This window comes from Ascidiella aspersa, chromosome 5 (assembly GCF_963924565.1).
Source record: "Ascidiella aspersa chromosome 5, kaAscAspe10.2, whole genome shotgun sequence".
NCBI lineage: Eukaryota > Metazoa > Chordata > Ascidiacea > Phlebobranchia > Ascidiidae > Ascidiella > Ascidiella aspersa.
The window spans coordinates 16,345,421-16,489,599 of record NC_139451.1 but is presented as its reverse complement, the minus strand read 5'-3'; the positions used below and the strand labels follow the sequence as shown (position 1 = coordinate 16,489,599).

The 144,179-nt window shown below is 35.2% G+C and overlaps 3 protein-coding genes and 1 non-coding gene across 5 annotated transcripts in view; all 4 read right to left on the bottom strand.

Annotated features, from left to right (window-relative positions):
* LOC146145120 (uncharacterized) overlaps positions 1-34,338 on the bottom strand; it is a 71,507-nt gene extending 37,169 nt beyond the window's left edge. For both annotated transcript variants that reach the window (XM_083389605.1, XM_083389606.1), the window contains exons 1-18: positions 34,106-34,338; positions 29,169-29,246; positions 28,769-28,878; positions 22,356-22,469; positions 21,003-21,048; positions 19,768-19,836; positions 18,192-18,261; positions 15,656-15,782; positions 12,263-12,390; positions 10,884-10,992; positions 9,291-9,385; positions 8,641-8,724; positions 6,093-6,186; positions 4,108-4,263; positions 1,782-1,958; positions 1,468-1,533; positions 783-954; positions 534-589 (exon numbers count right to left, since the gene is read on the bottom strand). In XM_083389605.1, coding sequence (XP_083245731.1) covers positions 534-589; positions 783-954; positions 1,468-1,533; positions 1,782-1,958; positions 4,108-4,263; positions 6,093-6,186; positions 8,641-8,724; positions 9,291-9,385; positions 10,884-10,992; positions 12,263-12,390; positions 15,656-15,782; positions 18,192-18,261; positions 19,768-19,836; positions 21,003-21,048; positions 22,356-22,469; positions 28,769-28,878; positions 29,169-29,246; positions 34,106-34,251 — 1,897 coding nt within the window. In that variant the 5' untranslated portion in view covers positions 34,252-34,338. The remainder of the gene's footprint in view (positions 1-533; positions 590-782; positions 955-1,467; positions 1,534-1,781; positions 1,959-4,107; positions 4,264-6,092; positions 6,187-8,640; positions 8,725-9,290; positions 9,386-10,883; positions 10,993-12,262; positions 12,391-15,655; positions 15,783-18,191; positions 18,262-19,767; positions 19,837-21,002; positions 21,049-22,355; positions 22,470-28,768; positions 28,879-29,168; positions 29,247-34,105) is intronic.
* A 58,796-nt stretch (positions 34,339-93,134) lies between these two features.
* Positions 93,135-95,196, bottom strand: LOC146145119 (uncharacterized). Its single transcript, XM_083389879.1, has one exon. It carries the CDS (start codon positions 94,575-94,577, stop codon positions 93,387-93,389), a length of 1,191 nt encoding a protein of 396 aa, XP_083246005.1. The 5' UTR covers positions 94,578-95,196; the 3' UTR covers positions 93,135-93,386.
* Positions 95,197-98,915: 3,719 nt separating this feature from the next.
* On the bottom strand, positions 98,916-138,117 carry LOC146145118 (uncharacterized). The gene is made up of 33 exons (XM_083390440.1): positions 137,977-138,117; positions 137,841-137,915; positions 134,428-134,535; positions 133,559-133,603; positions 133,345-133,432; positions 129,447-129,476; positions 127,279-127,430; positions 125,087-125,219; positions 123,481-123,597; positions 122,046-122,142; positions 121,670-121,884; positions 118,933-119,016; positions 115,194-115,395; positions 113,153-113,279; positions 112,868-112,950; positions 112,561-112,627; positions 110,786-110,825; positions 110,613-110,720; positions 108,836-108,913; positions 108,466-108,534; positions 108,305-108,366; positions 107,100-107,381; positions 106,933-106,973; positions 104,786-104,939; positions 103,682-104,716; positions 103,577-103,606; positions 103,407-103,497; positions 102,983-103,153; positions 101,529-101,618; positions 101,241-101,333; positions 100,526-100,609; positions 100,132-100,206; positions 98,916-99,716 (listed from the first exon to the last, which is right to left on the bottom strand). Exons 1-33 carry the CDS (start codon positions 138,032-138,034, stop codon positions 99,656-99,658), a joined length of 4,245 nt encoding a protein of 1,414 aa, XP_083246566.1. The 5' UTR covers positions 138,035-138,117; the 3' UTR covers positions 98,916-99,655.
* Positions 138,118-138,605: 488 nt separating this feature from the next.
* Trnaa-ggc (transfer RNA alanine (anticodon GGC)) lies at positions 138,606-138,680 on the bottom strand. The gene has a single exon. It is a non-coding gene; the product is annotated as a tRNA-Ala (tRNA).
* Between the last annotated feature and the right edge of the window lie 5,499 nt (positions 138,681-144,179).

The window sequence follows — 144,179 nt, the reverse complement described above, 5'->3', positions numbered from 1 at the left end:
TTTGACAGGCACTCACAGAGCCACATTTGGAACGCGGGCCTGAACAACGCTGAGGCAATATAATTTTTTTTAGCCGCGCCAACTTTTAAAATAGCTATCACACGGCCCACAACTACATAATTAAACACAAAAAATGGCTAAAAGCTCCACACTTGGCCGCGGCCCACAGTTTGTCGACCACTGCTTTAAATTCGCTGGGCGTAAAGAAACATTCGCTGCTGCAATTCAGATGGTGATTTTTCTTTGCATAAGTTAAGTTACTCTAGGCAACGTTAAACTTGCATAGCGAGTAGCGTGTCGACATTGTGACCCAGCAGTTAGAAAAATATGGAGATAAACGATCGTATTCTGGGTTTTACGTTGCACGGATTTTAGGACACCAATCTTTTACATTGAAATTTCGTTTGTTCGATAAACATGTATATTTGGTTTGAGTTAAACCGGCCTGCTCGCCAAAATCGAAAATAATTCGGCACGGATCCAAAATAAATATTGACCAGCAATTATGTGATATGTGGATGAAATCAACTTACCTTGTATGGTCGAACGATTGAGTGAAACACATTTTTCTTGGCATGTTGATGGTACTCTTTATGCAAAATAATATAACATAAGTTTAATAACACAAAAACAATCTAAGTAATAGGTGCGCAAAAATAATTAATTTAGAACTTCAAAATGTTTTCTATTGAATGTTCTTTTCCATTAAGACGAATAAAAAATCCATCACAATGATGATAATAGTTGCTGTATAATAGAAAAATCAACATAGTGGTACATACATAAAGGTTTCCTTTCCCTTGTTTCCTTCAGTCATTGAAACTTTTTGCTCTAAGATTTTCTTATTTGATAGTGCCACTATAAACTTTGCAAGATCTTCATTGTTGAGGCTACTAGACATATTTGAGATTGCATTTGAGATGCTGCCCATCATTGATTTGTCAACTGTATCGTCTGTCAAATAAACATACCAAGAAATAGCGAAGCACCAGTAAAATTACCATTTACATTAAAATTGAAATGAAGAATTAAATATATTCTGTTTGTGTAAAAAGACGTAAAACCAACAGTTGCTTTCATGAAAAAAATAGAAAATAATTTAACAAAATAATAAATAACAGGAAACGAAAAAGTAAAAGTTAAATGCACACCTATACTAGAATAGGTAAACCGAATACAACACGGTTGTAATTTATGATATACATTTTATTTAAAAACAGTAAAATCGTTTTGAATAGAACGCGTGTGGCCATGTGTCCTAACCTATCAGTCTCACTTTATAAGGGTGCCATATTATATTTACTGAGCAACAATATAGACACTAGTCAAACACTTTTTACAACGTCGCTATTAAATTTTGTTAAAAAACAAGACCAAACAACAGCACAAAGTACAATAAAAATATCAATGAGACGACATAAATTAAGAAATTAAAATATCAATGAGACGACATAAATTAAGAAATACCTAATTCAAGAGCAGAAATATCCGGAAATGACTCATTAACTGGAAAGTTTGAAGTGGTACAAGATCCTGGAGAACAAAATACGTATAAAATCATGTAACACAAAAACAAACGCTTAAATACAAAAGAATATAATATCATCACAATGACAAACCATAATATACATTAGATTACAAGAATTCGATTGGGACTATTGCTTTACCACCTGAGCAACAAAGGTAAATCAAGGGGAGAACCAACAATACAAGCAATTTTAATATATGTAACCCAGTTATATTAAAATATTTTTATTATAATTAACATATATATGTTCAACCTTTTCCTTGGTGAGCTAAACTGGATTTATTTAACAAAACACATGGTTTTTGGGGTGATGGTGTCCGCACTTTTAGCCCAAAGCTTGGTCGCTCCACTACTCCTTTTCCATTTAAGTCTCCCAGCTTAGCTGAAAGCTCACCAAAATATGTTCCAATAGAAACTTTACCAGCATCATCTGAAAATTAGGTAATGCATAAAATAAAAAAATATGTAAAACAGCAGAGATCCAACAATATAATTACAAAACAAGAAAATTGCACCCACATATAATCATAAATCTGTTAACATAGCCTTCAGTGATGTTTTTTGCACATAGGTAAAAAGTTGAACATTTAGAAACAGATCTGTACTAATGATTTGTGTCACAGGACAAACAAATTATTAGACTTCCTACTCCACAGGGCCAAGGAACAAGATTCCACCTATTTGTATCTAAAACTGTTGCAGATAGTGCAAAAATGTTTGAACACAGCAGACCTGGACAACAGCACAACAGGAAACCTAAACTCCTCGTGTAATGAAAACAATAAATTAAAGTATTTATACTTAATGTTTAAGTTGTCAATTATTCTGCAGCTGAAAAAGTGGTTAAATGAAACACTGCATATGCTGCTATATTACCACTACTGCAGTAGCTTGAAGATGACAGAGATAGTACAGATTTTTGGGGGAAACAATTTGGCTATAAAAAGTGATATTATGTTTACTGTGGCTTTGATATTCTTTTGTTGTATAACTTCATTTTTTATTATTCATTGAAATACTTTGATTTTCATAATAAACAATTTGTTGAAAAATCTTTTATCTATATATGTGAGAAAATAAAGCACAGCTTTTAAAATGGGGTAGTAGGGTTTTTTTTATTTTAAATAAATTTATTATAAGAGAATAAAAACAGCATGTGTTTTTTTGCAAGTTAAAAATAAACCAAATAATTTTATGTGCATCTTGAATGTATTATATGGGCCGAAAATTTATTTTTGAAACATATCTGTTTTTTTTGTTATTCTTTTTGGTTTGCCTTGGTTAGCTTTGGTTTGCTTGGTATGTTTCAGACCAATTTGTCCAAAGCTTTATAGGAAAAAAAAATCATTGTGAAACTTTTAAAATTTTAGACATGACGTACAATGGTATATAGGTGAATATAATTTATGAGGCTGCACCCCTAAGGACTTTTAATTGGGGGGCTAAAAACAATAAATTGACGTCATCGTTTTAGTTCGCTGTAGCTATCAACTCCCATCTAGCGGTTAATACACTTCAATGCAGAATTCATTCATTTTTGCTTGCTTTGTTCAGCTCACGAAGCGACTTGGCACCATGCTGTGGTTTTATAGTCACTGGGGAAATAAGCCGCGCGCGACATGTGTTTTAGAAAGAGGCTTCTCTCAGTAAAAAACTTATTGCTCTTACAAAACACAACATATTTTACTGCAACAAATTAAAATGTGAAATCTGGATGCAGTGTACACCTCTCTGTTAGCACATGTTGTGCATGTTGCTCTAACCAACACATCAACACCAGGCCTAAACAAATTAAAATTGTACTAAGGGCCGCAGGAAGCAAAATGCTAAAGTCGAATGCATTTTTAGCCAAGGCGACTACGTGATAACATGGCGTCATACAAAATTTTCGCTTCTAAGCCAGAAGTTGCAGAAACAAGTTAAGGAAACTGTAGAAGATGCAATGTTGATACTAAACCACAAACCAAAGTCAAATTAATAATATATATTTGAAAGCAACCCTGATAAGTAACACTATTTATAACGGTAAACACTAAGCACACATTAGACTTTTAGCCAATGCGTTTAAACATTAGTCTATGTTTTAAATATTATTAGTATCTACTATATGCCTTATTATTCGATCATATATCATATCATGATTTTTAATTATTTTACTATAAGAAACATGGGGCAACTGACCCTTAAACTTTTATAGCGCCGCGAAATATCAAAATAAAGGGTCCACCAGGCAATTTTTTCAGAAAAGTTTGTGAACTGCTGCATTAAACCCTAAAAATATACCCTCTGATAAAATATACAACAACCGCAGATAAAATATCAACCGCACCCTGTCTAGTTACTTCTACTATTAAGTGCACAAATGTTGTTCACTATAAACTTTTTTCTAACTAATCAAATAGAAACTGTAATTAATGTTTACCATGGTATAGTTCATATATTCTTTTCTAATTCAAAGAAAGATGAGGGTACAATTACCTAAAATAAATTAATATACTATTCAAAAAATTGGAATTAAATCAAAAAAAGTTTTGTTCAAGTTTAATTTAATATTTTGTTTGAAATGTCAGTCTTATTACCATCTTTTGGTGGAGTCATATCTGCAGTTCTATAAGTTGAAAAATCATGAAGAATATCTTTCGATAGATCTAAACCCTTAAAGTCAGGTGCAAGAGAAAACTGATGCTCCTTCAGAAAAGAAGCTTCTTCTTGATCAAGTATAGCATTTACTTTTCCTAAAAGAAAGACAAGGAAACAATAAATTTAGTATTACAGTCTCCAAAAAACAATGTTTTACTTCAAAACAATATTTATGTAAAGAGGCAAGCCGTTAGAACTCAAACGTCGCCTATATTCTACTTATTTATATATTGCAAGCAGCATATTATTATGTTAACAAGTTTTAGGGTTATAAAAAAATGTTAAAATTTTCTACTGCATTGATTTGCAACCTGCAATTTTTTATTGTTTGGTCGTAGTGATCACAGTTAGAATAAATAAAAAAATTACCAGAGAAAATTTTGCATAATTGATATTACCAGTGATTTTTGGAATATAAAATGCATGAAAAGTTTTCGTTAATACAGTAATCTCCCGTTTAAGCCGAATAACAAAAAATATCTTAAAAAATCGGGATTCAAGTTTATGCTCGAAATGGTTTTATTTTACTTTCTTCTGACACCTGAGCAGATCGTTTTCGAATAGCTTCTCTATTTATCCTTAATTATTATGACTTAAGAGTATTGTGCTAAGAAGTCTATAGCCTATTTGCTTTGCGATACCTACTGTATTAAGTGTACACGAAAAAAAAAGTAAAACGTTAAGTCTGCACAAGCTTATGAGATTCAATTTGCGGACTTAACCGGGAGATTACATTTATTGCTAGAATAAGAATTGTGTAAAGGCAAGGTATTTGAAAGAAACTACAACGTTTTGAGTTAAATTATATAGGTAGAATTATGCCTTTTTAACTAAGTGCTGTTGCCCTAAGTAGGTTTACCTTGAAAAAACTTTGAAAAAAAGATTAAGTAGCTTTATAAAGATTAAGGCTAAAGATTCCATAGCAGTGTTATTTTAACTGGTGAATGACTTTTGTGCCAATTATTGCTAGCGTCAACCAAAAGAAATCAGTGAAACAGAGAAGAATGATTATTCTTTTTTATGCTTGTACTCATTGCTTGTAAATTAAAAAAGACCAGAAGGCAGCCAGTTAATTTGCAACAGCAATGCCAACCCCTCAAAAAATGTCTACTCATGCCAGGATATTTCTCAATGTTATTTTACATTTGAGTCATGTAATGCACCATATTTTATGAAGTAAAGTTTAAGAAGCATTGTTTTGGATGTAGATACTGTAGGTAATGTTACATGCTTACTTAAATTATAACATTCATTATTAGTTTTGCACCTTTTCTAGGATTTAGCTTTTCGCATTTCGGGGCATGTATAATAACGTAATATTTTTGTGCGCTCTGGTGGTCGCCCGTTTAATTGGACTCTTGGACCTGTTATCTCCTGTCTCTAAACAATTCTACAAATCTCACGATCATTTATCGCTTTGTGTTAACTTCTCACGAAAAGGTCCGCCCATTGTAATCTTTCCACGAAACGGCCGTCCTGTAAGGCAGGCCTCGGGTTCTCGGGAGCGCGTCGGTTCCCGTGAGAGAGAGTTTTTGTTTAGCGTATATTATGAGCAGCTGACCGCCTAGAGTACAGTAGACGTTTGGGTGTAGCCTTGTGATATTCGCGAGTAAGACTTAAGGTGTTATATGCTCTGTCATTCGTTTTTTTGTAAGTAATTGTGTGTGTCTAATTGTCATTATTGTTTGTGGTGTGGTAATATTCTACTCTTGCAACCAATACATCTCTACATTGGGTTTTCTTGGTGTGGTCTTTAATATAAACTCTTTTTGGTAGGTTTTTAATACCCAAAAATAAGGACTCACTAGCGGCTTTAACAGAAGGCCTAGGTAATTTTCTAAAATTACTAATTAAAGTCGTAACACGTATAAAATACATTACTTCTATAAATTTAAAAAATATTATATGTGAGATTTTGGCATACCAGAAGGTTCGAAGTTCTCATCTCCAAACATGTCTTGTTGTAATCTAGAGTCATCCTTAAACTCAACACCGGAAAAATCAAATGGATTGTCACACTATAAGAAAAAAGTCAAACAATTTTTTGTACAATAGTTATGAATTTGTTTAATTTGACAAGTGGCCACTATGTTTTAATGTTAAAATAATAAAAAAAATTATAAACCATTTGCTGCAACATGTGGCTTCAGCAAACTTATATACCACGCCTGTTGAGAAAGCATTTAGTTAAACCCTTTCAGACACAATCAGCGTTCTCCGATTACAGCAAAATAATACACATTCAATAAAAGGTTATATAAAAACCACACACATTGAATGGTTAAATGTGAATTGCCACATTCATCTTACATAGCAATGGTCTATCCACGAGGCAAACTAAACCATTCAGACAATGATGATTGTGGCGACGGAAATACGTATTTGTTAGGGCTGACCATCGCCTTTGCTAAATTGCAATGGTGTTGCCACCACAACACTAGCTGTTTTTATATAATGTTTTATTTCATATGACACACAACCACCGGAAAACATATGACACACAACCAGTGAAAGAAGCATAGAGACACCAAGCTGCCAGTACACTTGCTGTTTTACTATTACAAGCTATCTGATTATTGCAAAATACCAAAAAAAATTGTATAATGAAATTATCGATTGTGTAGTGCAAATATTAGGGAAATTAAAAAGTTTTACCACTTTACACACTATTCTCGCACTATTTGGCACTCTAGCCAGGATATTAAGCTATCTATAACATTTATTTTTACTAACATCGTAAACCGCCTTTTCTTAATCATCAACAATATCACGCAGCTCAAGCAAATGACGCAGGTCATAACATAATATGTAATAGTTTTTAAGTGGCCACAGCTTTATGTAATCCTACATTTTGTTTAAACTATACTTGAGAATGATTTGACCCGGGAATACGCATTTGTTATTGACACACATCTTTGCCAATATGTAGGACCTAATATTGTTGTTGCTTCACAAGGGCCGCACCCTACTTTAATTGCAAGAAAGTATTTACTTCACTCATTTTATACACAATACGGAACTTACTTACAGTTACATATTAAATTACACATTCATTTACGCCTACCCAGAAATGGTCCATAATATGTGGTGGTGACCAACAATCAACAGCTTGATTGCTTTATACAATTTTACCCGGGGGCATTGTATGAATGCACATAATATATCGCGCTTATTGCAAAAAGCTGCATATTATTGTTACAAGTAAATACTCTATTTAACCTAGGCAACGCCGTGTATTTCGTCTAGTACAGTGTTTCCCAACCTTTTTGACACTAGTGCCCCCTTGGGCTCAATAATATTTCATATCGCCCCCCTCATCTTGCTTTACAGAAAAGTATTATATTAATTGTTGCCTAACACTTATTGTCTTCACTTTCGTTTCGATAAACTGTCATATTTTAGGTTGTCTAACATACATTCACTATAGGAATTTATGGATACATTAATTCACCAGGTTATGTCATTACCAGGAATAATTCAACTTTCTGCACCAATACTTTAAATCAGGGGTCGGCAACCACTTCTTGTCAGGGGCACCAATCAGACTCAGAAAGGTCTCTGTGGGCCGCTAAGAATTGTGTTATTGGAATGTTAGAACAACTGTGAATCAGGCGGACCTCGGATTTTTTTCATCCATACTACTAATTAAATGTATAATAAAGCTAGTTTGAGGAAATGCGATAACCTTAGTGTTTATAGATAGTGTCATTCAGTGTTTGTTAAGGTCTTTTAGTCCTGGCGCAGCTTGTGAGCGCAATTTTGGGGGGGTATACCAAAATTTCTTTTAAATTTCGTGCTAGTATTCATTACATTGCCGAAAAAATCAAAAAATGTTAAATAATATATGTCTAATATTTTTGAATACGTTTTCCGTTTGTCCGCAACGGTAAAAAAGCGCTAATCTATTCCAAAAACAGTATGAAAATGTAAACAAACTGGAGGGAGAAATACCAAAAATTTTTGCCCGGAAGTATTTAAAATGGACTCGTGTCTATAGTTGTCAAAGAGGTGGCGGGCCATAAGTTGGCGACCCCTGCTTTAAATATACAAAGATTTTGCCGCGTATAAAACTGTGAAACGCAACAACAACCAACAACTTTACATTTATTACGTAACAATGGTCGGAAAACTGCATTTAAGGTTAAAAGTTACCTACAGTCCTTTTTGTTACTATTTTTATGTGAATTTTTTATAAAATTTAGCCTATAAGTGGTTTTATGTAACGCCCCCTTAAGTGCATTCAGCGCACCCAAATTAGAAACGGACCCAAAACGCCCCCTTGTAACTCGCCAACGCCCACAAGGGGGCGGTACCGCGCACGTTGGGAACCTCTGGTCTAGTATATACTAAAACATATTATTATGATTTATCTCTGTTTTGGATAAATTTGGTTGTAAAACTTTTAACTCTTTATAAAGCGCACAACACACCCGTGTTAACAAAAACGTTTCAAAAAAACTTTTCTATATTACCTGCCAACCTTCAAACCCATCATGGGAAACAGTTGAGGTAAAATGTGACTGTGTAGAATTTCTTTTTTCTTTCTTGCAGGCATCCTAGAAATAAAAGTGACAATTGAATAAAATAATTGATAGTTGAATAAAATAGTCATTTCCTTGAAACCCATGAAATATCATTGTAGGTAGAGTTTTTGACCTTAATTATTGCCACGGTTTGCATTGTATAATTTTAACTTGGCTGCTGTTCACACAAAAAAGTAGAACAAATCTACAAAGCACAGTTGTCAGGTTTAATTTCCAAGTTCTATTAAAAGCACCCAATATCCACTAATCCAGTCCTTATGGTGGTATGAGAGAGTACAATTTCCAGAACTTTAAAAAGCTTAAGATAATTTGGATTTAAGTAATACCGTAATACATACAATAAAGGAATGCATTGTGCCAATTATTTTGCACCTTTAACATATTTAATAATGAAACCCTTTTTTTATTATTACAATATTTTTATTTTTGCAAAAAGTTAGACATTAAATATATTAACTTCACAAAGATGCAAGAGGACTTCTTTAAATGTTTGAAACGTGTTCACTTTACTTTCAAATATGTAAACATTATTTTAGGATGGAAGTCAATAAATATATATAATTGTGATCCGGCCTTACCTTTAAACCAGCATCCCTCCTAGGTTGGTCACTATGTGGTTTACTAGATGACTGGGGAGATATGTCTGGTGCTGACACTGATATAAACTCAGAAGCTAAAAATATATTGTAAAGATTAAACTTTGTTAATATGTATTGTATATGGATGAAAAATCTAACAAATTAATACCCATCAGATTTTGTTTCATAAAAATAGACCTGATTAAATTCGGATTTTGAAAAAGATATTATTTTAGTGGGGTTGGGAACCTTTTTAGCGAAGGGAGGCATAAAAGCCAAATATTCTTAGTTGCATTACCCTGAGAGCCATATAATATTTTTATTACATCTAGTTATAGTTGGAAAAAATAGAGTAATTTAAACATGGCCCTTTATTTTGTTGTCATTTAAAAGACAGAACAATACTAAGCGCGCAAAAAAATAATTGAGTTTGTACAACTTTAATTACAGAATTCTGTCGGGAGAGCAGAGCCTTTTGGGTATAAAGAGATTCTACCAAACAGGAGGACAGTTTCCGAAAATACTAAAAAAAAGTAATAGGATTCGAGCAAAATGCCGAAATGTTGCTACTGTGTGATAAAAAAAAGTTAGGAAAGCAGCCATGGCATGGCTTCAGGCAGTTTTATTCAGATCATGCTAAGAAATGATAGCTTAGATTTATCTGCAAGCAAGACTGTTTCATGAGCTATATGGTGTCACAAATAAGAACCAAATATGGCTTGCAAGCCATAGGTTCCTGACCCCTGATTAAGTTAAACAACAAGTAAGAAAAAATGTAAAAGATGAAAGTATTTCACTCCTATGAAAGCTTTGACAATATATTTATATAAAATAATGACAAGAATGTATTGCAAGGAAGAGACAGACAAAAAACAAAAATTAAAGCCACAGTTCTAACAAGAAGGCATATTTAGAAATCCAGAAATAAAAAAAAAGGAATCTGGAGTAAGAGAAACCCCTTTGACAACTGAGGGGTTTCCCCCAATTTCTGTTGGACAGTAATGATGTCATAAAATATTGAAACACTCTTAATCAGAAAAACAACTTCGACAACTGCACAAAAACATGTGATATAAAAGAGTTTTGCGATACAACCATTTCATAAAAATAGATAGCCTAAAACAAGCACAACAGTTAACTTTTAAGAGAAACTGTTTCATTCAAAGCGGCCCCTTGCTACACCATTACCGAACATTAGTGCATGATGGACATTTTAGCTAGTTAAAAGAAAGATGGCTTAAAATTAGCGTTGTGTCCCAGTTCTTTTTTGGAGTACATAAACTTGCTACATTCATTGGGAAAAGGAACTTCACACTGAAGGGGATCTACAATATAAGTAGCGCAGAGATGTTTCTTGATGCGCTCCTTTTTGAGCATGTGTAGCTCAGTTGATAAACCTGGTATGGCCAAAGGTTGTGAGTTTGAACCTCACTGCAGGCTAGTTATTTTTATAGCCTGCCTTGCTTGCATTTTCGCTAGTCTGCAATGTTTATTTTTTTGGTTAATAACAAACTAATCATTCCAGTGAAACTTCCATTGGTTTCCATACATAAATAAACCAACACAGTTGTGCCAAAACTAAATATTAAATACCATTTAATGTCCTGGAGACATCATCAACAGATTGTATACTCGTTTGAGCAAAGTATCTTGAATCAATCTTTGATTTGTTTAATGGAGAATCTGCATCTTGGGAAGTGTCCTTAGGAAAATTATTTATATATAAACTGTTGAAATAATTATTGTAAACTATCACTATAATAATTCACACAAGACATATTATATAAATATCATAGAGAAGTTATTTATTGCATTAAAAGTGTTTGTTTCAGCCCTTTTCTTAACAATGCAGAATAGTGCGGCACTATCACTTTTATTTATTAGTTGTTATTGACTCAGGACAAACTTTTTTTTCAGTTTGTTCCATTGTTGGGCGCTAACTTTCTATTTCTGTTTGTCTTCATTTATAAGTAAAACTAATGTTAAAACATTAAACAGCTTTCTGTAATAAAAACCTAGCAAATACAATATTTTTGCCATGTTTTTCGACAGATTTATATACAAACCATGTAGATAGACAAAATTGAAACAAATTAATATCTGAAGATGACAGAATTAAACAAACAATAAGCTTTTATTTTACTCAACTGAATACCATATAAGATCAATTAATGTCTGGTTTATATGATTTCAGTTAACTACTTTATCATGTACTGTATAACTCACATCTGACCTACAATGCCTGCCCAAGGGCTGCAACAACAAGATGGTTTCTCAATCTGAAAGCCTTTGGGACCACACCTATGATTTATCAGTCCCTTAGCAATTTAGCCAAGTGGAATTGAATGACTTGGCTCGTGATTTAGGACTATCTAAGAAACCCTAAGCATTACTTGCTTCCAGGCTGCAAGAAAACATGTACTTAATAGGTTGGCAGATTACTGCTGGAACATCACACGGGATTGCCCAGAGGAAAGCAAAAAGAGCAATTTTACCTAAACAGGGCATAATATGGAATTGTTTACTGCTTACTGCACCACAAAATTAGGTAGGGTAAGTATGTGTGCCGATGCAACAAAGATTTTGTTCCCCAGTGTTATTGATTTATGTGTAATATTAAATGTTTTTTGCAAAATTGATTGGCATGATCTAACTGGTCTGTGACTACTGTTGGTGCAATGTTTGATAATATCCCATCAGATCTGATAATAAGGGAAATCACTGTCTTCAAAGGTAAATAATCCATATTAAAATATTTTTTTACTTCCCCTGTCCTATTAAAAAATCCCTAAATTCTTCCACCATTGGACCAAAACAATATTGTTTAAAAATATATTTTAAGCACAAAATAAAATATTTCTTTAAAAAAAAACAAGTAGATATTTCATTATAAACATAACACATTTTTTTCAACTTTATTTTATTTTTGTAAATCCCCCTAAAGATTTGTTAAAAATGTAACAATTACTTACATTTCCATTAGTATCATTATTAGAATAATTAACCGGAAAACCAAGGCGATGTAAAAAGTCAAAAGTGGTGGCACTAGTTGTTGGGCCATCAATAGCAACACCTTCCTTGTCATTTGGTGTCACATCACCTGAATTGAAAACAAATAGAAGACGTGCGTTTACCAACATAACTGGATCCTGAAATTCAAAATAAACAGACGACATGTGTTCACCCAGATACGCTAAAATTCTGTGTAAAACTATCAATAAAAAATACATTGTACTGGTAAAATATTGCCATCGAAACCACAATTCAAAAAAATGCTTAAAAATTTCATTATCTAAACTCAGCCCTAAATTTTAAAGATGCGAAAGGGGTAGTTTGTCCAGGGAACAGATTTTGGTTTAGTAAAAACTATGCAAAATTTATTAATTAAAAAAAAATTCATTCAAATAATACACTTAATGCTTTGTTCTAAAGAATACTTGCTTTCTTTCTGCATGGACCAAGCTGGAGACACGGTTCTTGAATGCCATATAAATAAATATTTCACAAAGAAGTATATTTCCCTGCATCCCTTGATGTGTGATCCTCAATTAAAAGGTCGTGTCACTTTATTTATTTTACATTAAACTAAATTATGCTGAGCTAATTGTAGAAGGTTTGAAAGAAATTATTGACAACTAGATGTTAAATAGTGCTTTCCACTGAATCATATTACATAAATGTATATTTTTATTTCTTATATTAGTTACATTTCTTCAGTTCTTTATAAATTTTTGTTAAAAAGTCATCCAATGGGTTCCATGTTTACCACCGAATCCTGATTATAATGTTCGGTACGTAAAGCAACAGCAAGGGCTTCACAGAGCATTAGGTTAACCAACATTTAGGTGATATGCTTGTTTACTGTGTTGTTTCATTTGAAGGAGTTAGGACAAAAAAGAAAGGCGCACACATGACTATCTTCCCAGGTAAAAGAGAGCGAACAGAAGCAGCGTTCCCGCTAAGCGCAATTTTTTGCGCATTTGCGCAAAATTTTGGGCACTTGCGCACTTTTTTTCACGGAAGTGAGCAAGCAAAAAAAAAAAAAAAGTGGTTTTTTTACTTAAATTCGACCTCCAGTCGTCTCCTGAAGCCCACATTATCACTATTATGCAAAGATTATTACACATAATACCTTATGTACCCCATTTTTGCTTCACGAAAGTTTCGAAAAACTACCCAAATTAGTTTTATCCGAGCTACGTACGGACAAAAAAAGTGCCCAAATTAGTTTTATTCGAGATACGTACGGAACAAAAAGTGCCCAAATCAGTTTTATTTAAGCTACGTATGAACAGAAAAGTGCCCAATTAGTTTTATCCGAGCTACGTACGGACAAAAAAGTGCCTAAATTAGTTTATTCGAGCTACGTACGGAACAAAAAAGTGCCCAAATTAGTTTATTCAAGCTACATACGAAGCAAAAAGTGCCCAAATCAGTTTTATTTAAGCTACGTACGACTAAAAAAGTGCCCAAATCACTTTTATTTAAGCTATGTACAACTAAAATAGTGCCCAAATTAGTTTTAGTCGAGCTACGTACGACCAAAAAAGTGCCCAAATCAGTTTTATTCGAGCTACGTATGGACAGAAAATTGCCCAAATTAGTTTTATCCAAGCTACGTACGGGACAAAAAGTGCCCAAATCAGTTTTATTTAAGCTACCTATGACTAAAAAGTGCCCAAATTAGTTTTATTCGAGCTACGTACGACCAAAAAAGTGCCCAAAATAGTTTTATTTAAGCTATGTACGGACAGAAAAGTGCCTAAATTTATTTTATTTATAGGGCCTAAATTAAAAGTTAGGGCCTAAATTAGTTTTGTTCAAGCTACGTACAACCCAAAAAAAAAAATTATAAGTTGTTTTTTTTACTGAAATTCGACCTCCAGTCGTCTCCTGATTCCCACATTATCACTATTTTGCAAAAATTATTACATATAATACATTATGTACCCCATTTTTGCTTCACGAAAGTTTGGAAAAAGTGCCCAAATTAGTTTTATCCGAGCTACGTACGGAACAAAAAGTGCCCAATTCAGTTTTATTTAAGCTACGTACGAACAGAAAAGTGCCCAAATTAGTTTTATCCGAGTTACGTACAGACAAAAAAAGTGCCCAAATTAGTTTTATTTAAGCTAGGTACCAACAGAAAAGTGCCCAAATTAGTTTATTCGAGCTACGTATGGAACAAAAAGTGCCCAAATCAGTTTTATCCGAGCTACGTACGGACAAAAAAAGTGCCCAAATTAGTTTTATTTAAGCTACGTACAACAGAAAAGTGCCCAAATTAAAAGTTTTCCATCCTTTGGATACCCTAATTGCTGTATACCTTTGCTTAGAAATGCACTAATTCCTGACGGATCGGGTGGTAGTTTAGTAACTGTAAAATTTGGTTTGTGGTTATGTGATTTGCAAGTTTTTGAACTACTAATTTTGATTAGTTCTCGGTGTCTCCAATAGGCTCACTTAACTAATATTGAAATCTTTTACGACGGATTCGGGCTTATGTCTAAACAAGGTAGAGCAGTTGACTGTGATATAAGTTTTGCATAGAGGTTAGACCGAAGGCCATGGTTCTCAGTAACTGGAATTTTTTGCGATAGGCGCGAATCTTTAGTTTTACAACTTTATTTTATTCCTAATTTGGAGATATTTTTAGCTCAAGGTAACTGTGTTTTGCACTGTATGTTTTGTGTTATAGGAAAGTACTTGCTTTATATAAAAAATCTTGCGTTGTAACGTAATAGCTTTAAACTTTTTTAAACAAAATTATTACAATTACCTGCGATATGCTTTTATTTGTTGGGAAAACAGTGTACAATGCAAATTACCATATACCCCGAAAAAGCAAAGTTGCGTGTTGTGTCAACTAAAGGAGTAGGTTAAATTTATGTCAATATTAACGGGAAAGACGTGAAGGCCAAATTTGTGTCTAATTCAAGTTATCACTTTAAAAAATGCGTAACCCGTTTAAAAGTTATAAATGCTTACTGCTAAAAAATTACCTCGACCATTAGGCGGTTACACAGCGCTATGCTTGACTAAGTCCGCCTGCAAACTACCAAGCGAAATCGCGGACAAGCAAATGATATGCGTTGTTCAAAATTTAGGGTTCTCGCCGCCCCTGAAGGCCCCGGGGGCGGTGGCAATACCCCTATAGTGCATATGTATATCGTGCTAAATTTTGTATGAAAACTCGAAGTTTAAGATTCATAGTTTTTCTATACTGCAAACCAAAATAGTTTGTAAAAAACAAAATATGTCCCTAAAATGGGTTTCTCAAAACTACAATCTTGCTTTGTTACAAACAACTGCAATTAATTATGCTGTTTATTGGTAAATATTCCGTTTGTCCTAAGTTTTGTTACCATGTTCTGTATGATGCTGTTGACTTGTTTTTCCCTCATGTGATGCTTTTATGGTCTGATCCAGGTCTGCTTCATCTTCATTTATGAGAAGTTCCAAATCTAATTCTTCCTCATTAAACTCAAATTCCTAAATGTAACACAAAGTATAATTCCATTTACACTAATAGGCAAAACGTTTAAAGGACATAAACTACATACTTTTAGGGGAAAATAGACAGGAAAAAAAATATTTTTAGCAGACATGGGAAACAAAACAGTATAAAACGTTAATCCAGTTTAAAACTTTACTAACTATTAGTACGCTGCTAGTCTTTTCTTTTAAGTAAGTCTTTTGCATATCAATAGTAGACGTGTACAAACAAAAAATAACCAAATCTGTCTTAGTGTCCTACGTATAGTCTACTAAGGCTTAACTTATTTACTGACTATTTTTTGTTTAACAAAGTGCAATTATGAGCTAATATTTATGTATGTAAGCAAAGATATTGCGACAAAATTCCTGTAGTTTTGTTAACATTAAATCTCTTTTTAAAATAGTTCTATGCTGTTTGTGCAAATTTACAGTCTTTGCCATGCTGCTATTATATATAAGTAACACCTATCCAAGTTCTAAAACAAGTTAACACAATGTATGTCTCTTTCACTTCTTGCTAACTTTTCTGTGATTGCGATGCAGAAAGCAGCTGTTCAATTGTGCAGTCAATAGTGTTAAACTTTTCTCATGTCTAATGCATCAACCCTCATAGGAAAACTTTTGCCAATTTGAAATCAATTTTCTTCGAATAACTTTCCTTTAGCTGCAAGTGTATACCTGTTCATTCGATAACAGCACGCTGCTTAAAATTATATAATATAGATGTCACAAAGTGGTATCAGGTCGGCAGTGATACCACTCTAGTAATGGACAAATATTGATAATACTACAAAGCATCGGATCCTCTAGACCCTAATGTATAATATGACATCCCTACCGGCGGCCATGAGAAAAATTAAAGACTGCTAACGGCCATCAATAAATAAATAGGCAGTGTCCTGATTTGTTACATTCTGTATAAGCAACTATTTAACTGGGATGAACTAAAAAGGTTGGTAAGTTGTAAATACAACAGGAATCGGATAAAAACCAACAAATATATACAAAAAAATTGCTAAATGTTTTTTTATTTGATCTAAATGCCGACAAACAAAGTGTCAAAATTAGTAATTTACACCATTGTTCTTTTTTACTTATATGTGTTTTATTTTATATCTTAAAAAGAAACTTGCTTTGTCTATTCGTGTTGTTCCGTTGATATAACTTAATTACCTTGGATTGTATTAAAAAACAGTAATCATGGTTCTAAACTGCATCCAACAAAAGTTCTTTACTGTAAAAATACACTGCGACAAACGTGATATTTTGCAAACTCTGCCTAGATTTTGGGTAATTAAACAAACAACACTATTAAGGTTTGGCCTAAAGCACTATATAATTATTCTCAGGTGGTTCATAGTACAATGTCCAGGTAGGTTTCCTGATGCCTAAACACATAATCCTTGTACCCAACAAAGATTCACATAAGATAAATTAGAAACCCGTTCCAATGTGAAAATTGATTACTGTTAAAACCACTGCAAAAAGTTTTTTTTTAGTCCAATGGGTGACTAGAGCAGGCTACACTGAAAAAAAAGACTTAATTCTATTTAAAATTTGAGCAATGCCTGTCTTGATATGCACATTGCACATGCTGCTCCATCTCAGTCCATTGTAACCAAAAATCTAGTGTCTTAGAGGCTTTGCGACATTCTCTAGAAGTCATTTGCGCAGTCTTAGCCGACAGTCGCTGCAATAAGCGGTAGCTGTCTGTCTCACATTAACTTGAAAATAAATATACGTTCATTAATGCTATTTGATAACGTTTTACTGCACATTGTAACAATATACTTTTTTTTGGTATTTTAGTTGTGGTTTTGACAGGTAGCATATCTAGCCAGAAACCTTCGCAAACCAACAAGAACTTACGCGGTAACCCGCCGGGCAACTGTATGGGGTCAGGGGCCAGGCCCCAGTGCACAAGACGCGGCGGGCGTAACAAACAGACTAAAAGTAAATACCAAAAAGAAGTTCAATCAGTGGAGTCAGCCTATTTGGGCACTAATACATTTGATAATTTGGGCACTCTGCGCACTGATTTTCAGCCCTTGTGCATACATTTTGGGCACCTGCGCATGTGGTAAAAAATTAGGGGTACACTGATATGGAGTAATTTTATATTAAATGCTAAGCAGAGCTGTTTTGTTTGTGGTTGTGCAATAAAAAAACTAGCTGGTTAATAAAACAGAAAATCCCAATAATATTTTAGATTATATCCATTTTTTTTTCAGTCTGTCTGGCTGGTAATTGTTTTTCCTTCTTCCACTAATTCACTTTTTTATCAAGCAGCTGACGGACAACAAATAGGCAAACCACTTACTTTATGTATTAGATTACGTTGCCTCTATTAGTTAATTACATTTAGCATATTAGAAAAAATTTGAAAAAGTTGTTAACACTTACTGAGTTGAAGGAATCATCACTGCCAAATGGTGATTTCGGCATGGATTTTGTTGAATTGTCATCATTTGAACTAAACAAAAAACAAACATTCTTTCATCTAGTTACACCAGTTATGCACAACCGTTTTAAGCTGTGGCGCACTACAAGGATTTAAAAAATTTACAAGCAAACCTAGAATCTAAATATTCATTTGTTGGTGAGTTGTGAGGGCGTCGAAGGGTTGAAACCAACAGAAGCAGGGAAAAAGGTTTATCTTGTACCACAGCCTCAGACGTGTGGTTAAAAACAAATGTAATAGTATGCATGACATGCTTAGCCAAGTGCAGCATGCAAAAGTCAAGCATTTATTCAATCTGTTTCAAACACACCACACAACCTTGCTTTTTGGTTATATGTTAACACTATGGTAACAAAACAGTAGGCTTAAAATAATATCACGCCAGTCAATTAAATGTCTTTTCCAACAGATAGTCCTCTTTAAAGTGTTACTCTTTTAGTGGAAGTGTATTAGGATTACTTTGCATTGCCAAGACAACGACAGTAATAAGTAGGGTGATTATTTTTTTTACTTTTTCAAAAATGTCAAAATTTACACGTCAGGTCAAATTTTTTTTAAATTATTTCAAGTCAAAATCGATTGCACATAAATCGTTGACACTAGCTCGAGAATTACCCAACAAACCCAGGCCTTGTTTATCAAATTAAGCTCAGCTTAAACTTCGTTTTTGCATTATAGAGTTGTTTATCTCTGATTTGGAAAAATATATTATACTGAATTTGCTGTCTTTTTTGATTTGCAATTATCCCATTTCCTATTCTGATAACCAGCTCTTTGTTAATTTTCTGAAATTATTTCTATGCTGTTTTTCAACTGTTTATACAACGTTTTTCTAAAATAACCAGCGTCTTGTTCGTTTATTTTTTTTTAAATGACAAAAACACCAACTAAGCATTTTTATAAGTTTTACATAAACCCGAAAAACTAACTGATTGTGTTCAGTCAGTTAAAAACATCAAAAACAAGTTGTTGAAGACCCAAGATACTAATTTAGTACTTCAAACATCAATATGTCATTTTTGTATTTCTAATTGGTTAAAATTTTGTCAAAAAATATATATTTAGGTCAAACATTAATCACCTAAGTAATAAGGCTTAACGTTTTAAGCCTGACTAAACAGGGCAAACGGCTAAGTAAGGCATTTTTTAGGAAAAATAGGTACAGCCACGCTTATAGTTGCGTCAATTTAGTTTGAAAAAAGGCAATAGGTACACAGCTAGCCGAAGGCTTTTTAGGTGGTACACGAACATCTTTTAGATCTTATGCAAAATTTTGAAAAAGTATTGCAATTAAAATATAATAGCTTCTTTCAGACAATAAAAAAAATTGACCTATAACACAAAATTAGAGACTGGTGCTAAGCTTTTATCCTTAATTGATTTAAGTTATTTAATTCAAATATTTTATGTTGAAACCAGAACACTGGTGCACTTTTTGAATAGAGACCAAACTTAAGTCATTCTTAGTTTTAAAATATTGCAGCCATTCCATTGTTGAACAAATGGTAATTTTCTAACCTGTTGATTTCCGATGATGTAGGATTGTGAAAAGGTATTGTGCTTTCATGCATATCAACAGCTTCACCTCTGGAAGTTAATCAACAAACACTTAAATTATTATGAATTTACAGAATGTAAAATGTCCTACCTACCACATATCAAAAAAAATTAGTCGGGTTAAAAAAATTAAAAAAACTCTTTTGATAGTGAATCTAATGCATTATGAGTAGGGTTGTTGAATCTCAAAGAATTCCAGAATGAAAGGTTTAAAATCTAGTACAGAAGTCAGCAACCCCTGTCAAGAGATGATTTTTTTAGGGCACGCTAAAAATTTAACATGCACATTATACCACCTTAGAAAGGTGCAACTATTATATCGCTACCATGTCATAATCATTACATCAGTACAACTAACTAAATGGTTGCACAAATTTCCAGTCCGAACTGCAGTGTTGGTGTCACAAATTAGTGTCTTAACTGCTGTATTTAACATTATTTTTTGTGGGCGTTAAACTTGTTATTTACGACTAACCCTCTGTATTACGTCACATGCCCCAAAAGTGGTGTGATGTTTTTAACGCGTTGAAGTAGGGCATTCTACATTAAACTTTCGAGATAACGCTTGTGATTTTGTGCGAAAAACTGAACTTTTTGAAGCGAAAATAATATTTAACATTTCTAGGTATCGACTGAAAAGCGCAAAAGAATATTAAAAAATAGCGGGCACACTGTTGTGCTCATGACAGTTCGTTTTTTTTTCAGCAGGGTTGGGGTATCTTTACAGAATTTAACTTATGAATTTAGGTTTAGTGGCATCTACCAAAATACATAAATTATATGTCAGATCACAGCAGGGCTGCGGAGTCGGACTCGAGTAAGACTACCTAGTCCAACTTGTGTGCATGCTCAGTACCAATCGCCTCGGGTTGTGCTTAACTGACTGCAGAGGTTGCCAGTGCAAAAACAAACATAGAAAAATGTTTGGCACACAAGTTGTTGATATTTTGAGATTATTCATAAACAACAGGCATACTGCGTACGAAAGGTTTCCGACCCCTGCTTTAAGGTATATTATGAATAACCCTTCACCCAAACAAAATAGGAGTTAAATAATTAATAAAAATATACTAGGATTCAATGTTCTGAATTCGTTATTCTAGATTGAAAACATAATAATTCTAGAATCCCCTAGGATTTTACTTTGAACATCCCTACACAGTTCATCACTGCCATTTGAAAAAGAGTCATCCTACCTTTGTAATGGAAATTGTTTCGGCAGAAATGGAAGTGATGATTCAGCTAAACAGTAAAATAATAGAGTTTTACAATTAAATAAAGCGCCTCTTATGATGTAACTCAGTGTTCCCACTAAATGCATTTCTTTTGCACATACATACGCAAAATTTTGGTCACTTATACACTTTTATTTAGGAGGTGAGAAAATCAAAGAATTAAAATGTTACTTTTTACCAGATTTAAATGCAAACTTTCTACTGTACTCAAAACGATCAATATTTTAAAAGGTTACTAAAATATAAAACCTTTATTACCCATTTTTTTTACTTCCAAAGTTTCAAAAAAGTACCCAATTTTTATTAATGTGATATGTGCAAATATATATAAGTGCTAATCTTAAGATTAACAGTGAGCTTTTGTTTAAAACCGCATTTTTATATAAGTGCTTTATGACCGATTTAAATGTGTAATCATTCTATGACTTGCGATCAAAGGTCACTGAGCACATGGCGCCTTGACATTGTAGTTGTCCTTACTGCAGTTGGTGTTACTACCTTGTCGCTGTGGGAGCTCATATTGTTAGTTACTACTTGTAAGTGTTCGGCGATGATGTTCAACTTACTGATTCTGCTCTATTTTATTAACATTGTGTTGTGATTCTTTCAAATTAAGGAATCCACTTGTTTAAGGCTTTGCGTGTTTTAATAAATTTGTGTACAGGAACACTGATAAAGACTTCAGTACTGGATCGGATCCATTAGTTTTCAGCTAAAATAAGCCCAATTCAAGTTACAAATGGATTAAAAGGTGTCCATACAGTTTTAAACTGGATACATGCAAAAATTAAAACTGCTTAAAGTAATTTTAATCGAGCCTCAGGCGAAAGTAAATGAGTCCAAACTTTTAAATGTATCCTAAATAGCTATATTTTTTGCATCTGGTAGCTAAAGTGATAAGTGTAAAGAACAAAACATTTAAGGTATTCCGTTGTTAAAAAGAGTTTCCTGTCCGCAAATTAGAGGGAACACTGGTGGTAAATTTAAAAACAATGTACCATGATAAATAAAAACAGAAAATTTAATGCAGAATAATAGGTATATATAATGGAATGAGGGTACAAAGTGTATATGTAGTGAATTCAACCATGTATAATTAAAAAGGCCATGTATAGTTAAAAAGGGTAATTATATGGGGGGTAAATTTAAAAGATTTTATTTTTTTAGAAAATAGTATATTAGTGATTTGGTTACAAAAACAGTTAATATAAAAATGATTTATCAATTTTTTTTTAATTTTTTAGGAATACAATTACAGGACAACTAGCATAAGTTTGGCCCTTATTTGTCTTGTTTATTAAAATATGCTTTTACCTTTATCTGCAACTAACTTCTTATCTTTATCACTGGAAAAGCAATGATCCAACCAACTTCCAATGCTGCTTGACTTATTGTTCAAATGAACAAGGCTAACAGAACTTTGTGCATCTTTACAAATCAATAATTAAAATATGATTAGAATAACACATTTATAAAAATATATTAACCAACAGAGAATGGTCGTTTACACTCATTTCTATTTGGTATATTGTACTCCTAATTAGAGTACAGTATATATTTAGGCAAACCCTATGAAGCAGAGGTAGTTTGGACGCTATGAGGAAACGTAACATAAGCGTAGGTTGATCAATCAAGCAATACTTTATAAATCGTTTGATGTATATCTTTGGAACCCATTACAATACAAATGGCGACAGAATTAGTCTTCCATTAATTTAGGACAAGCGGGACAACTAACGTTTTTTACCACTGCCTCAATATGATTTCGACTTAAAATTGAAAATTTAGGTGACCCAACACTTTGATATGCATGGCAATATATAACTATGAACAAATCATATACATTCAACTTATTTCTATTGTAAACTATTGAAACAAAAATCTTGTGTCCAGATGTTCTACTTGTTTTTACATATGTATATAACAGGGCCCTGCTTATGCTCTTAAAAACTTCTAGTTTTATTATCACCTTTTTGTTTGACTCTCAACAAGTAACAACTTTGTTTGAACTGTGAATACTAAAGAAGTGGTTTCAAAGCAGTGCTCCGCAAACGGTGTGCCACAAGACCATGTCAGATATGCCGCGACTTCACGAAGTTGTGTTACTTGCACATTTTTAGGGGTTCTTTTTAACAATCAGTCGAATTAACGCAATACGGTGAGCATTAAGACAATTATTTTCATTTTATGCAATAATCCAGGTGTAATTTCATGGACTTTTCTTAATTTTTAAAACTTTTAAAAATCTATGTTACCTTCTATCATCCGGATTAAAAAATAAAAAAATATATATCAACATATTTTTTTACTGACTCAACTACTAGAAACTACACCAGAGTACAAACATATGACAAATATTTTTAAACATTAAGCCATGAAGTAAAAGGGATATTAACCATACGCTTAAAACCTATAAAACATCATTGCAAATATATTATTGGCATAATGTGACTGTAATTAATCTTGGCAGATGATTCGAAAAATAAAACTAGGCAAAAAAATCTGTAGCACTAAGGTCAGGTTACAATTTGGTATGCTATTACAAGACCTCTGTTCTCTTATCAAGTAATTGCAATGGGGTACAATATTCATGAATCAGGTATTATCTGGAACACTAAACACTGATCTGTTCATAATCTTCAATAGAAAAAGAGTGGCCCAAATAACTAATAAAAGTTTCATTGTTTTATTTTCATATGTTTCTTTTATGGGCTCGTCACGAGATCGCTACCGCCTCCTTCTTCTGGAGTCGCTGCTTATAAAGCAGCACAAGCCCGCTATCAATGTAAACACCGTCTAAGTCCCTTTGTATTTATTTAATACATCAATGGTATATTCGCGCATTTCTATCATTGAGTTCCTTTTTTATTTTATTTATATTGTTAATTCCTTTTTGTGCACATCTGTTGCTTCCCATTGACCTCATTCCCTACTTTTGCCTTGCACATGCATTTTTCCGATGTAGTCCTTATCACCGTTAAACTCCTTTTTTTGTGTTTTTAAAGCATTTCTACAGCACTGTAGATGGAATAAGCACTTGCCGAAACGTATACAAATAAAATAATGAATCTTTTATCAGTTATTTGGGCCACTCTTTTTCTTGAAGGTATTCTCTAATCAGGTATTGCAAGGGGGTACAACTTACGGCTTCAGCAATTTCAGAAGTCTGCTAAACTGAAAAATAAGAGCGAAATTGACAATTTCCTACGATGGAAGTGCTCAGATGTTGCACATGAGTCTATATCAGAAACGGCATCAAAATTCGTTACGAATTGACAAAGTTATCGTTTTGGCCAAAATCGCATTTAAGCGAAAAACTCGATTTTCGGTTAAGCGTCAAATCTTTATTTGAGCGTAATTGACAATTTCCTACGGTAGAAGTGCTCAGATGTTGCATGTGAGTCTATAGCCGAAACGGCATCAAAATTCATTAAGAAATGACAAAGTTATCGTTTTGGTCAAAATCGCATTTTAGCGAAAAAAATCGATTTTCCAGTTAAGCGTCAAATTTTTATTTGAGCGAAATTGACAATTTCCTACGATGGAAGTGCTCAGATGTTGCACGTGAGTCTAAAAGACAAATGAATGTAATGCATAACATTTTCGGCGCCTTTTGTGAATTTAATCATAGCCTAAATATTTTCATTTTCTATTGGCTGCCTATACCATAATAGGAGTCATTGCCTATTTGTGATTGACATACATTTTGTAGTTGTGCCGCCAAATTGTTTTTAGCTCTGTTGGTATGAAGTGGAAATAGGTTGCAGAGCACTGTTAAGCACAGCAATTGTGACAAAAAAATAAAAAAATAGACCACCTGCAATCATTGCAAAATTTACTACCAGAAGAATTAGGGATGAAGTATATAACAACAAATCTAAATTAAATAAAGGAAAATCAGATGAAAACGAGTCAACACGTTCAAAAATATTTATTAATGAAAGCCTCACAAAAGAAAATAGAAGATTATTCAATTCATGTCTTGCATTTAAAAAGAAAGGAGGATATCAATTTCTGTGGACCAGGAATGGGATCATTCTTCTACGAGAATCCGAAAGAACTAAAGTAATTTCAATTAAAAGTGAAGATGACCTTATAAGCAACAACATTCCAATTGAGGTTAACGAATAGGAATCTTGGTGACTATAGTATGTATATATCTTATTATTTATTATATTTATGTTTAACTTGTTATGTACTTCTTTTCAATTAGGATGTAAATTTCCTAGAAAACTGATAGAACTAAATGATAGAATATCCATGTAAAAATTGTGACAAACCTTGCAAATCAAAATAATCGTATAGGGTGTGAAATTTGCAAAGAGTGGTTCCACCTAAGCTGTCTGTCAATATTAAGAACGCAGTTCATGAAATTAGCTACAAGTAATGAACCATACTACTGTCCTTCTTGTCTAAGTGATGCTCTGCCTTATCAAAATATCAATAATGAAGTTTTATGTAGCATTTACAATAGTCATAGTTTATTCATAAAATATAAAAATGTTGAAGGTTTATCAGATGATAATATATGTAACTACTATGATGATATTTTATTAAATCAGTTATTTGTAGCAAACGAAAAAAAAAATTCTATCATGCTTATAAACATAAGTATAAAAAAAAATTTGTTTCATCTTGAGCAGCTTTTGGAGATGATGGATGCACCCCCTGATATCATTGCCATTAGTGAAACAAAAATTTTGCTAAATAAGGAAATTATGTATAACATAGACATAGCTAATTACACTTTCATTCATTCTGATGCTGCAACCAATGCTGGAGGTGTAGGGTACATAAATAATAACATTTGGTTCAATGTTAGATCCGATATTAGTTTGAATCTTAACGATTGTGAATGTTTATGGGTTGAAATTAAAATTAATAATAAATTATATATTTTAGGTGTAATATACAGACATCCTAGATGCGATATTAGACAATTCGAGAAATAATTTTTTTAAATCTTACACTTTCTTAACAGTGGCAAATACACATATTATCTTCTAGGAGATTATAATATAGATCTTATACAGAACAAGGAAAAAAATGTCCAAAATTATTTTGATAATCTGCATAGCTATGGTTGTAACTGCCTAATAAGTAAGCCAACAAGAATCACTTCACACAGTGCCACACTACTAGACCATATCTATAGTAATGACTTAACTAATGAAATAATCCCCGGTATAGCCCTAAAAGATATTTCTGACCACCTTCCCACATTTATTATTATAAAATCTTTAACTAAGGACTACAAACCCAGTACCTACAAATTTAGAGACATGAGAAAATTTTCTGCTGACAATTTTCTAGTGGACCTCCTAAATCAATTACCCAAATGTGACAGTAGTGATATTAATGATCAGTTTAATAAATTTATTGCAGCTTTTAGTTTTATATTACAAAAACATGCCCCAGAGCGAAATATCACAAGGAAACAAGTTAAATTAAAGAAAAAAACATGGATAAGCAAGGGCATTTTAGTTTCAATTAAGAAAAAAAATAGATTGTTTACCATAGCTAAGAAGTATCAAAATAATTTAGATTATTTACAGTACAAATGATATAGAAACAAACTTAATCACATGATGGAATCAGCTAAAAAAAGTCCTTATAAAAATTTAATTAAGAAACATAAACACAATTCAGCACATACTTGGGAGATTATTAATGATATTATAAAAAAAATCTAATAAACAAACAACACCATCTCGGATTCATATAGATTCCAATAATACAACAGACAATCCCCAAATAATTTGTGAAACTTTTAATAAATTCTTTTCCAACATAGGGCTTAAAATGGCTTCAAACATCACACCCCAATCTACACCTCCAGCATTGCCACAGGCAGCATCGTCATCTTTTTTTCTTATTCCTATTGTTTCAGAGGAAGTGGAAGAAATTATTTCCTCAATTCCGTATAAAAAAGCTTCACCTGTTGATGATATTCCCATCAAATTTATAAAAATAGCAAAATCTGTCATCTCCCCTATACTGAGTGATCTATACAACCAATGCATTCTTCAGGGGGTGTACCCAGACTATCTAAAGGTTGCTCCAGTTACACCTATATTTAAAAAGGGGAACAAAGAAAACTGCACAAACTATAGACCAATTGCTTTATTGCCCAACTTTACAAAGATTTTTGAACAATTACTCCATAGAAGGTTGGTAAATTATTTTAAGAAATTCCACCTTGTCTCTGATCATCAATATGGATTTAGAAGCGATTATTCAACCAATTTGGCAATATACAATATTTATGAAGATCTTTTAGGTAAAATGGATAAAGGCCTTGTTACATGTGCCGTGTTTCTAGATTTATCAAAAGCATTTGATACAGTTGATCACTCAATACTTCTAAAAAAATTAGAGCATTGCTGTGGAATTCGGGTCTTACTTTTACAACTGTTTAAAAGTTATATTTCTAACCGTAAACAATTTACTGTTGTTAATGGAGTTAAATCTACATGTACTTCAATAAAATGTGGAGTGCCTCAGGGTTCCACATTAGGTCCCTTACTTTTTACCCTTTACATAAATGATCTCCCTCTAGAATCATCACTAAATACTAAATTATTTGCTGATGACACATACCTTTCTTTTTCTGATATGGATTTACAAAGATTACAATGTAAAATTAATTTGGAACTAGCAAAGATAGATGTTTGGATGAGACATAATAAATTATCCCTAAATTATTGTAAAACAACATATTTGTTGATGACCCATCAAAACATAGTAACAAAGCATAATTTTAGAATAAAGATAAACAACACTGAAATTAAAAGGGTAAATTCTTTTAAATATTTAGGAGTTGAAATTGATGATAAACTAAAATGGACAGAACATCTAAAACAACTTGAAACAAAACTAGCTAGGGCTTCAGGAATAATATGTAAACTGCGGCACTATGTAGATACAGAAACATTAAGACTAGTATATTTTAGCTTTGTTCATTCCCATTTGCAGTATAACATGGGGTGGTGCCACCCAAGTAACACTTCATGCAGTCAATGTTCTTCATAATAAAATAATTAGATTGATAACTTTCAGCAAATATGATAGCCACATCACACCACTTTTTAGAGAATTGCAATTACTTAAAATTTCAGAAATATATTAATAAGAATTTGGGAAATTTATGCACAAATTCCACAGCAATGCTCTACCTCCCACATTTAGCCTTTATTTACTAAAATTTCTGATATACATAATAACTTAACTAGGTTAAAGGATACTAGGCAATTATTTTTACCTCGCACAAACACATCACTAGGGCAGAGATCACTTGGATATCGAGGACCAGTGGTATGGAGAAATATTGATATCAACTTAAAATCATTATCATTTCACCAATTTAAAATTAAATACAAAACTACATTGCTCCAATTATTCTAACTTGCTATTTCACTACTCCAGTAATACTTGTTTTTTTCTTTAGCATTAGTATTTGATATAGTAAAACTTATAATAATTTAAATAAATAGTATTAATATGTTTAAATAATTCTTGTGTTTGCTAATATATATTGTGAAAGGGGGCACCTTGACTGGTAAACATGTTGGTTGTATCGGTGCCTCCTGGCGTATTAAATAATCGTATAGCTTTTGTTGTTGTATTAACGTTATGTGCCAAAATAATAAAATTGAATTGAATTGAATTGAATTGTGACATTTAACATAAAAAATCATCAAAGAAATTATACACTGTGTGTATTATACCTGAAAGTTCGTTAAAGTCTAAAATACTTAAAGATGAATCATCTTTAAAGCTTCTGTCACTTTTTAAATCATCGGATGACCCTGTTGAAGATTTTGTTTTCATGGTAGTCCTAAAGAATTTAAATTAATCATTATTTTTATGCTTTACTAGCCAAGCTATACAATAATATTTTTTAGATGACATCTAAGCCTGTAGTTAACATTTTGTCACCTTGAATTGCAATTTATTTGTAAACAAAACCTTATAGTCTTTTATTATGCAAGTTAGCCTTTAAGTTTAAGTAATTCTGTGTAAAAGTCTTACATTACTAACATTCATCCCTTTCACATTTTTCAAGAACAAAAATAAGACCACAATTGTATACAATTATGATATATTCAATTAAATATGCATAAATACCTTGAATGTGAAAGTCTTGACTTTGGCCTTGGAATATAGCTGCCTCTCAAATCATTTGATGTAATATTTGTTTGAGATCTGTTTTAAAAAAACTTTATTAGGCTTTATTTTTTTATGAGAAATTGGGATGTCTGATAATATCCGATCACAGTCGATACCAGATGGCAGTTTGCAGGCTGGCAGAATCTTGCCAGCCTTCTGGTGACAAGCATTTTGGCCTAAATTTTTCGACTAAAGCCATGCAGTATTTTTATTGAATCCTAATTAGAGATAGACCGATATATGGATTTACAGACAATATCTTCCAATATTCTGGTGATAGCGATATATAGATATCAGCAAACCTGAGTTGAGTATTTAGCAGATATTTTAATAAAAATAATGTAGTATACAATTTCAACAAAATTGAATAAATTTTCTAATTTTGAAAATTAAATTTTTAATTTGCGTTCAAGGTTAGTCATTACGATTACAGTCAGACAATAAAACAGTTACGGAAATATTTTGCTTACTCAACACTTTATACAAGTGTAAGGATGCCAATGAAAGATGACACACATATTTTTGTTAACAACTGTGATGTAGCCCTTCTGAAGCTGCTTTTGGACCAACGGTTAGGCCTTATGTATCACAAGTAGATCGAAAAGCCAACCCAGACTCACCGAATCTGTTGATTATTGACGCAAGCAGGGCATAATTTGTGATAGCCAAAGATTAAAACAAAATTATTCGCTATAATCTATGTGAAAATTCTGCCAAATACTGCTTTTTCAATGTCAATTGAATAAGCTGTAATAATTTCTTACAAATGATGTCACTGACAGAATATAAGCAAGCATTAAAATATTTGGCCGGAAGGGCTCGAGGACAATGGTTGAGAAACCTTATTCGACACGATCTTCTATTGATGAGCAACATTTTTGGATTGGTTAAACTGATCGATTTAGAATAGCTTTAACTTCCTCTGGTATTATATGATAATCATAATAGGGTGTATCTTTATAGAATCCAAAACCATTGGCGGCAGGTTATAGCCAGTCGATCACTGCTCCGCTGACGCGTATATTAACAAGTAAAACTCATAGTTAAAAACATGAGTAAAAACATGTTATTGGTTTGTTGATGGCTGCGCTCTGATTTTATTTATTTGTACTCTTACAGGAACTGATGATGCCACTTGGCGAAATATATTTTCCTTTTAAACAAAACGTCTGATCCTGTTTTTACTCATGTTTTTAACTATGAGTTTTACTTGATGATAATCATAAGGTATGTCTGGTGTGAGCGGCAGCTTCGGTTTGTAAATCTTTGGCAGGTCTACACAACATACGCCACTGAGTGTAATTGCATAATTGCTTTACGATTGGCTAAAAAAAAAGCAAGGCACATAGTTCCATGCTTATAATAGTAGACCAATTTAGGAGTGACTAGGAGTTTCTGATACTTGACATTTTAATCCTATACCAATATCCAATATTTTAGACAAAAAGTATTGCAATCCAATTCGATAACAATGACGTCATGCTAAGCTCAAACAAAATAAATTGATTTAATTGAAACATTCAATGGTAGCTTTTTGTTATTAGGGTTGAAATTCGCTTTAGCCTAAAGAAGTTTAATCACTGTCAGTTGTTAACAATAATTAAGTATCCTAATAGCACCGATATCACACTGACACTAGTATCGGAAGGGGACCGATACTACCAATTGGTATCGTGTATTGCCTATTATCCGATATCACAGGGAGTAGTATGGCAGAAAGCTGGCGACTTGGCAACTATGTCAGCTGAAGAATCAGACAGAAAACTGAAGAAATTGGCAAAAAAAGTTGTTTTTTTTAAATTAAAATTTTTTTTGAAAGATAGATTTTCCAAAAAGAACTTGTGCTTGTTCTACACATTTTCAATCAAATATGTTTTCAAATTGCTTTATATGTAGGAACATTATGCACTAAAATTGCCATTAATTACTTTTTTTGTGCCATTCTAAAAAAAAGTTACGAAAGTACGAAGCACGTTGTTTAGCAGGGAAAAGCCAGTGTTAAGCATATAGATTGTTTATTAGTTTAAAAAGTACTAAATTGTTGTGTATTTGCAGTTTTACTTTGATTTGACAAGTATTGAGTTAAAAAAGCAAACATGATAGTTGCCATTCCTGTTAAATAGACAGGTATGACATTCCCTCGGGCATATCAAGGATGTACTGGGCCATGTTTCACCACCTAAGGCTTAAACTATATAAACGAAAAAAAATTTCTCCTGCCTCCTTTTGCTATGGTTGTGTATCTCAAAAATATGTAGTTTCCAAAGGGTACGATCCATACTGTGGTATGTTGCACTTCACAGTGTGACTCTAATTTCAAAACACAATTTCTAATAACTTGGATTATAAATATCGCTCAACAAAAAAAAATGTCTCAATTTTAAGATTTTTTTTCTCGATTTTTGATCTGAGTTTGAGCTACATGTGTGCACATGAGTTCACCCCAAAACACCTTATCTATGTAACAGTGTTAGAGTAAGAAAAGCAGACATATGCACCTCTAGACCTCACTGTACTTCAGCATACTCCATATATATTGTTTTATGTCACAAAAAAATTTGCGCCACTTTTTGCTAATTCATTTACTTGTTAACAACAGTCTTGTTTATCGTCTAAACATGGCAAGGTTGATAAATTCCTTAGGCGAACATATCATTTAAGTTTAGGGCACGATAAAAAAAACGAAGAATTTAGCCCACAAATGCTCGTCAACAGTAGGCTGGCAAGATTCTTCCAGCCTGACAGGGAATGACTAAACAGCTGGCAAGATTCTTCCAGCCTGACAGGGAGTGACTAAACAGCTGGCAAGTTGCATTTCAAATCCGGTAGTGAAGTAGTCGCCTAAAGTGTTGTGGAGCTACAATACAATGAGTTTTGAAAAACATGGTCACTAACAGGGTTAAGATTCACGTTGGAAAGTGTTATTTTGTTAACTTAGCTATGGATTTGTTCTTCTTGTACCGGGACTTTCATTTTCAAAAAAGCAACCTAATTTAAGTTTGCACTGGAGTTTTGTTTTTAATCATGTTTTTTACAATGGACGTTAAACTATCTTATGCCCACTGAATTTGGGCTTTTTTTCCCAGGGTTCCGATAATTATTAAATTAACGCACATTATTTGGGTTAGGATTCGGGTTAGCGTTTGGGTTCAGGTGGGTCAAGTGTTAGTAATCCTATCTCACATATTTTGCAATCTTTTGTGAATTTTCAACGAAGAAGCTGCATGCAGACAAAAAAAGTCTCCAAATTGGTTTTATTCAAGCCACATTTACACAAAAAATGCCCAAATTAAAAACAATTTTTATACAATTTACAATTTAGGAGAAATTCCATAATTTTTATGACATCAAAGTAAAGACAAGCTGTGTTAAATGACTTGTACGCAGTGACTACACGATCTGTTGCATAGCTTAAACAGGTGAATCAATCAGCACGGATATTGATATCAGAAGCATCTTCCTGCAGTCCAAGCCTATTTGGCAGCCTTGCACATGGGTTTTGGGCAATTGTGGCATTGTAAAAAAATTAGAGGGAAAACGACCCTACAGGCTGTGGTTATACAGTAATCCACTTTTATGTAAATCATCAACTCACAAACATTGTTTGAAAACACTCAACAATATGTTATTTCACATTTACAGTATTTGCGGCCACATCAGGTTCAAAATTTGGTACTGTGCAGTGTGCTTGCGCATGTCAGATTTGGGGACTTTGTGCATGTTGGATTTTAGTCTGACTAAAGTCTATAGTCAGACTTCAGTAAAAGAAGCCTACTCCTACCACATTTTCATCCTGGAGTTTCTATTGCTAACTTTATTTGCGTTTTAAATTACTATAAAAATACTTAACCCACACAAACCCAAACATTAACCTACAGCATAACCCAAATAATGTGCATTGCGGTATGCGCTATTTGTAGTCCTTTCTTTGCTTTACTTTCTACCCAGATTGAAAACTTTAGATTATGCGTGGGGTAGACGATTTTGCAGCTTGAAATTGCGCAGCTGTAATAACATTTCTGCCAAAATTTGTGCAGCTGTAATAACATTATTAATTTGTAAAATTTGCACGGTTGAAAATCAAGCGCTGGTCAAGAATCCTACCACAGTTATTAAATCAGCACACAATCGCAGTATTTGATGTAGACCTAATCTAATCTATTTTCTGAGACTATATTTGAGTCTAATGTCACATTTCAACATCCATCAAACACTTGCGCACCCATCATTGTTCGGCAAGACGTGTGTTATTTTTAATGTGTGTTTTTGCGGACCATTTTAAGGAAATATATCAGCCAAATGGTGTCGTACCATGCATAATACGGAATGTAAACTCAATTTAAGCGTTTTCCGCGATATGGCCAAGATTCACTTGCATATTTGCACAAGAGTTCTATCTGGAAGAGCGGGTTTTATAAGTTAAATTGTTTTATGACGTCACGATATGACGTAACTTATGACGTCACCCCTTTAATTTAATTGGGTTTTGTGGCGCTTCGAAATATTTAAAGTGGGCTAAGATAAATCCCCCGCGCAGGCCTTACTTTTCAACCTGGCTTTCTACGTACCAAATAGAAAAAAAAACATTTTCCTTGTTAAAACTATGGAATAAACCAGGGGTGGGCAAATATATTCAATGGAAGAGCCATTTGCAAAAAATAAAAGTACCAGAGAGCCTCAAAATTATTTCAATACAAAAAAATAATGTAAGTTCAGCAATAATAACAGAATTGTAATATAGCAAAATGGTATCAATTCAACACAATAATAATAACAGTAATAGCAAAATAACACGCACAATATTTATCAATATCAGTTTTGTTTGATTTGCTGATCTCTGAAACCTTAGCAATAAAATTGCCCACCCCTGGCATAAACCAATTGATCAATGATACCTGTTGGAATTATTATTGCCATTCTGCTTTTGGGCTGTCGAAGCAAGAATCGGAAAAGTGTTTTCGCAACTTAATGTTAGGTTGCATTCCCTGTTATCGGAATCTGAAAGAACGATTGAGTTTTCTCCTTGAAAAGTATCTTCCATTATACAGTTGTTATCAGAGTAACCAACTGTAAAAAAGTAAACCGACCAACAGAAAATCAAAAATCGGAAAACAAACTAACAATTTAAACTGCCGCCAAACAGCAAGTCAATTTACAACATAAAAACGTTATAATAAAATTTACCGGGTAACGTATAAGCATAGAATACTAATTAATTAGTATTCTATGGTATAAGTACAAACAATTTTTTTAGGAAACACAAAAAAAAATACAAAAAAACAAAGCAAAATATTTATAACACTTCAGGATTGTAGCTTTCTGGACGTCAAACCAATAGTTGCACTTTTCACAATTTTTCGTTGAATTTTTCCACTTTTTTAGATTCCGTGGGTCGAGATGTGAGTACAGGGATCGAAATGAGATATGATACCACCCATGATACTATAATAGTATTATAGTATCATTGATACCACCAGTGAAATGATATGATACCACCAGTACTCTAAACAATTCCATTTTACTTAACAGTGCTGTAATACCATAGAATACTAATTACATAGAAGACTCACTGGGTGTCGTCACGCATGAGTAACACTGACACAATTTGTTAAAAACACGTGTTTCGGCGGCAATTACAGGTATGTCGTTTGCTGACCTACGTAATATTTTCGCGCTTTTGCGTATTTTATTCAGCGTTTCAGTTATTGCGCAAACTTTTCTAATTCTATCCATGTTTATTTTGTCAGTGTAATAAATTTAACATGTCAAGTATTGGACTGACAAGTGAGGTAATAGCTGAACTGCTTAACGTTCCCCAAGAAGTGGAATTACAACCACTAATTAAGCCAACACCAGAAGCAACCATCAGTTTAGTGTCCTTGTCGGGATTCAGCTTCCCTTAGAACCAGCCTATGAAGTATGAAGTAATTACGGATTGGTTGCAGTTATTTTTAAGAAAAAATCAACCGGGTTGTAGCCCCTGCAGCATGTTAAGCGAAGCGTGTCTTGTGTGCCTTTTTATGTACGTGTTCGTTTGCCTTTTTCGTGTGCTTTTGTGTTTGCGTGTCGCGCACGTGGCAACTGGTGTCATTCATCTGAACTCGCTGACAAAATACAAGCTTGCCACTACATTTGGTGACCCCGGTCCAAGAAACGAAATTTCTTGGCTATAAACGAGTTTAATGTTCGAAAATCAAGATTCTAGCATGCAAAGCGCCGTTTCTCTCAAGCTTCCGACGTTTTGGATCGAGCAACTCGAGTATGGTTTCAACAGTCCGAAGCGCAATTTCACTTAAGAAAAATTACGTGCGATGAAACGAAGTATTATCACGTCATATCTGCCTTGGACCAGCATACCGCAAGTAGACTGATCGATTTATTGGAAGATCCACCAGAAAGAAACAAGTACAACGCTATAAAGGAGCGATTACTGTGTTACGGACAAAATAGCAATGTTTTATAAGTTTTCTATGTTTTTCTGTCCAGTGCAACCATGCGTTACGGTATGATTCCTTTGTGTACTTTGGCGTGGTTTCGGCACACCCTTTTTAGTGCAGTCTTTGTGTACTTTCTGTTGCAGTCTTTGTATGGCAGTTATCTGTTGGAATCGGCTAAGTTTAGCTGTTTATGGGCTCGTTTAATGTAAGCTAACTGCAACTTAGTGAATGTCTAGTTATGTATAAGTGTTTTGGTTACATATTGTTTTTGTTATTCTTTAAATGTTTAGACGATTAAACCAACACCGTAATGCTAAACACCTAGGTACTGTGAACTTCAGAAATCTCAACGTGTTCTCTACTGTATAATGTTAAACCACTCTATGCTGTGATTTGAATTGTGCTCTCCCTTTGGACTCTGGATATGAACTGTATTTGTTTATCTGTCGCCGAATCCGTTCACCGTTCTTTCACCTTCATCGCCATAATATAACACTGAAAACCACAGTTTGTACAGTTTCGAGGACAATTGTTAATTTCTGACTCATCGTACCCGATGATGTCACTAACAGAGGCTGAAGCCTAGGGTTTGCTAACTTGTAAGCCTAGACGTGACTAGCCCTAAAATTTTGGACGTCACATACTGAGCACATTCAGCCTCTCCGAGTATGAAAGAGCAGCAAAGATTTTGCACATAACTGAGCTTGGAGATCGCAAGCCGTCGCAGCTTATAGACGAAATGCTCTCGCTTATGGCTGGCCATGTTCCATGCTTTTCCGATACCTCTTTCTACAAACTATGCCAGAAGACATTCGTGTTTTTTTGGTAAAGGAAAGTTTCGAACATCCTCGCTTTCTGGCTTAACGTGCTGACATGTTGTGGCAAGCGCGAAATGATGATCAGCAGTTTACTGTCGCAAAAATCAAGAAAAAGCCTACAACGTTTTCAACGAAAAAAATACAAAGGAACGAATCCGGCGGTTTGTGTTTCTTCCATGAAAGATTTAAAGACAAAGCGAGGAAATGTCAGCAACCTTATGCGCGTTAGCTAAGTGGTTAGCGCCACTGTCCAACAATCCTTAGATCCGGGACTCAACTCCCGGCTAAGCACTGTACGCGCGGTGCTTGTGGGCTGAGCACCTGAAAACCGTAGCCCGAAGATCCAGCAGAGAACGCAAGTCGCGATCAAGTAAATAATCTCTGCAACAGCGCGTCTACGAGCTGAGCTGGCGGCCGTGGAAGGAGAAGTACATATCTCACTACTTTACAGACTCGTGTACGTGCTAGTGCAATGTATGGTGACGCGTGCATTGTATTGTGATGTATATGTAACGCGCACTCGAATATGTATGTATGTATCTCTTCAAAAACGCAAGCAATCCAGCGGCCCCAAACTTATTGCAGCCAACGGAAGTAACATAAATACATATGGAACGAGAAACATATGGTTAGATCTGGCATCCGGTAAATTTTGCTGGCGTTTTACTTTAGCCGCTGTAGCAAAGCCTCTTTTAGGCGCAGATTTCTTGAGGGCGCATTCTCTCTTGGTAGACCTCCGGCACAATTGCCTGCTGAATGCTAAATCATTTGCCAGCATTTCAATCAGCAACGCAAAGCAATGCACGCCGCAGTTGAACACGCTTGTTTCGGGCAACAACGTGTACAGAAAGCTTTTGGAAAAGTTTCCAATCATAACAACGCCAACACTATTCAGCGTGGCTCCAAAGCACCAAGTGGAACAACTTCATTCCAACAACAGGCCCGGCAGTGCACGCAAGAGCAAGACGGTTATCCCCGGAAAAGTTGCAAATAGCAAAGGACGAATTTCGCAAAATGATGGAATTAGGAATAATCAGGAGATCATCCAGTCCATGGTCGTCACCCCTTCATATGGTACCAAACTCATCTGGCGACTGGAGACCTTGCGGCGATTGAATGCAGCTACCCAACCTGACAGGTATGCTATACCGCACATTCAGGATTTCTCCGCACGTTTAGCGAGTAAGTCGATAAAGCAACACCTGGTACACCTTAAACAAATTTTTCTTAAACAAAGATACTTGCAGATAACGGACTTGTTATTAACCTAAACAAGTGCCTGTTTGGAAAGCCTACAACTTTCTTGGTCATCGTGTCGACTCGAATGGAGCAAAACCACTCCCGAACAAAGTTTTAACAATCCGTCGCTTTCCTAAACCAACAACGCTTAAAGCACTACAAGAATTTGTAGGTATGGTCAATTTTTACCACAGATTTATTTCAGCTGCTGCACGAATAATGGCCCCGATATACAAAGCATTGTCTTCCTAAAGCAAGACACTGGTTTGGACTGATGAACTTCAGAGTGCTTTCGACCAAGCAAAGGCAGCACTGGAACATGCAACTACGCTGGTTCATCCGCAGCATCAGGCCCCAACCGCCTTGACAGTCGACGCATCTGAAACAGCAGTCGGGGCAGTGCTCGAACAATACATTAACAATACGTGGATGCCACTTGCATTTTTTAGCAGGCATTTACGACCAGCCGAAACTCGATTCAGTGCGTACGATCGCGAACTTCTTGCGCTGCACCTGTCCGTCAAAGATTTTCGCTACTTTCTCGAAGGAAGAGCATTCACAACGTACACCGATCACAAGCTGCTCACCTTTGCTTTTAAAAAAGTTGCTGATCCTTGGTCTGCGAGACAACAACGCCACCTTACTACGATCTCCGAATATACTACAGACGTCAGACATGTAGAAGGTAAGCAAAATGTGGTCGCAGATGCACTTTCTCATGTATTTCTGAATTCGGTTTAGCAGGACCTAATTGACATTGATTACTTTCAGTTAGCAACAGCACAGCAGGATCCGGAAGTGCAAGCCTACCGTACCGCTATTTCAAAATTAAAACTCGGAAGATATTTGTATTGGATCGTCCAGTGTAACTATTTTGTGTAACATTTCCACAGGTAATCCACGGCCTATTATACCAAAAACTTGGCGAAAAAAAGTTTTTGACGCAGTACACGGTCTAGCCCATCCGTCCATTCGTGCAACTCAAAAGCTCATATCATCTAAGTTTGTTTGGCATGGTTTAAACAAACAAATACAGGAATGGAGCCGACAATGCATCAAGTGTCAAACAGCAAAAGTGCAACGCCATGTTCATTCACCATTGGAGACCTATCCCATTCCAACAGCTCGATTTCAACATGTCAACGTAGATATCGTTGGACCTCTACTCACACGAAAGGCAACAGGTATGCTAACAATTGTAGATCGATTTTCCAGGTGGCCGGAGGCAGTTCCAATGCCGGACGCTACAACACAAACGTGAGCACGTGCGTTTGCATTTCATTGGATTGCCCGCTTCGGCGTTCCTTCGGAAATGTCCTCCGATAGAGGGCCACAATTTACGACGCAGCTGTGGGCTAAAGTCACTCAGCTTATTGGAATTAAGCATAGATGCACTACAGCTTACCATCCCCAAGCCAACGGTCTCGTCGAACGCTTTCACCGGCATTTAAAAAGCGTTTTAATGCCCTGGGTCCTGCTAGGAATTCGGGCTACGCCAAAAGAAGATTTAAAAGCATCAAGCGCGGAGTTGGTCTATGGAACAACTATTTCCCTGCCTGGGGATTTTATTCCTCACGAAACTAACTTGGGTGAGCCAACAGAGTTTCTTCAAACACTTCGAAACTCAATTGGCAACCTTCTCCCTACGCCAATGTCAAAGCATCGTAATGTTACCGTTGGTGTTCCGCGTGTCTTCTTAAGTAAGTATTTTATTGTTGACATTGCGGGACAGCGACAGACTATATCTGTTGATCGCCTTAAACCTGCATATGTAGACCCAACGCAACCAGTGCAACTGCACGTTCCTAAAAGACGAGGTCGGCCACGTAAAATTTTAAACCCGCTTCTGGGGGGGAGTAATGTAGCCCCTGCAGCATGTTAAGCGAAGCGTGTCTTGTGTGCCTTTTTATGTACTACGTGTTCGCATTTGCCTTTTTCGTGTGCTGTTTGCGTGTCGCGCACGTGGCAACTGGTGTCATTCATCAGATTGCAAGCATTTGTTATAATTTCACATAAACACATAATTTTATTAAAAAAGGCTCATTTTCAAGAATGTAAACAAACACCAGTATTCAAACTAAAATCAAGGAAGTTTATTTTTCACATTTACAGTGTAGCTTAAAAACAAAGTTGAACATTTTTTTTGTTAAATTATAATTTTCTTTAAAAAATCGATTGGATGCGGTGAAGATATCTTGCAATTCTTATAGAAGGGACTTCAGGAACAGGAGGATTTTAATTATTCTGTTAAAAACATTTTCATTTTGAATATATTCAGATATTTAGATATCTCTTTATAGGAAAACTACAAAAAAAATTGGCTATTTTAATTTTTAGATGATTGCATTATTTTTATGATTGATTTTCAAACTCATTTAAATAAATTTCTTAGCCGGGTAAATAAACAAAAAAGTACCTATTGGCTATTTGCCTGGCACACTCGAGCAAGCATACACTAATTTGTAATTTATATCGATTTACCTACTTAGTAATCCGGGTAAATAGCTTCTTACCTAACAAAATGTCTAAACCTGTATAGTTGCTACCTTTTCATTCGAACGCTAATCTAACCAAATTAATGCGATATAACACACAAATGTAACATTTTTCAACGTATTCTGTGTATTATACATATACGTTTGTATATTGGGTCGTCAAAATTTACAAAATTGCCGAAAAAAGTTAAAAACGATGATTTTCTATTTTGCTCCCATAAGCGCACATTATAAATTGAGGCAATTCGGGAAACATTTAAGCGCGCATGAATCTGAGTTGCACAACTTGTATTATTTCTATGGACTTTGATCAGAACACGCTGACAAAATACAAGCTTGCCACTACAGGGTTGTATAATATAACAAATCCGAAATTTTGCTGTAATGCTGACAAGTTATTTTTAAATTTACCAAAATTGGAAGCTGCAAAGCAACTTTTACATATAATCAATGAAATTGTCAAAAACAAAGAGGAAGATACAGTTTTACAATCCTATTCTATAAATAAAGCTGAAAGTGAAATGTTAGTATATGTTGCTGGATACTGTATACACAAGGTCTCCAAAATGTGCTAAGACTTTCATCCAATTATTCAATTTTTATGTGAACCTGAAAATGAAAGAACATTGGATTCAGCCTTTCTTTCCAGGTTGGAAAAAAAATTGCCATCTAAAGATGCCTGCTGAGTGGTGCTCATATTTTTTATTATATGTATTTTACTTTTAGCATAGAATGCAACAAAAAAGCTGATAAAATTAATTTTAATGAAGTAATAATTGACATACTTTATACAGTCGTTTTAGCAAGTTTAATCAAACTCTGAGTGAAATAGCTAAATGTGATTATTTTTGTATGGTTATGCTGTTTACAAGGGTTTTGGGACTCAGTTTTAGTAAAAAGCTTTCTAAAAATGTTTTTAGAAAGGTTAATAAGCTGCAGGTTTCCAAGAGATATGCCAACAAAATAAGAAAGAGGCATGTAAAATAATATAAATGAAACAAAACAATATATTTAAATCTTTATTATAACAGTTTATTTACACATAAATGTTGTCTCAACTTGAAGTTGACCCCCTGTATTTTATTTATTTATGACATATGTCTTGATTGTTGTTTTATGTTGATGCATTATATTTGCTAATTGGCCATTAGGGATAATTATAATAGTTAAATTATTTAATTTCAGCCCATTAACAGCAATTAATTTCTTATTTGTTACATCAAGTAATAAAAGGACACCAAATTATTATTCAATTTGCCTATTTTTTTGGGGGGGGGGTGAAGTGGATCTTCACAAAGTATTTCCAGGCATTTTTAATCCCATGTGTTGTATTACCGCCTTTGCTTTTTTATTATTTTTCTCTCTATTACATGCTGTACACCATATGACACTTGAATATCCGAATTTCTTGCTCGGTAGCCAAGTTGCCTCTAAATAAAACACAATTTGATATTTTCTTTGTGGTGGATATACTTTTAAAGCTTGGTAATAATTCTTACAAGGTTTCCAAAAATGCTTCCAAAACATCCTGGGAAAAACTATGTAGGCACACATAATCCAGCTGTTTCAAAAGACGCTTATTAAGCGATTTTATTCTGATTAGTGGTGAACACTAATCCTTCCAATATGGGATTTGCCATAAGTCTTTTGTTTTCACTTCGCTCCACAATTTACAATATCAAACCATCTGTAAATATTATTTATATAAAAAGTTTGTATATTAAAAATGTTTTAAAATTATTGTATATAATATATATATATATATATTTAATTTATTTTTAAATTGTAGCAAAACCAAAATTAGATTCGTTGGAGATAAGAACAACACCAACGTCAGAATAAAACATAATTCGGAATAGGGCCAAAATACAGTGTTGTAAACAAGCAATTTCAAAACAACTTAAGTCCCAGTCAAGTCATTTATAAAATAACTTAAGTCCAAGTCAAGTCTTTTTGAATAAATAACAAGTCAAGTCATAATTAGAGCAAGTCAACTTCAAGTCACGTCCTTGTTATAAAAATAAAACGATAAATTATAAGAATTTTTAAACTAGTCCGATCATGAACAATAACTGAACTAAAGAATAAAAGAAAAACGCAACATATACCAAGCGATTTGTTATATGTGCAAAATTATACCTAATGGTATTAGTATCGTCAAATCGGAATAAGTTTTAAGCACGTCAGAATAAGACCTAAATGCTCAAAATCAGGCCTAAACAACACTTTAATTAACCCCAAACCCCACCACAAAGTACATCACTAACTCCCCTAATAATTTCAACATTAACTCATTTTGTAACCCCACCAATAACTCCAAACAGGACCAAAAATTCGGTGCCAAAACACTGACGCCCTGACGGGCCGGTCAGACTAGGTCGTCCAAACGTAGTCCCCAAAACGGCCGATGGCCCCCGATCCTCCCATACCCTCTACCCACAGGTTCGGGCTTTATTTAGGCCTTCTTTCGGTGAGTTTAGGCCCTATTCCGATGAATTTTGGCCTTATGCCGATGAATTTAGGTCTTATCCAGACGATTTTGATCTTATGTTGTACTGGAATACTGCATATTTGGCTGTATTATGTCGTTGGTCTTAATACTATAGTTTTATTAATTTTTCTGCTTTAGGTATTCTTTTTAGGTCTTATTGCGTGTTCCCAGATTCGTTACCGCACAGGTGTGGGTGACCGCGACGATACGTATGCATTTTATACGATGGTTAGTTGTATGGAGAGGTGTAGAGTGCATGAATTTACCGACTAAGAGCTTTTGTGTTTACAGTAACTTTTATGATGTATTTGCTTATGTGAGAGAAATGTCTATGCGAAGCAACGCTACTCGCACCAAAGTGTTAAATGCTAAATAGCCTGTTCTGCCATTAACTCCGCAGTCAGCAGTTGGATTGTCTGAAGCTATTTAAGACCGCTTTTCCGCTTGTAAAAATACTTCGTGCACACCAGAAGAGCGATTTCTATCTATTAACTTCTTCTTTGTTAACGTCTTGTGCTGTTCGCAACTTTGACATTTGCAAGTAGCATCTCCTATATGCTAACTTGTCCGCTGACTATAGTTCGAACTGGGTGTTCGCTTGTCAAATAATACAGTTATTAATCACTAGAAGCATTGTGGTTAGCTAACGAGTTGTACGCAACCTTCAACTTAAAACTGAAGTCAGGAGTTCAACAATTAAATCCGTGCCCCACAGAGGCCTTTACGATGGTAAAAGCCTAATTTGATTTTAATTAGTAGATAAAAATAGTTCTGAACTTCAGTGATGAAAACCCAATGCACAATACAACAAATTTTTATGCCAAAGCTTGTTTACATTCACGACCGAAGTAAGTGTCATTCATGCGGAACGGTATGCAAATAAGGCAGTGAGCCTTCTATGTAATTAGTATACTATGGTAATACCGTCTGTTTGCAGCAGTGGTCTGAACAAAACACTTTGTTATTTCGGAAATGTTCATCCGCACAAAACAGGCACAGTAAGTTTGCAGTCTGCAGTTTTCCTTATTTGTAAAATAACGATGAAAGGGTTTGTTTATTAAAACTAAGAGCCTTTACCGATATAAAATAGCTAGCTTAATCTGCAATGAGCCACCGAGAGACTATATTACTGATTACTGTAATACACATAATTTAAAATAATAATATGCACTATTTTCATTCGCACATTTATCCGCACGACGTTTGTCTAAAGTCGCGGGCCAAAACCAAACTCAGAAAGATCTCTGCGGGCCGCACGAAATGATAACTGAGAATTGTGTTATTTTCATGTTAGAGCAAGTGTGAATCAGCCGGGCCTCGGATCGTTTTTGTACTTAAAATCGTGTTCAATTGCGTTTAAGAAGGCATTAGAGTGTTGGCACAAAGCGCGAAAAAAAGCGTTTGTTTGATTTAAACTTCGAGTTTACATGTCGTCATCCATACCTAATGAAAAGTCTAACGAAAAGTGTAATAAAATTACTTTGAGGAAACGCGATAACATTTAAAGTTAATGTAGCTCAGTGTTCTATAACCTTTTAAGCCAGTGGTTGTCAAACTGGGGTCCGCGGTCCTTTTGGGGTCCGCGAGACAATTTGATGGGACCGGAAAGCACCTAAAAAAAAACAACACGACGCACCTGAAGAAGAAATTTTTTGGTGCTTTTTCAAGGGAAAATTTTTTCAAGTGACTTACTTTTCCAAACCAAGCTGATTATTATCATTAGTTGTTCATTCATGTTATTGCACGCTTTAAGTTGAATTGTCTATTGTGACGTAAAAGTGTTGCGTTGTGCTGATGAGAATTACGTTTTAACAGTTGCTGCGCAGACACTGTGGGCTGTACGGTCACGGTTTTAAAACTGTTCGTAATTGCTTCACTCAAATAAAGTGATTCGTTAGAGATTAACATAGTCGAGCTGGTAGCAAAGAAGCAAGTGCACCCGTCCCATTAATACCATTAAAAACAACCTGTTGTTTTGTGTTTATTAAGTATATTTTTAAGGGACCGTGAGCATTTAAAAAAATTGCTGGGGGACCATTGCGTAATTTGTTTTAAAAAGTTTGAGAAGCACTGTTTTAAGCCAACGCACACCTGGCGAGCGAATCGAGCGCGATTTTTTTGGGTGCCGGTATACCGGCATTTATGTTAAATTTCTTGCAAGTTTTTATTACATTGCCTAAAATAAAAAAAAAATTAAAAAATATATTTTCAATATTTTTGAATACGTTATCCGTTTTTCCTTGACGCACTTGGCTGCCTTCCACGGCGCAACGGTAAAGAAGCGCTGATCCCGTTCAAAAGACAGCATCAAAACGTAAACAAACTGGGCGTAGAATGATCATTCGCGCGAAGCGCGAAAACTTTTTGCACTTACGTAGTTAAAATAATCGAAAAGTATTTGAAATGGACTCGTGTCTAATTTGTCAAAGTGGCGGCGGGCCGGATGAATTACATGGAGTAAAGTCGAAGTATTGAGTGCAGGAAGAGGTCCAATATTTGTGTCAAGTGATGCAAAGTTACAAAGGAGAGACGTTTGATGTTTTGGTGGGTTTGTGGGACTTTGCAGGAAAGTTTAACGAGCGCTTATTTCAAATGGTTCTCCTATATATTATACGAACCGAAAGTAGAACTAGTTAGTTTCTTTAAGACCGAGTTTTTATTGTTGTGTGAATAGCAGTAATGGAGCATGATCTGAGCAGTTGGCCTTGGGAACCTGCAACGTTATTTTTATTTTTTTTTTTAAGCCGTTTTTGATGTTTTGGTGTACTTGAAACACCGAATGCTCAGCGTTTTCCTATATTTCAACTGCTATCATTTCAATTCATTTTCGCAGAGCATAATAATGAAAGCCGTGTTAAACAATATCTGCAGCATTATTTTTGGAAAACGCTATTCCTACAGCGATCCTAAATTCAATAAGATGATGTAACACATGGACAGAACGCAAGTTAGTTTTTTTTTAAAGTGTTTACGATACTTTGAACCAGTGTTGACCAACCATGGGTCGCGACCTAAAATTTGGTCGACGTTTGATTTGGTTGGTTTTGCCAAGACAAATATAGGAGAATTGCGAAAGCAATAGGAAAACATGGTTTATATCCATTAACCTTGACCTTGTTTATAGTCTGTGCTAAAAAAGTCGGTGAAAAATTGAGTAGCCAAACCTTGATTTTAATACATACGCTTATCATGCGAACTTAAGTATCTATATATACTCTAGAATTAAATATAAAACATTTTTTTATTGGGTTGGCGCGGCCCGCTCATGTACTCATTTTTTATCAGGCGTTCCCCATAGACTCGAGATTAACATCTCTGAACTAGCGACAAATGCACTAACACCCCTAAACTAGAGAAAACGACACCAAACAACTGATACAAAGAAAATTGAAAATACCATGACGTTGTATAGGCTAATCCTCCTGCATTACACTGAACAAAGGATGTAAATGTTTGGCTAAATCCACGTTTGCTTTTATTTAAAGACGGGGATGCCAGATGTTTGCACAATGTTCACATTGTAAAAACAAGGTGTAAACATTAGGGGATCATCAGTAAAAATGTGCGCACATGTTTTAGGAATTTTAAAGTGCACATTCTGGCACTTGCACCAGGGATTCGAACTGGAACCGAATCTGAACCGTTTTTTGTAAGATTTTAACGACCCGAACCTGAACCGAATAATTTGAAAGAACATGAACCTCAACCGAACCCGAACCTGTAAACAAAAGCGGTTCACTCCAGCGTGATGTCACAATTCTTGTATTCTACAGAGTTAAGTTAACGCCATGTTCGAAATTTGATGACAAAAATATGAATATTGAATAAATATAACCTTGATTTTTTTCATTTTTTAGATATCTCAATAATGAGTTGCTGTTATTTTAATACGTCACGTAACTTAGTTTAAATGATTTACAATTCAAAGATTATTCTCTATACATTTATTGAATCATATTTTTAGATTTAACGCAATTATATTGTATCTGAACCGGAACTTGATGAACCGGTTTTGAAATAACAATGGTCAAACCGGAGCTGAACCTGAACTTTTAAATTGTTCAAAACCGAAACCGGAACGGAACCGGATTCCGAAATAATCCTTGAACCCGAACCGAACCTCAACCGGAAAAGTCAAACGGTTCGACTCCCTGATTTGCACACATTAAAAAAGAGTTCGCACATTTGGACGTGTACTTTTGTCGCACAATGTGTAAAAATGCCACGTCACTTGTTGCTTATTTGGTTGCCAACTGGCCACTGATTAACAAATAAACACAATACAGATTTATCGACAAAGATATAACAAGGCTCTTCGTCAACTTGTTGCTGTGCCATATTTACTCAAGTTTCCTTATTACCAAAATATCATTGCTGGAATCTATAACGATATTGTCATCCTGACAAAGCTTTCAATGTAAGTTTATATTTTCTTTGGTAATATAAACCACTAGACGAAATACCCGACGTTGCTCAGATTAAATATTTTACAATTAACGCGATATACGCTTATTGCAAAGATTTTTTCTTTTATTTCCACGCAGGCAATTGCGCTTGAAGTCTTTTGCAATAAGCGCGATATGTTACGTGCATTCGTACGATGCCCCGTTTTTTTTATGTATGAAGCCATCAAGCCGTTGATTGTTGATCACCATCGCGTATTATTTTATGATGTACCATTTCCTTGTAAGGGTAAATGAATGTGTAGTTTAAATTATAACCAAAAGTAATGTTCCGTATTGTGTATTAAGTGGCTCGGGTAAATACTTTCCACAATTGAAGTAGGATGCGGCCCTCGTGAAAGCAACAAAAATATTAGGCCCTACATATTGGGAAAAGCGCTATGTCAATAACAAACTAGACGGGGGTGCGGTTGTTGTATATTTTGTCAGGGGGTATATTTTCAGGGCTTAGTGTTTATTTTCAATTTTTACTTTATTTTATTTTTTTTATTTTTTTTATTTTTTTTTAATATTTTGTATTGTGTACTTTATATTACATATTTATTTTTTTATTTTTCTTAACTTGTTTCTGCAAGCAAAAACAGATATGGGCCGAAAACTTCCCAACTTAACTTATGCCTTTGATGCGAAAGGGGTTCAAATATGGCGTAGAATTTGGGGAATGATCGAAACATATATTTGATAAATAGAATTTACGTAGATAATGCGTATGGCCATTTTATTAAATTTTGACCAGCTTACGTGTTTGAAAAGCAAATATTATTATTCTCTTAAAGACCAAAAATGGTTTAACGCCTATGGTTTGCTATAGTTTTGCAAACTTTTACTCGGTAATTTTTTACCATGGCTTGGGCCGAGCAATCACTGTTAAAACAGGCTTTAAATCTGTAGTTTTAAACAATATGAAAAACACTATTATGTTCTCAATACGCAAACTATTAAATCGAAAGTTTTGCTAGATAAGTTTAGGCCTGATGTTGGTATGCTGGTTGGAGCAAGATGCACAACAGGTGCTAACAGAGAGGCGTAGACTGCCTTAAGATTTCGCATTTAAACTTGCGGCGGTAAATACACCCTATTGACACTTAATTATTAGGCGAAGCTTATCGCGAAGTAATTGGTCGCCCCAAAAAATGCTGACGCCGCATTTAAAGCAAGCATTATAAATGTGTCGCCGATATTCTGCCTTGAACATCCCTTCTCGAAATGCTTCCCTCCGTTAATTGTAGGGTGGGTGAAACTTTATTCACGGCCTTACCTCTTCGTGTATTACCGCGACAATACGATGAAATACGATTTGGAGAATATTGGAAACATCGTATTTGGAGAATATTTGCTATTTGCACCTGTTCTGTATGTTACTCCAATCCAACATATCTACACACAATTATAAGTTGTGTATAATAATATAATAACTTATGGCTTTGAAGCGAAGGGGGTTCAAATATGGCGTAGATTTTGGCAAATGATCGAAACATACATTTGATCAATAAAAATTTACGTAGATAATGCTTACGGCCATGTTATCACATTTTGGTCAGCTAGCATGTTTAAAAAGTCAATATTTTAATTTTCTCTAAATGATTTAACGTCTATGGTTTGCTATACTTTTTCCAACTTTTACTGTGTAAATTTTTACCATGCCTTGGTCTGAGCAATCACTGTTGAAACAGAGTTTAAATCTGTAGTTTTGAGCAATATGCAAACACGTTTATGTGCCTAATAAGCCACGTTTTATATTGAAAGTTTTGCCAATTTGAATCCAATAAACGCAAGATTTATTTATTTATGACGCCATGTTATGACGTAGCTTTGTAACGTCGTCGTTAAGAATGCGTTAAACTTAAGCTTTTTGTTGTTGCGGCCCTTGTATAATTATATTTGCTTAGACCTGGTGTTGATATGTTTGAATGGTGCAACAATTACAACATGTGCTAACAGAGATGTGTACACTGCCTGTAGGATTCGCATTTAAATTTGCGGTGGTAAAATATTTTGTGTTGTAAGAGCAATAGGTTTTTTTACTTAGAGAGGCCTCTTTATGAAAGGCAAGTCGCATGTGCATAGTTTTACTAGGCAAGCCACTTCCAACACAAATGTTGCACGTGCGTGCGGGACAATAGGGCGCAGCAGGGATGCCAGCAGCCGCCTCGTCGCGACGCGAGCTGGACAAAGCAAGCGAATATGAACGAATTCTGTATGAAAGTTTTATTGCTGCTAGATGGCTGTCGTTAGCTACAAAGTGCTAAAACGCAATATTTCAGGTTTTTACCCCCCAAGCAAAGGCCCCTGGGAGTGCAGCCTCATAAACTTTTACAAAGCACCTACATACCACTCTACGCCATGTCTGAAAATTTGAAGGTTCTACGATGTCTACTTTTTCTATAAAGCTTCGGACAAAACTCGGTCTGAAACATACCATAGGAAACCATAGGAAACCATAGGAAACCATAGGAAACCATAGGAAACCATAGGAAACCAAAAAAGAATAACGGCAAAAACAAGATATGTCCCGAAAATAAATTTTCGGCCCATATAATTCGTATTCCCTGAACCATTATTCTCAAGTATAGATTAAACAAAATGTAGGGTGCCATCAAGCTGTGGCCTCCTAATAACTATTACATATTATGTTGTAGTCTACGTCATTTCCATGAGCCGCGTGTTATTGCCGATGATTTAAAAAACAATTTACCGAGTAATTTTACGGACAGCGTAATATCCTGTCTATACAGTGCTAAATAGTATGTAAAGTGGTAATTTTTTAATTTTACCCAAATAAAACATTTTAAATTTCCCAATTGTTAAACAGCCTATATGTGTTGGTTGTCCTTTCACTATTTTTTTTTTGGCTTATTGTGATTGAAATGGGTTAACTAAATGCTTCCCCACAGTCGGGAGTAACACATTTTATCCTGTGCAGAAGCGGCATTTAATCGGATGGCGTGTTATAAATTATCGCATCTATCAGCTTGACTGTGAAACATCTAATAGATCGTCTTCGTAAACTAAAATTTTACATTTTGTAAAAACAAGTAATATGTAGCTAAATTGCAATATTGTATGCTTAATGAAATGGAACGACTTATTGCCTAACGGCTTAGTATCTCAAACATCTTTTACGTAACGAAAACCCGTATATCGATAAGGAACCACTCACAAACGTAAAACGGTAAGTTGTAGCAGACATTGTTCGCATTGCTTGATATTCAAACAAATACGTAATCCCGGTACCATACTGCGCCCAACGTAAGTAAAATCTCGTTTGAAACTGAAAATTGGTAACTATTAAAACAGCCGCATTAAATGCGAAACTTTTCGAGCTCTACCTAAATTTTGCGCGGTGACAAACATCAAGAAGTTCTTAAACATAAAAGTCTATATATACATTCATCTATGTCTATATGACTTATTTTTTTAAGTTAAAACTATAATTATCGTTTAAATCAATTAACAGGAGTAATCTTTACTATTTTCCAGGACCCTCATTTAAGTTGTTACGTATAGACCTACTGGAACTGTTTACGGTTGGAACTAAAACAACAACCAGCACTTTGCGTTGGGCGATTTTGGTCTTGTTACATTATCTAGAAACTCAGAAGAAAATAATTGCTGAGATTAATCAAACAATCGGTAGGCCATTTGTTGTAGTTTTGAGATTGGGCTATATGTGTTTTATACTTTTATCTCAAAGTGCTTCGCAAGCCAGAAATTACAATATAGGTATCTTTAGAATTGCAATGCTTTGACTAAAATAAAGCACTATATCTTGCACATTGCTAACATATTGACAAACAAATGAAATGTAAAGCAAATCTTACATAATTAATAAATAGACCGAAAGCCCTTTTGAAAAAATTCGAAATTTTATTTTCAAACAATTTTTTGCAAAACATTTTGTTAAAATCTATTTTAATATTTAATCGATAAGATTCTAATAGTGAATTTGTTTTATTTCCTTCTCCTGTGCTTAGGAAAGGCCCCTGTTCCACTGTCGCACAGGCAAGACTTGCCATATAGTTCAGCGTTTATTGAGGAGCTCTACCATTTCCACACTCTTGCGCAACTCAGCGGTCTACATATAACGCAGGACACCACTCTCGGTAGGATATCGCATTACCAAAAACACAATGGTAAAATAGTGTTTTTCTAAGTTTTATATTGCCTCCGAATAAACCAACAGAGAAAGCAAAAATATTGGAGTAATCTAGTGAACAATACAAAACGTAGCAGTGAAACAAAACACGTAACCAGTTTAAAAAAAAAACTAAGTAGAACTGATTAGACTGGATGTAACATATAATTAGTTTTAGATAAATCTGACCATAGTTTTTCATTATAAAATTGCACATTGAAGGCGAGCGTTCGAGATATATTTAACAATGCCAAATTTAAGACACCAAACTCTTGCTGATATCTTTTCAAAAGGTTCTTGGTAACCTATGGGCCATCCACAACAACCCGAGAGTTTTCGAAAACCCGTAAACATTTAAAGCCGAGCGCTATTTAAACGAAAGCGGTCAGTTTGTCAAATTTCAAAAAATATGCGTTTATTTGGTCTGAATTGAGTAAAGTTTAATATAAGAGAACCGCCGCATGGGCACACAAAAAATTGCTCCTGCTTAATATAATAATTTTTATCAAGCTGATTTTGACAAACATTATAAAGACATTGACTCCACAGTTGTAAGGTTGTACAAGAACCATGTAAAAATTTCAACCGAAGCGAAAAAAATAAGCATTGCGTTAATCGTTTTTTAAAAGTTGCGATGACACATGATCATACTGCAAATAACATTCTAAATTTGCGAAAAAAATCTAAGAGAGGGTGACATGTTGCCTAATCCCTTTGCCCAACTTAGATTGCCATCAACCATTCCTTACTCTTCTTACCAAACACAGCTCAAATCGGCCGTAATAGGTAGCAATTATCCCAAACCGATCTACACATGTGAAATTTTGATGTAAAGAAACTTACGCAACATGGAACCAATTAAATTATTATAAAAAGTTAAGTATGGGATTAAAGCTCGCACCCCCTAAGAATTGGTTGGCGCCACCTTGGTTAAGAACCGTTACCTTCAATCAACGGAAAATATTTTTTTTTAATTCTTCAACAAGAACACACGCCAACAACAAAAATCACCCCATTAAAACACGAATGCATGTATTGTCTTTTCGACCGACTTTTAAAAAAACAGTCTTTTTATCAGTTCATCCCCTTATCATTCAACCCGCATCTCCCGTGGACGTGAGACCAACGCGCACTTTCCTCGTTGTGTTAGAGTTCTGCGAAAATCGTCCCAGCTGCACCCGCAACAGCACGTTCGCTGCTCATGGATATTAAGGATGTTCAAAGACAGACAGTTGCTCCAAGTGACGAACAAAAACACGAAATAACACGTAACGAGTATCGGTCGTCAGCGCACTTCTAGGCACGCGCTTTACACAATGTAGCTGCAGTACGGGCCATCCTTAATTGGAGCATAGCGCTTCTCCGGCTCCTCTCGCTCCTGATACTCATCGGCCTATGCGGAGCTTTCGTCAATCTTCTCGGCGGTACGATGTTGATCTGGGGCAGCTCCTTGGTGAAGGTGGGGCTCTCGCCGCTCTGCGGGAACTCGATCTTCATCGGCATTGCCTATTCGGATCGTCATGTCGTTCTTGAATCAGTGGATATCGAAGCCGCTGGCGGCGCTCGCGCTCTGGATGATGTCGGTGAAGTCTCGCGTAAAGATTGGTGAAATCCGACCTATCTCGTTCACCTCTTCGTAAGCAAGTAACAACACGTAAGCGGTATGTACTAGATATCCGTATTTGTTACAAAGCTGCTATATATATTCAAGGATACAGTTGAAGTGTGTTGTTATAGGTCGAAGTTTTGTGAATGTTGCTTTAGAATGGATATGCCTTTACAGCTATTAGAATAACGCAGTGTTAGCTTTTTTGTTACTAAAAAAAACTGTTTTAGTGTAACTTTATAGTGCATTGTTTGTGTGCAAAAATGACTAAATTATGTACTTTATATTTGGTATTCAAATCAGGTTGTATCACGAAAAATATCAATGAATTTTCTTTACCTGTACCGGGAGCGGCGTTGAAATCATTTGAATATAGGAGCTCAAAATTGAGAGAGATTTCGGTTTCTTCGGAAACATAACTTGAGGGAGTGAGGTATGTTCCCGTCTGGTGGCGGACAGTGTCTTAAATCGGCGGCTTTTGTTCCGTGGCGATTTCTCGAATTCGTACATCACCTGAGGGAATATAATTAGGAGGTTAGGGCAACTTCATTTTTCTTATTTCGAAATGAAGGAAAGATTGGACAAACGAGAGGTTAGACTTCCTTAAATTTAAGGTTTCCGTTTAGTTTGATGTGTGGAACTCTGTAGTATCCCAGTGAACAATGTTTCGACAATGGTCATAGGCTACTTATTTTGTCCCTTAAAGTGTAATGCATCCACCAAAATCGATACGTTGTCCGCGTTGCTGCTTGTCAAACTGAGTGAATCCGGAGTGCGCGGGCTCACTTCCTTGTTTCCGTCCTTATCTGTACACTTGTCTTCTGCCACAAATGGACGCTCGAGCTTAGTTCGGGGAGAGGTAGACAACTAAAAAATATAACAATCGGCATTAGCGCATTAGGAATAATCCATTGCGTTGATCAAACTAAAATAGGAATTACTTGTTATGTTGCGATGGTATCTAACAAAAAGATAAAATAAAGGTGTAAACGCAGCTAACAGTTAGCCTACATGAGATGCTTTTTCATTAATTTATACAGTTTAGTTATTTTGTATATTAAATGAATAAAATGAAATGAGTTATTGAATTGCAATTTTTATATCATTTAACAAACCATACGATATTATAGTTCACAATTATTATTAATATTTACCGCTATGTACTTATAGAACTAATAAATATGTATTAAACAACACTGTAAAGTATTTATATCCTTATTTTTTGACATTGCCTTTGTATCTAGTTTTTGCATATTACATTGTACGGTGAAGCAGTTGCATCCACACGGAGGTCACTTACTAAATTTTAATTTTAAAACCTACTAAAGTCTATAGCAGCGCTTTCTTATGGTGCGCCATGGCAGGCTGCTAGGTGCGCCGCGAGCACAAGGGAAAAAAATAATAAATCAATATCTATTTTTTACTTTGGTATAAAACTAAGCTCATTGATTCCGCAGTACCTTCAAGTAGAAAACACAATAAGACCTACAAAGCAACAATATATAAATCAGATAATCTATAATAGCGTGGTATTAAGACCACCGACAGAAAAACGCCAAATTCGTAATAATACCCACGACAGAATAAGATCGAAAATAGTCTAGATAAGACCAAAACATGTCGAAATACATTTGGGCAACGCTGCTTTGGCGCCGAATTTTTTGCCTCTGTTTAGGGTTAGGGGCGGTTAGTTGGTGGTATTAGCAATTAAGTTAGGATTGAAAAATTTAGGGGAGTTAATGATAGTTATGGGTGGGGTTTGGGGTTAGATAAACGGTTGTATAGGCCTTTTTGGCCATTAAGGTCTGATTCCAAATTCGTCATTATTACGACAAGCCTTATTCCTAACCGTCTTTTATGTAGTTCTAATTTTGGATTCAAGGGTGGAGTCCCTTTAAAGCAGGGGTGTCCCACAAGCGGCACGCGACCAAATAAAAAATGGCACGCAAGCCCCCCTAAATTACTATTCAACCATTTAAAAAAAATATCTAATTTTTTATACAGTAAATTGCCATTGTTTATTCACATATAAAACAATCGCTGCAATCACGACAACTAACAATAGGCCTCTCTACATTAGCAAAATATGTGAGCTAGCGCGCTTGTCTGGCACACTTAAAATGACGCACGGCAACGTCGCCTCACCTGACTGGTTTTTATCGTGCTAAAGCGCGCTAAGTCTAGCACGCTCGTAAAGCAAGATTCACACCAGACGCGGTTGGCGGCAAGTGGCGCGTTTTTGCGTTCGACGGCAAGCGACGGGGTATTCACACCAGACGGCGTCATGCCGTGACGGCGTGATTTTTTCGCTTGAAACGGCTGACGGCAAAGTTAAATCAGATTTAACTTTTCCGTCAGCAGCACTACTGCGCAGAAACTTGTTGCAACGGGACATTTTCGTAGTTTTAAGTAAGTTTGCTTGAGGATAGAAGGTTTATGTAATATTTATTTATGGTAAGGGTACAGTTTGTCTTTCCCTAATATTTTTTTTTGAAAAAGTGTCGCAAAAAGAATAAAAGACACGATGAAAGGTGCAATAATGTTGGTTTGATTTAATTATTTTGGTGTTGTGTTGTAGACTTTTGTTTAGATAAACTTTTGCTTAAAAAACAATGGAATTCAATGAAATGCTAATACAATTGGTGCAGGATTCTCCCTGTATATATGATTCTGGTAGCAGCCAGTACAAGGATCAAAATCGGAAAGAAAATGTGTGGAAACATATTGCCCAACAAACAGGCCAGACAGGTAAGACTTGATACCCGGTAAATTATTTTGATCATGACACGATTATCAATGTTGCAGTTGAAACTTGCATGAAGCGCTGAAAAAGTTTGAGAGACCGCTTTGCTAAAGAAAAGATGTTTGCTAAAGAAAAGAAGAATGAAAATTCACAAAAAAGTGGTGCTGCTGCTGCAAATTTACAGGGTGGGAGCACTATGAGGCTCTTAAATTTTTGCAAGAGCATTTGAGGCATAAAGTGTGATTGATTTTTAAAATTAATAGAAAATTTTTTAATGTGCTCTGTTAACAACTGTGGTTTCTCATAGGACTGTTGGCAACTCTCCCCAAACCTCCAGTCCAATTATTGATTTCACACAAGATGAAGCTACACCAGAAGATGGTATTTTTATATTTGTTTGGTTTCAATCCATTCAACTTAACATCTACTAATGTATAGTGTCTTGCACTTTTTGTATGCTTATGTGCACTTTTGTACAGTCTAGTTGTTTTCAATTGCATATACTTCTGGTGTTTTGTTACCTCTTTGTATTTTCTCTTTTCTATCCTGTATCAAACATTTTTGTGCAATGTATAGTGTCTTGTATTTTTATATGCTTTTTTGTACTTTTTAATATTACAAGTATTAATTGTGTGTACTCATGGTGTTTTGTTACCTCATTATATTTTTTGTTCTGTATTATTAGCCAATGTTTATGCTGTTTCTGGCTTATCAAACATGAAAATGTGCAAAAGCTTTGTTTGCTTTATTGAATATGTACAAAAACAAATTTAACAAAACAGTGAATGAAAAGAACTAGCTTCATATGTAGCAAAGGTAATGCAGATCCTTACTGGGCTTTAATAACAAATTGTTCACGTTGCTAAGATATTTGTCTTAATAAATAAAAAACATGCATGACTGGGGTGGGGTTTAATATACTCCTTCTGTCAAGCACACTGACCCACTTTATTTGGCTATAAGCGTCCAACAGCGCAAATAACCATGGACACATAAGTTATGAGCCGTTACTTTTCGTGCCCTTTTGACTTTGGCAAAGCCTTTGTTCAGTACAAGATGATCCATCCCGCTGTGTTTGCAAGACAAAAAGACTTCGTCGCCGCGTCGCCAAACGCACAGCTGGTGTGAACGCCGTTTTTGCGTCAAACGTTGCGCGGAAGAAACGCGATCAACCGTTGCCGCCGCTTATCGCCAGCCGTCACCGTCAAACGCGTCTGGTGTGCAGAGCCCTTAAGAGGTAGGTTAGTCGCTTAATAAGTGTGTTAAGCAAATTTCTATCTCTTGGGTTGGCATTTACTTGGCGATTTGTTGTTAAAATTATAATTCATTTTATCCTACTTATATACAGTTACCTATTGAATATATTTTCACCAAAATTTTAATATATATATGTACATATTAGGCTATAATACGTATAGGGACATGGGACACCTTAGATAATGGGTATTGTTAATATTATTTGCAGAAAAGAATTAACAGTTATCGTTTCCACACAATTTAACCATTTGAATTGGTTTTATTGAAAATAGTACTGCATATAGAGTATCTTTAGAGATGTGATTGCAAAAATAGACATATTGCCACAAATTAATGATGAATATCCATAAAATCCGATAATGGGTGCCTAGGAGTTCACGATTAACATGGATTAAACTTCGCTAGGTTTCCGCCATTTTGTACTTGACGCGCATAATGTGCTTCATGTAGATCAATTCGTTTTCCCGCGCTTTCTAACACGGGTCAGCTAACACGCTCATGTAGAGAGGCTTAGTTACTTCTAATACTATAACATTATATTGTAGTGGAGGCTAGCATTCACATAACTATTAAGTTTAGTGTGAAGAAGCCAAAGCAGTAATGAGCACTGTTACTACACGTTTTTATTATTTGTAAAAAACGCTTTTATTACCGGTATTAGAAAGAATTATATTACTAAACTTTGGCACGGGAAGAAGTTATAGGATAAAAATTGGCACGCCGGCATGTTTAAGTTGGACACCCCTGGTTTAAGATATGCAACTATGAAGCCTATAATAAAAAATTGCAAGCAATTTAAGAGAAATACCGGTAGGCGATACCTCAAAAATTTCGCGCTCGCTTCTCTCGCAAGGTGCGCCGCCAACTTTCCATACGTCTCTATAAGTGCGCCCTTAAGTAAAAAAGGTTAACTGGTCTATAGAAATGATGCGTACTGTCGAAAAGTAATATGTTACCTTCCAAACAATTAAAACAAAGACTTCTTTTCCTTGTGAGAAAATATTTTCAAGGACATCCTGTGTTAATCTGTCACTCATCAAAAAAATTGGTTTTCCATTTTTCACAAGTGCTACTGTTTGCAACTTTATACCACCTTTTACTGGCTTCCAAGCATCTGCAGGAAACTTCATTTTCTAATTCAAGTTCAGCACTGTCGCAGACTAGATCGGGACACGATCCCCAAAGTAGCTGCTAAGGATAGGAATGACTTTACTTTCTCGAGCAAGACGTTTATTGGACAGAACGACAATCAGTATACGGCAAATAACCATGCACACCAAGTTCTCGCATAAGGCTACAGCTTGTCTCTAACCAACGAGATTGCAAACTGTGCTCGAAATGCGTCCGATTCGCTCGGTATCCGCCCGACGAATAATCATCAAAACGACACCACGCCATAGCAAACGAAATCGACACAAAGATATCACGCAGCGCTGAGAAAAGGGAGGCTACGAAACTCACACAAAGTTATATCCCTGAGGGTAAACCGTGGCGACGGGTAGCCGACCCGGACGGCAGTTCCGCGGCCTACCACATTAGTTATGCTTCAAAGGGTTACAATAATTAAATTTGTGACAAGCACCTATAGCAGAAGTGCAGATTTTTAAGTGATTATACAGTCAATTCATGATACCAAACATTTTACCTCATGTAACTGTGTGATCTTTTAAAGCGAGTTCTCAAATAAACCGTCTTTAAAGCATCGGCAATTTATGGTGTCAATATTGAAGTCCACGAAGATAGTTGTACCTGATAATTAATAGTTTTGTTTGTATAAGTTATTTTTACCAACGAGTTTAATTAAAATTTTATCCATTTACACCAGTAGCGCATCCTATGTTTAAAGCTGTGTGCACCGTTTCATTGGTCCACTAGTTACCGGTGGATGTGGACGTTTTAGTGCCTTCATCTGATTTTTTTTTTAAACGATTTAGGTTGCCCTCCAGCCAAAAAACTTATATTTTTTCAAACTTTATTGCTTGGCCTTTCTCAAGAAAAGAGTGGTAAATGGAAATAAAACATTAACATTGGGTTTCAATTCAATTGTTAAATTACCTGATATTTCAGTCTCCTGTTTTTCAATTGCATTTCTTTGCATTTGCTACACAAATTGTCTTTTTCTGAGTCAGTATCTCAATGATACCTATCGCTATGACCATTGCAATGATCGATCAAAGTCTTTAAACTTGCTACAATGCAAACAGGATTTTAGTTAATTGGCCAACAATTATGTCTTAATTTGTAAAACAATTAACTTATTCCATTTTTAGAATTCTCCGACGTTTTCTGTTTTTTTTCCAATTTTTTAGGACAGTTTGGAAAATTAAAAACTGTAGGAATGGCAATTGATTTTAACTTCTTCCCACCATTGATTTTTTTTTTAATCAAACTGTCCTTTTTCAAAATGATCCTATCATAATAAAACTAAATTCCCATACCTAACCAGAAACTCTATGCCAATGTGTCTTGTTTTGAAGCTCATTTACTATCTGAACTTATTTAAACTTACTCTAAACTTCAATAAACAAAATTAACACATATCAATCTAATTATCCGCAATGATATTTGACTTATCTCAAGTAACAAATAGCCTACATACCGGTACTTCACATAAACGGCTGTTTGTGGTGGGACCTCAATCACCACCTCTCCTGCAGTTAATTGCCATCTTCCTGGGATCAATGGGTAACCTTACATGTTTATTGCCCTTCCAGCTGTTGCTAGCACAGGGGGAAGAACATCCAACCTTACTTAATTGTTAAGGGTAATAGTTTACACTAAAAACTTTTCAATGGTTTGGAAGGAGATGCAAATATTAAACCAACTATAAACAAAATACAGAAAAAAATACATTGTAGCGTCTACTTCCGCGTCCAGCCCTGAGCAGACGCCCAATCGGGTACCCCAGATTTTACTATTCAAAAACGCGCTCTCCTACACGGTTCTCACTCCAAAAACTTCACAAAGGTATCCAACCAAACTTTAATTTGGTGACAAGCTTTAAATACTTCTATTGGCAGGACGAGCAAGTATGCATGTGGTTTTCTAAAATTAACGTATGGGCATATTATATACATTTTACAACAGCAAACAACAAATAGTACAAATCTCACCGAAACGTTTGTGCCTGGATCTTTAATTAAAATTTGTGTGGGTGCGAAGTCACACTGTAATTATATACCATTATATTCAAGGTTAGTTATTGTTGACACAATGAAGACAATCGCCGTAACAATGATTAATTATGACGATTCTTAAAATTACTACATACTGAGTTAATGTTTACTTGTATTCTACAAACAGTCAACACAGCACTTACCAAATACTAGCTTGGGTTCAAATAACTTTTCAATAAATGTAACTTCATACAGTTGGTTTAAATTAAGCTTCAAATTTAATCTGCAAAGGCATTAACAATAAAGCATTAGCAGCTCAAAAACTTAGCAAAACAAACGGCTACATTTCCAACAAAAAAATGAGTCAAGCTCGTGACCGCATGAGGCGGTGTTTTTAACCATTTAAATTACACAAAAGGGAAACTGTTTACAAAAATGTAGATTGCGATGTAACCAGGGACGTATAGTCAGGGGAGGCAGGTGAGGCAGTGCCAACATCTGACAAAGCAAAAGTTATATTAAAGAAATGGTCATCACAGAATATATATTACTTGCTAAAGTATAGTAAACATTGCACGTTTTTAGGTGCTTTAATTTGTATGAATTGCTGTCGAACTCCCTCTCCTGATAATTTTTACTTTTCTATACCTAAAGTGTGCTTTATTTATTTTTCTATTTCTTTTCGTTATTCATCTCAAGCCTTCACGCGGTCAATATCGTTGAAATACGCAGAGAGGCAGCGTTTTTCTGTCTCAAGTTCTCTCGAAAAACATTATGAACGATTTAGCTATGATTTGAGGCATGCCTCAAAAAATTTTCATTTAAAAAGATGGACGAAGCTTGAAAAAAACATAGCCTACTAGGAAGTAAACCCAGATTGCGGTAAGCATATCAGTTTGGTGTGGTTATGGCCAAAATAGTGTTGGATTTACGAGCGCTCTTTCCCATCACCTGGATCGAACGAAGGTCCCACGACATTTTACGGGGCTTAATGTTAGGCGAGAACATTTTGTGCGGCCCGCGTCGAAATTGTGGATTTTCAAGTATTTGACAATATTTAAATGCCACATATCTTTTTCAGATTTGTAAAGTTAAAATTCACTTTAAAATTGCTACAGAAACCTGAAACTACTCATCAAACTCACTATCACATCACTTTCAAACCCTACCATTTATGCAGTAAATCTGCGATACGTCACATTGCCTATTCAATTCTGTACAGTTTTCACTATAACGTTGCGCCAGTCAGGTGTTGGTGGAATCGGTCATAATGTTCAAATTGATTGTCAAGGTGTAGGCTAGCCTAGTATTAAACAAATTGATATATATATTGAAAAGCTAAATTAGACACGTCTTCTGCTTCAAAAAGAAGAAAACTCACAGACGAAAGGAGAGTTTTTCAAGATAAGTGGGAGGAGTTATATTTTGTCACCGAGGTCATTATTTGTCAGCAAAATATAGCTGTTATTGTTATGAAGGACTGAAGGAGTATAACATGCGTCGGCACTTCGAAACAAAGCACCGCGATAAATAGGATGCTTACAACGGAAAAGTAAGATAAGAAAAGGTCCATGAAAATCGCTGCCAGTAAAGTAGCCACAACACAAAATTAACTAGCCTAAATCATCAGCCTACTTGTGTTTATATTTTATTGTGTTCTTGTTTGTTGACATTTCATTGTGAATTGCGGCCCTTGGGCATTTTTCATATTCAAATTTTTTGGCCCTCAGAGCAATTTGAGTTTGAGATCCTTGATCTAATTGTTCCTCTTCGCCAGGAGTCGGCAACCTTTTTCTAGTCGCGGGCCAAACCCAACTCAGAAAGGTCTCTGCGGGCCGCACAAAATGTATGCTAAAAATTGTGTTATTAAAATGTTAGAACAACTGTGAATCAGGCGAGCCTCGGGTCTTTTTTGCACTTAAAAACGTGTTTAATTATATTAAGAAAGTAGTATAGTAGTGTTGACGCAAACGCGAAAAAAAGCGTTTGTTTGGTTTGAAATTCGAGTTCACACGTCGTAATCGATACTTACAATGAAAAGTGTAATAAAACTACTTCGAGGGAAAGTGACAACATTTAAAGTTAATGTAGCTTAATGTTTTTCAACCTTTTTAAATGAGGGCGCAGACCTGGCGAACGAAGCGAGCGCGATTTTTGTTTCGCATACCGGAATTTCTTTTAAACTTCTTGCAAGTTTTTAATACATTGCCGAAAATAAAAAAAAATATTAAAAAATATATGTCCAATATTTTTGAATACATATCCCGTTTTTCCGCGACGCACTTGGTAGTCTTCCACGGCGCAACGGTAAAGAAGCGCGGGTCTAGTTCAAAAGATAGCATCAAATCGTAAACAAAGCGATTCGGGCGAAATTTTTTCCAACTTACGTAGTTAAATGTTGGTGAAATTGATTCGTGTCTAATTTGTCTCAGAGGCGGCGGGCCGCAGGTTGCCGACCCCTGCTCTTCGCAAACTAAAATTTTACATTTTGTTGAAACAAAATTGCAAATAATGTGTACTTATTTGAAGCTAAACGACTAAATCCCATCGGCTAAGCACGTCAAACATATTTTACGTAACGAAAACCAGTGACATATATCGATAGGGAACCACTCACTAACGTAAAACCTTAAGTTGTATAGCAGCCATTGTTCGCATTGCGTGATATTCAGCAAATACGTAATCCTGGTACCATACTGCGACCAACGTATAAAGTAAAATCTCGTTTGAAACTGAAAATTGGTTAGTATTAAAATCGACGCATTAAATGCGAAATTTTGCGAACTCAATCTAAATTTTGCGCGGTAACAGACATCAAGAAGTTTTTAAACATATAAGTCTCAAGTTGGAAACATTAAAACTTATTTCTATTAAGGCAATCAGTATGTTATGACCTCAATTTGATTGGTAATGCTGAAAAACCGCGACATTTATCGATCAAGGATTACTAACAAACGTCAAACTTTAAGTTGTTACAGCAATTGTTTAGACTTGCGTAATATTCAAGGAAATAATACCGACATCAAAACTGCGTCATACGTGAAAAAAATCCTTGAAAATAAAAATTGCGGTTTTTTTTACTCACCACACACAAAAAAGGAACTAGCCCCAGCAACCTCACCCCCAGAAAAATATTTCACCCGCTGGAAAATAATCAATTTATGTTAAAAAAATTTGCTTGACAGCCTTACCAACCAAAAATGAAAAGTAAAAAGTATTACTTAGTTTTGAGAAAGAATTGCTAAATGGCTAACTCAAAAGTTTTTACATTTTTTAATTTTTTTTTGGTAAATCTCAAATTGAAAAATCCGGGACAAATTGGTTAACCGGGCGGGACACCGGGACAAGGCCTTAAATCCGGGACTGTCCCGGGTAAACCGGAACGTATGGCAAGCCTACTTAATGTATATATTTCGCGTGACGGCTCTCTTGTATGTAATTCAGGGTACTAATGAAAACAATTAAAAAACTTACCAAATATAGGCCGCTATTAATAAGGCTTTCGCGACCCAAACTGAATGGTCCCGCGATCCAAATTGGGGTCGCGACCCCCTATTTGCGGACCCCTGGCCTCAATTGTGACGTCCCGACTATGAAACCTTTCTTCGTCCAGCTTGAATGCCCGCATAGTACGTGTACAACTGTACATTGTCTTCTTGCAGTGTGAAGGATTTTTTTTTTTAACTAAAATGGAGGAAAATTTAGTATCTAAGCTGAGAGATTTTTTAAATAAACTTTTAATCTAAAGTTGAAATCATAAATAAAGGCAGACCTGTTCCAGATTTAAAAGGTTTGTATCAGACGACTGGACCAAAAAATTACCCGCCACTTTCAAAGAGATTGATAAAAAAGGAGTGGATGTGTGGTTGTCGTAGGCGTAGTCAGGGGGGCACAGTGGCCATGATGCCCCCAAAATTTATAAATATCGTACTCTTAATATTAATTTGTTTTGCGGCATTTATGAGTAGTCCACAAAAGCCGATCACAGGCATGCGACATCTTCAATTGTCATGCATTGTTACGTCATAAACGATGTAGTTATTATAACGTTTGCTATACTTATTAATGTAGTTTTACTACTTTTTAGCCATTTTGCTTTTGCTCTCTGAATGGTTTTTGAGTAATGCGCTAAAACTCAGTCAGTTGCTGCTCGAAACGGTTTGCTAGCATATTTATTTGTGTTCGATACGGCAGTTCATGCAAAACTAAACCCCTCCCCCCCCATTAGTACGATATTAGTTTTGTGGTTGTTAGGAAAATTAGGTGTTCCTGTTTTTCCCGGATTTTTTCACTCCCGGGAAACGGGATTGAAAAATAAAAATTCCCGAGAATCCCGGAAATCTCGACGAAAAGTCATAATGATGTTTATGTTCCGTAGAATTGCTTCTGCAATCTTACAAGACCTTCTCGTATTAAACGATGCGCCCTTATTTGTTTTTATTTTAAAAAAACGCATGCAGGGCGCGTTGTTATTGGTAGAATAAATTTAATTAAGTTTTTCCGATGGTTATGGAATACGTTTTATTTGACAGATATTTATTAATGCCACGCATCAAAATGTTGTAAAACGAGCAAAATATTTGTTAAATGACAGGTTTATAGTTTTTAACTATAAGGGGCCACGGTTACTTAGGAAACAAAATGGCGTCCCTGTCGCTATAAGGAAGTTAGCTGCGCAACTTGTGATTTCAATAGAGAATTTGCTAATACAGACCCTGTTTCAAACCCTTTTACACTTGTTGATACTGAATAAACATCATCTTTAGTCTCGAAATCATTATGTTTGACGATGAATTTGTAATGACGTTTAGTTGGTGCAACACACACGCTTTTAACCGCAGCAGTGTAGCTACAAGCACTGCTAAAGGGGATATATTAATTTTGGTACCCCACAGGGCCCACATGCTTCTTTGGGTGTACAGAATGAACTTCTTTCCGTGTAATAATAACCAAAAGAACAAAAATTACAAGTGTCACAAAGCAAAAAGAGAATCTGTCTCTGTAATCCCTGGACAAGTAACTACCCTAAAAATTTGATTAAAAAATGTCATATACTGCAGTATGTTATACACCTACAATAACGTAATGCACTTTAATAGTTGGTAGTACCCTTCGGGTTGATTGCCAGGCCAGTTTATTTCAGGGAGTCGAACCAGAACCGAACTGGAAGTTTTTGAACCGGTTTTGGTTCAATTGTTTTTTTGAACCGAAACCAAACCTGAACCGTTTTTTGTACGATTTAAGGAGCCAAAACCGGAACTGAACCCAATAATTGTAAAGAACATGAACCTTAACCGAACCAGAACCCGTACCAGTTAACAAAAGCGGTTCACTTGATCATGACGTCAAAACTTGTATTTTACAGAGTCAAGTTATGCCACATTCGAAATTAAATTAAAAAAATATGAATATTGATTAAATAAAACGTTTATTTTTTAGATATTTCAATAATGAGTTGCTGTTTTTCTATTACGTCTCTGAACTTAGATGCCTTACAATTCAAAGATTATTCTCTACATTTAGTGACCCAAAATTTTAGATTTAACGAAACTTATATTATATCCGAACCGGAACTTTATGAACCGGTTTTGAAATAACAAAACTTGGGCTGAACCGGAAAATTTAAATTGCCCTGAACCGAAACTGGAACTGAACCGGACTTCGAAAAATCCTTAACCGAAAACGAACCCGAACCGGAAAAGTCAAATAGACTCCCTGGTTTATTACTTATCTTATTTGGCTAAACAAAATAATCTCAATTTATCCTGAAAAATTGGTAAAAAAAATAAAACCTTTTTTTCTTGCTGAGAAAAATATATCTTAGTAAAATATTATGCTTAGAAAATATGGCCGCCCATACTTGAGATTTTACAGGGCCCTAACTGATAAAGTTATTAAAATTGTGCCAATATAATAGTTATTGTCTCGATTGGTTTCATTTTCACATATAATATTTGTTAGTTTATAGGCTGTGAAAAAATAGCAAAGGTTAGATTTGTTTTACGGCACAAAGAGTGTATAGAATATAAACTTTTTCTTCGAGGCATCTGTATTAATTTATATTTTTATATAGTGTCAGAAACGATCCAATATAATTAAAACCAGTGCTTGTCAAAATATGTTCCGCGGTCCGCCGGTGTGCCTCGAGAGTTATTGAAAAGTGCTAAAGATGCCACGCAAAATGTTTAACACGCATGTTACAGGTAGTAGTACTGATTTGTGGAGCCATATGTTTTGCTTGAGTCACTTCAGACATCGCGTGTTGGATGTAACATACCGGAATTGCAGCCTGTTTGATAAAGCTTCGTTGGTTAGAAGTAAAACAGTTGGTCGTTGTTCTTTATGGAGTTGCGGCATTTTGGCAATGTTCTTGCCGGCTTTATTTTAAAAAAATATTCCGGATGTTTTTTTTATACGCCTTTTTAAACGTCCAAAAAGTAAAAAATGGAACAGATGAGACAAATTAAAAATCATGCAGCAAACCCATAGATAAACTTCTTGCCAACGATCGTCTCAATCCGATTAACACCAAAGCACACCTACCGCGCGTTAAAATGTTTTTACAGCAACTTAGTACGATATAGAAAGTGTGCCGCAAACCTTTTTTATTGATTTTTGGTGTGACGCAAGTTGAAAAAGAGAAACACTGGTAACCATGATTAATTGCGAACGCTGCGCCATTCGGGCCCTGCTTTACACAAATTTCGCAGAAAAACGTTGTTTAAATTAAAGCCGAATGGAATTTTAACATTGCTTACTTTTTTAAATGGGCTTATCGGGTGGTTTAAGCAAAAAATGTACCGAAGTTTTTTCTCATGCGTCGAAGTGTTTCCTCTGTTTCAATCACTGCGATTTGATTCCGTTAAATTGTAAATCGAAACGACAGATCAGCGTTGTGCAAATCTTTAAATAATTAGGTTTTGAAATCGCTTTGCAGTTGGGAGGTGGGTCACGGGCATAACTCTCGAGTTAGGTCGTAGTGTTGCAAAACCCAACTACCCATTTGTCATTTTTTCAAAATTTGCCAGTTTACCTAATTTCTTTTTTTTTAATACGAATCCAAAATGTTATCGAATCCAATTCTGCCGTTTATATCGGTTACGGTAAGTGGGACCGATAAAATTGGTTTGCTTTATTGCGGAAAGTTATGCCTAGTCGCATACGCGATTGGCAAGATTAATGCCGCCTATCGCAGTGGCGAAACAATTATATTGTGCCGCTTCGTGTAGCCTAATAACGTGGCGTTAGTGCAGGGTTTCTTAACCGTGGCCCTCGGCCCCCCTGGGGGGCCACGGAGCGGTAATTTGGGGCCACCGTCATAGGCGTAGCCAGGGGAACACAGGGACTATTTCTCTCAAAGAAATTTTGAATTTTTACTCTTAATTATTTGTTTTGTAGCATTTATGAGCAGTACACGACTGTCGATTACAAGCATGTCACATCTCCATTTGTCAAGCACTGTTACGTCACAAACGATTTAGTTATTATATTTGTTGTATACATTAATGGAGTTTTACTATCAGTCATTTTGCTTTTCTCCTTTAAATGGCTTTTGAGTATTGCGTTAAAACTCAGTCAGTTGCTGCGCGAAACGGTTTGCTAGCATTTTTGTTTGTGTTCCATACGGCAGTTAATACTATGGCCAAAGCAATCAAGTTATAACGAGCCTCGCTGGCGGGAAGCGACTAATGGACTTTTAATCGTAGTGTCATTACTGATTCGTTGTAAATAAGTATTTGTTTATGTTTTATAATAAAGTCGATTTATCGATGTGAGGTAACAGTTTTATTGTCAAGTTATTCAAGTTGATAGTTTGCCTACTCAGGGTGTCTAGTCGTTTTCTGCTTCAAGAAGCGGTGTTTCAAATGAAGTACTCTTACTATTTCAAGTTAAAAAAATTCGCACCTCACATATTTCGGCTGGCTAAGCCACTGACCACGGGCACAACTCTCTAGCTAGGCAAAACCAAAATGTCACCACTTGTTTGCCACTTAACCTTTTTTGTGTTTTTTATTATGACTGTAAAACTTTTTTGCAACGTTTTGTAACACATTTTTCTTTTCAACGTTCTTTGACGCGTCAGTAGAGTGGTTTAAAACTAGAAGAGTAAATCCTTTTTATTCGTTTATCGCGGAAAGTTACGCCTAATTGTACGTACGTGAGTGGAAAGTTTGGATAAATGCCTGTCGGCCCTGTCGCAATGACTAAGTAATTACTGTGCTGCTTTATATGTATCCATCCAATATCCATGTGGTGAGGCGTCAGCGTTTTTCGGGCGGCAGGTCGATTGCTTGCCGATAAATCATTAAGTGTCCGTCAAATGCCATTGGACGAGAAACTAACGAAGAGATTTCGCAATTCCCTTAAGGGGCGTTAAGTTGCAAAAGAAACATTCCATAGTCAAACGCATAAGGTACGCTCTAAGGTTACTCAAGTTTATTTTAGGCCAATATTCAGCTAGATCAAGGGTCTTAAACACGCGGCCCGCGGGCCGCATGCGGCCCGCGAGAACATTTTGTGCGGCCGGTGTCGAAATTTTGGATTTTCAAGTATTTGACAATACTCAAGTGCCACATATCTTTTTTCAGTTTTGAAAAGTTAAAATTCCCTCTAAAAATGCCCCCAAAAACTGAAACTCATCAAACTTCACCATCAATTCTCCATTAAACGTTAACATTTATGCGGTGAAAGATCTGCTATTACGTCACATTGCCTATTCACATATGTAAAGTTGTCACAATAACGTTGGAAATTGCGCCGGTCAGGTGTTAGTCAAAATGGGGTAATACTAATTTACGGAATGATGAATGGTCGGAATGGTCGGAACGCTCACTAATTTACGGAATGGTCGGAATTGTCGGAATGGAATGAATAGGGCCGAAACTAATTTGATGAATGGTCGGAACGGAATGAACTGTCGGAATGAAATGAACGAAGCTGTAGGAACAGAATGAACTGTCGGAATGAAATGAACGAAGCTATAGGAACAGAATGAACTGTCGGAATAGAATGAACTGTCGGAATGAAATGAACGAAGCTGTAGGAGCAGAATGAACTGTCGGAATGAAATGAACGAAGCTGTAGGAACAGAATAAACTTTCGGAATGAAATTAACGAAGCTGTTAGGGTTAGGGTTAGGGTTAGGGTTAGGGTTAGGGTTAGGGTTAGGGTTAGGGTTAGGGTTAGGGTTAGGGTTAGGGTTAGGAATGAACTTTCGGAATGAAATGAACGAAGCTAACCCTAACCCTAACCCCAACCCTAACCCTAACAGCTTCGTTCATCTCATTCCGACAGTTCATTCTGTTCCTACAGCTTTCATTCATTTCATTCCGACAGTTCATTCTGTTCCTACAGCTTCGTTCATTTCATTCCGACAGTTCATTCTGCTCCTACAGCGTCATTCATTCCATTCCGACAGTTCATTCTATTCCGACAGTTCATTCTGTTCCTACAGCTTCGTTCATTTCATTCCGACAGTTCATTCTGCTCCTACAGCGTCATTCATTCCATTCCGACAGTTCATTCTATTCCGACAGTTCATTCTGTTCCTACAGCTTCGTTCATTTCATTCCGAGAGTTCATTTTGCTTCTACAGCGTCATTCATTCCATTCCGACAGTTCATTCCGTTCCGACCATTCATCAAATTAGTTTTGGCCCTATTCATTCCATTCCGACAATTCCGACCATTCCGTAAATTAGTGAGCGTTCCGACTATTCCGACCATTCATCGTTCCGTAAATTAGTGTTACCCGTCAAAATGGTCATAATGTTCAAATTGATTGTCGAGGTGTAGGCTAGCCTAGTATTGAATTTACTATAGTTTTAAAAGCTAAACAAACCTTGTCTTCTGCTTCGAAAATGAGTAAAATCACAGACGAAAACAAAGTTTTTTAAGATAAAAGAAGAAGGAGTTATATTTTGTCACCGCGCTCAGAGATACTAGTCATTGCCTTATTTGCCAGCAAAAAATAACTGTGATGAAGGAGTACAGAAAAACATGTGTCGGCACTTCGAAACAATGCACCGCGATAAATATGATGCTTACCAGGGCAAAGTAAGAGACACAGACAACTAAAACCAGCATTTTGCAAACAAAGAGGTTTCTTGGCCAATATTAAGCAGTCCACATCTACAAGCAACTCCGAGATTAGTTTCTGCTGACAAGTTGAAGCCCAATATCGAGGTCCTTGTCCATGAAAAATGCTGCCAGTTATAGCCAGAACAAACAAAAAACTAGCCTAAATCATCAGCCTACTTGTGTTTATCTTTTATTTTGTTCTTGTTGGTTGACATTTTATTGTAAATTGCGGCCCTTGAGCATTTTGCACGTCCTCATTTGGCCCTCAGAGCAATTTGAGTTTGAGACCCTTGAGCTAGATTATGTCAAGTAATAGTAATTCATTATAAGCGAAAAACCATAAATCACTTAGACGAATGTACTAACGTTCGCTTGGCTCAGTACAAAACAGAGCCGAATATAAACACATACCTTCCCACCATCAAGCTTTGTAATGACTAAATATATTAACTTCAATTAAAGTAAGTGATATGTTAAATTTTGGAGAAACTATAAGTGCATTGATTTGTTGATTAATGGCTATATTTCTTATTAACGTGGAGAAGTAAAACAAGAAAAAACACGTAGAAACCATGCTAAATATTTTAAAAGCATGGGGGCCACGAGGGTTGGGAGCCTTTTAAAGGGGCCACGAAGCATAAAAGGTTGAGAACTACTGCGTTAGTGCTTTTTCAGGCGACCAATAACATTCCGATAACGGTCGCCTGATTATTAAGTGTCCATGAAATGCTGTTGGGCGAACAACTAACGTGCCATACCAGTATCAGGTGCAGAGATTTCGCATTTTAAGGGCGTTAAGTTGCAAAAGAAATATTCCATCGTGATACGCGCAATTAGCGCTATGGGGTAACTCAAGGTCAACTTTAGGCTAATTCAGCGAGGTAATACGCCGCAGTGAAATTGTGAAAACTTTACTGACAGTGGTAGCTTGTATTCGTTGCGTATTATATTTGTACTAAAGCACTACAATGTTTTGAATTGCACTCAATATATGGGCAAAATCTAAGTTTTGGCAACAACCTGGTGTTTCTATTACGTTTTGGTACAAACCTTCGTTATTATCGACTGCATGCCCTGAATAGAATCAAGGATCGGAGTAAAAACGTCAGACGTTTGCACAGATGCTCGTTAAGTTCAAAGCAACTGCTGCCAAATCTTTCTCCTTTACCACTGCAATGAAGCTGGCATTTGATAACAAAAGTGATGGCTCCATTTTTTGGTGTCTAGCCGAGATTTGTACACACCTCTTAGCAAGAAGGCCTTCGTAATGTACATTTAATTCACTACCTATCTTGGCGAAGCTAGACTTTCTGATCTGGTGTGCATAAAATAAAACCCAGAAATCGCCTTTACGTATGTTATGACAGTCGCTTGCCTTAATACAAAACCAAGCTGAATAAAAAAAATCGGCGGAGTACCACAAGAAAAATCTTTGCAATGACTAACTAAGTTAATTTATAGTAAAATGACTACATGATTTGTTAAATTAATAAAAAGCAAGTGCTTTTTTCGCTAGACTTAATTTAATGTCTGTTATGGTTATTAACGTGGTGTAAAATAAGTGAAAACACATTAAATACAATGCTAGTTTTTATTTAAAGAAAGTGGGCCACGGGGGTTGAGAGCTTTTCAAAGGGGCCATGAAGCATAAAAGGTTGAACTACTAGGTTAGGCTAAGCTAACTCGTCGAAAATTAAAGTTTGATAGCAAAGCATTGGTTTAGGTTTACAATTTTGCTGCAATGCATACCGTATAGTTATTTTTTTCAAATTACAATGGAAAGTTCGAAAGTGTCTCGTTACCGATTTCTTTTTTAGTAAACTGAAGCAAAGATTATGAACAAGGTAACTATTTTTGCCCTTCTCTTTGCTGTTTTTTTTAAAAAAAAAAAAACCGATGGCAAGTTGCTTAAGGTCGTTTTGGAGAGTAAGTATAGGCCTATATATATATATACGTTAAAACGCCTTTATAGATTTTCGCAAGATTTCAAGTTCTAAGTAAATCATTTAAAAATGATTTAAGTTTTAGTCTATTGTCATTTTCACATTATCTAATGTTTAGTCATATTTGACATCATTTTTGTTAAAATGTATTTGACACTAGTCTAAGTCAAGATATTTAAAAAAAGTGACTTAAGTGCACTTAAACCAAGTAGCCTAATTTACCTACTAAGCTAAGTCAATGCAAGTCTGGTTTGTATATATATGTAAAAAGCCTACAAACTGCGCGCAAATATACAATTTGGCAACCTACAAAACAAAGATTGTATAGGCATATTCGATGTTACATTAGATTAGATACAATAATTTGCGACGGCCACTAAATTGAACTTTTGTTGATTTACAAATCCTAGCCTACACACACGACGGTTAAGTTGCTCGCTGACCACCTGGAAATCCTTCGTGTAGTCGTTCACCAAAAGTAAAAAAAACACGTTTTAAGTTACTTAAATCATGTCTTGTTATTCATTTTTAGAAATTCACCAGCTTCGGAAAAAAGGGAAGATAATTATAATGTGTTGTTATATCATCTTTGGGTTATGTACTTAAGAATTTTTTTTTTTGTATTAAAGTTTACTATTAGAGTTATACAATTTAGGCTATAATCTTCTACAAAATAAAAGAGAAAATTTGCGAGATGTGTGTATGTGTGTGGCAAGATATTCGCCCATTCATTTTACAATGTATTTGTGTTACATCACAATGGAAATGTTAAGTCACACTCAATGCGATTTACAAGATGTTTTTACAAAATGTTACAATGTGATTTGTCACTTACCAAGATTGTGTTTAAGCACGTATCCCAGGCCCCAGCTTTAGTTAATTTAATAAAGGTATATTTAGAAGTAGAGTTTAAGTAAAAGATAGTCCAAGTTTAACGTATCCGCGCAAAACTTTTTTTTTCAAGCGCAATTACCTGCCGGGAAATAAAAAATAAAAGTAAGTATATTTCCTTATTAAAGTAAAATTTTAAAGTTTTCGTTACTTAAAAGATGTATTGCATGCTTAGCCAAACGTTGTGCGCTATAGATAACCGACATGATATTTTAAAAAATATGTTTCCATTATTTATGTCTTTTACTAAGATCTTACGAATAACCGGTAAATATTCTATTTCTCCTGGGCAACGCCGGGTATTTCGTCTAGTTAATTTAAGATAAACGGTGTAAGACAGGGATGTCCAACCTGCGGCCCGCGGGCCGCATTGCGGCCCACCACTTATTGTCACTTTCAGTAGCTATTAAAAACAATTGTTTCGACTATCATCAAAACGTGTAGAACGCGCAGTATTTGATGTAGGCCTAATCTTATGTTTTTTCTAAGACTATAATCAAGTATAATGTCGCATTTCAACATCCATCGAACACTTTGTGCACACACCATTGCTAAGCAAGATGTGTGTTTTTCTAAATGTGTATGTTTCCGGACCGTTTAAAGGAAATGTATCAGCCCAAAGATGAAAAATCTCAAATTTTCGCGCTTCGCCATAATAAAACTAATAAATAAGGTCGAGATTACTTGCATATTCGCGCATAAGTTCACTCTCCAAGAGCGGGTGTTTATAAGTTAAATTGTTTTATGACGTCACGATATGACGTAGCTTATGACGTCACCCCTTTAATTTGAGAGGTTTGGCGGCCCATCGAAATTTTTAAAGTGGCAATGCGGCCCACTCTGCTAAAAGGTTGGACATCCCTGGTGTAAGATATGTTATCCCTATAATACTTGCAGCGATAATAAAATGATTTCTTTTTTAATTGCAGAAGAAATGACGGACCATCAAAAAACAGATCATCAAGATATTGACTAGTAAGTTAATATCGAAAGTCATTATGCGACATTCTGCTATAGAACTTTCCGGACGTTCCCGCATTTTTATTTAATTTAAAGGTAACAATTTTCGCTAAATTAGGATAAACCACTAAATATGTGGGAAAAGCAAGTACAGCCAGTATTCAAGGCCATCCAATGAACTCCTTGACGAAGCAACAATGGCGTACGGACAACTGGTTTTAGCTAAACTTCGGAATGTTGGATCTACAGTAAATGCCATGTACCGCACACAAAACAACCTTGGGCGCGATTTGAGACGTAGCTTAGTGAACCTTCGACATCTAACGTTCACACGCAAAATAGTTATTTGCAAAGCAGATAAGGATTTTGCAAAGCAGATAAGGACGGAAAAATCATCATCGTAGATTACTGTGATTATCAACAAATAATGGAAAAAGAACTTTCCCGTTTTGAAAAATTGCCGTTGAACACCGACACGTATTCTAAACACATCGCACAAGTGCGACAAAGGTATGAAGAGCTTTGTATTTTGTTGCATAAAAAGGGTTTAATTGACGATACGTATCTTTTGCATATCGTTGGTATCAAACATAGCGATAAGGCTTACCGCCATGTTACAGGGGCCAGAGCAAAATTCTTTGTTTGCAACTCCCCTGCATATGCCTACCCTGCGTTGCAGGATGCGCTTAAGTCGGAGGGCAAATTCCGTTCAACTACCATTCGCACCTTAATTGAGCTTGTCAATATTACGCTGGAAAATAACATCTTAAAATATGGTGATATGTTTTTCAAACGAAAACAAGGTATAGCCACAGGTGGGAACTATTCCGTTTCACTTGCCAATATTGCCATGCACCATGTTATTCTCCAGGCTGCCCACGCCATTAAGGGAACGGAAATTTTCAAACGGTTTATTGACGACATGATTTTTCTGAGTTTTGGTGAAACCGTGACTGGAAATGTTATTAAAACGCTAAACGCCACCTTCGGCCCTCATGGGCTTGACCTAACTTTTGCCCAAACTAATACCCAAATCGTTGACAGTAAAGTAGTATTTTTAGATGTGGAACATCAAATCACAGACTCCCTGTTCCGTTTCAAGACCATCAACCATGTAAAGAAAACGGCGATTGGTCATTGTTTTCTGCATGGTTCGTCTCACCATCCACCTTCTGTGTTTAAGTCAATTGTTCATGGGGAAGCCGTCCGCATGAGACGACTAAACGAAGAGGAGACCGACTTCAACAGGAGCCTACTCAACTTAAAGAACAAAGCTTGCAGGTCAGGTTTTCCTAAACCGATGATGGAAGACATTATTAATATGGCCGCCAAATGGACCGAAAGATTCCCAGCCAAAATCCGACAGAACAACGCTGCGCAAAAGGTCGTCTGGGCTACGAGCTTCACAGACCTGCTCAAACCGTCACCAAAGGAACGGTTGTTGAAACCCAATGTGACAGTGGCCTACAAAAGACCGACTGCGCTATCCAACATATTAACACTTTACAGACGGCTCGCCCATGGGCCTAATGAATATATTACACGCACTAAACCTGGTTCGTATCCGTGTGGGCATTGCGCACTTTGTGGTAATTTTGGGAAACATTCCAGTATGGTTAAATATACCTCTTTGATAAAGACCAAGCATGGTTCATTTAGACTTAACGAGTATCTTTCTTGTCGTAACTATGGTATTTATATCGCCACATGTCGTCTCTGTAAAGAACAGTATGTTGGCCAAACGAAAAATAAGTGTTCTGCGCGTTGGACGGCCCATCGCTCGGTTTGGAACTCGTTTAAGTCCGACGGCAACTCGGACAAGGCTGCTTTGCAACACCATTATGTTATGTATCATAAAAGTTATTTATTAAACAAACCGTTGCTTCCCGAGTGTTTTTACGTTCAATTTGTTGCCCAACCTCCGTATTATCTGTTGGATATAGCAGAAGATAAATGGCACAATAAAGTTCATGCCAGTATTAATATACAAAAAATGTTTTTACCCGGTATTAAATAACTATTTGTCTCCTTGGTTTTGCTTTTTATTTTGCATTGTTTTATCTTTTATTTTAGTTGCAATGGGCCTCTACCGTTTGCCTTATCGTCTTTGTTGTCACCTCTTGCCACCCCTTTTTTCCTTTTTTTCTTTTCTTTTCGCTTTACCAACACAGCTGGTTGTTGTTTTTCCCTAGACTTGGGTAACAGGATGGTCCGGTTTTCTATAGCCCTATACCTATAACTTTTATCTTCTATATTTTTATATTTTTAACCTGGTCGCGTAGTTTGTTGCTCTAAGTTTTATGATTATTTTCCCATCATTTTTTAATTCTACCACCTGGTTTACGTGTTAACATTATTTTGTATTCGTTTTTTTAGAGACTGATGATGCCGTGATTGGCGAAATATATTTCTCTTTTATAAACTAGAACCTATACTGACTGATTTTGACTGAGACAAGAAAGTCTATACTGTTTTACAGCCAGTAAGTCATTTTATTTACAATATTTGTTTTCAAACTACGTTTTATACGTTTCTAGATGCAAATATATATACGTTTCTAGATTTTCTTGTGTTATACGTTTCTAGATTTTCTTGTGTTTTTGAAAAAAAATTTTTTGCTTCGGCGTAATAAACATTATTTTTACCTACTCATGTCGTTTGAAATAAAAAGAGTCTTATGGGCAAACATAAATTTAACTCTTTATCAACATAAATTTAAACTCTTTATTACAGATAAAGTTGAATTGTAGGTTAAGTTTTCTGTTAGCATGAGCCATTTGAGTCTCGGCCAGTGTTCCCTCTGAGGTGCGCAACTGCGCAGCCACACCAGACAAATTGCGCAGTAAAATTTGCTTTTGCGCACTTACATCATTGTCAAATAAAAACTAAAATATCTTCACGTTTTTGCAACAACAGTTTGAGCATTTCGAATTGGCCCTGTTTTTCGTTAATGTTGTAGCTAAAAGCAAGTAAACAAATCAAATCTGCATTGACGATTGTGACGTAATAAATTACTTTGTCTAATCGGTTTTCACCATCCATGCTGTGCATGTTTTTTTTATCTCACGTAGAATTAAATGTCTACTCAGGAAAATCTGACTTAGGAAAAAAATTGTTTAGAACAATGCCAAGCACACCAGTGGAGTGTTTGACAATAATTCATAAAAATGAAATTCATTTTTCGGACATAAATTTTTAACACAATTGCAATTTTTACATTTTTGTGCGGATACAGCTGTGGGGTCAATATTGGCCCTCACAAATTGACAAAATCCTCTTGATGAATGCAAATGAGCGAATAGTTTGTAATTCTTGATTGTGCGCTAAAGGCAACACGTATCCTATTTTGAAAAATTAGACTTTTTTTAAAGTTTAACAGATATTTTTGCGTGCGACCGATTTGTTGCGATATGCTTGAACATATTTAACTCGATTGCAGTTGCACATGCAAGTTTATTGAAAATATTTGTTTTATGACGTCACGCTTTGTGACGTCATCTTTAAAATTTTCACTCCTTGCCCCAATACAAAAAAACATTGAACTGCCGCGGGCCCGTGCCAACGCAGCTTTAAAATAATCTTGCGCCCTTCAAAAAATATTTGCGCAGAAGAACATTTTCTTAGAGGAAACACTGGTCTCGGCATACTATTTAGTTAAGATCTAACATGTATTAGATAAATAAAGCCATCGAACAGATATTGTAAAGAGACCCTTAAGTTTAAAACTGCTAAATTACATGAAAGTTGTGAGCTGTCTATTTATTTGCCTAAATCTTAGTTTAGCGATTTTATTATGTAAACCAGTGGTCGGCAAACTGTGGGCCGCAGAGCCATTTTTAGTGGGCCGCGAGTTCCATTTAAATAGCTTAAGCTCAGCTTGGAAAGGCCCACGTACCAAATGTGGTCCTGGGAGCCTGTCGATTGTACATTTTTTTCCAACTTTAACTATAAACCCAACATTTTACGCGCTTATTTTTTTTTTGTCTACTCTTCGTTCTATACTATGTTTTTCATAAGGCATGGCAGTGTTTTGGCAATCAAGGCGCTGTGTAATATTTCACCTTAAAATCGAATATCCTGAATCCGCCACTGTTTTCGTATTGCTTATACTTAGTGGGCCTTCAATAGCCCTGAAAAGAATACTTTGGGCCGCGACAAAAAAAGTTTTGCGACCACTGATGTAAACTATAAACAATAACGCATTTGTTGTGTACTGTGTTACAATTGCGAATTTTATCAAGGTGATAGACAGATCTCCTGGAATAATAATATTCTTTGAATTTTATAATAAATAATTTCACACGGTGCAACCTAAAGGCATAGTGTGTACGGCGCATTTGGAAGCGCTGGACATTTCTGTCATTAAAGCAATTTTGCCAAAATATATAGTTTATTCGTGTTGGAAAAAAATATTATTATAGTAAATAGAAAACGGTATATTTTATCAGTGCGTCCTTCGTGCTCCCTGCTAACCCTTGACGCCCCTAGTTTAAGAACTCTTGCAAGTGTGTTAACGGTGCCTACAAGTTTAACTAAAATTCCGCTTCTAACGTAAACCAATAAATAGTTTTGGTAAAAGTAATATTATTGTTAGCATTATTTCACAAAGGTAGCCTATATCCGGATAATACCGTGTTCTGCAGTTCTATGCACTACCTGTAATTATCCCGTGTGTCACTTTTAAAAAAAGGGCCACATGTTGAAAAAAGTAAAAGCCGTTCTATATCGCTAATTAAGCGTGAAGTGTAGTCCTTGGTTCAATGGCATTCATATTTTATGACGCTATGTGACTCGTTTGTGTGAACATTATTGACACTATTATGTAACCTGCTTAAGCTGTCTTTAATGACGCAATGGGTGACAAAATGCCTTGTTTACAAGTTTGATTCCAGGTTTATAAATTTATTTCCAGGTTTAGAAATGCCATTGCTTTTATTACAAGTATAACATCGTATTGACGCATCTACAGGCAATACACGTGTCTATACGAATTAGTTATCACTGAGAAACTTAGGCACATACTGAGTCCACATGTTGAAATTTCGATGGAACATAATTATTAATATCGAGTGTATCGTTTAAGTCTACGTATCAGTACAAGTTAATAGTAATAATAAGGTAAATAGGATTATTAAATAGGCATTCAAATAAAGCAGGTGGGGAGGAAATGCCGGTCGTAGTTTAGCTATTCCCCGAGAAAACAAACAAACACATAATCTAAACATTGTACACTACGTCGCAGTGAAAGCAAGAATCGATTGAGCTAGGGATGTCCAACCCGCGGCCCGCCTGATGTTTACGTGCGGCCCACCTCATATTCTCACTTTCAGTAGCCTTTATTTAAAGCAATTGTTTTGAATATCATCAAAATGTGTATAACGCGCAGTATTTGATGTAGGCCTATAATCTCATATTTTTTTGAGACTAATATCGAGTCCAATGTCTCATTTCAACAACCATCGAACACTTATGCACACATCATTGTTAAGAAAGATGTGTTTTTCTAATTGTGCGTTTTTGTGGACTGTTTTAAGGAAATATGTCAGCTTAAAGGTGTCCTACCATGGCATGATACGTAAACTCATTTTTTGCGCTTCGCGCGATTAAGCAGAGATTTATTGATTATTTGCGAACAAGTTCACTTTCCAAAAGCGGGTGTTGGTTTAAGTTGTTTATGACGTAACGATATGACGTAACTTATGACGTCATCCCTGTTTATTTAACAGGTTTTGCGGCCCCTAAGGATTGTTTTCAAGCGGCAATGCGGCCCATTATGCTAAAAGGTTGGTCATCCCTGGATTAAGCCATCACTGCATTACGTAATTAACAGGAGCGAAACGCTCGGGTCAACGACACCTCTCAAACGCCTGTTTGTGACGCGCGTAAAGTTGTGTCAACGTGTGCTTGTGCGATGGTGCGTTTATATGGGATGCGGTTTGTCAGACTTTGGAACTATTTTTTGACCTTTACCTGACTGTCATGACAATTCAACGGGCCTCGCTTTCGAATCCCGCTGCCTAGTTGCACGAAATACGTGTGTTGATTCATTCCGACTCCTTATCCGTGATTTACGCAATCCGAAAATAAACTGCCAAGGAAATTAACTTTGTGAGAACACAAAGGTCCGAAACGCAAACGAAATTAAACCGTAAACATAATAATATAATATCGAAAACCTTTTTTTGTTATACCGGAACAATATGTTCATTAACAAGAGCACTTGCACAACCTTCGCGAAGTTTCTGTAGGCCTATAGGCCCTCGGGGCATTGACTCAACAAACATTCAAAACGTCTTTAACGTATGGAAATCATTAGAATCTGGAAATATATATACTTGTTTGCGATTAGGGATGTTCAAAGTAGAATATCGAATCCTTGGATTCGAATCCAGATGGGATTCGAATCCAATTCTGCCGTTTATTTCGGGTAATTGGAACCGATATAATTTAATGTTTTACCGCCGATTGTTGCGTCTAATTGTGCCAACGCGTGTGGTAAGTTGGCCTGTCGCTGCGGCGACCAATTTATAGTGCTTGCTTTAAATGTAACCTGGTAGAGCAGTGTCAGCGTTTTTTCGGGTCGACCAATTACTTCGCGTCTCGCGATAACTTGCGTCTAATAATTAAGTGTCAATCAAGCGTTATTGGGCGAGCGACTAACGTGTAATGTCAGGTGCGGAGTTCGCAATTTCCCTAAATGCGTTAAGTTGCAAAAGTAACATTACATTGTAAAACGTGCTGGCCATTCACAAAATGCGCTATAGGGTTACTTAAGGTCAACTTTAGGCCAATATTCAGAGAGGTTATGCAGTTATGCACAGCGTAATTGTCAAGTATTAATTATGTCAATAGTAACTTTATATTCTTTGCAGTACATTATTTGACTGCATAACAGATCACGTTAGTCAAAAAAGAAGCACTAAGACCCAACAATGTTTTAAAAAACAGGACTGAATTGCTAAAAAGTTCTGTGTGCAGCGACTGGCATAAATATAAGTTTTGGCAACAACCTGGACAGTTGCCATATGACAATTGTTAAGAATGTTAAACATATGGGAGATTATTTCATTATAATGTACGTACACATGTTAGCAAATTGTTTGGGCGATTTATTGCTGTGATTGTAGGCCCTGTGGGGTAGATTAAGATTAATCCCTTCCCCCAAACAAAATCGAGGTTAAATAATTTAATAAAAATATACTAGGATTCGCTATTCTGGATTCGTTATTCTAGATTCGAAACCTATTATTCTAGAATACCTTGGGATTCTACTTTGAACATCCCTATTTGCGATATATACTTACTCTGGTGCTTTAAAATCACACTAATAGTTTGGGCGTGGTAAAATCAAATTTTGCAATAAGGTATTGAAAAACAGTAGATGGGCCATCCACAACGTACGAACTCAACACGCGTGGTCGTGTATGCGGCAAAAATGAATATTCAGTATTTTGAAAGTTGATAAAAAAAGAATCTCGTTACCCAGTTACACAAAACTCATGTGTTAAATGCATGTGTGGATCTAGGATTTTCGTTTGGGGGTGGGCATGAAAGTTTTTTCAGAGATAACAAATGTTTCGTCAAAATGTAACGTATTAAAAAAGTAACCTTAAGAGCACTACATATTTTATATCCGAAATATATATTTCTGTGAATTTTAAGAAATTATTTTATGTTGTTGTTCTTTATAAACAGTCGTAGATCAACATTACATAATTTGTTTATTTTGTTGTAGTTTTAGTTTGGAGAGGTGTTTTGCGTATGAAATTATGGTTTACAGTAAAGTGGTGCGATCACCGTGCTGCTTGTTTTGTGCTTTCTTAATTTTTGTACCTGTGGAAAGACGCGTCAAGTTCGCGGCATAAAGTTCAAATTCTATAGGTGGAGAAGACAAAACACCCTAAGCAAATATTGGGCGACTTCCAAAAAAATATCTTAACGCTTTTGAATGTTAGGATTAATATGCTATTAAAAATGAAAGGTTGATTCTCTCCTGAAACAGTTAAAATGCTGAAACATTTATGATCGTTTACAACGGAGTCACTGCACTACAATGGGCGCTAGTTAAGCAAGTCAATTCAGAGATATTACAAATGTTTTTCAAAACAATAAGCATAGTCGTTTTTTAAGACTTTGTTTATGTATTAAGAAAAGCATTTTCAAATGTAAACATGAGTATACATACACCCCTCCAATTTTAAGCTTTTTAAAATAATATATGACTCAAGCTGGCTTTCTTACTAAAAATCAGACGAGAATACGCAGAAAGGGTTTTTTCTCTCCGAAAACAACCGCAAACAACGGCGTTATGAACAAAACGTGCCACAGACGCCGCACGAGGCTTGAACCTTGCTCTAGTTTGCCGAAATGTCTGACTTTTGTCCCAGTGCCACAGTAACCTCACGCCGTTTTTTTTTTGTTTTATTATGAAAATCTAATAGCACAGACTCGTGGCTTTTGCTATAAAAGAAGCGACCCTATTTGGCTGAAATCAGTTCGCGAGTGTCGTGTATTATAGAATAGAAATGTGAACGCAGCGTAAAGAAACGGCAACTGTCAACCCTAGGTTGCTAAAAAGAAACGGGTATGATCAACCCTAGTTATTTACAAACCTATTATATCAATGCTATCAAAAGTATGACAGTTCCTTAATTTAAACTGTTTGAAACAAAATGATGTTATTAACCTCCAGGGACGCCGGAGCAATTTCAGGGCAAGGGGGGGGGGCGACTTTTTTGGTAAGGGCAACATAGATGGCAGGCAAGCGTAGCTAGCCGAAATATTGGGGGGTCCTGGGGTACACCTCCGGAAAATTTTTTGCGGCCTCGCCCTCTAGATTAGCTTAAATGGTACCAAAATTTTTTTAATGATTTCCGTCGCATAATATTTAACGTTGTGAAAGCAATATATCATTTTTCATGAAAAGGGCACTTTTGCCCCTTTTATGCATTTAATTTCTAATATGCATTTATCGCACTATATGTCCAAATTGTTTTCTCGTTCTGACAGATTTGGGGTTGGTAAGAGAAGTATGGAGGAAAGGGTGCAGGAAGAGGTCCAATATTTGTGTCAAGTAATTCAAAGTTACGAGAAAAAGCCGTTTGATGTTTTGGTAGGTTTATGCGATTTAATGGGAATAATAGATTTTGTTAATGAATAGTTTTATTTGATTTATAATTACCTATACTATACTAAACGAAATGCAATTCAAAGGCATTTTTATAAACGATTACAAAAAACGAAAGTGGGCTGGTTATTTTCTGCAAGACATGTCTTTAAGGAATATATTGTCATCAATTTGGTGTTCTAACAAATTCAAAACAAGGTGTACGCTCTGTTTTTTCGATCTTTCATTTGGTATAACTTTAACTGCTTTTCGCAGAGCATTTTAACGAAAGCCGTGTCAAATAATATCTACAGCGTTATTTTTGGAAAACGTTATTCCTACAGCGATCCTGAATTCAATAAGATGATACACCACATGGGAAGAAGGTCAGTTAGTTTGCTTAAAGAATATTTATAATTCTTTGAAGAATAGCTTGTTTGGGCTACATCAGGCAATTAACCGGTTGGCTGACCTCGAGCGTATTTTAATACAATCCACTTTGTGATGCTTATAAATCAGCAAATGGGAAAGATTCTTGAGGTTGCCTAATGAGTTTTCACTATGTACACTTTTCGCTTTTAAACACAGCTAGGGGTAAACAGACATGCGGGAATACAAGTTTAACGCCTTGTTATCTGTTAATTTTCCGTTAGTGCTTTTTCTTGCTTTGTCTTTTTACCTTTTTTTGTTTTGTGTTCGAATCCTATACGTTACAGGTGTTTGGGATATGTAATTCATGTCGTTAAACAGTTAACTTACGACAACTGCACAAACAGTTTTTACTATTGTTCTAACTGTATAATGTTGCTAAAGGTCTTATTGCTTCCAGTTACACCTAAGATCGTTAATTCTTTTTGGTAAAACATAAATAAGGCTATTCGTCAACTCGTTGCTGTGCCTTTTTAAGCTTCCGTATTACCGAAAGATTGTCGCAGGAGTTCGTAACGATGTCGCCATCCTGATAGGTAAAATTACCAATCTAATGACAGACTTATTTGGTAAGAATGTTCTAAACGTATATAATTTGTTGCAGATATGCTGAAGCATATTGTTGGTGAACACAGAGAAACATTTAATAACGGCAATCATAGAGATTTTATCGACGCCTTTATTTCGAAAATCAATAAAGGGACAGAAAAAAGTTTTAATGTAAGTAAAAAAAACTATTTAGATTAAACAAAACAATAATTAATTTTTTGGCAGTTTTTAAATCACTTCGTTCGAGAGGTACAATTTTCTTCCAACTTTACAAAAGTGATGTTTATTATTTTTACAGTACCCTCAGTTAAAATGTTACGTACGGGAACTATTTGGAGCTGGAACTGAAACAACAACCAGCACTTTACGTTGGGCAATTCTGGTCTTGTTACATTATCCAGAAACTCAGAAGAAAATGTTTGCTGAGATTAATCAAACAATCGGTAGACCATTTGTAGTGATTTTAAACATCATATGCCTTTTATGCTTTCATTCCACTGTCCTTCGAAAGCTACATTATTTGTGCATCAGCAACAATGACAAATAAATTTAATTTGATGAAAACATTTCATAAATATTGCATTATATATATAAAAACTCTTTGGTCATACTATTAAAAGATGTATATTTTTCTATTTTAAATTTTTTTTATATAAATTAATTTATTTTTCTCTTTTTTGCCCTTATCGTACTATAATCTAAATGTCTGAAGCGAATGGCGACTTTCAAAAACAAAATTATACTAATATTGATTGAATCGGGCAATATGTTATATATTCTCCATGAGCAGCTGTATGCCATTTCATAAGTTCCCAAAGCGTGCTATTAAAATAATAAAAGAAATTGGATGCTAAAAGTAAATTATGTTTGTTCTGATTCTTTTCTTAGGAAAGGCTTCTGTTGCAATGTCGCACAAGCAAGACTTGTTATATACCTCAGCGTTTCTTAAGGAGCTCTACCGTTTCGGCACTCTTGCGCCACTCAGCGCTCCGCACAAAACAACACAGGACACCACTCTCGCGGGATATCGCATTGCCAAGAATACAACAGTAATTTTTTCTTGTTAATTAATGCTGAAAGCAAAAACATTTTGAGTAAGTTCGTCTGTGACCTAGTTGAAACAAAATGTTTCGAATAAATTCCATTAAAAAATGTTAATGCTAAAAACATGTTACAAATTACATTATTGAAATATAATTGAACTCAGTAGACTGGTAGTAATATAAATTTAGTTTACACATTAAAAGCATTAGTCCACAGATCCTTAATGAGAAATACAAGCATACATTGTTGTAATGACTGTGACTTGACGTGACTTTAATTAATTCTTTTGGACAAATGACTTGGCTTGAAATGATTTTTTTTTCTCAAGTATTCGTTTTATAAAACTTACCTATTTATCAGTTATTTCTCCTATTTGCAGGAGTTTACCAATTACAATAGCTTAACGTTTCGTTTTCTATTCTATTTTTTCTACAAGGACGTGATTTGAAAGTGGCCTGATTAAATTATGACTTACCTTGTACAACTGATGACTTGAACTGGGACTTGACTTGTTATTTATTTAAAAAGGCTTGAATTTAGTTATTTTACAAATGGGTTTCATTCAGAAATCGACCCCCAAATTTTAATTCGTGCTTGAATTGTTGTTGTGTTTTTCAACAAAATGTTTGCTTATAGGCCTAATAAAGATAATTTTGGTCTAGCCTACTAATGTAATAAATTACATTGGTCGAAATGGGTATGCCGAATAAAGCCGCACACTGATCTGACTTTTTTGTATAACCTGGAGATTAACGTGAAAGATGAATTGTATAGATTGTTACCGTTAACCTTCCAGCAAGAAGCTCTTTAAGGCTTGGCATACTATAACTAATAACATCAGTGTAATAATATAAACTTAATAAAAAGGCACGCTTTGGAAGACGCTTTACCGGGCTCATAGACCTCAGGGGTTCGGATCGCGTTTAGTGCCAAAACCCTCCTTTCGGTCGGGTCCGATCACAAAAAAGATGGAGAGAGCAAGCGGTTTCACTCCCCTTAATTGAACTTATACAAGCTTTTTTCGGATAAATACAAACATCGTATAAAACACAGAAAAAAGCAAAATTATGCGACAGTTTTTTATGTTTGCGGTTTTCGTTAGCTAAATGTTAGTTTGGCAATTTTATCTTAGAATATATAGCATATTAAAGTTGTTTAGTATGTTACATTTATGAATTATATTACGGTGAGTGGCTGATGGCCTAGTATAAAGGTTTTCAAAATATATAATTCTACACGGAGCAACATAATGCCACCCTGTACTTGGCGGCGCTTTTGGGGTAAAAATGTTTCCTTTAAACGGGCAAATGTACTAAAACGTAAAAAAAAACAGTTCGTGCAAAGCGCTAGCAATTTTTGCTTTTATGGTAAAATTTGCCAAAAATGTAGTTGATATGTGTTAAGAAAAAATTATTTTCAATGAATGAAAACGAAGTATTTTTCTCAGTGAGTTCTTCGCGCCCCCTGATAACCCTTTAAGTCCCCCAGTTTAAGAACCCTTGTGTTAAGTGCGTTTTAGCGGTGCCCACAATTTTAACTAAAAAGTAGAATCACCTTACACCAAAATCTCTTTACATTATGTTTTAAAGTTACAACTTTGGGCCACATTTCATCAGTGGACGGGAATACTTGGATTTCCCAATTTCATCTCTAACAAAAAACCAACTATAGTTTAAGTACATGTAGCAATCTGGTTAGCATTACTTCACAAGGGCATATTTAAATAATAACAAAATCGAAAACACGCGCGTTCGACAGTCCAAAGCACAGCCTGTCTTTATCCAGCCACAGGTTAAAATCTTTATTAACGCCGTTCTACCGCACTTAGTTAGTGTTTAGATGTCACGCTTTTGGATAAACACTTTTGGCACTATTGTATTGCTTTTTCAAGATGGATTGAATTAAACAATGCATAACGAAATGTTTTGTTTACAAACTTGATACCAGGTTTGCAAGTGTATTTCAAGGTGGAGAAATTGCCGATGTTCTTCTATTACAATTTCGAGAAGCTTCGAATTTATAAGCACAACCTAAATGTTGACCGATCTTGCCTGGTTGAGTGATGAACACTTCAACTGTTACAGGCAATACATGCATGTATACGAATTGGTAGTATCAATAAAAATGTTTTGGGCACATACTGAGTTCACATGTTGATATGTCGATGGAACAAAACAATCAATATCGAATGTGCCGTTTAAGTCTACGTAACTGTAGAAATTATCAATAATAGGGCAAATAGGAAGCAATTCGATTAAGCCATCAATGCTTTAGGTCGGGGTGGTCCAAGGCAGGGCTGAGAAGTCGGAGTCGGACTCGGAACTCGAGTAAGACCACGTAAAACTATAAGTCCCGAGTCCCGAGCCCGACATGGGCACGAAATTTGAAAATATTGCCGGCGACTGGAAATTGTAAAGGTGGAATAGCATATGGTACAATATTTATAAACCATATTCTGAGTGAATGAATTATTCGACACCCCTAAAAGTAAATTGCTGAATATCCACGTTATTTTAGTTACGTAAATTGGCGGAATACAGGCTGTAGAGTCAGGACCGGACTCGGGACTCGACAAAATCGCACATTTGACCGGAGTATGACTCGGGACCAGGATTCGGAATCGACTTAATATTTTGGGTGGAGTCGGAATCGGGTTATTTTTAATCGACTTCGCAGCCTTGGACCAGCATCGCGGGTCACGATATTTCTTGCGTATTCTTTGCGAGTCACATAAAACAAGTTACATGCGTTCCAGGGGCAAAACAACGATTTTTGTTAGGGCGGGGAATGGAATGTTTAAAGATGACACCACAAAGCTTCGTCGAAAAGCATTGTCGAAAAAAGATAAGCTCCAGAAACTTGCTAATATCGTCGAATGGTGCGCAAATAAAATCGCGTGATAATGAGACTGAGAAAAAAGGTGCGCACGAAGCGCACAAAAATGCGTAGTTGACAACTCTTTTGGTTTAGAAGAAGACTGGATTTATAAGCGTAAAATGATTTTTTAACTAGTCAATTTGGCTGAAATCGCATCATGGAAAGGTTCAGGGCGTTAGCCTTTAGTCCAGGGGTCGGAAACCTATGGCTGGCGAGCCTTATATGGCTCTTTTTGTAACGCCATATGGCTCTTTTGATGAAAAAATCTTGCTTTCAGATAAGTCTACGCTATCATTTATCAGCATGATCTGAATAAAACTGCACGCAGCACTGGCCGCTTTTCTAACTTTATTTTGCCTTTTTTATTACACATAAGTAGCAACATTTTTGGTGATTTACGCAAATTTTATTCCTATTAGTATTTCCGGGACTGTCATCCCGTTTAAAAGAATCTTTACACCCAAAAAGGCTCTTTCGACTGAATTCTGTAATTAAAGTTGTGCAAGCTCAAATAATTCTTTTTTCGCGCTTAGATGTCTTGTCTGTTAAACGAGAACAAAATTAAGGGCCGATACCAATGTTTAAACCCTTAACTGTACGCATAGTTCAACAATGCTTCGCGAGCCACGAACAATGATGTTGCGGGCTACATGTGTCCCGAGGGCCTTGGTTTGGACCACCCTGCACCAGGTTACCAATATGCGTGAAACGCTCGGGTCAACGACACCACCTTAAACACCTACTTGTGACGTGCGTAAAGTTGTGTCAAACACGTGTGCCTGTGCGATGGTGGTTTACACGGGATTAGGTTTGTCAGAGTTTGGAACTATTTTTTGACCTTTACCTGACTGACATGACAATTCAACGGGCCTCGCTTTCGAATCCCGTTGCCCAGTTGCACTTAACACACGTGTACAACGTAAAAAAATGCATTGACCATACTACTGTTCCAAAGTTTTATTAACTATATTAATTTAGCAGAAATTGTATTTCGCAGAGTGTAGGAGGATGCTAAATTGTTAGCCTATGGACATAGAAAATGTAGCCTATCAGATTTTTTTTAATATTTACAGTTTAAAGATAAGTTCTCCTGGTATATATTTGTTTGTTCAACGTTCCAGCTAACTATTCAGAAAGCCTTCATCAAGGAATGACACCACATGGTCAACAAGAAGCGAAGTAAAATGACACAAAAAAGACAAAAAGAAGATAAAAGGCGCGAAACAACGTTCAAACATTAAAAGCGATAAGAGCGACAACCTCCAGCTCAGTTGCTATCTTTCAGCACCTGTCGGAATACGGCGATGGAAACAAAACATCCGTTTTAATGTTTGTATCCGGCCGTTGGTGGATACGCCAGGATTCCCGAAACAGGCGTTTAAGGTAGTCACCTTCTTTTGCAATAACGGAGCCCCCATCAAAATTAATATCGTGTTGAAGATTGCACGCGTGCTGCGCCAAAGCTGAACTGTTTAGACTTGTGTATGACGCATTTATTATAACAACCTTAACGGCTGTTTTCACATACTAAAATATTTCGTTCACTAATAAATTTTTGTGGTTCTCTAGCTGCAATGGCTTTCAGTGGTTCTCAAACTTTTTCATTTTGTGTACAAATAAAAATAAATCGTAGAAAATTTTTATTCTTAACAAAACATTCCAAACCAATAACATGACACATATCATACTATACAACAAGAAAGTAAATAAATGTCATAATATTATGAGAAATATTATGGATAGTTTGCAGTGTGCAGCAGTTACCTTTCGGCACGCCCATAGGCGCCGAACGTGGGTGTGCAGAACGTTTTTAGATGCCCTTAATTTTTGGCAGGGCGTCGAAACGCCCTGAAAATTGACCTAGTTACACTCGCATTTAGTGTGCGAATTCCATCAAAAAATATAATAAACATACACCGTCAGTTGCATAGTTTAGGTTTACTAAAATAATGTGCGAAACTTACAGCGCGGAGAAGTGTCTTAAAACATTTTTAAATGGATTTTAACAAAGAAAGTATAGAACTTAGCAAACCGAAAATCAGTTTGTTTGTATGTAATAAAAAGATAAATATATTTCGCTATAAAGCATCTTCAGTATCTAAAAACATAACACAACATCAAGAATACGCTATAAAAACCTAAACCAACTGTTCTAGGCAAGTGGTGCACTACGCAAGCCGCAGCTGCTGCAACTAAATGACGATGCAATCAGTAAAGTGACGTAAACTGATAAGACAGATAAATGCGCGCCATGAGGTGGAAAATAAAAAAGAGAGGGCAAATAGAGAAAACTAAACAAAACAAAGTAAAACAGCAAAATAAAACATTATTTAAAACGAGGTAAAATCATTTTTTGGATGTTTATGCTAGCATTTATAAGGTTAAGCAATTTGTCCTCGCACAGGTCTAGTTGGTTTACCTCGGGTTGTTCTACAAAGGTCACCTTGAAACAATTACTTAAAGGTGGCTTGGAGGCAAAAATGTGGGCATGGTAGGAAGCATAATGTTTTAAAAGAGCAGCTTTGTCCCCGTCTTTCGACAAAGAAAAGGTTTTCCACGTCCCTCTGTGGCTATTCCATCTGGTGGTTTGTTTTCACCATTCGGATTCAGGCAGATTTTGTTATTCGAAAGAATACTTGGATTTTAACAAATCATGAAAAACAATTGTGACGTAATAAGAAAGTTCGCGTTTATCAAACCTATGCAAGTTTATCTCAGGTGAATATAACACATCGTTATTGCACAATGCACGTCTACAGCTTGTTAATGACATGTTCAAATAAATCGGAACTTACAACAAGACCTATAAAATAACACCACCTAAAGCAGAAAAATTTCTATAATATCATGCTATTAAGACCAACAAAATAATAAAGGCATATACGCAGTAATATCCACGACAAAATAAGAACTTAATCGTCTAAATAAGACATAAACCTATCGAAATAAGTCGTAAATTTAAAGAAATAAGGCCTTATTGGACAAAATAACGCATGAAACTGTAGGAAGAGGGTATTAAACGACCGGGCGTCATGGTCTGACACCGGCGATTTTGGTATCAACGTTTGAGCGCCCTAGTTTGAACGTTGTATTAAGCACCGGATTTTGGCCCTGTCTAAAATATTGGTGGGTGATGGATGGGATTAGAAAGAGTGTTATGGTTGAAATTATTAGGGAAGTTAGTGATGTACATAAGGGTGAGGTTTGGTAAAATGTTATATAGGCCTGATTCTGGCCATTTAGTTCTTATTCCGACTGGTTTAGGACTTATTTAGATTTAGAGTTAGACGTTATTACGACTATTATAGGTATTTTGGTCTTATTCCGAACTGTCTTTTATTCCGACGTTGCTCTTATTTCGTTCTTTTGGCTGGAGTGCAAATCAATGCGTAGCCTTATATCTCTAATCATACCTTCTGTTAAACTATTTTTCATGAAATACTCTTGTTGCACATAACATTTAGGCAAAGTGATTTTCGGTTTTAAAGTTTTGTGCCTATATAGAACATGTCAGTCGTTCTTAATAAAAATTCGTGGTGGTTTGTATAAGTTTTTGTTTGATCTTCCGACGCACACACTGCTGAACATTTTACTAATTTGAGAAAAAAAACAATAAAACCTATTTATTGTCTGGATCAGTGGTTCTCAAAGGGAGTCACGTAGCTCCTTTGGCAAGGAATTTTTAAATTTGAGGAGCAATTTTGTTCGATTGAGGAATTGGGGAGAAAAAATGGATAAAGAAATAAGTTAATTAATCGGGTACATATGCAATGAAAGCATATTTAGCTGTAATGTTTGGTATTGTTGAGTAAAGAGTCTATTAGGCCTGGAATATAAGTCTATGGTGGCCCATGACTGCCATCCTGTTTTTTTTTCAATTTAACAAAAAAAAACAATAATTTAAAAAAAAAAAAATTTAAAAAAAAAATGAAAAAAAAAAAATTATTAGAAAAAAAAAAAAAAAAATTATTAAAAAAAAAAATTATCAAAAAAAAAAAAAAATTATTAAAAAAAAAAATAAATAATAAAAAAAAAATTATTAAAAAAAAAAAAAAAAAAAAAATTATTGAAAATTTCGACGTGGCCCAGGACTGCCATTTTATATCACCATCGATAAGAATAAAAGACATAGCGACTTTTGTTTTTTTTTGTCATCGCTCACAACTTGTCAAGGTTTTGATAAAGCCTGATTGAAAGATCGGCCAGGTTGCTTAAGTGATGCAGCCTATAAACGTTTTGACAAAATTTGAAACTTTCGACGTTTATGAATTTTTGAAGGAATATTAATAACTTATCCCCGAATAATTGGCGGTCGAGTCATATCTCATTTTGAAGAGTAGACTCGTAGCTATCACCCTATGTAAGTCACTTAGGGCACATTTTAATTTAAGGGCCGAATATTACTGAATATTAATATTCATAAATATGAATATTTTTATGTTTTTTTTTTTTTAAAGTCTGATTGCTGGCTAAGTTAGGTTGCTTTGAGTAATGTGTAAAAATTTCTAATCGATATCTTGTTTACTCTGCCAACTTCCCTTTGGTGAATCCCACCAAAAGGCCTAAAAGACCAAGTGGCAAACCTCCCTGCGCTGGCTTGGAACTTAACAGCACACAATAGAAGGTATTCTATGATTGGCAGTGATGGTCCGACCGTAATGCGTTTTATATGGGAATGGCAGTCTTGGGCCACGTCGAAATTTTCAATAATTTTTTTTTTTTTTTTTTTTTTTTTTTTTAATAATGTTTTTTTTTTTTTGTAATAATTTTTTTTTTTTTAATAATTTTTTTTTTTTTTTTTAATTTTTTTTTTTTTTATAATAATTTTTTTTTTTTTTTTTTTGTTTATTTATTTATTTTTTTTAATAATTTTTTTTTTTTTTTTTTATTTTCATTTTTTTTAAATTATTTTTTTTTTTGTTAAATTGAAAAAAAAACAGGATGGCAGTCATGGGCCACCATATAAGTCTATTGTTTCTTCGCAGTTACGTAATAGTCTATTATTGTGTCTTCACAGTTACGGCCATTTAGGAAATATACACCAATGCAGGCATTTTTACGTAGGTATAAATTTATCCAAATTTTGTAACGAGTCTTGGCTTTTGGCGCAGATCTGCCGATTGCAGTTTTATATATTTTGTTTAATTTGTAAACTCTTTTCTTGTAGGTTTTTTTTTCGCCGGGGATTATTGAAGCAATAAATACAAAAGGTAAAATATATATATATTTTTTTTTTGGGTGGGGGGGGGATTTCTAGACAGGTCTGGATTCTTTCTAGAGTCTAGAAAGATTGGTTTTAATATAGAGTCTGTATTTGTAATAGCTAAATAGAAATAAAAAACAAACTAGGTTAAATTTTTAACCATTTACTTTACAATTTACTGAAAATCGAAAAGTGAAACATAAAAATATAATAAATAACAAGAAACTATATAATAAAATTTGTGTAAATTGTTGAATTCTGATTAATTTTTTGATCCAAGTCTCTGTGTTTTAGTTTAGGTTTCTGAAGCCGCCGAATTTTGTCTAGACGAATTCTCGGTAACTATGCGCTTTAGTTTGCTCAGGTCGATGCAAGGCGACAGTACCATTGCTTTATAGTTGTCAAACGAAAAAATCACAGAAACAACGTTGACAAAAAGACTAACATCGTATATCATAAAGGGTACATTTTTGGGGTATTTGTTGCCTACGACGAAGGAGAGCAGACCAAGTGTTATGAGATCGGAAGACATACAAATTCCACCGAAGACTATAGAGCGTCGAAGAATGTGACGAATTCTGTTCGCAGAACGGGTTTTTTTGTGAAGGCGTCGATTCGAAGTATTGTTTGATACCGATGTTCTTTGCAACCTATCTGCTTCTTGTGGCATACCATCGACATCTTTCTCGTCACGGGGTTTGGGGTGTTGATTTCGCGCAGCGCAGCTTGATTCCCCACTGCCCCCCGTAGTAGTAGCTACCCAACGCATATTGGCCATGATTTTCTGGGATATTGTCGGTTGCGTTTTGATAGTCTTGCCACTAACACCTGCTTGTTTCCTGAGCGGAGCAACAAAAAGACACAGGAGCATTACCTGGCCTGACACGAGTACAACAGCTGTCAAGACGTTCGGTAATATGCTTCCTGTGTCTTTTACTACACATCCATTATACCCAGAAGTGAAATTGTCCTCATAGGTGAATAGCACAGCAAGTCCAATTGCGGCACCAATGAGGAGACAAATGCTTGACCAGCTCAAAACAACAAGAAGTGGATTGTGCATTTTCGACATTGTTGGATGACTGTAAAGAACTCTTTGCCTTAGCCACAGCAAAAGGTAAACAGGTATCAAGGCAAGCACATACAAAATAACTGTGACATCATACAGAATGCTGCAGGTAATATCGCTTTCGGCTGGTTCATACGTTGGTACAGTAATTATCAGAATACTTGCGACTAACCGAATAACAAGAAAAGCTGCCGATAGAAAAGCGAAAGTATATACAATTCCTCCATTGAAGTCGCTACTTGATCTGCGACGAAACCTGTTGGTTTTCAGGCCATATGTAAGAAGGGCAAACACAAGCCAGAGAGTGCATGACAAAAGAAGGCTATCCACTGTCAAAGCCAACAAGAAATCCAGTTGTTCGTGTTTGTCTTTATGCGCAGTTGAGGTTGCATTGTTGGATACGGTCAAGTTAAACATTGTTATACGATATCTAAAACGTCTATGTACAGAAAGCTACATTGTATTACTAGTGGCTTATGTTGCGGCAAATACAGTGTGAATGACCTATTTTTAGTGTTTTTTCTCTTTCTCTCTCTCCTTTTTATGTAACGCTAAAGCAAACTGTCTAGTTCCTTTGCTAATAATACCTCGAAACAGCAAACAATCTAATACGGTAAGGTAAGCCAATAAATGAACTAAACCCGGGGTCGGCAACGCACCGCAGGCCGGATCCGATAATGTGAATCGTTCGGCCCGCCATCCTTTTGCAAACTATACTGCGCACGATCGAGGCCATTTCCATATTCTACGGCTTTTTCACCAACGTGAGAAAACGTTATAATCTTAGCACGAAATTGTTTTCTACACTTTTAAATTACTGTTATATAAAGTTTCTGAACTTCAGCTTATACTAAATGCTAAAACTAATTTATGTAAACTTTACCACACAACGTTAACCAAACTAGGATTCTTATAAATAATTTAATTGTTTTCATTTAACAATCACAAAGATGAACAATGCGCGTGTTACATCTGAAACAAGACATAAACCAATTTGCCTAAAGGAGCCAACAAATATATTTTAAGTCTTACAAGGCTAACCTCGCGCATTATTTTCCACTCATAAATCTACCTAGATCCCACAACGAAGGTTGTGTGAAGTCAAATAATTTATTCTACAGTTCTAATAGGTCTAATGAGGCCTAATAGGTCTAATGATTGCAACACGTCAATATTTACCGCCTTAACAGGATAGAAGCTTGGCAAAGGAAAATCTAGTGGGTGGGAGTGTGGTACGTTTCCATGAATTGCAAAAAATTGCATACGTTGTTCTGACTATTCACTTGCTTGTTCATGTGACCCATTGTTTTTTAAATGTCATTAAGGTCGATAAATAAAACAAATAAAGAGGGAATTGGCTAAAAACAGATTTGATGCAAGCTGAATACGACTTTCACTAGGAAATCTAAATTAATACGTAAAACTCGATGTTTATTAAGTAAATCAAGTGGTTCTCAACCTTTTGAAACACGGCAAACTCACAATATGTTCTCTAAGCTTTTGTCGAACCCCACCAGCTTTGTGGTTGGTTTCTTAAAATGGATTGCGCAACTAAATGCTGTATAAATACGCATCCGTTGTTTTGGCAACAGCAGCTAAATTGTATATATTTATCGTACTTCAAAAACATGCGCTAATGTGGTTAAGGTATAGGCAAATCTTTTAATTTGAAGAAGGCCGTTTAAATTATACAAGTTCTTAAATAACTTTCTCAGGAAGGGAAAATAAGCGCTGTTACATATCGAACCTTTTGGAGCACGATTCTGTATGTCCTGTCTTTTTATTTAGACCTATTTAATTTCTTTCAGATAAAAATATGAATATGCAATTGTCTTTAATCTAACTGCTTAGAGCAGGGATTTTTAATATTATTTCCATTACAGCGTTAAAATTCTTCAATTCACAACTAAAATGGTCTGTTTAGCACGAAAAAATTTAAAGCTACCCAACAAGCAAATAAAAGCTACGTGAATGCTGGCGACTTGGCGACTATGCCGGCCAATGAATCAGTCAGAAACCCGAAGAAATAGGTGCAATAAGTTAAAAAAGAATAGTATGTTTTAATGATCCGCAAAACAAAAATTGTCGTTCTTTAAACACACGTATTTTTAAAATGCTATGTAATTTGGCAGGATTTAATTTGCTGTAACATCCTGAATAAGTCACGGAAGTGCGAAGCAGGTCGTTTAGTGAGGAAAAAGTCCAGTGTTGGATTATGGATTGGTTTTTGTCTTAAAAATTACTGAAATTCGAACATAATTGTTATGTGTTTACACTTACAGTTTTACTTTGATTAGGCAAGTACTCCATATATAGTGAGTTTAAGAACAATCACGATAGGCGCCATTCGTGCTAATTAGAGGTATGACATTCGAACGGGCATATCGCGGATGTACCAGAAGACTTAGTAGATTTAATTTAACTCTTTAAAATTAGATTAGAATTAAAACTAAAGCATTTCAGTTTTTTCTACATAGATTGGAGTTAGAATTAGATCATTTTGAGTTTTCTCAAATTAAATTAGAGTTACAATTACCGAATTCTTAAAAAAAAAAACATTTGAACAGAATTATATTTGATTTTTATTTACAATCAATTCATTTAAATCGGAAAGTATTCTAATAAAAATGTGAAAGATAAATATATGTGTGCCAATTTTGATGCCTTTTAGCATAGCATATGCTTTTCAGATTGAGAAAATTACGTTCAAACCAAAAATTTTGAATTCATATGTTTTTGTTTTGATTAAGAGACTAAAAATGTCGACAAAGTACCATTTTTGGTAAAATCCGAATTAGATTAGAGCACACAAGCAATTCACAAATTGGGTTATAATAAGAATAAGCCGTAATTTGCTCTAATTCATTGACATAGAAAACTAGAATCGTCTAGTTGTCAAAAGTATGTATACCAGGTCATGCTTCTGAACCTAAGGCTTTAACTATTAGCTTGACTGTTTTAATAACGTTAATGCAAAAAACCTTCTTTAGCCTAGTTTTGCTATGATTGTGTCTCTGTTTTAAGCATTCAGCCAATTGTCACTATGCATAGGCCTACTGTGGCATGTTGCGCTTGATAGTGTGACTCAAACCACGCAAACAATTTCTATTAAATTGAAATATAACTATCGTTAATTCAACCAATATATATATTAAAACTTTCTCCCAATTTAATCAAATAATTGTTTTCGCTTTTTATCTGATTTTGCACTGCATGTTTGCACACGAGTTGCCCTCAAATCAGCCTATCTATGACAACAGTGGACAAGGCAACAAGTTGGACATTCACATGCCCCTTATGTATTTGTTCATGTCACAAAAAATGTTGCGCATTCGGCGCAACTTTTTGTTTACTAATTTACTTCTTAAAAGCCTTGTCTATCGCGCCTGACATGGTTGATCCATTCCTTAGGGACTAGACCAGGGATGACCAACCTTTGAGCAGAAAGGGCCGCATTGCCACTTTAGAAATTTCGAGGGGCCGCAAAATCTATTAAATTATAAAGAGGTGACGTCATAAAACAACTTAACTTTAAACATCCGCCCTTCTAGAGACTCGTGTGCAAATATGCAAGTAAATCTCGGCCTTACAGCGCGATGCGCGAAAAATTGAGTTTAGATGCCATGGTACGACATCTTTGGGCTGATATATTTCCTTAAAACAGTCCGCAACCACACGCATCTTGCTTAACAATGATGGGTGCACCAGAGTTTGATGGATGTTAAAATGAGACATTAGATTGGATTAAAGTCTCCGAAAAAATATAAGATTGGGCCAACATCAAATAGGTACTGCGCGTTATACACATTTTGATGGTAGTCGAAACATTTGCTTGAAGTAAAGGCTATCGGAAGTGAAAATAAGTGGTGGGCCTCACGTGAACATCAGGCGGGCTGCAATGCGGCCCGCGGTTTGTACATCCCTCGCTTAGGCGAACACATCATTTAAGTTTGTGGCGCAACCAAAAAAACGAAGAATTTACGACAAAAATACTTATCACCAGAAGGTTGGAAAGATTCTGCCAGTCTGGTAACAAACAACGTTGTAATATGTAACACCTAAGCTTCAATGCAACTTTCGTACTGCGAACTTGTCCAACCCATTGCTAACTTCTGACGTAATAATTGCCTTTCTTATATAAGGCTATTGGTTGTCGTTGCGTTACACCGTTTTATACACGGCGAAATGTTTCTTTATTTTAAGTATTGGTGCAGAAGGTTGATTTATCCTAAGAATAACTGAACTTTGAAAAATAATGTATCTATATTAGGAAGTAATCTTTACGTTTAGCTAACGACAAAACTGGATTGCATTATAGATTTAAGTTTTCCGCAAGATCCAGTGTAGGCGCACCAATAGCGTGTTTCTGTTAGGTTTTGGTGTGAATGAAACTATATGTCGAATCATCAGCCATTTTAATTGCAGTAGCGCAGTTTGCACCAGTGTGCTAAAACCTTTTAGGTTGCTCCGTATTATTATTCAACAACAAGTTTATCTAGCGGAAAACAGCTCGTTTTTTATCTTTTCACATACTGACACAATTTGCAAAAAATGGTTATATTTTTTAAATTCGGATGTAGTTTGAATATTTTGATCAAGACTTTTAGGAGGAGCTAAGTTTACGCCAAAATTTGATTATAGGGCATTACCATTACCTTAAATCACTGATTGGCATTTCATTTGCCGCTGTCGGCTGCGTCTTCGCGACGCGAGTTTAGCACCGAGGAAATCACCTCATTAACTGGTAACTAACGGGCACGGGATGCAATATAATAGAGATGCCAATAGGTCATTTTTGAGGCAATATATTTTGTAGTTACGGTAGAATTTATGCATTTTCTTTTACCGAATTCGGTGTACATACTGAACTGCAATTAAGACGTTTATATATTATTATGTTTCTCCACTTGAAAATAAGACCACCATACGTGCACTATCAGATAAAGCAGACTACGGTCTCTAAATAGTCAAGTTTAAAAAGTTGGCCATTGAATCTGTTGAACTTAGATTTAAAAAGCTGACCTTATTTTATCAAATAATACTTCCATTTCTAAACCACTTGTCTGCATTTAGAGAGCTCTGGTCCAACTTATCCCGCACAGAAAAAGGTTTACATGACTTAAACGACAAAATATTTAATCATAAGTCACGTCATAAATATCTAGATACTTTACACAAATAACTAAACCACATTAGTTGGTATCGTTTGATTTTACCATACCATGTCTAGTTATATTTTTACTCCACAATTTTACTCTTCTGTTTTTTTATTAGGTATTGCAGTTTGCCATTGTCAAAAACGTTAAGCAATGAGCCTTCACATTCCCTACCAATTTGACTGAACTGTCTGTCAATATACAATGTTTCTGCTGCAACTAACTCGGCGCTAATCGTCGAGAATGAAATATTGGTTTGAAATAACGCACAGTGCGGGTAAACAAGCCATCTTCGGAGCGAGTGACGTCGGACACTGTGCGTAAATACCAATGATGCCATCAGTCTGAATAATAGCTTGAGCGAGAATAGCGCGAGGAGCTTCGTGAACGTGACAAAGATCTGAATGACACATATTTGTTAGCAGAGTGATAAATTTACATTATACCATTTGAGTAAAATAAAAGCACTAGATAGCAGAAAAAACATTGCTCTTATATTTTTGTAGATCAAGTAATTTTTTGAACAGTATACACGTATTTTCCAGCCAGACACCGGCAAGTTAACGTAACTGGAAAACACAGGATAAAGGTTTGTCGGTTAGGCAGTTGAAAGTGGAGACACGCGGAGGTGCGTTTCCGCGAAGGCTGTTCACTCGCGTAAAAATACACATGGACGAAATGACATGGCAAGATGTTTTTTGCACATTAAAGACAACAAACGGCCTAAATGGCATTTTGACTTTTAAGGGAATGTGCTTTTTTGTGGTACATTTCGTACATATTTTACAGTAGTTATATAAAAAAAGGTTAATCACCGTCCACTGCTCCAGCTTCGCCCACTCCACGAACTTCTGCTTGTACGAGAACTAGTTTCAGAAAATTGTTTTGATCTAAAATGCAATAAAACATGACATACATACGTAGGAAAAAAACGGAAGGCTACAATAATCTTTATATTTAAATCCAGGAATATTCCTGGTTCTCATTTTTTTGTTCCAAATTTGTTCCTCAACCACCAATATTTTGTATAGATAAAAAATTGATTAGGGTTTAAACGACTTTAAAGATTTTATAAATTTGTCGCACAATTTGTTTTGAGAGCCTTACTTTAAAGTCAGTCTGTCATGTTACAAAAGCTCTGTATAAGAGTCAAAAAATCAATTACTCGTTCATGCAATACAAAACGCATTCGATGCCTATTTCACCAACCTAGAAAGTCGACGTCGAAAGTGGCGACAAGGTCGATCGAGGTCACTTCCACCCGACGACCACGACGTCGATCGGTCACGCAAGCTGTAAAATAAAACTCGGGGATTATTCAATACGAAAATGTAAATGTCATGTCTGGTCTGTCGGGACGAGAAACCCGTAAACTTAACACGATTATTTAATGTGGTTTTAATTCGGTGACACGTGTTACCATAATACAAAGAAGCGGTAACGCGGTAATAAAGTTGTTTAGTACAGGGGCGTGTCGTAATGAAAAAATTGTAATGACTACCATTGTATAATCTAGTGACAAACTAACAGTTTTTTTTCGCCTACTGCCTTTGTAGATTTTACCCGTCAAAACTGTCAAAAATACATTTAAGCGTTTTAGCTTTTGTTTTTTTTTGCTTTTGGTTGGGCTTCTGATTTCTTACTTTTTGCAAGCGTGATGGACTATTACTTAAGTTGCCTGTATAAAGTTTACTGATCAGCCAACCTAAACGAAAAGAGATTGGCACTTCGTTACGAAAAACGATTTGTTTTATATCGACCACGAAAATACAGAACATATTCGGACAAATTATAACCATACAATAAATAAGGACATGTAACCCTTATACGAAAACGCTTTCACATAATAAAACTAAATCATTCCGAAATTATTATAAAGTATTGGTAATAATTTTAATCGAAAGCTTATTGCGGTTAAACACACCTTCGCGAAGATGAAGAATGTCGTAAAACTGATCGGCTACGTCGACGGTCCGTTCGCTCATCCGATGAATAATAGGTACGAGAGTCAAACGATCTACATAAGTAGAAATACCACAATGTATTTTGTATTATTTTATGAATAAAAAAGCACATTTTTACAAAATGATACCTAATAAGTAATAACATAAAAAGGAAATAATGTATTATTGTTATACAAAAGTAACCTGCATTTTTTTTTTATAATGTTTGACATCCTATAAAATAGCATTCACCAGATGGCAAGTCATACCTACTGCTTCCACCACTGGAAGAATATGATTGATAACTTCTGTGGCGACGCAAACGACTTCGGCTCGAGTCGTACGAAGAGGAACGAGACCTACGAAAGTTAAGAACACTACAATAACTTTGAGTAATCATTTTTTTGTTTACTGTTATCAACACAGAAGCACAGAAAAAGAAAAGAATACATTTTTACATGATAAATTCATCACATATTAATGCAAATGTTAAATTCAGATAAAAAGAGGGCCAAGATGTGGTGTGGAATACAGAATCGATGTGGGTGTGCCTTTTTTCTGTATGGTTTACCTTTTTCAATCTCGTTTAGCCATAAATAGCATTTGATTTTGTATTTTTTATAATTTTTTTATTTACAGAATTTATTGTTTGTAGTTTAAACTAATTATTATAAAACTAAGGTAAGATAAAATAAATATCTTGAAAATCATAGTGAGCTTCATGTAATTCAAATAGCTAAGTATCGACAAACATTTCCGTTAATAACGGTATGTTGGGTACATTGAGTCATCCGTAGTAAAAATACCATATTTATAGCAACTTTGAGCTAAATTGGTTGCCTAAATTAAAAAAAAAGATTAAAAATGTATTTATTATAAAAAGCGTTACTCATACTTGTGAAAATTTCTAATATTAAGGCTATTGTCATCAGTGGGATGCAGCTAAGGGGTTTTACAAAATTACTCGTAAATAATCTACAATTTTTGTTAACTGATTTTGGACCTCCTAAAGCCACTAGGCTTTACAAACTAACAATTTTGCCAGGAAGGCCCTATTGCTTGGTCAATACAATTATCCTATTGAATATTGTAAAATAGGTCATCATGAAAATATGGATATACTAAGTAGGATGCCGGGTGGACCAGATATGCACTTCACAAAAGAGGAGAATACCAATACGGTATATCCCAGTAAAGCGGTCTGCATGCACTGCGCAGTTGTTTTTTTTGTCAGTGATTCCCAATCTGTGTACCTCGAGAGATTGTCAAGTGTGCCTTTTTTGTAATTTTGGAAAAGAGGGTTTTTGTATTACCAATAGGCATACACACAACATTTTAGACTTAAATATGCAATATTCATCAAAAATTACTAATTTTGAGACATTTACATATGATTAGTTGTGTGTTAAGGGCGATTGTAAAATTGCTTTATTGTTTTTTTGTTAAAAGTGTGCCGCGAGGTAGTTTAAGATTATTTTAGTGTGCCGCGAGCCAAAAAAGTTTGAAAACAATGGTGTAAGTCTTTAAGTAGGAGGGAAATTAGTGAAAAAGACGGACTGTGATTCCAAATTTTAAAGCAATATATACGTTGTAAAATAAAGAAGTGCAGGATTTACATCATAATGATCAAATGATTTTACCAGGTATTATAAAATTTGAAAACACAAAAAATACATCATTAATAACTATGCAAGGTAGTATTTGACAATGCAAAAATAGGCACCTCCTGTGGTGACTTTCACTGCTTCTTGACGAATATGAAGAAGAAGTTGATGAAGATCTGCTCCTCCACCTGTTAGATCTTTTATTCTTCCCTCTTTTCTTCCTTCTACTTCTGCTCCTACTTCTACTTGGTGACCGAGATGATGCCGGTGAGGGAAGTGATGGATCATCACTAATAAAGATAAAAAGGACAGCTAATTTGCAAAATTGCATACCAAAACTGTTCAAAATTCCAGATTATTAAAAAAATATGATATTATGATTGATCGTGACAATATAGTTCTGAAAGTTCCATTAAGCTTCTATCTAACAGCATTAGCATAAGAGACACAGTAATTACACACTAAAATTATTTATGAAATATAAAACCTTTATTACAAATTTAGTGATGAAATCAATTTGCCAAATAAAAATCAAAAATCAACCTTGCGTTATTAAACAGTTTGCTCAACTTTTCATCAGTTGGATCAGCATACAACATGGCCATTACAACAGTGTCGTTCAATCGCTTTGTGTCTGCATATAAGATATGTAACTGTAAGGTATGCATGACTAAGTAACACAAAATAAATAGCCCATTTTCAATGGAAATTACCGGTTACAGGTTCAGGTGGCTGTTGACTTTCTGTAAATCAAACAGAAAGTTTAGCTTAAACGAAATTTAGAAAAGGAGTACTGTAGTTTAGTTTAGGCAACAAACCTGCAGGTAGTGGTGGCAGTTCTTCATTTGTCGGCAACGGTGGGTAACTATTTAAGCTTGTATTTTCCATAGGAAGTGGAAGACAGTTGTTGTTAGTATACTGCATGAACTGTTGCATCTGTGCACTAGCGTATTGCATCTGTTGATAGACATATTGTTGGTGGTATATTGGGTGGAAGAACTGTGACTGGTGTGAGTACATTGACATCTGCTGACGCATGTACATGGCGTTGGAGGTTTGATTTTGATTCACGCCCTGTACTTGTAGATTGGTAGACGAAGCTGGAAACTTACTAATCGGCAAACTTGGTGTATCATCTGACAATTTTACAGATGAGTCTGTGGACTTAATTGGCAGTTGCATTGTTATACTATTTTTTATTTTTAAATTCTCCCCTTCTTCAATCTTGTGTTTTTTTCGCCTTTTTGATTTTTTTTTCTTTCCTTTTACAACAGGATCTGCTGATGATTCAGGTTTTGGCAGCTTTATATTGAATTTAATGGGCTTTTTGGGAGGAGGAAGCGGACCATGCAATTGAAGTTCATCATCCTCTCCAGTTGATTCAAACACGGTAACCTCACTTTCTGTTCTGTGATTCATGCATTCTACAGGAGAGGTGGTATTGGTTGCGATTTTGAATAAAGGTTCGGAAAAAAGTTCCTGACTTGATGCCGTCACAGTGATAGAAAGATTTTGGGAATCAAGATGTTGAAGTTTATTATTATCTGTTTCATCGTCAGACCAAATTCCTCCAACATCCTGCAATTTAGCAACTGGAACATGGACTGGTGACGGTTCTACTTCCACACGATGCACTGGTGAAAATCTGGGTTGATACTTTGGTATGAAACCAAATCCAGTCAATGCGGGAGACAAATCGTCAACTTCATTTTTTATACCACCCGGGAACTTTACTGTGTCATTTTTATGTGTACTGACATTGTTATTGTCGCTTTCCGAAATTTTGCATGGTGAAATCAAGTTGTTGTTGTTGACTTCCTTTTTAGGTGAATCACTATATGTATTGGAGTCATCTGAACAAAATTTGTCAGCGATATGAGAATAAATCCATAACAATTATTATTGTACTGATTGTTCCTTACCAACAACTGGTTCTTTCGATTTTTGTAGTAAAGATATTCGTTTTCTTAATTCTTGTTTAGAACGATTTGATCTAACCACAGTAGGTTTTTTTTCCTTTGTGAAAAGCATTTCATCAATTGTATCAAGGTCCATTGTGTTTTCAGTAACATGTTCCTGCATTTACAAAAGCATTTAAAAACTTAAAACGAATTTAGAGCACCAGCACCTATATAAATAATGGCCTAACTCAGTGGTTCGAAAATAAACCACTTTGGCTCCCTTAGGGAGTAATTTTCAAATTTGAGGAGGAAATTTGTTTCAGGGAAGAATTTGGGAAGGAAAAAAGGATAAAAATAGGTTTTTCATCGGTTATATGTTAACCTGTAATGATTGGTATTACAAAGAGTCTATTAGGCCCATCTTCACAGTTATATGTTAGTCTATTGTTTCTTCACAGTTACAGCCATTTAAGAAACTACAGCAATGCAGGCTATTTTTTTTACTTTATTATTTTAAACCAGGGGTCGGCAACCTTTTTCTAGTCGCAGGCCAAAACCAAACTCAGAAAGGTCTCTGCGGGCCGCACAAAAAGTTAACTAAGAATTGTGTGATTAAAATATTAGAACAACTGTGAATCAGGCGGTTTTTTAATTTGCTTTACACTTCAAGACGTGTTTAATTACATTTAAGAAGACCGAAAATTGTTTGCGCAAAGCGCGAAAAAAAGAGTTTGTTTGGTGTAAGATTCAAATCCACACTTGTTCATCCATACTACTAACGAAAAGTGCAATAAAACTACTTTGAATAAACGCGATAACTTTATTGGGTAATCTAGTTTAGTATTTCCTAATTCTTAAGTCTTGGCGTACGTGGCGAGCGAAGCGAGCGCGATTTTTTTGATATATCGGTGTTTGTTTTAAATTTCTCGCAAGTATTTATTACACTGTAAAAAATAATAAAAATTTATGTCAAAAAAATGTGAATACGTTTTCCGTTTGTCCGCGACGCACTTGCCAGCCTTCCACCGCAACGGTAAAGAAGCACTGATCTATTTGAAAAGACAGCATCAAAACGTAAACTAACCGGCTGTATAAGGTCATTTGCGCGTAGCGCGAAAATTTAGACTCGTGTCTAGTATGTCAAAGAGGCGGCGGGCCGGATGAATTACTTTGGCGGGCCGTAGGTTGCCGACCCCTGTTTTAAACAAACTTAACTTTCAGACGGTTTGCGCATCCAAATTCGTTAAAAAGTCTCTGCTTTTGACACAGATGTGTCTATTGTAGTTTTTACATATATTTTGTAAAGTTTTTTTCGTGTTTTTGCCGGAAAGAATTGACAATATTGCCGCTTGTTTGGGAGGAATATGAAAAAAATACTTTGAGAAGCACTGGTCTAACTGATCAAAGAAAGGATTCATTTCTCGCTTACAGCATCCTTCTATCTAAATATCTATATATTATAGTATTTGTCAAATTTTGTTAGTATCTTAAAACCTTGATGAAACAGTGCAAAACTTCCAATGATTAGTTTTGTTTTTCATATGGCGCCAACAATATGTTTGCAGCTTCCATAAAACATGTATCTTGGTAAGGTTTTCTTTTTTTTAAACTAAAAACTACATGCGGCCTATAGCAGTCCCATACTGGAATTGTATTTGTAATTTTTAAATATTCTTTTTAGAAATGCACCTGAAAAAGATCTGGGAACAGAAACACATATTCGTTTTGAAAACAACGCCACTTGATTAATTGCCACCATCATTGTGTGAGGTTTACAGTGCGACTAACTTTTAGTTTTAACAGTAATAAATTATATATATAAATTTAGCACGAAAACCATTATTGTTCTGTTACTTTTTAGGGTTTGAAAGTTATTGTGAAAAAGTATTCGCTCAATCTATGAAAGTTTTATACATAATCAGCTGCAAATTGCATAGGCGCAGGCGCTGCTATACAAGTGTTTTTCAGTAATCGTGAAAGTTATAATTTTTTTATCAATGCAAAATTAATGTAGGATTTGCAATACATCGCATTTATTGCAATAGATAGTATTTTATTTTGGAAGTACAAGGCCAGTACTTGCAGTACTTGCATCTTTTATTAATTCTATTTAAACTAGCAACGTTGGGTGTTTTGTCTAGTTTTTACAAGTTGCCTTATTAACAAACCTCCTTATTTGGTGATGAATTCCTCATATGAAACTGTGCATCTGCAAAACAATGACAGACAGTAAATAAATGTATTAATAGCTAAATATATGGTATATATATAGTGTTTTATACAGTGGTGAGTAAAACAACATTATTGCAAAAACTGCTTAATGATTGTTTGGTACCGTTTGACTCCTCAAAAGTTCCATCTTCTTTTACAGGGGAATCCTTGTTCAAGGTAATGTCTTTCATGGAAAAAACACCATTTTCAGTAGAATTGGTTTTCTCAGGAGTTAAATCTTTCCTTAAAGGCGCATCTTTTTTCAAACAAACATATTTCGAAACTTTTTCTAGGTCTTTTTTTAAAATCAGATTTTCAGTTTTGTTCTCTTCCTCATCATCACCAAACTCAATTGGAGGTTGCCATGACAGGCCGATTTTCTTCTTCTTGCTTTTCTTTACTTTATCTACAATTTAAATAAGTTAACTAACTTGTATTGATATAACATAATAGCGGGTTAAAAATACAAAAACAAAAACTAATGAATTAATGTTATTGAATAAAGTCTAGAATGGTGCTGCTAGTGAAAGAAGAAACAACTTTACAAATCTATAGGCACTTTTATCACAAACATCTCTATTAGAATTTAACAAGGAACAGGTAAAATCAGCAATCATTCATGTTTAAAAAAGTAAAAAAAAAATCAGGTAAGATATATAAATTATATTGGTCAACGTTGTGCAGGTATATAATCAGTTTTTAATATATAGTTTACCTTCATTTAAAAAAAAATAATCCTATACAGTTTATGTCTGTTATGCTTGTCCAACAATAAATACATGTAAATGTGAGATAAGACGGCTTTAATAATTTATCAAGAATAAAAAATTATCAATGTCAACAACAAGAAAGGGTTATTTGCTGTTTGTTTAAAGTTTGCCTGACAAGTACAAAATTACCTTCATCAACATTTACGCCTAAAATATCAAAAAAGAAAAATGAGATAAAATAGACATTGTTAAAATTACGGTAAAGAAGCACTTTAATGTATTGTATGAAACTGATAAATGCAACCCAAAATCAATCTTAAATTTAGTAGCGGAGAAAACCACCTATAACTTTTCCATTTCCTACTATCAATGTTTTATTTATAACAAAAAACAGAATATTTCTAATGCACTGGCTCTGCACCTGCTATGAGTAAAGACTTTTCATATGAAATACAAGACTATGATGTAAGGACTGCTATTATACCCATATTTTACAGATCAAGACAAAACAAATTCGTTCTGTTTTTTTGCAGTTCTACTTTAGAAATAAATATAATTATATTGTTTCTTTCTGGTGTCAATTCACTAATTTGGATAATTGTGGTATTTCTGTACGAACCTTGTTCTTGTTTGTGTTGGTTGCAGTTTGACCAGCTGTCATTGCTTGATTCTGTGGTACTCCTGAATGGTAAAAAAAGTTTTGACCTATTCATTTAAAACACAAATATACAGATAGAAAAATACACATAGTAGAAAACAACATTTTTTTAAGAAACCTACCAAATTGAATTTTGGCGAGGAGATACAGAAATGCTACTTCGACTGCTTATTGAATTATTCGAATATTTTCTGAAAAACAAACAAACAGAAATGCCTAAATATTTTCAATGGTGAACTTTAGTCAAAAATCTTCAAAAAATCACAATTCTTTCATCCTTAAAGTTGGTAAATATTTAGTTTATTATTATATTTTAAACCTTCTCCCAGTCACACATGACAATTAAACTCAGAATTTCTCCATGAGCCAGACTAAATAGTTTGTCAAATCGGCAACAGCATAAGTGGTCGTACTAAAAGTGACAACTCGAAATATATTTGACAAACAAAATTAATAGAAAAAAAAATTTTGTTCCAGACTCTTGAAGCGAACCTGCTTCGATGTCTTGAGCAGTTAGAATGAGAAGAAATGGAAGACGAATGACTGCTTCTTTTTTCTAATGATTCACTTCTGAAAACCAATTTAAAGTTTAGATATGAAATAGATAAATGTTTATACGAAGTAACTAAATATTAAGTATTAGACTGGTCAACCCACATTTTATGCCAAAGACTTGATATTGTTTCAAGTAATTTAGCGTTTGGCATATTAAAAAACGCACTTTTTCCTCACATTAATAAATTGCCTCCACTTTTAGAGAATTTTTCTACATTTATTGTTGAACTACTACTTGTTTCGCACAAAATTTAAATATAATGTTTCAAATCCAAAAAGAAATACACTTACACAATAATAAAAAAATTTAGAAGTAAATGAAAACACACTACTCCAGAACTAATGGGTCATGACTAGGGCCAGTAAATATCATTTAAATATATTATTTTGGTGGAACAGAAAGTAGTAAAACTTACAATAGTAAAAAACTGGGGTCCGGGCTCTATTTAAAATGTTCCTAAAAAGTCACAAATTATCATATTTTCTGTTTAAGGTCATAAAATGCAACTTTTGTAGATGTAATGTTAACATTCGCCCTGTTAACATTGAAACTTGTGTTTGTGGATGAGGTTTGAGGCAACATTTTCACTGGTTTCTGTACCACTAATTTTAGTCTGCGATGTCATTCACATTGTGACATCATCACAACACAAAATGTTGCAACACAGTCACTATGTGGACTCAGCCCATTCAATAAGTCAGATCAAAGTTATACCTTCTATGGTCAGCCAGTGCTAACATCTAATAGATTTTATTTAGGATTAAATCATTTAAAAAATAACCGCCCTGATAATAACTTTTGAATTTTTACTTTTAATTGAATCATTTTTGTATGGAGCATAATGGTTGGAGGCTGTAGTAAGACGTAATAAGAATATCAAAGCCCATACAGAAGTATCATTTTGAAAAAATACCAAAATTGCTAGAAACAGTGCAGTTAAATCCTTATCACCAGACTTCAGGTGTGAAGTGTTAGGCTGGAATTTTAAAAGTTCAGGTCTTATATGGAAACAAAGAGTCAGCTATTTTTGCCTTCAGTGTATTAAATGGTCGATAAAATCAGAAAATGTTTGCACTTTAGCCTTTATATCAACAAATAACAGCAAGCCTTAACTATGGTGTAGCGTATTTTTCAGTATTATCAACGCTACATTGTAAAATGGAAAAGTTAAAATATAGCCCATTTCTCACGCCATTTTAAAATGTCACAAAGTGCCGTGTCCATGCGTCCTTCTAATCTCCGTCAGCCACTTACACGCGTTTCCGTGGCTTGGCCCAAAGGCAATCGCGCTTTACAAAATGCCTTGAAATTGTATTGTGTCACATAGCATTACTTCGAAACTATACTCAACTACTTAACGTCAAAGAGTCTATACTGTACCGCACTGTTATGTTATCTGCAAGTTTATTCGCCAACCGGTTTATTTGGCCGTAAAATATACTAATTTATAACACAGTTTAATATTATGTTATAATTAGACAGAACTTTAGCTAAGCAGAACATTAACGTCAGAACTCATGTCAATCTATATATAACTCTTAATAACGTTAAAATGGATATTATAACAATACGAAATACGGGAATTCACAATAAGGCCTGCACTATGTTCTAAGTGCAAACACTACAACTAATGTAATTGCTACACAACCCTAGACCATGTCATAAATAGCTTAAAATGTTTAAAAGAAAAAAGGCTATGGAAAATGCCAATACCTTTCTCTAGAATTATGATTGTGTCTGAAACGCTTTTCCTCAACTGAAACCAGACTCGCCCTTCTGGTATCTTTTTGTTGTAAATTGGGCCTCTTTCGAAGTGGACTTCTTTAAAAGCAAACAACAAGTATTGGTGGATAGAAATTTTTTAATAAATTACTTAAACATTTTACCTTAAACATCGATCAGAATAGGACGTGGATTTGTGATCACCTGCAAGAAAAATTAATATTTAGGTAACATTTCGTTTAGGCGATTTACAGTTAGATGTAAATCTTAACTAAGAAGAATGTAATACAGTTAATTATAATATAAAAATAGTTTAGGACAATAGTTCTGAACCCGTGTTGTAGAGCCTTTAATTGGAACTGCTAAAACTTATCCCCAACTTGTATAGTAAGAGGTAACACTAATTTACGGAATGATGTCAGAATGGTCGGAAAGCTGACAGTATTATTATTAAATATAATAACACTTGACCCACCTTCACTCAAACGCCAACCCCCATCCTAACCCAAATATTGTGCCTTGGTTTAATAATTTTTTTAACGGGGCAACACTTAAATTAGTGAGAGTTCCGACCATTCATCATTACGTAAATTAGTATTACCCGTATAGCAAGACAGACAGCTATCCCCAATTTGTATATTATGCCATTGGCAAGTTTTGGATTAGTACTTCTCGCTCTAGTTAAACATATGTATTGCTTACTTTAAATGTGGTCTTATTAAGTAAGACGTCAGAAATTTTTGGTAATAAATGACATGCCAAATACATATATTTTGAATGTTATTTTGCAAGTTGTGAACTGTGTATAGAATTGTAGTATTTTAATACAGCGATTTCAAAACCATGTTCTACGCAAATTAATCTGCCCATGTTCCAACTAAGTCAACAGTTTTATTTCTTAATTTAAAGAGAAATAGTTTTTAGAACAACTAACACAAACGTTTTTTTTTCATTTGAACATTAACTCATACCAAATATCAAATAATATTCCAGTAACACATTTACTAAAAAGTACAGCAAGTAAACGATAAAATGTCCACTTCCAGAAAAGTATATTGTTGCAGATATTCTCTTGGGTTTCTTAAACTGTGGGTTGAAACATCATTTTGAGATTGCAATACCATGTGTAAATGACTTTATCAGGGGGAGTGGTTGGAGTTTTATATAGGGCTATTATCATAGTTTTGTTTGTCTTAGACATGGTTAAGACTAATATATACCAAAATCAAAGGTACAACGTTATCTTGGAATTTTTGTTTAGTGAGGGGCACATTTTTATTCAACAAGTGTGTACACTAGAGCAGTGTAGAACAACAGTAACGTCCGAATAAAAGGCAGTTAGCAATAACGCATAAATGGGACTGACACCTAATAGTCGTAATAACCACTGAACACTGAATATTAGCGCAGACAGAAAACAGCCAGAAACATTAGCTGTGTCTAACTTGGTGTTTTAGTGAGAAAAATAAAAATACTGGATTGAGTATTGCCATATAAGTATTCTTTTTTTATGCTGTGTACATGAAATCCCTATATCATTGTAAAATTCTTGCTGCGTACTGTATAAACTATAATATTCCAGATTTGATAAATACACACTTTCCAACCAGCCAACCTAAATAAATAAAGTAGACTACAGAGAAAACATATACTGCATCTACGGTCGTCCTACATGTGTCGACCCAGGTGCAAACAAAAGATGTTTTTGTGTTTAAATTGAGTTTCGTATAGGCTTAAGATGCTTGACCATATACATTAATAAACATTTGTGATTCAGACAGTAATTTAAAGCCTGACAAAAATTAACAAAAAATAATAATAGCACTTACAAAAAGCCTGATATACTGCTTTTACTAGTTACCAACAGACATTAAATAAAAAGTTTTGCCGGTCGGTATTATAAATTGCACAACACTGAGTTAACAATAAATCAGCTTACGCTTGTTCCTCTTCTTCTTAAATGACCTTTTGTCACTGTACATCTTGCTTTTATGTTTTACTGATAACTAATAAAATAAACAAATCCGATGTTAAAATTAATTATATTAATATTCATTACAGATCAGAGGTTAAATCAATGGCATCCAGTCAGGTAACCATTTTACTGTTACTTAAACTTTGGTGAACTAATATTTATGTACACTTAAAAAGCATACAATTACAGAAATGTAGAAAAATAAAATAAATCCAAACATTTATAATAATTGACAACAAACTCATTTTTTTATTATTCTTACAGTACTTACGTTTTTTGCCAGTAGCTTATCCATTCCTAATACACCACTTGTAACTTTTCCATCAATAGGTGATTTGGGGATTTGGGGATTGCCTGCATTTAAAAAAATGTTTGAAATACTTATAGCTGGAATAAAATCATAGTATTTGGAAGTAGTTCTAATTTGTTTGGAACCATAAACAAAACAAGGCCATGAAAGTAATTATATAAGTGCAAAAATAACATATCAAAACAAAAAAACACAACAATTAATAAAGACATTGAAGTTTTTTTTATTCAAAAATCAACTTTATACCTTGCGAAGTTGTAGCAATAGTTGTATCTGCATCGCTGTCTGAACTGTCCCATCTACTTCTTACTATCCCAATTTCTTGAGTAGAAATTGTTGCTTTGCTAGTGCTTTTTCCAACAATAGACAATTTCTTTAACAAAAAATGTATCTCATGATATAATCATAGTGGTTTCTACAGTTAGGGAGGCATATGTAGTGTTTTTTTTCAAATTTAACCATTCCTTTAACAAAAAAATACATTTCTTATCATATAATTATAGTTGTTTCTAGAGTTGTGTAGTTTAAAAAAAATAATTTTTTTTTTTGGTAGTACGTTTATACTAAAATAAAACTAATTTGGGCACTTTTTTGTCTGCATGTAACTCGAATAAAACTACTTTGGGCACTTTTTGGGTGCATGTATGCTCAAATAAAACGAATTTAGGCACTTTGATTTTCATAGAAGCTCTGTAAAACTAATTTGGGCAATGTTTTGTTTAAACGTAAGCTGAGAACCCTAATTTATGTGTTTAGTGGGAACACTGCAGTAAGTAATAACAAAAATTTATTCAGAGTTAGCAAAAAATATTGCATTTATTAGGCACATTTTTCCACAGTAAGCAAATAACACTTTCAAATGGGTTAGATATTTTTCTTACGTAAGATGCCGTTAGGTAATGGATCATATGTTTGTTAAAAATTACGCAAGTTGAACAATTACTGCTACCATACTGGCTGTATCCTTAATATACTTTCATCAAGCATCAGAAAACTTACACAGATAACGTAGAAAAAAGCTACATAAGAATCATTTATAAGTGATTATGGTCAAAGCTTAATTTAATGGCTTCTTATAGTGTGTTTAGGAACGCAAAATTTGGGAAGTTTTCCGAAAATACCCTGTTTTAAACTAGTGGTTTTAAAAGTAACAATTTCATTTTAACTGGATTCTTCTTGTGTTGGACACAGCTTGGTACCAGGATTATGCATTTGCCCGAATATCACGCAAATGGAAAAATTGAAGTAAGGTTTTATGTTTGTTAGTGACTACAGATGGATATATGTCACATGTTTTAGTTACAGAAAAGATGTGTTACATGCTTCCCTAGGTGTTGCATGCTGTAGGCAAGTATTGATAAGATCTTATTATAGGAAGCATTTAGTTAATCAATTTTACACAACACAATTAGCGGCAAACAGTCAAGGGACAACCAGCATCTTTGAGGTTTTGTAATGCAGCTAAATTACACGGACATGTAAAATGTGATTTGCAACCATGTATGAAGAGCCCACAACCCATGGTTGATTTTTACATTTTGTTTTATCACCCACAATTTAGTTTTTTTCTTATTGCAACAGTAATTAAATAACATCCCTGGGACAATGTCGGTAGTCATTAACAAACTGGTAAAACACTCAATTCAACCAAGGTATTCACCGGGTTAGAATAACTGGTAAATAATTGTTATACCCTGGGCAACGCCAGGTAATGTCTGGTAATAATTAAATTATAACTTACTTATGCTGTCCCCAAAGCATTCCTGTTACACTTACAAATAGTATATGGATGTCCACAAAAAAGGTTAAAAAATTATGTTCCGTAGTTATATGATACCCAAGTTATAACGTCATATTAAATTTCAAATTTATTAGGCGGTTACCGGTTATGCTTACACGGAATTATGTTAGACCCAAAACAAAACTTTAAAACCTGTTTAAGGCTTTTCTGGCAAACTCTAACCAGTCTTAACAACACCAGAGGAACATTTGGATTGTTCTGCAAACTGATACTGAACGAAATTCTATAAAAAATTAAACCCAAAAGCAATACAACAGAATGCTGCAGTGTAATTTGTAAATGTTCCAGTGTATTTTGTAATCCTGTAAGAAGGGCAATAAAATATAATTTTTCATGATTAAACATATTTAATAAATAGATCAACTTTAAATAAAGCGGAAGAATTTTCAGGCATATAATATTACTGTTCAGCTAGCAGAGTCACTAAAAATGGGTATTTTCCGTTCCAACTAAGAAGAAGTTTACACACTCCAAACAGTAAAATACCTCTATATTTGAATCCAATTGATTGCCAATACTTTTGTCTAAACTGTCACCATGGTTGATGAGATTTGTCCCGATAGCACAATCGCTTGTAGATTTCTTTACCCGTTTTTTTCTACGATGACGTTTACTTTTTACCTTTTTCTTTATTGATCTGCTTTGAGAAGGGACAGGACCAAAAACGCCGTCACTAAGTTCTGGATAGCTACAAAATCAAAAAATAAAGAATTATAAAAAAGTCATAAGTAAAAATAATGAGAAAAATATGATTTTTAGTAGTAAATCGTTAAAAACAAATATGAGCAAACCAAATGAAATTAACTTACTATCTCTACCTATGTCATAGGCAGTGCTCCCGCTAAGCGCACCTTGCGCACTTTTTTTCACGGAAGTGCGCAAGCAAAAAAAAAGAATTAAAAGTTGTTTTTTTTCTTTAAATTCGACCTCCAGTCGTCTCCTGAAGCCAACATTATCACTATTTTGCAAAGATTATTACATATAATACCTTATGTACCCCATTTTTGCTGCACGAAAGTTTCGAAAAAGTGCCCAAATTAGTTTTTATTTTAGCTACGTACAACCAAAAAAGTGCCCAAATTAGTATTTTTTGAGCTAGGTACAGAACAAAAAGTGCCCCAATTAGTTATATTTGAGCTACATACAACCAAAAAAAGGCCTAAATTGTTTTTTTTACAAGCTACGCACGACAAAAAAGTGCCCAAATTAGTTTTATTCGAGCTACGTATGGAATAAAAAGTGCCCAAATTAGTTTTATTCGAGCTACGTACGGAACAAAAAGTGCCCAAATTAGTTTTATTTAAGCTACGTACCGTTAAAAAAGTGCACAAATTAGTTTTGTTCGAGCTAAGTACAGACAAAAAGGTGTCCAAATTAGTTTTATCCTAGCTATGTACGGACAAAAAAGTGCCCAAATTGGTTTTATTTGAGCTACGTACAACCCAAAAAGTGTCTTAATTAGTTTGCTTTGAGATAAACGTGCGAAAAAAGCGGTTCTTAACTAGGGAAGGCGCTCACACCCAAATAAAGCGCCGGCAAATGGGCGTCGCAAGTTCTGCTATAAATATTTTATATTTTGTGCAGTAATTTTTATGGTTATATGTTACGCCTGGTATGATTTCTGCCTATATTCGGTGTCTTATGTTTTACTTTGAAATTACATGCATGTGTAGTTTCAGCCGATCTGTCAGAAATTAGCCGATCTGTTCAGAAATTAAAAAGGTCTACGACAATAAGGGCATCAAAAGGCAGGAGAGTCTGACGTCTGACTTTTAGACCTTGAGGTAGCGGCAATTTGCACTAATTGGATCTTTAGGTAAACTTCCGGCAGGTATAAATAAAAAATATTGGCTAAAAACTTACAAAAAACTATGAGATAGATTTAATAATACTTGACCCACTCGAACTCAAATGAAAACCAGTTCCCTAATTCAAATAATGTGCGTTAATTTAATAATTATTTAAACGCTGGGAAAAAGCCCAAACTCGGGTGGGCATAAGATAATTTCTAGTCCAGGTTATATAGGATTTTTACGTCACACATTGATTTATTCGGGCCGAAAGTATTTATATTATTACTAAATCAATGCACATTATTTGGGTTAGGGTGTGCTCGTTAGCGTTTGGGCTCGGCCAGCAGGTATTATTAAATTTAATCTTCTTAAGCATATTTGTTAAGTCAAATTAGTTATTGTCCCAAGACTTCTAAAAGTCAGACTTTTCCATCCTTTGGATACCCTAATTGCCGTATACCTTTACTTAAAACTGCACCAATTCCTGACGGATCGGGTGGTAGTTTAGTAACTGTAAAATTTGGTAAGTTTTTGAACTACTAATTTTGATTAGTTCAAGGTGTCTCTAATAGGCTCACTTAACTCATATTTAAATCTTTTACGACAGATTTGGGCTTACTTTGTCTAAACAAGGTAGTGCAGTTGACTGTAATCTAAGTTTTGCAGAGGTTAAGAGTAGACACCAGGCCATGGTTCTCAGTAACTGGAATTTTTTTGCGATACGCGCGAATCTTTCGTTTTACAACTTTATTTTATTCCTAATTTGTTTTTAGTTCAAGGTATCGGTATTTTGCACTGTATGTTTTGTCTTATAGGAAAGTACTTGCTTTATATAAAAAACCTCGGAATAGCTTTAAACTTTTTAAAACATAATTATTACAATTACCTGCGATATGCTTTTATTTACAAAAATGAACTTTTCATGCTGTTTTTTAATTCCTAAAAGGTTGAAACTTTCCGAAGATAAAACTTTTAAGCTCATGTTTTGGTAAAACAGTGTACAATGCAAATTACAATATACCCCGAAAAAGCAAAGTTGCGTGTTGTGTCAACTAAAGGAGTAGGTTAAATTTATGACAATATGAACAGGAAAGACGTGAAGGCCAAATTTGTTTCTAATCAAAGTTATCACTTTAAAAAAATGCGTAACCCGTTTAAAAGTTAAAAATACTACTGCTAAAACTGCAGCACTACGCGCGATAATTACCTCGACCATTAGGCGGTTAATCCGCGCAACGCTTGACTAAGTCCAAGCGAAATTACGTCTCAAGCGAGCGCAATTCTCCAAATAAAGAGACTCATTTTTATGTCTGGGAGAAAGTAAATTTTTTAAGACAGATTATAGAACTACCGAACTAATTATTATTAAGGATCCGGTAAATTGGCACAACTTCGCGGATATTAACAGACTGAAAAAAAATAAGACCAAAAAAAAAAAATTGGGCACTTTGCGCACTTATTTTCGGCTTGTGCGCAAAATTTTGGGCACCTGCTCACATGGTAAAAAATTAGCGGGAACACTGGTCATAGGGGACTACTTTATCAAATACAAATATTAGCGTTTACAGAATAACTGCATAGTTCAGTGGTCCTTAAACTGGGGGGCGTGTGAGGTTCACAAGAGGGGCGCAAGAAATTTACAAACTCTGAATGAAATATGACTAAACATTAAGGCGAAGTGATATATACCTGCTACTAAGCTCGAATTAAACATTTGGTATCCAAAAAACAGTTATATATCCTTCGCATTAATGCAGTGGTCGGTAAACTGTGGGCCGCAGTTTAGTATTATCATGTAGTTGTGTCACTTCATTTTAAGTTTGTGTGGCCTAGAATTTTTATATGTCTTACTTGTTTGTTTTTATGTCTCCCACGTGCCAAATGTGGTCCTGAGAGCCTATAGAAATGTTTTCCAACTATATGTTAGCGCAAAATTTTTCACGCTTTGCGCATATATTCTTAGTTTTACACTAGTATGATTTACATTATGGCATGGCAGTGTTTTTGGCATCAAGGCGACGTTTAATTAATAACAAATATCCGGAATCCGCCACTTTTTTGTAGTTGTTTTACATAGTGGGCCTTCAATAGCATTGAAAAGAGTACTGTGGGCAGCGACAAAAAAAGTTTGCCGACCACTGCAATAATGCAACTTACCTGGAAATGAATTGCTGTTCTGCCTTATGTTTTTTTATTTTGAAACAAGGTGGGGCGCGAGTTTTGTTAAAATTGTAAAAAAGGGCGTGTCTCAAAAAGTTTAAGAACCACTGGCATAGTTGTTATTAAAGAACAAATATATAATGGGTAATTTAATTTAACATCTCCGGTAATTACAGTAAAATACACAAGTTTTGATCGAACTGATCATATTATAAAATTATATTGAGCAAAATATCAGTAAGATGAATAATTTTGAATTTTATCACTACTACCATGTCTGTTGTTTTTCAGGAATGGTATGAAAATAAATGCTGTCATTTTTCTCTTCATCACTTTTCCAGAATTGTAACTGTTGCCTGTAAATTATAAACAAAAAATAAATGCTAGAATGTGGCATAATGAAAAACACAAAATGAATGTTTTCACAAGAAAATTTATAAACCAAAATAAAGACAAAGGCAACAAATTGCTTTATAATTGGTTCCAATGTGGCTGATTGTTTTTAGTTAGGTTTAATAAATTTGTGGAAAATATAACATCTAAATTGCAAATATAAGATATTAATCAAAGCAACATTGTTACTGGTTTAAATTCAGATGGTCAAAAGCTTACCTTCAGGCTCAAACCTTTATGCAAACCATTTCCTTTGCTGGAAAAAAGGCAAATTGATATATATTTGATAATTCACTTGAAAATCATGGCAACACAACAAAAACAGTGTCAAGAAAATCTTTTTATAAAATAAAAAATGAAACTACTGCACACTGCACTTACCAGTTAAAAATCCAGAAGAACCTGTTACAAGAGGTAAATACAATTTAGGAGGTTTAAAAGGTTGTTGTTAAAAGAGTGGAACAACTTTAAAAAACCTTTGAAACAATGTTTATTCAAAAATAGATTTTAAATATTGTAATTTTAGCTCTAAAAATTTTTGGAATTCACTCACCAGCATCATAGTTGAAAACGTAAACTTGTAGGACCTTTATTTATCTTCAACAATGCTTTTTGAAAATTTAATAAATATTTTAATGTAGTATTTTTTTTAACAATTGGTAACTTACTCTCATCAATATTAAAATGTTTCAGTGATTAAAAAGCTGGCTTCAAGTGAGCAAATGATATATTATTTACACATCCTTTCAATATCATTATGAGTTGAATAGATACGGTTTACAACAAAACTTGTATAGCAAAACATTAAAAAATACGTAAATAACAGTTGCAAAATGTTGTGTTGCCATGTTTTCAATTGAAAAATCAAAATGAGCCAAATTCCAGCAAGAGGAAAAGGTTTGGGAAAAAAGAAAACAAAAACAAGCATTAGTTTCAACTGTACTTAAGCACTCAATAATATTCACTTTTCATATTTTTAATTATGTTATGACAGAAATTATGAAAAAATTAGAAAATTCAAACACACAATGTAATTTTCCACAAAATAGTCAACAGCATCTTAGGCTTTATAACCTTTGACAAAATGGCCACAGACAGGACAGGGATTTCTATCTACACAGGACTGACTCAATTTTTATGATTCAGGATTCGGAGTTAGAGGAAGTACTGCTCTGTCGATATTTTTTTGTCATGGACACATCACCATTTGAAGAGGATGTTGAGGAGAACCGATGTCTTCTATTCTTTCTTACTGATTTTGTAGCTTTTGATACCTTTTCCCTCCTTGTATAACGATCTGGACTTCTTGATCTTCTAGACTTAGAACAATTTCTAGATCTCCCTGACCGTTCTCTTGACCTTCTGTGATGTCTAGAGCGACTTCTTCTTCTGTCATTAGATCTACTATGCCGTTTATCATGTGACCTTTTCCTTTCATGGGAAGAACTTCTTCTGCGTCGATCCCTGGAATATCTTTTTCGTTCAGGTGAAAGTTTTTGCCGTTTTTCATCAGAGTGACTTCTTTTGAGGTCATGTGATCCTTTTTCATATGAAATAGATTCTTTTTTTCTGCTACTATGTAATCGATCTTTTGAAGAAATACATTCCGGGGATTTTTGATTATCTTTTAATAATGATATTTGTTCACCTGGTAAACCATTATCAGATTTTTTATCCTGCTGATCAACAGATCCTTCTTCACTAATTATCATTTGGTCAATTTTGTTGTTTTTTTGTTTATTAAGTTCAAGTGGAACAGGCAGTGCATGTTCATGGTGATCATTGAGCGTTTCGGTAACATTCAACATTACAACCTCATCCTGAATGGATTCCATTGCTGCAATTTCTTTGTCAACATTGCTTGTGTCCTCCCCTTCTGACTTTGACTCTCCTGTTGTGGTTGCTGTTGTTGTTCTAGGATTTTCATTTTCATCAGCATGATCATTTTCACAATGTTGAGAGGCCCCTGCATACAGAATGTCATTTGAAACTTGTTTCTTTAAATCAACGTCTTGTAGTTTGTTTTTCATATTATGCTTAGAATTGTGATCTTCTTTGGCATCTGCTTCTACTTTTAATACTACATCTTCCTCAATGATTTCACCTGTATGATCTTGTTGTAGCTTAGAGTGTTCCTTGTCATCTTCACTTGCACTGGGGGAGCTAAAATTTGAAACAAGAAGATTTGTTGTAGAATAGTCTTTTTGCTCATCGATATCACTTTCAGAATAGCTTTCTGAATCTTGTTTTTCAGTTTTAATTGAACAAATATCCTTGCTGGGATGTTTGGTTTGGTCTTGAGTCATTTTTCGACTCTTTTCTTTGTTGGAACCCTTTTGAGATCTTAGAGCATCCCTGAACATAACTTGCTCTTTAACTTTGTGCAAAGAACCTGAAGTTTTCTGGTCAATCCCGTTTCTATGAAAGCTATCCCTGTTGTGTCTGTGGCCATCCTGGGTATTTTGTTCCCCAGGATACCTTTTTACACCCCTACCCCTTTCGTTTCTGTCCTTGGAGCCCATATAGCGGTCTTGAAAAATAGAAATATTACAATCTGTTATACTATCATGTCTATATTTCTCAGTGTCTCTATTATGAGTGGCATTATGTGATGACCTGTCTTTTTCCATTGATGGAGACTTCTGTCTCCAGTGACCTACGGGCCGTCCATCTTCTTCTAACGATTGTTTTCTGATGGGGCGTTGACCCCTCTGAGCCTCCCTCCAGTGGGGTGGTGTCTCGCTTCCAGTGCGTTCTGGCCTTGACCAGGAACCGTAGCGACTCCGATAACGAGGGCTTCGCGATCGCGAACGAGGTGGTGTGTGATACCGCTACAAAAGATCATATTCAATCAGTATATAGTGAATAATGATTTGCATTTAACAGAAGCATTTATGAAAAAGTTGTTCAGCCCATAACAAGCTTGTAGTACAATATACATACATTAACACAAGATAACAGCAAACACAGTTACAGTCCAAAAAGTATTTACCAAAGCACCCCGCCCCTTAATCTTTCTACCAGAGCGAGTGGTCCATTGTTTTCCACCTCTGTCAGCAGATGACGGAGTTGTTGCATCAGACGATTTGCTAGAAATAAAATGATATATTTGATGATATAGAAATAAAATATTTAATAAATTTTAAGCTGCAAAAATCACCAGGGACCGCTGCCAAGGAGAAGACACAATACAACTGGTACCACAATAGGGCAACACTTTATTTATCTGTAATAGCATTTTATGGTTTTGCAAACATGAATAAATTTTTTCAACTACATTTTACTGTAACTGACACATATTTTTTATTCCTATCACCTAATCTATTTATTTTAACGATATAAATCTTTTTCACCATTTTATTTTCAGTTATAAAATATTGACTATAAAACAACAGTTACTACAGGCTACATACTAAACACTATGTTGCCTTGTGTTATAGTTAATAAAAAAAGTATGTGGTAATTAACATGTCACCAAAAAGTGATGTGTGTAACATGTTTCTTGGAGGGCTAAATGATGCAAATATATTTTTCAAATGGCATACCATTTTTATTTGTTCCTAAACGTTTCACTACATGGCACTACACGTTCAGTTAATCAAAATTTCATAACACAAGATTACCAGTTACATACAACCTGTGTGGAAAGCGGCACTTTATTGACTGGCATGGTATAAATGTTTGCTGAAGCCGCATGTTACAGCCGATGTTTTAAAAAGATTGAGACAGTTTAACATGCAACCAAATGCAATGTTGTGTGCTGTTTCTAAAATGGTGTGACTAAATACTCAGCCATCACACATAACATATTTGGCTAAGCTTGTTAGACAATTAAGTAACAAAACCCATGGGAATTATCGATTGGGAATGACTAACAAACATAAAACTTAAAGTGTAGCAGCAATTGTTAGACTTGCATGACATTTTAGCAAAAACAGAATTTCGATCAAAATGTGTCAAATGTAAAAAAAAATAACCTTCAAAAACAAAATTTGTTGATCATTTTTCTAGGGTGTCCTATTAATTTTTCGTAATAAAGCTATGGCCGCAGTTGGTAAATTAATGTATAGGGGAGTTTATACTGGATACTTTGTTTTAAGCTAAAAATAGAAATACATGTTAAAAAATCATTTTCAGTATGCTTGCTTTTGAGAAACCAACCATATCAGGGGGTATAGGAAAATATGTATAGTTAAATTTACTTTGAAATAAATATTGTTTTCAAAATCTAAATGTAGTGTTCCAGTTGAGGATATAGCTAAACAAGCACTTTTATTTGAAGCCATTTTTCCTACCTATATGTGAACCTAACAACCCATTACTTGGTGACATTGCTGCATATCAAATTGGAGTTACTACAGCAGTCAAAGTAAAGTGAGTAAATTTCTGAATATATAAACAAAAAATATAATATTTTAATTAAATACTCAGTTCTTGGGGAGCCTCTTTGAAGAAACTTATTAGGGGGTATATCAGGAACTTCTTCAGCCGAAATTGAACTCATGTTTGTTTGAGGAACATCAGCTTCCTCTTCATTATCAGATCTGAATAAGCAAATATTTTCGGTTGGTATAAAAAGGAGCTTGATTTTTCACTCTCATTTAAGCTTGTGTGTTTTCAGATGTTAAAAATTTACAGCCTTTTAACATAGCATAATTCACAGTTTGCAAAACAGCAAGTACGATGCCCCATTCGTCATTTTATTTTGATACCAAAATACATCTTTTAGACTAAAAGAACTGTGGTTTGATCTCATACCAAATAATGTTATGCTATTTTTTAAACAGACAGGGCAGATTTAATTTACATGTGACTAAATCATAGAATTCACATGGGCATAGACGCCAAAGATGGGTGTGCAGAACTTTTTAGGTGCCAAGGATTTCTTGCAGGGTGTCAAAACTCCCTTGCACTAAAGAAAGTCACATGTGAATGAGTGTGCAAGTTTTTATAGTGATAAACTATAATCAGATCATGCATTTGTCTACAGTAGCACAGCATATAGGTTCATTAACTGTGTACAAAACTTTCTGAAATACTTTATGTATGACCACAAAAGTGCTCAAATTAATTTAATTCGAGCTACATGTAGATAAACAAGTGCCAAAATTAGTTTTATTTGAGCTACGCACAACCTAAAAAGTGCTCAAATTACTTTATTGAAACTACGTACAGACAAAAAAGTCTCCAAAGGAGTTTTATATGAGCTACGTGCAGATAAAAAAGTGCCTAAAATAGTTGTCAAACCGATGTAAATGAATTACCGCTGCCAAAACTGTTATCTAAAGACGTGACAAAACATTAAGTCAATTAGGATTCTCAAATTGTTTGTGTTTTGTATTACATAAAGTTGGCATGTATTGGGAAGGTGGGTCATTGTGCTAAGCCTTACACCAGTGGTTCCCAAACTTTTTTAATCTGTGGCCTAATTTTTTTCATAAAACAGTTTGTGGCCCACCATGTGGCGTTACCTTTTTGTAAGCCCAATTTACGCCTACATAATTATAGTCGGACAATTTACCAATAAATACATTGATTCTAACAACATCCAAATAATGCTTTTTTAGTTCCGACTCATTTTTAGATTGGAATATCTCAATGACAACAAACTGAATTTAAAGTAAACTGCCGTGCTAACTGTGTAGCCAAATATATGTCATGAAATTTTGCCTTTACCGATATAGTTTACAAATAGCAAAAAAATGGTTCATATTATAGTTTTAAATATGCGACAGCTATTTTTGTAAAAACATAACATATTTAGTTGCAATATTTTTAAATAGCTCTACAACCCAATGAAAATAGTCTTGTGGCCCACTCCTAGGCCATGGCCCACAGTTTGGGAACCACTGCCTTACACCCATAAAGCCTTACTTGACTTCTTTATCAAATTTACTGGGCATATTTGTCTTGTAGTGCATAGTTTCCTATGGTGATTTACACTAATGTGTTTTTTTAGCATACTTTAAACTTTCTACTTTTCCCTATATTCATCAAAAAAGCTTTAATTAATAAGGCAGTTATGCCACTTACATCTTAACTTTCTTATGCTTTTTTTTATGCTTCTTCTTTTCTTTTTTGTGCTTTTTTTTCTTCTTTTTTTTCTCATTTTCAGAATTATCTGGCGATGAGTCTGCTTTGGTCGGTAAGCTGTCTTTATGTTTTCCTGTCCAATTGCAAAAAGTAGAAATGAGCAATGTTAGTCGAAATACCCTACAAAGCTTTTCTAAGAATAAGAACAACAATATAACTAGGGATTTTCAAATAATGAATTCAAGAATATAAACCCTAGTATATATTTTTTATATATTGAACTTCTATTTGTTTTGTTGGGGGAGGGGGTGTAATCATAAATATCCTATAGTTACAGCAACTAACAGCAAAACACTTTGCTAACATTTAAACAAAATCTTTGAAATAGGTAAAGTGCAACACAATGAACTCTTCAGCAATTCACTTGTTTTATAAAACATTGTTGGGTTTTAGTTCTACAGTTACTACAAACTTTTTCAGATATTGTGCTGCCAAGAAAACAAAGTTACTACAGCATTGTAACCAATACTAAACAATTGCACCATGCGTAACCTCACTTAATATTGGCCCAAAGTTGATCTTGTGTAGCGCATTTGTGCAAGGCCAGCATGTTTTTGGTAGACATTTAGTTTGTCATATCATTTAAGCAAATTACGAAATCCGCACCTGGCATAGTAGTTAGTCGCTCCTTTAATACTTGATTGACACCTAATGATTAGGTGAAGGATTTTGAGGTGATTGTTTGTCCCCAAAAATGCTGATGCCACACTACACGGCTACTTTTAATACAAGCACTATAAATGTGTCGCCACAGCGGCAGATCTCAATCAAAACTTGTCTTTCAGGTATGTACAATTAGGTTTAACCAAACGGACTGAAACGGTCCCAATTTCTCTATATAAGCGTCAAAAATTGGATTCAAATTAACTCTAAGAATTAGATGTTCTACCCTGAACATCCCTAAACATAGCAAAAGGCTTATCATTAGGCAGATTTTCAAACCTATAAAAACATGTATAATTCTGCCTGCTTTATATCTAACATACTTTGCAGACTTTATAAACATGTGGTTATAGCTAAGGTTTTTTTTCAATACTTCGCATCTCGCGATTTAACAATCAAGCAGTATTGGGCAAGCAACTAACGTGTAATGCCAGGTGTGGAGTTCGCAATTTCCTTGACTGGTTAAGTTGCAAAAAACATGCTGTCCTTGGGCAAAATGTGCTACAGGGTTACTTAAGGTCAACTTTAGGCCAATATTCTGTGAGGTTATGCACAGCGTAATCGTCAAGTATTAGTTATGGCAATAGTAAAGTTGTATTTCCATTCACATTATTTGACTGCATAAAAAATCAAGTTTGTCAAAAAAAGTACACCTGACACACAACAATGTTTGAAAAACAGGACGGAATTGCTAAAGGGCTGAAAAGAGTTAATTTTGTAGTGTTGCATTGTATTCTCACTATATTGGAAAAAATTTAAGTTTTGGCACAACTACCTGGACATATATTACATTTTACAACTGCTTCAAATGACAGTTGTTAGGAATGTTAAACATTTAAAAAAATTTATTTTCATTACAATGTACAAATTTTTTTTGTGATTTATTGCTGTGACTGTGGGCCCTGTATTAAGATTAATCCCTCCACCAAACAAAATCGAGGTTTAATAATTTAATACAAATATACGAGGATTCAATATTCTGGATTCGTTATTCTAGATTTAAAACCTAAAGTTCTAGAATCCTGCAGGATTCTAGTTTGAACATCCCTAATAATCACTATTTTTTGTCATAATTTATATAGAAAAGGGAAATTAAGATTTTTAGCCACTGGTTTCCATCCTGGGTACCTGAGATATTTGCAAAAAAATGAGCTAAAAACGAATAAACGCAAAAAACACATACACCTAACAAAAGGAGGCTGAGTACAAATTTGACATCCATGACAGTACTTTGTAAGTTAAGACACGAAAAATATAATTCAGATAAAAACCTAATTGATGTGTAAAAAAAACAGGATTCATTTTTATGTATATCGAAATATTAATAGTTTTTTAACCAATTAACGCTAACAAGTAAGCATATAAGAGTATATGCATTTATTTTCCTAGGCCTGTTAATTTTTATAAAGTAAAATTTATATATATATTTATTATAATAAATCAATAAACAAAGTAATTTATGTTCATACTTTCTTTGTTTTCTTTGGGTGCCAGAACAAGTTCACCACAATGGATGATCTTACATGTATTGAGTGGCTTGCTGTTAGCATCAGTCTTTTGAGATTCAACTTTTTTTACCACTCCTTCGCCATTAATCACACGCCCAAACACAACATGCTTTCTAAAATTTTGTAAAAAATTGCAAAAAGATTAAAAGATTTACTAAATTTATTTGTTTCGTAATTTGATATGAATCCAATTACACTCAAAAAATTATAACAGTGTGCTTTTTAAACATAAAACAATCTAAGCAAAAGCATCTGTAGTGATATTACCATATTTTGTGGGACAGTAATTTTATTAACAGTAATATTTATATCCATTGATTTAATTGATTTTATCCTAGCATTGGGGACTTCATAAAGTTTATCTGTGGTCTGTATAGCTAAAATTTCATTTTTATACACCTAATTGACTTTCTTGTTCCAACAAACTTAACGTTTGAATAGCTAATATAACATTTTAGAGTCTTAATAGTTGTTTTACAATTTTATTTATTATAATCCTTGACTTTTTTAGACATGTCATGCATTGTATCATCAAGTTATCAAATTGATGTTTTGCATTTGCGGCTTTGGCTTGCACAAGGGGCTACTTCCAAGTTCCTACGCTAAATTGCAAAATATACATTAAAATAGCAATTTTTGTTAATGACGACTTGACGATATTATCACTTTAATTGTTATGGTCGATGGACTTTTTTGTTAAGCTTAGTATATTCATTATTATGAGACCAATTGAGTGTTTAAAATTTACTTTAGACACAAACTTTTTCAACGGACTTTTTTAGTATTTTTTGTGATAAATAAAGAAGACCTTCTGTTGTAATTGGTTTGAGGTTTAGGGTGTTTTTCATCTAGATTTACAGGCCTAGTATGTTGGTTAATACAAGAACAAAAAGTTTAGAATTTGTGTTTTTCTGACACTTTCTAAGCACAATACTTTTAAGCTGCGCATGAAATCAATTTAAAACTGTTTTCAATTTTCAAATCACAATTAATCTTTTAAATTCATCATAGTTTAGCTTTAAATACAACATGCATAAGTTACTCTATATACTGAAATCGTTGGTCATAAAGCAACTTCCGAGGGGCTAGATCACAGATGTTATTAAACACATATGTTTGTTTGTCTTTCATTGATTGATACGGACTGATGATCCCCCAGTGTGAAGTTGCTTGTACTAACAAAATGTGCAAGTATTGGCGCATGGTTGTTTCTTGACTCGCTCCTCTCTGAGCCTCCATAGCTCAGTTGGTAGAGCGACGGTCCCGGCTTGACCGGAGGTCGTGAGTTCGAACCTCACTGCAGGCCAGTTGTTTTTCTGGCTTGCTCTGCTTGCATCATAGATCGACAGATTCGGCATGTCTGCGATGGCTTTTCGGTGTACTATTGATACAGAAGCCGTAATCGTTGGTCATAAAGCAACTTCCGAGGGGCTAGATCACAGATGTTATTAAACACATATGTTTGTTTGTCTTTCATTGATTGATACGGACTGATGATCCCCCAGTGTGAAGTTGCTTGTACTAACAAAATGTGCAAGTATTGGCGCATGGTTGTTTCTCGACTCGCTCCTCTCTGAGCCTCCATAGCTCAGTTGGTAGAGCGACGGTCCCGGCTTGACCGGAGGTCGTGAGTTCGAACCTCACTGCAGGCCAGTTGTTTTTCTGGCTTGCTCTGCTTGCATCATAGATCAACAGATTCGGCATGTCTGCGATGGCTTTTCGGTGTACTATTGATACGGAAGCCGTAATTGTTGGTCATAAAGCAACTTCCGAGGGGCTAGATCACAGATGTTATTAAACACATATGTTTGTTTGTCTTTCATTGATTGATACGGACTGATAATCCCCCAGTGTGAAGTTGCTTGTACTAACAAAATGTGCAAGTATTGGCGCATGGTTGTTTCTCGACTCGCTCCTCTCTGAGCCTGCATAGCTCAGTTGGTAGAGCGATGGTCCTGGCTTGACTGGAGGTCGTGAGTTCGAACCTCACTGCAGGCCAGTTATTTTTCTGGCTTGCTCTGCTTGCATCATAGATCGACAGATTCGGCCAGTCTGCGATGGCTTTTCGGTGTACTATTACTCTATATAAATTACAATTAATATTTAGGAATGTCTCAATTCATATTTACCCATCAAGATGAGGTGCTGGTTGTGTTGTTCTAAAAAAATAAACTTAGTGAATTTTTGCGCACAAAATAAACTGTAGTCATAGTCAAACAGTGAGGTGAATTTATTGCAAAATTGTGTTAAGTAAACATTTTTCCGATATGCATATACTTTCTGTGCATCCAATCTTACATACTTTTTCCAGGAATAGTATGCAATTCTAAATTTTACCACTTGCTATTACCAAGCTGGTGCTGAGAACAACACACATTTTTTTTAAGTTATACAAGGTATAACTTGAAATATGCTTGTATTTCAACATCTAACAAAAAGTTCTGCCATATAATCCGACAACAAATGTTTAATTACAAATATCAAAAATACCAAAATGGTTAATATTTTAGACTGGCAAATATCGTTTTAATATTACTGGTAAGAAATGTTAAAGGTAGATAACTTAGGTTTTAAAGGGTAGTCCCTAATTTAAAATAACAAATCTTAATGTTAAATACAAGATTAATTTTTGTTTTACATTTATTTTGGAGAGTGGGATAAAATATAGATATAATTATTTCATTTTTATACAAATTATATTGGCATAAAACATATCTAATCTGAAACAAACGAAACAAAAATGATAAAAACACTGTTTAAAAATATTGTAGAAAGGCATGCAAATTTGGGGGAATTACATAACTACACCGTTATATATTAAACCGTTTTTCTTTCTGTTGCTCAACAATTTATTTAACACAAATAGTCTTACAACATAATAATGGTGTTCACCCAAGTTTGTTTAAATGCAACTTGTGCGAAGCTATTTATTGTAGGATGTCCCTTGGAAGTAAATAAGGATGATATGAAAACAAGAAATTTTTATAATAGTCCACATGAAGCTCACAGGCTACATGTTGTGTTTATCCTTGGCAAACTGCAGTGTTATTTTAGAAAACATAACACCAGGCAGTCGGAATTTTGCATGGTTAAATCTTCAAAAAATTAAACACATTTAATTAGATCTCTCCTCATGTGAATATGAACACCTAAAAAGTGCGAGCCCCATACAAATTACTGAAACATGCATAACAATGCACATTCTGTGAACATGCAGATAGGTTTACTGAAATCAGTCATCCTTTTGGCAGTATGACTCAGGGACGGCTTGATCACAGAATACACAATGTGTATATGCATGTTTAGTTGCTGAAATATGGGCTGTTGATCCCCCTAGATCAGGGGTTCTTAAACTTTTTTTACCTCGGACCCCTAAAGAAGTTTTTTGCTTCGCATGGACCACGTTAGGAAAAAAAAAATTTAAAGATGACGACATAAATTTACGTCACAACACAAATTAACTTTAGAAATCTGCTGTTTTCGGTCCAAAAAAATGTTAGAGTGAATACATTCAGAGCAAAAATGTTTTATGTTTAATTAAAATATTTTTCTTTAAAAATTTGATTACTTCTTAAATATACACTAATCTTTCAATTAGACTCTCATGAACCCCCTGAAACTAGTTCACATACCCCTAAGGGGTCTATGGACCCCAGTTTAAGAACCCCTGCCCTAGATTGCTATATTATATGTACGAACAGGATGCAGCAGGCAAAGGTGCTATGGGTGTTTCTATACTCGCTCCCTTCTGAGATTGCATCGCTCAGTTGATAGAGCGACAGTCCCGGAATGACCTGAGGTCGTGAGTTTGAACCTCACCACACACAGGCTAGTTGTTTTTCTAGCCTTGCCTTGCTTGTACTTTATTCCTGATCAGACTGACTGATTTCTTTAAGCCTCTCATTTGGCATCTTGTGCCCTATTTAGGTTTTGCTATGACTGTCTTTAAAAATGGGGATTATTTTATGATGTTTTCTTTACATATGTAGAAACAAACAGGCGCGTAGCATGACCGTTTCAAAGGGGGGTGTCCCGAATTTCCAACCTAGGGAATTCCCCTATTTTACGGTCTGACGTTAATGAGCAATGACTTCATAAAACAGTGACGGTGTAAAAAAATAGTGATTGTAATGACGTCATAAAACATTCTAATCACAAACAACTAATGTCCAGCAAATGCGAACACATGCGTCGTCGACACTCCTGCCAGGCGAAAAACTAAACCAAAATCCAAAATCGTAAAATATGTGTGATTTATTTTGGAAGAATCCTAAACTATCAACAGCGCAGTTTCCTAAGTTCCATGTACAGGACTAGCATTAAATTACAGGCAAGCATTTCGCCACAAGCATTACTAAACAAAGATCGTTTTTCCCCGGGTGTTATTATGTCACAATTAGCACAACATCTGCGCTAAGCAGTGTGCCAAGTCAGTTAAAATACAAGCTGCGGTTGAGGGGAAATAAGTTGTGTCAACTGCACATTAAACACGTCTTAGACTTAGAATATGCTTATAGAGAATAATTTTGCGTTAACTAACATAACTTAAAAACGGGCGACTTTGAAATGCGCATGACAGTCATCATTATACCACCTTTGAAGAATCTGTTTCAAAAAAAACATCCGTTGTTAACTAATATCATATATTAGAACAGACAGCGAACAGAGAGGAGACAGCGAGGAACATTAGCTGCGCCTAACGTTTTAGCGAGAAAAAAGAAAGACGGTTTGTCTTAGCGTTGTTAATTGTCGAATTTACACTTGATAATATAATCAGCCAACCTAAACAAATAACGAAAGAGAAAAATATACTGCATTTTACGGTCAACCAAAAAACGACAAAAAAAGTTTTTCGTTAGATTTTGGTTACGCATTAGCTTACGACGCGTGACCCAAGAACATTAAGAACATTGCCACTTCGGACAGTTTGCTAAACCCTGACCAAAACGAACAAAACACGATAATATTACTCACAAAAAGGTGGGTAGCAAACCCCGGTCCCCTGGAAACGCCATTGTGTAACATGATCAGTAATCTAAATCACCTAGGGCGTCTGGGGAGGTGTTATAAACACCCCTATCCGGGGAGGTGTTATAAACACCCCTATCCAGGGAGGTGTTATAAACACCCCAGAAGGGTACGGGCAGAGCCAAAAAAAATTTACGTTTTGTGTATTCTAGGCGCTAAAAACGGCGATTAGTTATTATGAGCTTACAATAGAAAATTTGCAACACCTCGTATTCAAGTCCGATTGTCTTATTCACTTCCAATTGTCAAGTGATTTTAATTGCGCGTGAAATGCTATGAAATTGCGGCGTCAGAACAGCCTCTGTGACGTATCAATCACAAACTGTTGCAGTTCGTTGTTAGCAAAATTAACAATGCTTATCAAAAAATTTGGTGATATTTGTAGTTTTGAAGCGTGGCTTTATCGCCCTTTTGAACTCTGTATAATTAGTAAATTATTCCACTGAAACTATGCAAGAAAAACACAAACATGGCTTATTACTGAAGTTAAGAAGGCTATTTATTATCAGTTTATCGGGCAATAGTTTGTCGATGTTTTAATCAAAGTTTCAAAATGCGACGGTCAAGCACTCCTTTTCAAGATTTAGGCTAATAAAAACATTCAATAGAGCGACCTGCGGTGAAGACGTTTGCTGTAACTTACATGCCTGTTTTCTCAACGTCGTTGGGAAGGCGGTTCATTTTATCAATAAAATATATATTCGTTAACAGGCCTGCTTGAGATTACTTAAGTCGGTGACAGGCGACTGCTAATTGTAACAACGATAACAAGCGGGATTAGGCGGTTGGCGGCGATAAGCACCGACGACTAACCTGTTTTCAATGCCAGGTGCAATGTTTCCGATGTAAAAAATGTTACCGATGTAACATTGCAGCAATCACGGTTTTAGTTTTGTGATAATTGTTTACTGAGATTTCAAAGGTGGGTGTCAAGACTCCTAGACACCCCCCCACACTATTCCCCTGGAAACAAATATAAATCTTACTTTTAATACTTACATAAAAAATTGAGATCCATTGGTGTTTTTACCACGATTAGCCATTGATAACAAAAAAGGCTTGTCATGGTTCAACGAAAAACTTTCATCTAAAAATCAGAAAATAAAAAAAAATTATTTCCTATAGTTTTCATTAAAAAATAGATAATTAAAACTAAATCACTATTCATTAATAGGTTTAAAATAATTAAAATTTGGTAACAAACATCACATACCTTCAAAATAGCCCCCATAGATGCTTTCTCCACCACGGCCATTTTCTAGATGCAGAAATTCAAGAGTTTAACCAAGTTGTGAGTAAAATTATAAAACAAAGCATGGCATTTAGTATTGCTGTGTACATAATCCACAATTTTAAATATTATTATTGCTTTACAGATCTTTTTACACAAAATAAATTTATTGCAAAGTAACATACATGGTGTTATGGTTAGGTAACAAGTAATTTGGTTACAAAATTTTCTTGGTACGCTATTTAGTTTGGGGTACGTGGTAAACAAACAAGCTTTTCTTAAAAAATGTGTTTACTTACTGCGGGCTGCATGAGAAAAAAACTTCATTACAATGGGTATTGGTCATATTACAAAGATTAAATCAGGCAAAACATGATACATTGCATAAACAACATTAGAAAAAATTTGAATCAAAATGTTTCAGAGATTGGAAAACGGCTGTTATACTTATTTTGTCCATAAAGGTGGAATACATTTAATTTAAGCACAAAAAAAGCATTTACATAGAGGCCTATTAGGTTTGACAAATTTTGTGTAATTTAGTGCCACAGTGCAAAGGTCTGCTTTTGTCTGTAAAGATCACACAAGTGAAACATACCAGAAAGAAAGAAAAAATCCCGAAAATAATTTCCATTTTAGCATTTTAAACAGGCTAAAATAAGAGTTTGGCAAGGTTCATGACATAAAAAAATAAAGTTATTTTTGCTCTTCTTAAGGAATGCAAGGATCGAGGTATTCGTTAAAGGAACATGAGAACTGGACAAATGAATTCATATCAGAGATTTACCGGATTCTTTAATGGTTTTATTATGGTTATTGAGGTTTCGTATAATTAAATCAGTTACAAATACCTTGTGAAAAGTCTCCACCCTGAAGCATGAAATCATGTATTACTCTGTGAAAAATAGAACCTTGATAGTGTAGAGGCTTATTAGTGGTAGAACCACTTCCCATTTCACCTATAAATGAAGACAAAAAATATTTAAACAAACAATTTCCCTAATTACAACAATCACTGCATAATGCTTGAGTAGCACATCACAGGGTTTATATTAGTGTTGCCAATCATTTTTTTATTAAGGCACAGATGCCCTAAACTTTGCACTACAGGTAAGTGTGCAAACTTATCATCAAACATAAAAGTGCACAAATGGGCTTCACAAACAACCTTTTTTGTCTTAACTGACTTTGAGTTGCTTCAATATTAAATCTGCGCAGATCACCTGGCAACACCACTGTTTTACTATTTTTAGGTATTCAATTTAATACTGTTTAGGCACAATCAGTGTTCCCTCTAATTTTTTCCCATGTGCACAGGTGCCAAAAATTTTGTGCAAATGCCGAAAATAAGTGCGCAAAGTGCCCAAATTATTAAACAAAAAATAGTATTTCCGCACACATATAGGTTATGCACAAAGTACAGTACAACAAAAATTAGTGAATAAAAAGTGGTCCAAGCTTAATTGGCTTTAATCAAAATCGAATTGAGCACAATTTTATTTTTCTATTACTGGATACGAATCTGATTCAGTCAAATAACATACTGCAAAGAATCATAATTGGGATTTTATACTTGTACTCTCACCAATTCAAGTGTAACTAGACGGGGGTGCGATTATTGTATAATTTGTCAGGGGGTATATTTTCAGGGCTTTTTTTCAATTAATTTTATTTATTTTTTTTATTTTTTTTTTAATATTAATTTTTTTTATTTTTTGTTTTTATTTTTTTATTTTATACTTTTTATACTTTAATATTTTGTATTGTGTATTTTATATTATATATTATATATTATATATTTTATATTTTGTTTTTTATTTTCCCTAACTTGTTTCTGCAAGCAAAAACAGATATGGGCCGAAAATTTCCCCACTTAACTTATGCTTTTGATGCGAAAGGGGTTCAAATATGGCATAGATTTTGGGGAATGATCAAAACATATATTTGATAAATAGAATTTACGTAGAAAATGCGTATGGCCATTTTATTACATTTTAACCAGCTTACGTGTTTGAAAAGCAGATATTATCATTCTCTTAAAGACTTAAAATGGTTTAACGCCTATAGTTTGCTATACTTTTGCAAACTTTTAGTCGGTAAATTTTACCATGGCTTGGTCCGTAGTTTTTCCAACGTGCAAAACAGGTGCTAACAGAGGGGTGTACATGTACACGATCTAGCATTTAAATTTGCGGAGGTAAATACACCCTATTGACACTTGATTATTAGGCGAAGCTTATCGCGAATAATTGGTCGCCGAAAAAAGGCTGACGCCGCATTTAAAGCAAGCATTATAAATGAGTCGCCGATATTCTGCTTTAAACATCCCTACTCGCAATGCTTCCCTGCGTTAATTGTACAGTGGGTGAAACTTTATTCACGGCCTTACCTCTTTGTGTATTACCACGACAATACAATGAAATATGATTTGGAGAATATTTGAAAAAATCGTATTTGAAGAATATTTGCTATTTGCACCTGTTTCGTATGTTACTCCAATCCAACATACCAACACACAATTTTAAGTTGTGTGGGCCTAGTGTTGATATGTTGGATTGGAGTTGCCACCAGATTTCGCATTTAAATTTGCGGCGGTAAAATAAGTTGTTTCTTAAGAGCATTAAGTAATTTTACTAAAGAGAAGCCTCTTTTTAAAATGCAAGTTGCACAAGCCCAGTTTTGGACGAGCCACTTCGCACAATGAAAGTATCACGCGCGGGACAATAAAGCGCAGCAGGCATTCAGTCGCTTCGTCACTTCACAAGCAGGAAAAGCAAGCGAATATGAACGAATTCTGTATGAAAGTTTTTCTGCTGCTAGATGTCAGTCGTTAGCTACAAAGAGCTAAAACGCAATATTTCAGGTTTTTGCCCCCCAAACAAAGGCTCCTGGAGGTGCAGCCTCATAAACTTTTACAAAGCACCTACATACCACTCTACGCCATGTCTAAAAATTTGAAGGTTCTACGATGTATACTTTTTCTATAAAGCTTCGGACAAAAATCGGTCTGAAACACGTCCCAAAAATAAATTTTCGGCCCATATAATTCAATTCAGGTGGGGGGCTAAATCGAACAGAAAAGAAAAGCCTCGCGCTCTCTTTTTTACGTATTGTGGTTTTCTGTGCTTGAAGTATGTTTTACTGCAGGTTGCTTCGCGCCACAACAAAACGCGACACTTCGCCTAACACTATAGTTGATGGTTGACAGCAAATAATGACAATATAATTGTAAAATTACAACTAAACCATTCATCCGCAAAGGCAACAACCATATGCATCAGAGGTGCTGCGCGGCGCACTATAGTGGGCCGTTTCAGGTTTCCAAGGGTGTCCTGTTCACAGACAGTTATTGTTTAAAGTTTTGTCTTGGTTTCCCGCTATTAACTTTAAGAGACCGCAACAACATAATAACACAGACTAATTGCTCATTCTTGGCTGTATTTACATGTGTAATACACAATAAGCGATATTTTAAAATATCAGCCCGTCAAAACATCTTGAAAAACACTGCTTACAAATATTATTATAAGACATTTGCATTCGAACTTGTTGTTACCAAAACTGTCGCAATTTCTTATAATTTTTTTATAGAAACAATTCAACAAATACAGAAAAGTAAAATTCTTATCACTGGGTACATCGTAAGTCCAATAAACTTTCCAAAAGGCGTGAACGACCAGGTTAAACATTTAAAAATTAACAATGTTTAAACCATAAACCTCATAACTATTTACCACTGTAGCGTCTTTAATATTTTCCCGGTGAACGATTTTTCAAAAACGAGACAAAGAGTCTTTATTACGACCATACAACGGGAAAAAGAGTCTCTATTACGAGCTTGGAACGTAACTTCAATCAACCTTATTATTTGTGTAGTGTTGTATTTATTTGCGTCCTAGTGTTTCAGAAAATAACTGGCGCTAAGTAATGTTTCGCTTGGTAGTGGTGCTTAACACAGGTTGTCCTACACCAAATAAGTAAATTTCTCGCCGAAGCCACTCGCCAGTCGAGCGAGTGGGTGTCAATCAGCACTCGCCCGAAGTGCTTTGCATTCGCATTAGCAAACCGCACCCTGCAGTAGGTCTGATAACAATAACCAATTTTTGCTAAGGGCACTCATCAGTTGGACAAGTGGTTGCCAATCAGCACTTTCCCGAAGGAAAATGTACCTGCATTCCCAGCGGGCGAGTGAAAAACATCAACCCTAATATCATTATTTTTAACAAGCACACATGGTCTTTATTTTAAAAAAAAGGGAACATACCAGTGCAAAGGCACCTGAAGTTTTCGCATGTCTTCGGGCATTTATCAGAGAAGAGTTCAAAAACAATTCGACCAGCTGGAAAGGCAAAAATGTATCAACAAATATGTATAAAAATACAATAAATTACAAAACAAACCTTCTTTTTCACCAATTTCAATATCAAAAAACACTCTTGGGAGTCGTTTGTTCTTCATTTTAATATCAAATCCCAGTATATGTCAGAATTGTTTAAAAACTAAAAGTCACTTGCTTAATTTCAAATTTCTAGAAATAAAACATTGTATACCTTACTTAAAATAAAAACGACACATATTAACTTTTTATTATATATAATGAAAGTAGAAAATGACTAAATTTTTTTCTATTTTTTTGGAGAAATTATCCAATATACTGTATAGTGACAGCAATTAATCGCAATACATTTTTCTAAAATAAGTATAATATGTATTGTAATAAAAAAATATTCAAGTTAATATTTCAAACAACTGCCACAAGACGAAGTTACCTAAACTGTGATGCACAACTACACAAAAAACAAAACAAGGCAGAAAAAAACTTGTTTGAGCATATTGTTAGTGGAATGCAACACAATGAACTCGTAAGCAACTAAACATTCACACATATGTGCGTTAATAACTGAGATCTAGCCCTTCGAAGCTGCTTTTTGACCAACGACTACGGCTTACGTATAATTAGTACACCGAAAGCCATCACAGACTCACCGAATCTGTTGATCTATGATGCAAGCAGACTAGAAAAACAACTAGCCTGCAGTGAGGTTCGAACTCACGACCTCCGGTCAAGCCGGGACCGTTGCTCTACCAACTGAGCTATGCAGGCTCATAAGGGGCCGAGTCGTGAAACAACCATGCGCCAATGCTTGCTAAATCTGTTAGTACAAGCAACCTCATAGAAGGGGATCCACAGTACCATATCATTTATTCAATTAAAACATTTGCAATCTTACAAGACCTTCTAGTATTAAAGGCTTACACCCTTATTTGTTTTTATTTGGAAAACAGGCGCGTTGGTAAGCACAATTATAAAGCAACTCTGGCAACGACTTTGATAGGTTTGGTAATATATATTTTTTTTAAATAATTAGTCAAAACTTCAAAGTCAATTAGTCAAAACTTTCAAAGTTTTTTTAAGTTTTGCTATGTTGCTGAATAACCAGGATTATAAAAAAATCCTAAGATTCTAGATCGTTATTTCATGGGAAATCATGGAAATTTCCTTTCGAAACATTCTCAAAGAAAAACTCATAGCAACTAACTGAGATGTCACAAATAAAATTGCAAGCAATAAATAAATATGAGGGCATTAATATAATAATAGTACTTGACTTACTCTAACCCAGGGGTGTCCAACATGAGGCACCTAATAAAAATGGCACGCAAGCCCCCAAAAAACAGCCAATTGTCAAAAAAGCTAAATTTGTTATACAGCCAATTGTCATTGTGTATTCACAATACAAAACAAACCCAGCAATTACGACAACAATATTCTGATATTACAACACTATTCTGTCTTTATTTTTGTATAAAAGCGCTTTTAATATGAGAAAAAAGATAGTTGCTAAATTTTGGCATGGGAAGAAGTTATAAGTTAAAAATTGGCACGTCGGCATGTTTGAGTTGGACATCCCTGCTCTAACCCAAATGATTTTAGCAATATATACCTCTGGACAAAAAGAAGAGGCTATTTACCTGGCCACTAAAGTAGTTTAAAGCGACATAAAATCACCAACAGCTGCAAGCGTAACAGAGCCTTTCTTGCAAATAACCTATAGGCACTTACTGAGGCTATTTGTTTGGTTAACTAAGTAAGCTAAATCAATTTCGGAATATTGCATTGAAATCAAACTTAGGACCACCACCACCACCTAAACTAATTCAATGCATAAACATGTATCATGGGTTAAAGCATAAAATTTCAATCTAAGCAATTAGCCATCTATGGGAGCAAATTTTTGCAAAGCTTTTTGCACACCTAAAGTTAGAATGATCAATGATCATATGACAACTCAACAGGTTTTAAGTTAAAGTGCGCACGCCATTTCTTTCTAACACTACCGGTGTGCATCTGTCACAAAATGCAGACTGGAGGAATACGATCGCAATAGAGAAATATATTGAACGAGATTACTAAAGTGAGTTAGAAAATCTGTCGTTTATATTAAAGTTATTTTTAAATATGTCGCCTCTCGGCGTGCCTGCGAGATCTCGTCGAAATATGTCAGACTTTTCAAAAGGGGTAATAGCTGTATATCTAGGCAACAGAAAAGAGGATTACCCGACTCTCCAGTCATGTACATTTTACGATAAATTAACAAACCTTGATTATGTTTTCAAACGAAGTTACCCAAATAAACGCCGAAAACGCGTTCACAAATCGCCACGCCACTAGTGGTCATTGTTAGTTGTTTTTATTTTCTTAAACGCGGTTTACCATAAAATCATCATTCCCAGTCTGGCGCTCGTGGAGTGCGGAGCGAAAAATGGCAAGCAGAGCAAGTTACGCTCAGGCAGTGAATAAAAATGCGGCCAGCTTTAAGAGGCCGAATTGCCTTAGTATGAGGAAAGTTAATCAATTAAAACGAGACGAAATTCTGAATCTTATAAAAAGTATGGATTATCCGCCGAAGAAAATGGTTGGGATTGCAGAAATGCGAGGCCAAAACGTCGACATACCTTGCACCTTTAGCGACGAGAGATGTCTAGTTAGGGGTAAGAGGCGCTGGCTCTGTAGACGAGGGCCGACGGCTGCCTAAGCCCCTTACAAGTTCTTAATCTGACTCCAGAGGAACAGGCCGCTAGAAAACCTGTCCTTAATTTCTTGTACAATCCACTCAGTATATAATATGCCCGTTGAGTATATTCACAAATCTCAGAAACACAGCGATAAACAGAGCGGTGATTCAAGCCGCTAATCAGTAATACGTTTTCAGTACGAAGCATATTGTAGAATAGAATTGTGAAACGCGGAAAAGCAATTTGCTAGGCGCTGCGGTCACACGTCAGTGGACAATGGTCACGTGTTTAGTCACGTAAAAGTGGGCTAACTGCTACAGCACCAATATACAAAATGTCTTGGAACTTTACACGAAGGTCAGCACAAAAGAAACAGTGAAATTTGTTAAACTATACGAAAATGACAAGATTAACATTGCAGTTGGCTGGGTGCCAATTCCTTTCCCCAGTGAACTTATAGCAGAGGAAATATCGGCAAAATATGGAAAAGTTGAAAAGGTGACACACAGGAAGGACAAGGTTGGGTTGCTAACCGGAATGAGAATCTTGACAATGAATTCAACGGACGTCGAAGAAAATCCTTTACCAAGCTATATTAGGATGGCGGACTGTGAATTTTACGTGACATATCATGGGCAAGTGTTTACTTGCAAGTATTGTGACGAGAAAGGTCACAAACAAGCAAACTGTCCCAAACGTCAAAAGATTTCCCCCGGCTAGTGAAAAGACAAGAAGAGCCCAAGCAAGACAAAGAACACGGACAGACAAACGATAAGGCAGTTGCACCCCAATCTAGCGCTGGCGCTAGCAACGCTGATAACGATCCACACTCTACAGCAGCCGTAAGCAGCATTCTAAACGATGCTGACAAGAAGACTTTAACTCTGAATCCAACGCCAACATCAAGTCAAGCACACCGAAGCTTATCAACGACTGGTCAAGGGAAAGGCTGCAACGAAGCCCTGACGAGCTTCCTAACCGCAAATCTATAAGCCTATGTGCGACCAGAATCTCGCTGACATGCTCTGGCTGCCAAATTTATTTTCGGGACATATCTTGTTTTTGCCGTTATTAAATGGGCCGAAAATTTATTTACGGGACATATGTTGTTTTTGCCGTTATTAAATGGGCCGAAAATTTATTTTTGGGACATATCTTGTTTTTGCCCGAAAATGTTTCAGACCGATTTTTGTCCGGAGCTTTATAGAAAAAGTATACATCGTAGAACTTTCAAATTTTCAGACATGGCGTAAAGTGGTATGAAGGTGCTATGTAGAGGTTTATGAGGCTGCACCCCTAGGCACCTCCAATTGGGGGACAAAAAACAAAAATGTTATGTCATCGTTTTAGTTCATAACAGCTATCTACTACTATCTAGCGGCAGAAAAACTTCAATACAGAATTTGTTCATATCACTTGCTTTATTCAGCTCGCCTTGCGACAAGGCGGCTGCTGGCCTCCCTTTGCCTCATTGTCCTGCGCGTGCAACGTTTTTGTTCGAAGTGGCTGCCTAGTAAAACTAGGCGCATGCGACTTGCCTTTCATAAAGAGGCCTCTCTAAGTAAAAAAACCTATTGCTCTTACAACACAAAATATTTTACCACCGCAAATTTAAATGCGAATCCTTGAGGCAGTGGACACATCTCTGTTTGCACCTGTTTTAATTATTATTGCACCATTCAAACAAATCAACACATTATATCATTCAATCTCTTCTTTTAAATAAGAATGTCGTTTCAATAAGAATGTATGTTCTCTCGTCCATTTTATTTAAAGGTAGGGGAAGTGCGGAACCCATGGAACGGATTTGTTTTTTCGGTAATATCTTTCGAAATACAACTCAAAAACACTCGCGGTTATTTTCTTTGGAAAGCTCACAGCTATGGGTACCTACATGAAAAAAATAATTGAAATCTGACATATCCCCCCCCCTTCGAGTTTTTTTTTTAATATAAACAACGTAACTTTTTGTTCCATCGGTCCCACCCCACAGGACCTATGGAACACTCTATGGGACCTATGGAACAGAGCATGACTGCATCTAACTAAAACCACTGCGCTGAGTATTTCTGAAGTGCATAACTACTCAGTTAATGGTGTAGAAATAGTGGCACAAGAAAATTTATTTTAAGAAATAAAATTAAAACACATGGAGTTAGTTTGAGTTGGTTTACAAAATGCTGAAATGAATTTTTTTTTTATTTCTGGTAGAATTTGTAACCCGGGTTTATTATATCAATTGTTTTATATATTTTTATAGAGAACATACCTGTATATATAATAATAGTCAAATGTGCGATTTCGTCGAATCCCGAGTCCGACTCTGACTTACAGCCTATATTCCTCCAATACGTAACTAAATACGTTGGATATTTAGCAATCCATTCATAGGGATGTCATATAATTCATCCACTTACAATAAATGGTTCGAAAAGATCCACAATATGCTATTCCGCTATTACAAACGGCAATTGACGGCAATATCATTGTTTGGTACTGCGCATGCGCACGTCGGACTCGGGACTCTGGTAGTTTTACGTGGTCTTACTCGAGTCTCTAGTTCGAGTCCAGAGTCCGACTCCGCAGCTCTGGTCCTCAGTGAACAACCCCTTATTAGATGTTCTTGTCTTAAAAGTTGGCATACTACTATCCTTAAAATCTAAAAATATGATCACAAAATGATCGAGAGACCAGAGGAACAGACTGTTTCAAAGGTCCTCTAATCGCTATTTTTAATAAAAACCCTCATGGCTAGCCAGTACTCTGAATACAATTAATCAAACTTATTTTCAACATGTACCTAGATATCCCCTCTCTCCACAAAAAAATATTCACTGCATTACAATTAAAGACTATCAAAACACCTTACGAATATCAAGCTAAAAAGTACATTTTTTACCTAGAAAAGTGAAAATTTGGAATAAATCAATCATTTCCAAAAGCACGCTGTAGAACTTTTTGGACAAAGTTCCGTACACAAAATCTCATTCCCACAACCAAAATTTTATTTAGTCCTGCCAACAGGGGGCGCAATATGCTGGTGTTCCATTGGTCCCCATGTTTCATGGGTCCCGCACTTCCCCTACATAGACGATGAATATCTTCAGGAAATACATTAAATAGGTACATAGCCTACTGTACTTCTCGTCAAACAGGATTTGAACTTTACGTCCTCTTTCTTACGTTTAGAAAAGTATCAACTTAGATTTAGAAGAAGGAAAGTCTTTGAAATGTCTCAATGTCAATCACTTTATGACAAAAAAAATATCTAAACTTAATCACATTGTAGGGGTCGTTTTATGATTTATTCTTATTATTCGAAACTAAGTTTTATAACCAACTTAATGACGTTACCCAAACGCAGACCTGTCACCATAAAACATTCACCTCGTAAAGTAATACAAAGATGTTAGATATTGTTGTTTTGGCATTTTATACAGGTTTGCGTTTTGTACAGAAAGGCATGATGCCTATTTATTAGGCATGTTTTGAAAATTATGTTATTTTTATATCCGTTTTTTATAATAGCCTTAATATCATCTGATGCGAAAGCAAGAATGTTTCTTTTACATTTTATTGTCTACGG

What these genes read in the sequence shown, in the direction of transcription:
- LOC146145118 (XM_083390440.1), bottom strand. Translation starts at nt 138,034, where the DNA reads ATGAAGAACAAACGACTCCCAAGAGTGTTTTTTGATATTGAAATTGGT. An exon ending in AATGGATCTCAATTTTTTAT is followed by an intron (nt 129,477 to 133,344) that starts GTAAGTATTAAA and finishes TTATTTTTTTAG; the next exon opens with AACAACACAACCAGCACCTC. An exon ending in TAAGAAGAAGAGGAACAAGC is followed by an intron (nt 110,826 to 112,560) that starts GTAAGCTGATTT and finishes TTTTTCTTGCAG; the next exon opens with GTGATCACAAATCCACGTCC.
- LOC146145119 (XM_083389879.1), bottom strand. Translation starts at nt 94,577, where the DNA reads ATGTTTAACTTGACCGTATCCAACAATGCAACCTCAACTGCGCATAAA.